The sequence below is a fragment of the Aquila chrysaetos genome, chromosome 13, assembly GCF_900496995.4.
Source record: "Aquila chrysaetos chrysaetos chromosome 13, bAquChr1.4, whole genome shotgun sequence".
Classification (NCBI taxonomy): Eukaryota; Metazoa; Chordata; class Aves; order Accipitriformes; family Accipitridae; genus Aquila; species Aquila chrysaetos.
Window position 1 is genome coordinate 25159108 of NC_044016.1, and position 136033 is coordinate 25295140.

Here is a 136033-nt window from a genome sequence, read left to right on the forward strand (position 1 = left end):
AAACTAGAGATTACCCGCCCGTTCTCCTGCTAGGCACCAGTGGCAAAGTGCCATCAAAAGCAAACAAACCACCTCTTTTCCTGTATTTTCTGTGCTGCTTTAGGTGTGTCCACGCTGACACAGAGCAGGTAGGACAACACAGCAGTAAAGCCATACTGTGCTGTCTTACAAATGCCAGAAGGGGTATCTTCAGACAAGGGTTAGGATACAGCATAGGCAAGTGACACTGGAGGCTGAAAACTACGGGAGGACAGTTGGACAAAAAGATACAACCAGAACAGTGGGTTGTACTGAATTTTTTAGCAATGCTCGGCTACCTTTCCCCACCATTCATCTGTCAGAAACTTCTCTTTTTTCAAACTGCTCCAGCCTCCCTTCTTTGCCATATATTTTCCAGCAGTCCTGTTGCTTGTCCTGGGAGGCATGGAGGTGATGGAGACAGGGTACTGCTTCCATATCCAGTGAGTGTAGGACAGACAGGCAGAGGATTTTGCCCAGATAAACATTACTCTGAGAGCAGAAATTTCCATTTGACCTAGGGATCATATTGTTTTCATGCTTGTATGTCCATATATTTTCATTCTCCCATGTCTAAACCTGCCAGAATTAGCAGATGGACATTCCCCAGCCTCCCTGAGGACCTCTGCATGCCTGCCTGATGTGCACCCATAGGATTGCTCTCCACACCGGGCACAGCAGCAGCAGCAGCCATTTCCATTCGAAAAATACAGCACAAAGCAGAGTTCAGCAATTAATGTACCACTGCAGAATACAAGAGACCAGTAATTTCCTTCTCTCCTCCTCAAGTTTCAGCCCCTCACCTTCCATCTCCCAATAGCATGTACATTGGCCCAGTCAATGTCACTTTCCCTCTGTCTTGCCCAATTAATTTTGATTGTTTTAAGCTAAGTGCGACAGCTTCAACAGAAGAGCGGCTGAAGTCCCCTTATATCACAAGAGCCTACAACTTGGCACTTTTCGTTCTGTCTTGGGAGATATGGATTTGATCTCTCCAGCTGTGGAAGGAATTAAACTTAGGAGTATGATCTCACCATAACATTGTCCCGTAAAGACAAGAAGGGGACACTGGCATCATTGCTCTGGTTAAACAAGCAGAGAGGGCCAGTCCCTGCTGCTTTTTTTTGTTTTACAGGGTGGGGGGAGAGCAGGGAAGGGGAGGAATAAATGTTTGACCTCAGGACACGGAGACATCGAATTCCCTTGGGGATCTACCTGAAGGAACCTGAGCCAATATTTTAGGGAAAGCAGTGTAAAGAACAAATGAGAAGTCAAATACGTTCCTCATACCCTGTAACCACTGACAGTACCTCAATGCCGATGCCTTCATTCCCAGGACTATTGCCTTGAGAGGAGAAGTGACAAAATTACATACAACTAAAGAGACCTTACTGTCTGTCAGGATTTTCCCTGTAATTTGGCATCTCTCTCCTGTAATGGTGCAAAAATATACTGGGCTTTTTGGTTTTACTCTGCACAGAGAAATGGGTTGTCACAATACAAACAGTAATCTGACATTTACAGGGCAGGATCATGCCATGTTTTGCTGAAGGGCATTTTGATAGGTCTTTTCATATATTACTTTTGACTGAACCTGGTAATCAAACAGATGATAGAACAAAACTAATACTTACTGACTAAACCAATGCCAGCTCCTCAGCAACCCAGCTGTGTTCCCATGGCACAGAACAAGAGCACAATATGAATTCCCTCCTGTTCCCCTCAATAGAAAGGGACTTGGAGCATTTTCCAGGACACATGGGAGAGTACTTAAAAGGTCAAACTCATCCCCAATAGACTGATGCCGATGCCACAACAGCAACTGTTTCTAAGGAGAGTATTTATCTGAGAGCAGAATATGCCACTGCTCTTCTCTTATATTTAATTTCAGATAACATTTATGGTCCAAAGAAGGAAAAAATAAGGGGGTTTTTGCTGTAACAATCCCCACCATCCAGCTACGCTCTCCTAAGGTAAACATAGGTCTAAACTTTCTCCCCATCCCTAAATTAGCTCCTAATTAGAGAATTAACTGTATGACACTCTTATGCAAAAACTTTGTAGGATAAACCAGAAAAAGATGACTACAAAGCTGTCAAGCACCTATCCCCATAAGATGTTTCACTTATATTTAAGGGGCAAAAAACCAAAATCATTTTACTGAATATATGGCCAATTATTCACAGCATCAGAATTAACATAATTCAAATTATAATGGATCTCTTCAAAAGGGGACTGCTGTAGTAATTACATAAGGCATTCTAAGTGGGAAACAAAACCAACTGCAAATTTCAGACGTTAGTTTATGCAAATACTGTAGCTGTAGTGTTCTGAAGAATTCCATTGTGAGCTGAATTGTCTATTTCTAATGCTATGAATAATTGCATACCCATTTATTCCTAATAACCTATTATTTATGTGCAATTTCTTTTGTCCTTCTAAATACTATGAAGTCATTTAGAGAAACCACCTACATGACAACTTACCAATTATCCTTATAAAACCTTGTATTGCTTGGGATTAGTTACACACATAATTAAATGCCAACTATTATATTCACATAAGTTAGTAAAAGTCTGTGAACCCCAGCAATGTAACTTTTCATGTAATTATAAACAACCATTTCTAAAAGGAAGTGATTTGTCTATAATCACCCCAGAACACAATCAAATTACACTCAGTTTTACCATTAAAAAGATTAGTGAGGGCACGTATCAATATTTAAAAATGCAAATAACAGCCACCATTTCCCAGACCATCCCCAAAACAAACTCATTCACTGCTTTACTCTTCCAGTGCACCAATATTGCAGCCACTCACACACATGCCCAGCAGTACACCCATAAGCAGCCCCATGGCACCACGCATTTACACCCCATGTTCACCTCAGGATACACTGACACTGCATTTGGCCACTGGCCACAATTTGGCTCAAGGTTGGCAAACTGGATTACTCAAGCTTATTGCATCCATGCTGTGAGACTTGGCTTTCCTCTGGGTTGTGCTGCTGAGCACCAGTGTTGCTCAGAGCGGCTGCGCTCAGGCTCTTGGCCAGCGCACAGGTCTGGGTCCCACCACGTTCAGCGGCGGTGGGGAATTCCTCCCAGCATAGTCGTGCAGGCTGAGAGGCTGCCACTGTGCCACATATACTTACTGTCATATCCCTACCACCTGGGCAGAGCGAGGCAGCCCACCGTTGCCAGGAGCATAGCTGAAGACACTGTCTAGTATCTCTGCCACCTTTATACTATAGACATCAAGGATGCCCTGGCTTCTTTAACCATAGAAGGGCCACCTGGCAGCACCCATCTTCAATCCACCACTTGCCTAAAGGCAGCACTGCCTACACAGATAAAAAGTACTACCAGACTGAAGACCCATTAGGTCCACTTCACAGGCACTGGTAAAGGCCATCAGAGTGCACAATTTCCATACCTTCAGAAAGTCAAGCCCCGTGCTGCTTGGCCAGGCACCTCCCTCCTGCCCCCACACAGAGATGACAGCATCATCAGGATACCAGTCTGCAACATGGTATACGCCTTGCCAGACAGCGTGAAGAGCTGAAATGCTTATTCTTTCATGGTCATTGAGAAATTTAGTCAACCTGGGCTTTTGGTGAAAACCGAAGCAACATGGAAAGATTGTGACAGCACCGAAAAGTGGCAAGGAGAAGACAGAGTTGGCGTGTGCCCTCCGGAGCCCAGAGAATAAAGCACAAGCTTGTCAGGGCAAGCCAATACACTCTCCCTAACCCACAATGAGTCAGTCAGGGCAGCTTCCTTGGGGAAGGCCATAACTACAGCACCCCAGAGTAAATGCACAAGAGCTATTTGCTAGAGAGCCACTTGCCCTAACCAAAGATCTAAACAAACCATGCACGTGCTGTGACAGCCCCCTTGAGGAGAACAACTTGAGAGCAGTCGATCTACAAACCAAGCAGCCCAGCTTGGCAGGTTGACATCTCCCATACAGTAGAGGAAAAGTAAAGCACCCAAGAACTAGGCTTACCGTGCCCAGCATGCTGAATGGGAGCAGCAGAGGGAGGGCAGACATCACTGGAGCTAACTGCTAGAAAAGACTGCAAAATGTAGCACCTCTGAAAACCCACCTTCCCCCTCCCCAGCGGCAGGGAGAGATGGGGAGCTGGAACACAGAGCCTGAAGGCACTTCTTGGGCTTCAGCATCTACCTCTCCCTTTAGCCTCCAGCAATTAGTACATGCTTTTCCTTCAAAACAGCCCCTCTGGCAGATGACTTGTCATGCTATTTTAAATAGACTCATCTTGATTTATGTATGCAAATCTTTTCTTAGATCTTTTTTTGTCAATGTCTACACCATCTTTTGAAACTTGGCCCTTGCTAACATGAGTCCTTGCAACTGCAGTAATCATGGCTATGCAGCTCCCAGGCTAGAGATGGCTCCTGCCTGGCCATCATGTCTGTGGGCAAACCACACAAAAAAACATTCAAAGCATTTCTTTTCAAGCTCCTTTCCTCTCTTTAAGGTCACCATAAAATTGCTGTAGTGTGTCAGCAGCTCCCGTGCCTGGGACACCACGCCTGGAGCTGCCTCAGGGGATGGCAGCGTGGCTGTGGGATACAGTGGGACCTGCAGTGGAGAGACAAGCTGCCATGGGCGGGTTACAGAGGCAACAAGCAGGATTCAGTCCTGGAGGCTTCTGTATCTTAAAACAGGACTTCACGTACATTGGTGTAAATGAGTGTACATATAATTCATGGGCCAGGAAGGAAGGGGAGCTCAATTTGCCTGAAGGGATCTTGGCCTAACTTTTGGTTTCTTTAGTTTCAATTCATTCTGTATTTATGTTCATTCATTTGCAATGAGGTGCTGTGTTTGATTTCCCTCTTTTTCCAACTGAACTGCTCCTTACTCAATGAACATGATTTGCCATATTGACTCCTTTGGTACACTTTCCTTGGTGCGTCAGTATCCACCTCTGCTTCTGTGCACTGAAAGGCTGCAGCATTTCCCAAGGTTAGCCATACCCTAACTAACACTGTCTTGTCTCTTCCTTTTACCTTCAGTGATTTTGACTTAATTCTGGACTTTGAGCAGTTTTCCTTCCGAAGCAAACTCAGGCTACTTCTGCTGTTATTCTGGAGGATCTGTCATGCCAGCAAACAGCTTTGTATTTACAGCAGTTAATAATGATACTTATTTTACTGCATTACATAGTTGTCTTTCTATATTAATGCATTTTTTATCTCTTTTGGTGCCCTTGGGCTTTCAGCACACAATTCATTTGTGGGCAAAGCCCTTGTATGGTCCTATATCGTAAACCATTCAAAACACTGGCAGTGAAAAACGCAACATGAGAGAGCCCTGGAGGGCCTGTTCTCCACTGCACGGAAACTTTGAAATCACCCATGTATAAAATACACACTCTGTCTCTTTTGCTTCAGATTGCTTATTTAAATGGCAATAGTCAGGGCACAGGGGCTGGAAAGCCATAAAATGGCCTGCAAAAGCAATTAAGTGCCACAGAGACATTCACATTTGATAACCACAGAAGATTGTTTATTGCCGTGTTTACTCCTCCACCATGAATACTGTGCTCCGCAGTGCGACAACAGGAGGCCTGAGCAAACCCCAGCACTTGGACACATTTGCTGCTCTGCTGAGGGTCACGGCATCACCATGCAGGTGGCTGACCCAAGGCTTTTTGCTCCAAATTATAATCTCCAGCCATATGGGGAACACACTCATCAAACACATACAGCCTTCAGAGCCGCTCCCCTTTCCACGCTTGCTTGTTTTGTGTGCTCCCATTTCCTCCACATCCTCCCACACCATGTTTTTTTCTCTCTGGTAAGACCACAGCCAGGCTTTACTGCTAGAAAATCCTCAGGAGGTCAGGATTTAGACAGCATGGGGGTCTGCGTTTACCCCCACACTGCAACCACTGCTCACCCCAGGCAGGCCGGCACAAGAGGTCTGTCAGTCATCAGGAGGAGAACTGACTCCCCACGTATTTGCCTGAGCCTGGTCTGAGAGTTTAACCACATTTTTCAGACATGGGAGAACACCTCCTCTCACCTTTAAAAGTAGGCTGTGTAGCACTGGACAGCCCAAGAGAGAAAACTCCAGTGGCAGGGGAGCCCCAGGGCGGTAGGCTGTGGCAGCCATGGAAGACCCCACATTCGCACTGCTCCTGAGGCAAGGTTCCCTCCACAACCTCCCCTCAGCATGGCGAGGCCCCTGGGCTCACGTCTGACATGACACCGCCAGACGTCCCCACACGATTTTGGAGGGACTGAGGGGCAGGGAAGCTCAGCCTCCACCGCTGCTCCTTGTCCTACTCCAGTTAATGTCCCGTCCTCCTGAGGCCAGGGCCGCCTTGTTTAACAGGGAGACTATTTAATGGCGCCTTGGCAGAGGCAGCCTCCACCAGGCCATGGCCCAGCTCCCCCAGGCACGGGCACCGTCCCCCCAGGGCCCGCCTCACCAGCTGGCATAAGGTCTCGCCACCTCACGGCCTCGGTGCATAAAGCTTCTATTTATATTCCCTCAGCACCACAACATTAAGGTAACTTTTCCCTGGTGATGCACAAATAGCTGACTTTGGCACCACGGCAGCAAGGAAGGTGGGTGTTCAGAAGCTTACACGTTGCAAGTGAATACAAACACAGTGGCTGTGTTTGAAATAAACAAAAAGAAGAAAAAGAAACAGTTTTCTAAATAAATAGCAGTCAGAAAAAAAAAGACTCCATGCCATCAGGAAAAAACAGGGTAGATCGTGCTGGGAGACAGGATTAAAAAAATGAAAATTATGGTCAGCATAAATACTTTCCCAAAGAATGAAAGCAGTGACCGGCGCGGTCACCTGCAGAAGTTATTCTGATCACTCTCTCTGCCTGCAGAAAAGAACTGAAGAAGAGGGAAGAATGCAAATGCTCCATTTTAGGTTGTTTGTTCTTTTTTTTTTTTTTAACATTTTTGGGGGACACATGTCTAATGCCTAAGATTATCTTGTATTTCATTTTTTCCTCTGAATATAAATACATTGCTGTCCTGGGTTCAGCTGGGATAGAGTTAATTTTTACAGGAACCTGGGAGGTGGGGGGGCATAGCCGGGGCAGCTGACCTGAACTAGCCAAGGAGCTATTCCATACCATGTGACATCATGCTCAGTATATACATGGGGAGTGGGCCGGGGGGAGGGGGCTCCTGCTCTCGACTTTCGGTGGGGGAAGTGGCGGAGCGTCGGGTCCCGGGTGGTGAGCAGTTGCACTGTGCATCACTCTTTTCTGTATACTCTTTCATTAGTACCGTCGTTGTTGTTGTAACTTTTTTGCGTTGTCCCAGTAAAACTGCCCTTATCCCAACCCTCGAGGTTCCAGTTTTTTTTCTTTTCTCTCCTCCGTCTCCCCCCTATCCCACCGGAGGGGGCGGGAGGAGTGAGCGAGCGGCTGCGTGGTCCTTTGTTACCGGCTGGGCTGAAACCACGACAGTCCTTTTTGGCGCCCAACGTGGGGCAAGAAGGGTTGAGATAACGACAGATCTGGCCAGAGAGTGTTGAAACAAATTCGTCATACGCATTCCTTATATTAGATAAATAGATGTTAGTCACAATGTTGATTAATTTGTTTACATGGTGGCGTTTTGTAGGTCCTTATATGCTCTATGTATTGCCTGTAGTTACGTTTCTCACCTCTGGGAGAGTGATTGGGATTATCATTTTGCTGTACTGGGCAATGTCGACTTGTGAAATGATTACATCACTGGTCATGAGGTTAAGCTGGTATCTGTATGAGGCAGTGATATCATTTCCATACTTTGGGCACCTTCTATCGGATTTTATTGGTAATTACAGCCAATCCATGGGGGAGTTAGGGGGGGATACTTCCCCCCGTCCGTTCGCCTCCCTTTTCTCCTTCCGACTAATTACAACAGCTTTTGAGAACTTTGAATATCCTTGGGATGCACAAGCCACTGTGCTGTTAGTGCTATGCCTCCTGAATATGTTTCAGGTCTTGTTTAGGGCTACAAAAAGGCTCTTTAAGAGTACCACCCAGAGATCTGCCCCAAAGCTGGATATTCATGGGTGGCACGGCATGTGGGAGGATATGGGCAGGTATCTAGAGAACTTCTCACCCCCAGTGGCTTGGAAGTTCACTCCTGAACAACTACAGAACCCTCATGAAGTGGTAGAATATTTGAAAGAAAAATGCTGTGGCTATTCCAAAGACGTACAACTTGCTGCACTCTGCTGGGCCCTGGCCAGTATCTACCAAACACTGCTTGATATTATGCAGCACCCTCAGGGAGAAAAGGGGGAAAAGATGGAAAACAGGGCAGCAGGCACCGTGGCTACCCCTGCCCCGGCAACAGGCACCGTGGCTACCCCTACCCCGGCAACAGGCAGCGCGGCTACCCCAACCGCAGTGACGGATACTGCAGCTAAACCAGAGAACCAACCTGTGCCGGTATCAGTCGCCCCTGTACAGAAAAAGAAACACACAAAGAAATCAGTTCGCTCAGTGAGAGATGAAGATGAACCAGGGTCATCACGAGAACAGGAGGAAGAGGCAGAACCTGAAATAATCACCCGATCTCTATCCCTGAGTGAGTTGCGTGACATGCGAAAAGATTTTAGCCGCCACCCAGGTGAGCACATTGTTACCTGGCTGCTCCGATGCTGGGATAATGGGGCTAGTAGTGTGGAATTAGAGGGTAAGGAAGCCAAGCAGTTGGGATCTCTGTCTAGGGAAGGGGGCATCGACAAGGCGATTGGGAGAAAAACACAAGTCCTCAGCCTCTGGAGGCGACTTCTGTTAGGTGTAAAGGAAAGATACCCCTTCAAGGATGAAGTTACGTGTCACCAAGGCAAGTGGACCACCATGGAGAGAGGTATCCAGTACCTGAGGGAATTAGCCGTGCTGGAGGTGATTTATAATGATCCAGAAAATGCGCAGTCACCCATAGACCCAGATGATGTCCAATGCACACAACCCATGTGGCGGAAGTTTCTACGAAGTGCACCACCAACCTATGCCAACTCATTAGCAGTAATGTCCTGGAAAGAAGGCCATGGACAAACGGTGGATGAATTGGCTGTCCAACTCCGGCAATACGAAGGAAGTCTCTCTTCCTCCCTACGGGCCTGTGTCTCGGCTGTAGAGGAATTGTCCCGAGAGTTCCAGCAATTCAAAGTGGATATGTCTTCCTCCCCACCTGTACAGGCCCGCATCGCAGCTATTGGGAGTAAGCATTCCTCTGCCCAAGAGAGAGGAGAGAGAGAAAGTACACACGACGGGCTAACCTGTGGTTTTACCTGCGTGACCATGGAGAGGACATGAGGAAGTGGGATGGAAAACCTACCTCAGTCCTGGATGCACGGGTACGGGAGTTGCGAGAAAAAGCAACCAGGAAAGAGGATTCTTCTTGGAAAAACTGCTGCTCCAGTTTCCTGTGAGGAGTCCCCCAGATGCAGTAGATGGGCTGATCACATTTCTGATCCTCTTGAAGGGACTTCTGATTCACGGGTGCGAAAAGTGAGTAACGAATATTCTAACCAGGATTAGAGGGGCCCTGCCTCCAGCCAGGTGGAGGAGAGGGACAACCGAGTCTACTGGACAATGTGGATTCGATGGCCTGGCACATCAGACCCACAGGAATATAAGGCTCTAGTAGACACTGGTGCACAATGCACCCTAATGCCATCAAGTTATAAAGGGGCAGAACCCATCTGTATCTCTGGTGTGACAGGGGGATCCCAAGAGCTAACCGTATTAGAAGCTGAAATGAGTCTAACCGGGAATGACTGGCATAAACACCCCATTGCAACTGGCCCAGAGGCCCCGTGCATCCTTGGTATAGATTATCTCAGGAGGGGATATTTCAAGGACCCAAAAGGGTACTGTTGGGCTTTTGGTATAGCTGCATTGGAGACGGAGGAGATTGAACAGCTGTCTACCCTGCCTGGTCTCTCTCAAGACCCTTCGGTTGTGGGGTTGCTGAAGGTTGAAGAACAACAGGTGCCAATTGCTACCACGACGGTGCACCGGCGGCAATATCGCACCAACCGAGATTCCCTGATCCCCATCCATAAGCTGATTTGCCAATTGGAGAGTCAAGGAGTGATCAGCAAGACTCACTCACCCTTTAATAGTCCCATATGGCCCGTGCGGAAATCTAATGGGGAATGGAGACTAACAGTAGACTATCGTGGGCTGAATGAAGTCACGCCACCGCCTGAGCGCTGCTGCTGGCCAGATATGTTAGAGCTTCAATATGAACTGGAATCAAAGGCAGCTAAGTGGTATGCCACAATTGACATTGCTAATGCATTTTTTTCCATCCCTTTGGCAGCGGAGTGCAGGCCACAGTTTGCCTTTACTTGGAGGGGTGTCCAGTACACCTGGAATCGACTGCCCCAGGGGTGGAAACACAGCCCCACTATTTGCCATGGACTGATCCAGGCTGCACTGGAAAAAGGTGAAGCTCCAGAGCACCTGCAATACATTGATGACATCATCGTATGGGGCAACACGGCAGAAGAAGTTTTTGAGAAAGGGAAGAGAATAATCCAAATCCTTTTGATGGCTGGTTTTGCCATAAAAGAAAGTAAGGTCAAGGGACCTGCACAGGAGATCCAGTTCTTAGGAGTAAAATGGCAAGACGGGCGTCGTCAGATCCCTATGGATGTGATCAACAAAATAGCAGCTATGTCCCCACCAACTAATAAAAAGGAAACACAAGCTTTCTTAGGTGTTGTGGGCTTTTGGAGAATGCATATTCCAAATTACAGTCAAATTGTAAGTCCTCTCTACCAAGTTACCCGGAAGAAGAATGATTTTAAATGGGGGCCTGAGCAACGACAAGCTTTTGAACAAATTAAGCGGGAGATTGTTCATGCAGTAGCTCTTGGGCCAGTCCGGGCAGGACAAGATGTTATAAATGTGCTCTACACTGCAGCTGGGGAGAATGGCCCTACCTGGAGCCTCTGGCAGAAAGCACCTGGGGAGACCCGAGGTCGACCCCTGGGGTTTTGGAGTCGGGGATACAGAGGATCCGAGGCTCGCTATACTCCAACTGAAAAAGAGATATTGGCAGCATATGAAGGAGTTCGAGCCGCCTCAGAAGTAGTTGGTACTGAAACACAGCTCCTCTTAGCACCTCTACTGCCAGTGCTGGGCTGGATGTTCAAAGGGAAGGTCTCCTCTACACATCATGCAACTGATGCCACGTGGAGTAAGTGGGCCGCACTGATCACACAACGGGCTCGCATAGGAAACCCCAGTCGCCCAGGAATTGTGGAAGTGATCATGGACTGGCCAGAAGGCAAAAATTTTGGAATGTCGCCAGAGGAGGAGGTGACGCGGGCTGAAGAGGCCCCGCTGTATAATAAACTGTCAGAAAATGAGAGGCAATATGCTCTGTTCACTGATGGGTCCTGTCGCATTGTGGGAAAACATCGGAGGTGGAAGGCTGCTGTATGGAGTCCTACACGACTAGTCGCAGAAACTGCTGAAGGAGAAGGTGAATCGAGTCAGTTTGCAGAGGTGAAAGCCATCCAGCTAGCGTTAGACATTGCTGAAAGAGAAAAGTGGCCAGTGCTCTATCTCTATACCGACTCATGGATGGTGGCAAATGCCCTATGGGGGTGGCTACAGCAATGGAAGAAGAGCAATTGGCAGCGCAGAGGTAAACTCATCTGGGCTGCCGCACTGTGGCAAGATATTGCTGTTCGGATAGAGAAGCTAGTGGTAAAAGTACGCCACGTAGATGCTCATGTACCCAAGAGTCGGGCCACTGAAGAACATCAAAACAACCAGCAGGCAGATCAGGCCGCCAAGATTGAAGTGTCTCAGGTGGACCTGGACTGGCAACGTAGGGGTGAGCTATTTATGGCTCAGTGGGCCCATGATACCTCGGGCCATCAGGGAAGAGATGCAAACATATAGATGGGCTCGCGATCGAGGGGTGGACTTAACCATGGACACTATCGCACAGGTTATCCATGAATGTGAAACATGTGCTGCAATTAAGCAAGCCAAGCGACTGAAACCCCTGTCGTATGGAGGGCGATGGCTGAAATATAAACAGTGGGAGGCCTGGCAGATTGACTATATCACACTCCCACGAACCCGCCAAGGCAAGTGCCATGTGCTTACAATGGTGGAAGCAACCACTGGATGGCTGGAAACATATCCTGTGTCCCACGCCACTGCCCAGAACACTATCCTGGGCCTTGAAGAGAAAGTCTTATGGCAACACGGTACCCCAGAAAGAATCGAGTCAGACAACGGGACTCACTTCCGAAACAACCTCATAGACACCTGGGCCAAAGAACATGGCATTGAGTGGGTATATCACATCCCTTATCACGCACCAGCCTCCGGAAAAATCGAACGATACAATGGACTGCTGAAAACTACATTGAGAGCAATGGGGGGTGGAACTTTCAAACATTGGGATACACATTTAACAAAAGCCACCTGGTTAGTTAATACTAGAGGATCCACCAATCGGGCGGGCCCCGCCCAACCAAGACTTCCACATACTGTAGAAGGGGATAAAGTTCCTGTAGTGCACATGAGGAGTATGTTAGGAAAGACAGTCTGGGTTAGTCCTCCCTCACGCAGAGACAAACCCATCCAAGGGGTGGTTTTTGCTCAGGGACCTGGGTACACCTGGTGGGTGATGCAGAAGGATGGGGAAGTTCGATGTGTACCTCAGGGAGATTTGATTTTGGGAGAGAATAGCCAGTGAACTAGGCTGTATGATATTTAACTGCTAAATAACCTGCCAATGTATGTCATTGTATCTATAGTGTCTATATGCCATATCAAGGGTATTACTGTAAGAATTACCCAAATGACTGAAGAATGGACTTTGAAACTGAGCCAAGAACAACAGTGATAGAACTTGAACTGGCGCCCAGCAATTTCCTCAAGATCAACATCTTTGACCTGCAGACCAAGGGTGTGGGTTGCATCAAATGTACCAGCCAGAAGTTCCAGAGACAGCATACAACAACCCAACACCTCACACCATCTCTCTTATCCTGAAGAAGTGTTACAACAGATGGAGCCTCAAAGTCATGGACTAAATAAAATTGATGGACACATTGGAGGGATAACCCATTGACTAAGGGAATACTATTTGTATGTGTGTGTGTGTGTGGGGGGGGGTGTCCATATACATATATATCTATATATAAGACAAGGAAAGTGGTAGCGGTTGATTGGAAAATGTAGGATCTGGGCATGATGTAAATGGTATAGAATAAGGGGTGGATAATGTCCTGGGTTCAGCTGGGATAGAGTTAATTTTTACAGGAACCTGGGAGGTGGGGGGGCATAGCCGGGGCAGCTGACCTGAACTAGCCAAGGAGCTATTCCATACCATGTGACATCATGCTCAGTATATACATGGGGAGTGGGCCGGGGGGGAGGGGGCTCCTGCTCTCGACTTTCGGTGGGGGAAGTGGCGGAGCGTCGGGTCCCGGGTGGTGAGCAGTTGCACTGTGCATCACTCTTTTCTGTATACTCTTTCATTAGTACCGTCGTTGTTGTTGTAACTTTTTTGCGTTGTCCCAGTAAACTGCCCTTATCCCAACCCTCGAGGTTCCAGTTTTTTTTCTTTTCTCTCCTCCGTCTCCCCCCTATCCCACCGGAGGGGGCGGGAGGAGTGAGCGAGCGGCTGCGTGGTCCTTTGTTACCGGCTGGGCTGAAACCACGACAATTGCCTATGGATATATCAGAAATACACAATAGTGAAACTTATTTACCTGCTGGGGGAATACTGAGTGTTCTGGTAATGAAAATGGCTTCACTGGCTTGTAAAATGCAAAACAGCAGGGAACCCACTGGAGACCCCACAAGCATATGTCAATAAACTTACATTATTCACAAGCACACAACCCTCCCAAGACACCAGTTTCCCAGCCTCCTTTCATTTCCTGACTGCTCCTGACTGTCTCATGTTTAAGGAAAGTCAAAGACTAATTTTCTAGCTTCCTCAAGCCTCTAAAGTTTTTGCAGAAGCCAAATGATCATATGAAAAACTTTCCATTCAGATGCAAACTGAATATTTTATCTGCTAATACTTCATATTATCCAATCTAAAAGTACTACAAAGTGTGATAGCAATACAATTGTAACCATGACCATAAACGTCAGAGCGTAAATACATTTTACCAGAGTGCTCTAGCAATGCACTCAGACACAGCACTGATACAGTATGCTCTCATTCATAACGCTGTTGTTCTCTAGTTCTCTCCTTTGCATCAATCTTGACAATATTAACATCTGTAACAATCACTGACCAGTCTCATTTCAACACTTCCAGTGTACATTGCCAAGCTCTGCAGCATATTAAGAGTAAAACAGAAAGTGGTAATCCCCACCAAAGGTGATCGTTCAGCCAAAATTCAGATCAAAGTGTTAGGACTTTAACAAAAAAAACCCATTAGAATACAAGTTGAAGCATTTGCTGTCATAACAAGATTTCCATGACTGTATTTCATGTCTCCCTTCATTATAAATCCATTTGGCATCCTTTCTAATAGCCAGCCTACCCTCAGAAAAAAATTATTTGATGTTCCTGTGGATGTCATATGTGCCCTGTACTTTTATAGCACTTCTATTGTAATTCAACATTAATTATCTTTCCAATTAATGTACTGCATAATGCTACAATATTAAATGCTCGCATTTTGTAAATGAGAAAATTGAGCTCAGTTCTGTCTGCTTTGATCCCATTTTACTTTTATTATAATTCAGTACCAGAATTCTTTTCCTTTTTGGTTGGGTTACTGACACCCTGAACACACACAAGGGAGCCATCGCTTGCATACAAAAGATACATTTATGCTTCTCTTTCCCAAGAAGACCTCCAATTTCTCTTTTTCAATATTATTTTAATATACTTTCCTGCCTTATGATTGTTACTGAACAGCTCATAAGGGAAATGGAGGTGACAGAAGTACTAAAAGAGCAGCATTTAGCAGTTACCATAAATTTAGACATCATAAATACCTACAACTGCTGGAAAATGGTAAATGTGAAGCAGGTCACAAATACAGAAAAAATGTAATCAAAACAGCGGTCAGGGAATGAAAAAACCTCTTCTTTAGAAGCTGAATGATCCAACATATTCCTTAAAGGTTGTGTGTCAAAAATACCACTCCAAGTTTTACTGCTGAGTACTGTAATAAAAAGAAAAGTATAAAAAAAACCATATAGAAAGCATAAAATACAGAAATGGAAAATATATATCCAAAATTGCTTCCTGTATGTATGGCTGAAAGAATATATGACTGGTGATTTTCCACAATGAGGAGTTTAATTTTTCTGTTGGGTTTGAATCTTCAGTTTAGTTTAGTTGCTGTCAATAGCTGCAATCATTGTGGGCTACTGGATTCGACCTTCAAGGCCACCATCTCAAAGCACTTCGCAGTGCTTTTTCATCCTTAATGAGCTTAAGTGTTTGAGGAAGGTACAAATTCTCCCTTTCTCCGGTGACATGATGTCTAGCTTGCTTTGTTACCCCAGCACATCATTTTTGACAGAACCAAATCTACAACACACAGAAAGTTGCAAAAAAAATCAGTTGCCCCTCACACTTACTAGTCTTGCACTCAACGTTCTTTAATGCTCATCATTAGCTGGCAATTACTGCGTATGTGCGTATGCGCTGAGAAGAATGTGCAGATGAGACTGAAGGAATTTAAGAATGTCACCTATAAAATATTCCCTCAGATAGCTTAATAACCTCAGCTTAAATAACCTTGCTGGTCAAAAGGTGTAAAATTTAAGAGTAGCCTATTTAAGCATCTTGAGACTGGATTTCCTCTTGAACTGCCCTGGAATACTTCATTGTAATCTTAAACTGAGAAATACCGTGGTTTAAGTGGACAGGCTGGCTATTACTGATCCATCAGTAATTCAGGCAACCTACTTTAATAGGAAGTAGTGCTCCTGTTTCAACATCATCCTCAATCAAAGCCTTTTCAACTTCCTTTTATTAATTGCTTAGCAATGATCTTGCCCTACTGCTACAGCAGGTACAGCTGAGGCGAATAGCCATGCAATGCTGCTGCTTTTTCCAATGCTTATGTAAAGCTTATAGGGAATCTCAGATTTGTTTGAGATAGCTTTAGCAACCTGGAATTGTGGGAGCAGCTCGGAACACCTGGCATTTCTTTTCAAGAGTGACCGTTAGAATTAGTTGTGCTGCATGTTTGCCAAGCCTTTGAAGAACTAGTTTCACAAGGTCGGGCTGGAGGATGGCCTTGTGTAGGCCTGGGAAGATGTGGCTGAAGACAGTCACGAGTATGTCTATGGAATGTTTTTATCTTTAACTGTTCTGAGGACTGGCAAACATCCCAGCTGGGCCAGATATGTGCTCCTGTGTTAGTAGTATTGGCTGTATGCCATTAGTACTTTCTAGATCTTTGTTGAAACATATATAAGTTGGATTCTTTTGTGAAATAAAGGGAATCTTGCACAGAGAGCTTGAGCGCTTGATTCAGTTGCCGCAGATGGTGAGCCCGACGTGATTGAGAGAAGACGACGTGATGGAGAGAAGAAGCCGGCACGATTAAGAGAAGAAAACGATGTGATCAAGAGAAGAAGAAAAGACGTCATTCCCCTTCACTGCGGAGACCATGTAATCTAATGGGGAGAGTTTTGAAGAAGTGGCCACGACTGTGAGAAAATAGATAACAGCAACCCCTGTGGAACGGGTGAGTTGCGAGATTGCGGTAGCATGGGGCAATCAGTTTCTCAGGAGCATAAGCTCTACTTAAATGCTTTGCAGCACATTTTACGGGCTTCTGGGTATAAAGTAACAGAGGGACAAATTGCTTCGCTTTTAATATGGGTAAAGGATAATTGTAACTGGTTTCCCACAAAGGGAACTTTTGATAGCAAGGTTTGGGAAAGAGTTGGGGAGCATTTACAAACGCTAAAAACTTTGGCCTTTGGTGTATCAGAAAATTTAATTATGACATGGAGATTTATTTATGCTGCGCTGGTGCATTTACAGCCGGCAGTGAAAATCATACCAATACAGCCTGATACTGCTTTTGAGGAGGCAGTCTGTAAGCAGGCCGCTAACGAGCAGGATTCTGATTCTGATAATAATTCTTTTGTATCAGGCAGGGTGGACTCTGAAAAAGAGCCGGATTTATATCCCTCATTACCTCCACCGCCGCCTGCACTAACGCCGTTAAGGCACCCACCCCGCCGGCAGGCAGGCAGGCAGGCGGCGGGCGGGCGGCACGGGCTCCGCGGGCTCGCCGACCCTCACCACCGCACACAGGTCCCCGCCGCCCCGCCGCTGCCTCCCGCCGCTTTCGCACCCGCTTCGCCGCCGCCGCCGCCTGCCGCGGCCGCCGCACCTTCACCACCGCTGCCTCCCGCCGCCTCTGCGCCCGCCGCGGCCGCCGCCGTGCCGCCGCCGGCCCCCACCCCCCCACCCCAATCGCCTGGTACTCCCTCTCCAGGGTCTGCAGAACTTACAACGGAACCTGGCTATGCTGCGCTGCCTGTAACTCCTTCTCCTACTAACCCCTCTAACTCTGTGCGTCTGTCTAATCCTGTGGCTCCTGCTTTACAGCGGTGTGGAGAAAACATTATAGTGCCTTCAGCTCCGCTTTTACCAGACTTTGATACTAAATGTCACAATTCACTTAATGATTTGGGAAAAAATACACATAGCTTGATGCAACGCTGTCAAGAAAAAGCTCTACAGCAAGGTGATACCATGTTCACTTTTCCTGTTATATACAAACCCCATACTCCACCACAGCATGACGGTTTACCTTATGAAATGATAAAAGAATTACGGAAATCGATTCGTGAAAATGGGTTACACAATTCATTTACAATGGGACTAGTGGAAGCAATTGGAGGAACTTATACTATGACTCCTTGGAACTGGAAATTGCTTATGAAAACGGTGTTGACTTCCGCTCAGTATTCTGTATGGCAATTAGAATACAATGATTTGTCAGTGGAACAAATTATGGGCAACTTGTCATCAGGGATACTTATAGATCAAAACATGTTACAAGGAACAGGCCCTTACATTACACCTCAGGCACAAGCAGCTTTGCCAAAGCAAGTTTTCAATCAAGCCACTCATATTGCAATCATGGCTATACGACGTGTACCCGAAACTGGGCAAAGTACCACTTCATTTGCCTCTATACGACAGGGCTCTCAGGAACCATATGTATCTTTTATTGATCGCCTTCAAGCCACAATAACACGGCAGGTAGAAAATCAGGAAGCTGCAAAAGCATTATTATTTCAACTGGCTTATGAGAATGCAAATATGGACTGCCAGGCTGCACTGAAATCAGTTAAAGGAAGAGCTACTGACATTGGGCAGTATATTAAGATATGTCAAAATATAGGGACAGACACTCATAGAGCTAACATGTTAGCTGCTGCACTGTCACAGCAACTAAATGTTAATCAAGTTACTGTGAAATGCTTTGAGTGTGGAAAATTGGGACATATGGCTAAGCACTGTCCTAAACGACAGAAATCCAAACGTGATAAACCTGTAAATCACTTCTGCCCTCATTGTAGTAAAGGATATCATTGGGCGAATCAACACAAATTGAAATTTGACAAAGAAGGTAATCTCTTCCAGGGAAACTACAGGAGGGGTGCGAGACCCGGTGCCCCGCAAACCAACAGGGTCTGGAATTCAGTGGAGGCACCACTAACTGATGGGACTGCTACACAAACAGGCAGCACGCAAGAACCATCTATGACCTCCAGCCCGCAACTACAGGGAGTGCCAGGCTGGATCTGGCAACACCAGCTGACCTCTCAATAAAAGAACAGAGGATTTATATTGCGGGGACTGAAATATTCGGACCTTTGCCTGATGGCATGTTAGGATTAATAATTGGATGATCTAGTGCTACGACACAGGGAATAATTGTATACCCTGGAGTTATTGATTCAGATTATCAAGGGGAAATTAAAATCATGCTAGCTTCAATGCAAATTCCATGTACAATTCCGGCAAACACAAAAATAGCTTAATTAATATTGCTTCCTTGTTGGGTACCTCAAAACATGCAAAATAATCAAGGCAACGGTAGCTTTGATAGCACCAGGAGTCCTTTTGTATTGTGGTCACAGGAAATAACACAGCAACAGCCAATTTTAAAATTGCAAATTGAGGGTAGATGGTTTTCGGGATTGCTAGATACCGGAGCAGACGTTTCTATAATATCAAAAAAGCACTGGCCAACTTCATGGCCATTGCAAATAGCTCTTTCTACAATTGTTGGTATAGGAGGCACTCGACAGCCCATGCGAATTGCCAAACTTTTGTCAGTAAAGGGGCCTGAGAAGCATGAAGCATGGATTCAGCCTTATGTACTTGATTCATCTGTAAATTTGTGGGGCAGAGATTTATTGAAACAATGGCACATTACCCTAACCACAGTCACTTCAAATTTATCCTAAGGGTCACTGATGTAAAACCCCTGCTCAAACTTATGTGGCTAACCTCTGCGCCTGTTTGGGTCGATCAGTGGCCGTTAAAAGGGGACAAATTGATACAAGCACATAAATTAATTCAAGAGCAGTTGCAGCAAGGACACATTGTCACTTCAACTAGTCCATGGAATACACCAATTTTTGTTATTCCAAAAAAGTCAGGAAAATGGAGATTATTACAGGATTTACGAGCAATAAATGCAGTGTTACAACCTATGGGGATTACTCAGCCGGGAACACCAAATCCTGCAATGATCCCTAAAGAGTGGGAATTACAAGTAATTGATTTAAAAGAATGCTTCTTCACGATTCCTTTACATCCTGATGATTGTGCACATTTTGTCTTTTCAGTGCCTAGTGTAAATAACGCCAAGCCTATGCAGCGTTATCAGTGGACAGTGCTACCTCAGGGCATGATGAATAGTCCTACTATATGTCAGATAGTAGTTGCTGCGGCTATTCCACCGAGCCAAGACGCATTTCCAAATGCTATAATATATCATTATATGGATGATATTTTAATTGCAACAGAAACAACACAGTATTTGGAAAGTGTTGTGCAACATCTTGTAAATTCTTTGCACACCTTTGGACTTCAAATTGCTACAGAAAAAATTCAAAAGATGCCGCCCTGGAAATATTTAGGGTGGATTCTTACAGAAAGAGCAGTACAGCCTCAATCATTAAAGTTGCACACAGATACATGAACTCTGAACGATGCTCAAAAATCATTAGGAACAATAAACTGGGTACGACCCATGTTAGGTATAACCACAGAGGAATTAAGTAATCTCTTTAACATCTGAGAGGTGATCCTGATTTAACAGCACCACGGATCTTAACTCCAGATGCCAAGGAAGAGTTAAATCTAGTTTCACAGAAGATATCTCCATTACAAGCCTATAGAAGGGACTTAGCTTTACCTGTTGATGTGTATGTCATACAAGGTCCAAAACAACCTTTTGCTATTATAGGGCAACATGATAAAGTCACTCAGAAAATTTTATAATTGGAATGGGTGTTTCTCCCTCACACTTTAAAGAAAACTATTACACAGCCTTTAGAAATGATTGTGACTGTGGTACAAAAAGCACGGTCACGCACTCAGTGTCTCATTGGTTTTGATCCCGATACCTTGTATCTTCCTTTTTCAAAACAAGATTTTGATCACCTTTTTGTTCAGTCACAATCACTGCAAGTCGCATTGGCTGACTTCACGAACAAAATTTCTTTCTCACTGCCTAAATGTAAGTTACTGCAAAATCTTCACACATTAAACATCAAACTACAGACGATAGTATCAGATACTCCTATTGTTAATGCTCATACAGTTTTTGTGGATGGCTCTGGAAAACTGGACGAGGTGTAGTTGCCTGGCTGGATAATGGAGTATGGCAGACATCTGTTGTTTTGTTACAAGGTTCCACACAGCGTGTGGAATTACAGGCTGTTTTACACGCTTTAGCTTTATTTCCATCGGAACCACTCAATATTGTTTTCTGATTCAGAATATGTCGTACGTGTTGTACAGCGATTACCAGGATCTTACTTAAAGGAGATAAATGATGAAGACTTATCCAACAAATTTTTGGAATTGCAAACTCTTTTAAATAGAAGAGCTTATCCTTTGTTTATTTGTCACATTAGGTCGCACACTGTGCTGCCAGGACCTTTGACTAAAGGCAATGCCGTGGCTGACTCTTACTGTTGGCACAGCGCAATTCCACTCTGCTGTGGCCTCTCATTCCTTTTTTTCACCAAAATGCTGCAGCATTGCAAAAGATGTTTAATTTGACAAAAGCACAGGCTAAAGATATAATTCGTTCTTGTCCAGATTGTCAAAGAGTTGCTTCTGATGCAGTGAGCATTGGAGTTAACCCACGTGGTTTACACTCTAATGCAATTTGGCAAAGTGATGTTACACATGTATCTGCCTTTGGCTCCTTGGAATTTGTGCATGTTTCTGTTGATACCTTTTCCTCTTATATTTGTGCTACTGCTCATTCTGGAGAAAGGGCACGTGATGTTCAACGACATTGGTCACGATGCTTTGCAATTATGGGGCTTCCTCAAACCATTAAAACTGACAACGGTCCAGGGTATGTAGCTAAATCTACTCAATTATTTTTGCAACAGTGGCAGGTATCCCATGTGACAGGAATTCCACATTCACCTACTGGACAAGCAATAATTGAGCGTGCGCATCATGCTTTAAAGTCCATGTTACATAGACAAAAAAGGGGGAATATGCCACCACAAGAACAGCTAGATAATGCTATGTTTACTTTGAATTTTTTAAATCGCTCACCAGACTTAATGGCCAGCACAGCGATAGATCGGCATTTTAAAACTCCTGATTCTATTTCACACAGACCTAAAGTACTGTGTAAAGATCCTTTTAGTGGACCTGGTTGGAATGGACCTGTGGAACTAATCACGTGGGGGCGAGGGTATGCTTTTGTTCTTCTTCCCACAGGAACCAAGTAGATTCCAGCTAAACACATGAAGCCATATCATGAGCTGGCGAAACCACTCGGACAACCCAATCCCGCAGATGAAGACTCTGAATTTGAAGGAGAAGAGACAAATGAGGAGGAAGCAGCACATCGAGAAAGAAAAAGCTATCACATAGGCATATTTGAAGAGAATGCAACAACAAGCTAGCGTGATGATGCAACATGTATCCTACTCCAAAGAATACCTTTTTTAGCATACCTGGCAATAGTGGCCAGCAACAGTATTGTAAGAATTCTGATCTTTTTTCTTTGCGGGGTCACTGTGGCTTGGGTGCAGCATTTTTATTGGGCCCACTGAAGGTGTTGAGCATAAGCCACGGTGACTATATAAAAAACCATTCCTTGTATAAGTTTGAACCTGACACAGAATCACAAAGATTTGGTGATGATATGTACTTCACATCCTTATGTTTTTGTAGCAGCTCAATTTCTAGATATCGCTTTACATAACCATGCTTTTGAAACTAATCTGAATTAACCTTGGTATTTTAGCTATTTTACTCATAAGAATATATCTGAATTAAGTCTTACAGTAACCATGCCAATATGATGTCGTGCTGAATTGTGGATCCCTGTAAATATGACCAAATCGTGGGAAAGGGAATAAGGATTAAGTCAATTATCAAGGCTTTTAAAGCGGACAATTAGTCACCCAAAACAATTTATAGGATGGCTCATTGCCTTTATAATATCAGCTATCATTATTGCAGCTACTGCCACCGTTGCTACCACGGCGCTTGTGAAATCCGTTCAGACTGCTCACACAGTAGCTAATGTATTAAAAAATGTTACGTCTGAAATGAATACCCAGGTACAAATTGATCAACAATACTAGAATGATTGGATGCTTTAGAAGCAGTGGTAATTTGGCTTGGGCTGTATTGGGTTTGTGTGGCAGGGTTTTGGTAGTGGGGGATTACAGGGGTGGCTTCTGTGGGGGCTGCTGGAGGTTTTCCCCTGTACCTGACAGAGCCAATGCCGGCTGGCTCTAAGACGGACCTGCCACTGGCCGAAGCCGAGCCGATCAGTGATAGTGGTAGCACAAAAAAAAAAAAAAAAAAAAAAAAAAAAAAAAAAAAAGGAGAGAGAGAGGAAGAGACAGAAAAAAATAATAAAAACAAACAGCTGGAGAGGGGGAAGAGAAATGCGGTTGCGGAACACACAGAAATGGCAGCTGAAGAGTGAGAACATGTAAGAGAAATAACCCTGCAGACCCCCAGGTCAGTGAAGAAGGAGGGGAGGAGATGCTCCAGGCACTGGAGCAGAGATTCCCCTGCAGCCCGTGGTGAAGACCATGGTGAGATGGATTGTTCCCCTGTGGTCCATGGAGGTCCACGGGGGAGCAGATATCCACCTGCAGCCTGCGGAGGACCCCACGCCGGAGCAGGTAGATGCCCAAAGGAGGCTGTGACCCCGTGGGAAGCCCGCGCTGGAGCAGGCTCCTGGCAGGACCTGCAGAACTGTGGAGAGAGAAGCCCACGGAGCGGGTTTTCTGGCAGGACCTATGACCCCATGGGGGAACCACGCTGGAGCGGTATGCTCCTGAAGGACTGCACGCCGCAGAAAGGACCCATGCTGAAGATCTTCATGGAGGACTGTCTCCTGTGGGAGAGATCCCACGCTGGAACAGGGGAAGAGTGTGATGAGTGCTGCCACTGAGGAGGATGAAGTGACAGAGATAACGTGTGATGAACTGACCGCAAACCTCATTTCCCGTTCCCCTGTCTAGCTGTGGAGGAGAGAGTGATAGAATAGCTATGCTGGGCGCCTGGTGTCCAGCCAGGATCAACCCATCACATAGACAAAATGCATTACAAAATAGAATGAAATTACATTGCAATTGGGAATTTCAGAAACAAGGGCTCTGTGTAACTCCTTTACAACGGAATAAAAGTGTATGTGATTGGAATTAGGTGAAGGCACATTTGCAAGGTGCATTTGCTACTAATATAGCAGGAGAGATCTAAGACCTTGCACAGATATTACAAGATCAAATGGGAAATATACAAAATTAGCAGAATAAGGTGTTTTTCAAAGAATTGTCTAATAGTGTTAAATGGTTAAATCCAAAAACATGGTTTGAATGTTTAAATTTGTGTATCTGAATTTGTATCGCCATTGGAGGGTTATTAATCATTTGTGTGTTTCCAACAATCAGAATCATCTGAGGAGCAGTATGAGGATTGCGTTGGTTCGAAGCTAGAGTTCTCGCTGCCTTCCTCGTGAATGTAATGTTCCTAAACAAAAAAGGGGGAGATGTGGGAGCAGCTCGGAACACCTGGCATTTGTTTTCAAGAGTGACTGTTAGAATTTGTTGTGCTGCATGTTTGCCAAGCCTTTGAAGAACTAGTTTCACAAGGTCGGGCTGGAGGATGGCCTTGTGTAGGCCTGGGAAGATGTGGCTGAAGACAGTCACGAGTATGTCTATGGAATGTTTTTATCTTTAACTGTTCTGAGGACTGGCAAACATCCCAGCTGGGCCAGATATGCCCTCCTGTGTTAGTAGTATTGGCTGTATGCCGTTAGTACTTTCTAGATCTTTGTTGAAACATATATAAGATGGATTCTTTTGTGAAATAAAGGGAATCTTGCACAGAGAGCTTGAGCACTTGATTCAATTGCCGCAGGTATTAACCCACTTCATTCTGATACGGTTTGGTTTTGTATGTTCTGTTTTGGTCTTCAATCCTGACTGGTACCCCACTTTTGGTTTACTTATTTTAAATGGCCATTATTACAGCTGTTAATTTGGAAAGCAAATTCACATCTGCATCGATCCTTTCTTCCCACCATGAGAATGCCAGTCTTTGGGACACTGGCATCTTAGCTACTCAACCTAAAGGACCAACAGCTGGAAATTTTTTGCACCATCAGTGAGCTGTATGCAGTTTTCATTGCTACAGCAAACACAGCTAGAACAGAAGAAAATTAAAAGGGGAATATGCCAGGAAAGACAGACAAACAAGATTTTATGGAGATCTGACTACAAAATGACAAGACGTTCCTAACTATGCATTGAAGTTAACTTGTCTTAATCATTCCTTTGTCACTGGCAGACTTTTAGAAAGGGATTCTCATCAGCACTGAATGACTGGGAGTTTGTTGTGTTTACCACCAGCTAACAAAGCGTGCAGCAGAAGGTCTCACAGAGTCCATCTGTGTAAACACCTCAAGTACATAATACTTGAGTTTTCAGCCTGGCTAAGGTATATTCTTTACCCAACATTGCTGTTAACAAATACTCCTTCTGCCAAGTCATTTATCACATTTAAGACAATTATTTCTCAGACAAAAGCTGACAAACCATGAAGACTGTAACCTCCCCTACTGGCTAAATTAGCAACTGTGTGCCCATTACCCACATATTCCTTCTCCAAGTACTTTTTCCTTCGTATTCCTTCTATTCAGAGATAAAGAAATGCCTCTGGTGGGGAAAACAACCAGCTGTCAAAGACTGGTGTTTAACCAGCCTCCCAAGGGAAAACTGCAGCCTAAAAAAGCAACCCTTTATGAGACCATTCAATGTTCAACCGCCTTGCGCACACCGGTCTTCTGGCACCACCAAAGGACAGTCATTCTGTTCTAGAAAGTGGCATGTCAAAGTTCCCAGACAGACGTCCAGAAAAAATCCACATCCTGGCTCTGAGATTGTATGTACTACTGTTAGGCATGAAGTAACCCAGGCAAACCCAGACAACCCAGGCAAAGGCTCCATTTCCAGAGTTATCCACGTAGCACGCTTCCTTCTCTCATGTCTAAAAAGTCCCTTCTTCCAAGCAAGTCAACCAGACAGTTACCAAGCCCCCTGCCTTGATACCCCCATTCCTGCCCAGCCAGGAGCATCTTCATTCGCTTCCTCAACATCCAAAGCAGGGTGGGTGCCCAGGAGTCCCAACAATCACGTGGAAAAAAACTGGTGTTCTCAACATATGTTTCCAATTTCCCCCATGGGTGACACTGTGTTGAGGTTAAGCAACAAAGCAAGCCACCACCAGGAGGGGGATTCCAACCTCCATAAGCAAGTTCTGTCCAAGGCAATTCTTTCAATTGCTCAGCATGAGATCTCACACTGCTAAAGGAAAGAAAAATATTATTGCCAATGGGGGGAGAAAATTTCCACCACTGAGTTCCTTTACTTTTTTCTCACGTTTATCAGCACACAGAAAGTAGCAAAAGACAACTACAAGACCTTTTGAAAATTCATTTTATACTATGAATTTAGAAATTAAAATTATACATGAATACTATGAACTTAGAAATTTAACAATCTACATGACACTTCATGACTGTTTTAAAAAAATCTCTTGGAAAATCACTTCCAACATTTCCAGTGATTTCAGCAGGTTTAACTACTGCATATATATTCCACACGAGATTCTACCAGGTAACATGAAATCATAGCTAAAAATCCATGTTAAAAACCAGGTAAGGCCAAAGAACTACAGGTCATTTATGAGAATCCAGTGAAGTCAATGATACTAACTGCATGAGCAAGGATTGCTTGTGGAAGTTAAGACAGCAGAAACAGGTTTGCAAAATGCATGGATTTTCAAAGTTTTTAAATCAGATATTGTCCTGGTTTCTGTTTTATTTCATAGAATTGAATGAAAAGCAGCCTGAACATGAGCTTTTTCTGTAAAGGAAGTTCAGTCCCTGCAGTACACATCATATTTTAACTTTGCTCCCAGCTTAAATCCTTCTCAGCACACTTTGAATTTGGCATCCATTTCCTTGTTCTGAGCTTCAGTGAAAAGATTTTTCCAGTCTCCAACAACACCTGGAATATAAAGAAAAGTAAAATATTACCCTTGACTGTAAGGACCTAGGAGTATGATTTAAAACAAAAAACTACCTTGTCTGTCTTGTTATCATATTTCAGGATAATCAAATTCTTTTATTTTTCCCACAAGAAAAGAATCTCTGACACAAGAATACACTCTTATGTTTGCCTTATGTTTGGGGTCCTCAATAGAATGTGAACATAAAGCGAACATAGGAAGCTACTGGTCTGCTTTCATAGCTTTGGCATGTGCCTTGTACAGCTGCAGAAGAGCATAAAAGATGACCAGCAGTTGTGAAATCAACCCAGAAAGTTCAAAGATTTGGCTTTTAACTGCAAGAGCTTTGTGCACTGCAACGAGACACTGCCGTAAGATGTCGTCTACCTTTAATCTAGATTTTGGAGAGCCCAGAGTCTGAGGTTGTCTGAGTCTACAGCTCTAGCTTGATCCATGACTAAAAGACACAGCTCAGTCTGTGGAGTGTCTGGATTCCACGTGTTGACTGAGGTTCATAGGCAATCACAAGGGTTATTTAGAAAATCCAAGAAGAAACATCTGTGGAGGCATGCTGTAGACCGAGTGCCAGGCTATCCCCAGTACTCACAGAAGCCAAAATAAAAGTCTTCTTTGTTTTAATTGGTGCTTACTCCATACCATGACTGAAGGATGCACTTCTGCTAATCACATTACACAGGGCTTTACTGAATGGTAGTAGCATCCTGAAGCACAATCAGTGTTTCTTAAACAACTCCCAACCTTGAAAATTATACAGAAAGATTAACCACCTACTGATCCAAATTCCTGTCTGCCCAAGATGCAGTGCTACCATTCACCACCCTGGCAAAATACAAACAAATTTACCTTTGCGGAAAGAATTGAGCCAACAGCACCATGAGTCTCCTCAGCCTTATCCTCCACTGCCTGGAAAGTGTCCCTGTCTGCAATGGACTGGATCTGCTCTGCCGTTGGGAAGAATCCAAAGAATTCAGCTATCTGCTTTACACTGGCAGTCAGGTTCTGAAAGCAACACAGTGAAAGGGAGACATGCAATATGCTTCCTCTAAAAAAGGAGTTACCCACTTGGGATGTGCATTGCCATCATCTATAAACAATATCTGTTTTCCTTCACAGTATGTTTTCTGCATTACACTGGAGCTCAGCATTTGTATAGCCAGACTCAACTTGATTTTCCTCTTTCAGAAACCTGTGCCTTTTGCTGTTAATTTCAGCAGATTTCAAGGAATGGGCTCAGATATGTTTTGCCTGTCAGTACACAGCATCTGCTTTACCTCTTTCAGGTCTTCATATATTATGATCATAGTATTCTCATCCTCAATGTGTTTGTTCCAGGTGACTGCATGATCAAAACAGGATCCCCAGACAACTGCAAAAAAAGAGACAAAAGCATCAGTGTGACCGTCTTTTCTTACTGGGTACTTACTTCTCTCTGACTGAAGAATTGTCTTCTGTTGCCTATCAGTTACATCAATGCAAACAAACAGAACAGCCTGTCCTTTCCACCGTACCATACTGTACATCAGAATAACAGAGGCTTCCTCTGGACTTTTGTAGATAAATGGTTTCCACACAGAAATACAAATTTCAGTGTGTCCTTCCCCTCTGTTTCTGTATTGTCATTTAAACATGTCTTAAAAGCAAAAGCCAGACATCAGTCTAAATCTAAAATTTGGGTTGCTAATGAGGTGTGCAGGAACATTAAAGACAACAAACTGTCATTTTATTACCACTTAGATCTGTAGCACTTCCTCTGTCACTAAGTGGCAGAATTTTGACCCAATGCCATTGTCAAACTGCCATGCAACTCCCTCACCCTTGCCTGGAAGAGCAAAATACCCAGAAGCAAAGCATCTTTTGGACATTCTCCCCATTCTGGCATTCAGCTGCCTCCTTTATCATGATGTATGGCCATCAGTAAACTAATTATGACACAGCTGTTTTCCCACTGGCCCCATTTAGTTGTTTTCAAATATTTTTTTTTCTGTTGCTTCTTCAGCTACATTCAGTAACTATAACAATACCTTTCCCATTCATGAACTCTGAGAAGAACTCATCCCAGGAGCTGTAACTGGGGACTCTTGGCACACTGTTGTGGAAATGCAAAAATGAAACAGCTGTATCTTTAGGGTTTTGAAACAGCACTAGTATCTGGAGTGGGAGAAAGAGGTCAACAATTTTAGATCACTTATTTCCCCTGGCAACCAAAATGAGAGTATAACCAAACATTCTGCAATCAATAACATACTGAGGGCTATAAAGTATTTTATTAGTTAGGGCATGAAGAACAAATTTATAACATGATCATAATAAAGACCTTGTTACCACTTCTAAGATTTGCTTATGTCATGAAGCAATTGTAGAAAGAAGCAACTGGAAAAACTGTAATATTGTCATTCAATACTATCCCATAGCTACCTAAGACCTGGGAAATTATTAGGAACTATTTGCCAAACCCCTGCTAGGAAAAGCTCTGTTCAATTCTCCTTCAGGAAACCACAGCTGTTACAATCATCTCCCATTTTTCAAAGCATGGCAATAATGTACTTGAAATCCTAAGAGACTATAATCCTCACAGAAGTGTAAACACTTCTGAAAACACATTATACACATCAAATTTTTTTGTTATACATGTTATATTTTTTCCTGTCTCATTGAGCAAAAAATACATGGAAAAAAATCCACATCTCTTAACCAATTAATTCCTTCATCTGTGGTACATCTCGTAAGTGCTATGTATCCACCATTGTTCAGTGACCAAGTACCAGAAATATTAAAGTTTTAACAGCGTGACTCTTTGCAAGGGGACAGTCAATGTCCCAGAGATACTGCTGCCACATTCATTCCCACTATGGTTGTGCATAGGAAAGAGTAGCATAAAAGAGGAAAGTGTGACACTCCAGCCATTTCTGAGCACTGCAACAGCCTCTAGTTCTGTTCTTGTTTGTCAACTACAGCACCCCTAAGGCTACTGTAAATTGTAGGAGGTGCTAAGCCAGCCCAGGCATCATGAGACTCCCACTGTCTCCAAGTTGCTTTCCCCCAGCGCCATCTGCTTGGGCTCAAGAAAAGGACGTGGCCCCAAAGCTACTCTTGCATGATGGTACTGTCAGAGAGATGAGGCTTGTTCTTGGAAAAAGAAAAAAGCCCACCTTGGCTTTGTTCTTGAAAATAGACTTGGGGAAGCAATCATAATTCAGATGTGTTGCCAAAATCCTTGGAGATGGAATCTGCTTCATCCTCTTTAGAAATAAACAGAACCATAAGTGAGAACAGGTTTATTACATGGGTGCAGCAATGATCTGTGAGAGTCGCCTGTGTGAAACAGCCCCTAATCAAAAGGCATTAGTCATCCAAGATTATCTTTTTTCCCCTCTCAGGAGAAATATCTTTACTTGCTGCATGACTTCATTTTAATAACTTGTGTGCGGGGGTGCAGGAGAGAGAAAACAACAGACTTCAAGTGGTTCAATAGTTTCTTTTCACTAACCTGATATTTATCTGGATCTCCAATTTCAATAAATGGTAGTTCTGTGCTTACAGGTTTACTCTGGATAGTTGTAAATATCAAATCACTTATAATCTGGATAAACCAGTTCACACCTGCACCAAGAAACCCAGAGAATAAAATAAAACATATCACAGGTTTATAGCCTTCTCATTACATAGCTTAATTCAGCATAATAGACAGTCGTCAAATGACAAATAACGCTAAAGCTCTCAAATTATTATCAACAAAATAATGTTTTCCATTCATGAGATCCTCAACAGCTTTTTAACTGTGACCTTCTTGGCTCACTTATAACTGGTATGTGGAAAGCACGGCGGGCAGAACTGACTCGATGCACTTAACATCTTTTTAAAATATTCATAAAACACTCAGTGACAGACAATAAAGGGAGCTTTCCTGTCTTTTACAGAGAAACACCTGGCAAGAGTCTGGATAGGAGAAGGAAGGAAGGAATGAGCAAGGAGCTTTGCTCATTCTGCTGAGGAAAGCATCTGCCTCTCTCTACTGACCTGTGTCAAGGATGAAATGGAGTCATCTATTCAATATCACTGCCAGTCCTTGTCCTCAGTTGTGCCTGTTGCTGGCTCCGTAAAGTACATGCCAGAACAAGTGCTAGAAGAGCTGTTACCCATCGGACACCTGCATCCCTCCCCACCCTTCACCCTTTGGAAGGGATCTTGCAGTAAAGCCTCCCCCATACAGCATCCCATTCCAGCATGAGCCTGTGGCCAGCTCCTGGAGCTGTGCCGTGGTGCCTGCTTCCCCAAGGTTTCCAGGAATCTCATTTGCTCCACTGATGCTCTGCCGATTGCCAGCAGGACAGAGCGAGGGAACAGCATGTTCACCTTGGCCCGCAGCACCCTCCCCGTGTGCTTGGGGGGAGGCACTTGGAAGGCTTCCCACTGGGCCCACGGAGATGGAGCTGCAGAGCTGCCGACACCTCCTGCACGCTGCGAGTCCCCTGTGAACACAGCTGCCAGAGGCACTAACAGAGAACACACAATGCAAGCAGCTTTAACCTCTCATGCTTTCAATGGAAAGTTATTCCGAGAAAGGAATAACTTCCGCTCTATGTTAGATAAAGTGCCTCAGGATGCTTGGATGGAAACAGCTGATACGCATATTTATACAATAATGTGTATACAATGTGTACACATCATACAATGTCTTATAATGCATACAAATACTACATTTATACACCACCCAATACCATATTTATATATAAGACATTGTAGGATGTATATCATTTGTATCACTCTCCCATTAATGCACAGATCAGAGCCAAAAGCATTAAGAGTCTCCAAATCCATGTCCTCATCTGCCCAGTATTAATTGCATGCGCACAAATACAAATTTTATTTTAAAGAAAAGCTACAGTTGATAAACCTAAAATTCCTATTGGCTTCGCAACTGTGCAACCTGCCCCTAGAAAATACTGCATCCTGGAGCTCCATCGTCCTTCACCCCTATCTCATCAATAGTTCTCTGTGTCAGTTTTCCTCTCCACTGCGCACAGCTGAGTTAGGGGAAACATTTTATATAGTGAGACTTTACTGTAACTCAACCTTCCTAATCCTTAATAAGTAAAAGGAATGAGGACAACATTAAAACTTTTAGAGACGAATCTCTTGAAGGACCTCAATGCAAGTCCTTCATCAGGCATGTTCATGATCATCTAAACCTGGCTAATGCCAAAGAGTTTGAGCCCTGCACAGAAAAAAAATGAGAAGTTGGCAGAGGAAGCCAGACACCAGGCTCCCTTGGTTCAAGAGGGAAAGAGGCTTGCAGAGAGATTTTTATTACTGCCTGGTGATGCTACGGTTTGGTGGGTCCGAGTGTTCCATCAAGGGGCAAAAGGGAGCTCAGCAATTTCTGGTTTCAAACTGGGGCAGCTAATCTTTCCTTTTCATTCTTTATCCTCCTCTCTTGCCCTTTAGTAAAACTGATCAAAAACAACTAGTTGATTGTTTGTGGGTTTTTTTCACTGCTCCTGTTGCACTTTTCCTTTCTGCAAACCTTTGACTAAAAGATTTAGACTTTCAGTATGTCTTAGTCAATACCATTTTGCAGTAACAAAACAAAAAACAATGCTGATACTGAATAATGCCAAGAAACAGCTTATAATTTCACAAGTAAAGATGCTGTGCCTTGTCACTTTCTACAACAAAGAGTCTAATGCATAACTTTATTGCTTTTGTACACTACACTACTAACACACTTTTCAGAATACAGTTTATCATACTGGCAGAGTTGTCTTGTCCCACTGACACATAACTATGTACTTTATTCTCACTTCTTCAGCAAAAAAATATCTTTGAACACTAAACTTCCTTTTCCTTTCAGAAACATAAACCATATTAGAAAGCAGTGCAACAGACTGCTCAATTAAGATAAAGCAGGACAAAACCGTGCTGCCTCTGGTTGAAGTAGAAATGCCCAATACCCTCACGCAATGTACAACGACAATCAGTTGGTTTTCCTTCTTATTGTGTCAGCTAATTAGTTACAGTATTGTAGACTACAGCAAGCAATTTATAACGTATTCACCGCATTTGGGGTAGGACACCAGCAGCATATCATCTCTTCTGGCTTCCAGGTTCTCCAGGGCTTGGAACATTTCCGCACTGCACATTGTGGCAGAATATGGGGTCCCCCAGTAGGAGAACAGCAGATCCTTCAAGGTAAGCCCTTCAGACTTTGCCAACGCTTTATTTATCTCATCAACAAAGGCTTTTTTGTCCTCAGCCATGTTTACCACCTTTGGGGTGTGAAACTCTTAGTCTAGTGCAGTAAGTTCCTTTAGACATTTTTAAGTGGTGGAGTAGAAATCTGCCCTCCCCTGGAATTGATACATTTCTTTCTCTCCTCCCTTCCCACCTTCCTGGAAGCTGGCTTGTTCCTGTCCACTTATAATCTACAGAGCAGGGATTACTTTAGTAAGAAATCCCACTAAGAGCAAGTAATACTTGCAAGCTCAGCCACCAGGCAAAACAGAATTGGAAAATGAATCACCCTGTAAGAATGAGCAGCAAAATATTGTATCTAATCTTACATAACATTAATAGGAAAAAAAGCATCTAACAAAGAAAAGAAAGTCCCTAATAAGAAAAACCCCCAAGAGGTTTTATTTTGGCAATAAAGTCAGCCCCATACCATGAGTTAAGAGAAATAGATAGTGAATAACAGAAAACAATGAAATCAAAACCATAAAACCAAGAACAATACTGAGAGGGAAGGGATGCTGCCATTTTAGGTTCTAAATACCCCCTGTGGGAGCTAGTCTGCACTAATGCCCTTTTTCATGTTAAAAAGACAATTAAATACTGACAACTTGCATGGCACAGGTTTTTTCAACATCTTCGCGATATAACCAGGATCCCTTTTTAATGGCCATAGCCTTATGTATCCAGCTGTCTCCCCCTAGCAGCAAACACAGAGGAGCCGGTGCTGGCTCCCAGGAAGAGCAGAGGAGCTCTTCCACCCATCGAAGCAGCCGGAGGGCAGCACGGAAGCGCAGGCCTGCTCCCTCGCCTGACGGCGCACCTGCTCAGGACCCTCAACAAGGGGCTGCAAGGCCTGGCCCAGCCTCTGAGCTGTGGTGGGCACCCATGCTGCCAGCTGGAACAGCGAGGCGAAGACACTGGGTCCCCCTGGGCAGCTGGGAAACTTGGTGGCGACTCGGACCGGCTGGCAGCAGCCAGAGGGGACCGCCGAGGGCGAGCGGCGGCCAAGGATCGCCACCTGCACCCAACGCCACCACTGTGCTAACCAACGGCCCCGCTTGGGCCTGCCCAGGCAGCGGCGGAGCCGGGGAGGAGCCGCGGGTTGCCGAGACGCGCCTCCGCCTCCGTCTGCCTGCGGCCGGGCCGCAGGTTGGCGCCTCAGCAGGAACCCCGACCACCGACGTCGGCGCGGGGTCCGCCATTACGGGCCACGGCGGACTCGAGAAGGACTACTGCGCACGCGCGGCCCGCCTGTGCGGAAAAGGTGCCCAAACGGCTGGCGGCGCGGGCGCAGTGCGCATGCGCAGCCGTTACGGGCGGTAACGGAAGGGCGCCGACCCCCGGCGGCGGTGATGGCGCGGCGCGTCGTGAGGGGACTGCTGCTGCTGGAGGCGGCGGGGCTGCTGGGCGCCCTCCTGCTCTACCGCGCCATGGACCGCAGCCAAGGTGCGGGGCGGCCGGAGGTCACACTCCGCCGGGGGAGGGGGTGGCTGCCCGTGCCGCCGGGTGGGGGAAGCTCCCCCGCGCCGGCGCCGCCTGAGGTGCCCGGAGCGCCTCACACCGCCACGGCGCGTACGCTGCGTGCGTGGGTCTCTTAAGAAAACCTGCCGCGTCGGGGTCAGTAGCTTGGCTTGCATTAGCGTGGGTGCGCAGTAGTCGCTTGTTACGCGGATCCTCAAGGACAAACCGCTATTTTAGTTTTGTAAAACCTAAAACCTGGGGAAACTGTTGAAAGGCAGCACCTGACCACCAGAAACAAAGCTCAGTCTTGTGCATTTGAATAGTAATGGCAACGGCTCAAATAGGGACCTAAAAAGGAGAGCCTGTCTGCAGATGAGGCAGTAATTGATCAATCCAGTTTCAAGCATCTGGCGTTCAGCCCTTGAAGCGATCCCCTGGCTCGTGTCTGGGTCTCTCTGGCTCTGCGATTTGATATTTCCCGGGCAGACAACAGACCTGGCTGGCACGAGGCAGCCAGCATCACCTTCCAGATGATTTAGCGTTAGTCCCTCAAGTCTCTCAGACTTATGACTCAGTGCCTAGGTATCACAAAAATAAGCCAAGCACCAGCTTAGTTACTGCAAGATTTGCTCTGCACAGCCGTGGCCTTATTTTGCATTCAGGGCTCTGCAGGGTGCAGTGCCAGTTTGATGGAAAAGGCAGTCAGCCCTGCTACCCCCAGAGTCAGCGCGAGCCAAAAGGCAGCTGCTGCAGTGGCTGGGAGGGTGCGAGCCCACCTGTTTCAGCAGTAGTGTGGTCTTACACCAAGTTAAAGCTGAACTTCACCTACACTACATCGGTTTCCATTTGTTATCCCAGATTCAGATGCTGGCAGGCCATTACACTGAAGCTATCTTTCTTTGCATTTTTATTAAAAAATATATAACCAAAATGTGGAGAATAGATGTATCGGCCTATCTTGGTAACTTGGTGCTGGGCATTCACGGTTTCTCATTTCTCTCTTTTCAGTTCTAGGTCCTTGTTCTTACATGCCTTTGCAGAAGATTTTCTTAAGCTGTAGTTCTGTAGTTCCGTAAGGTGCAGCGAGCACATCCAACAGCTCAGTGCGCTCAGAATGAGGCTTTTACCGCTTTCTTTGTGCTAGTACTAGCTTTGATAAGATCCTCCTATGAGCTGCTGTAAATCATTAAAATCACATAAAGCTATCATTACATGATTTTCTACTGGGTTGCCAGAGTGGCCCACAGAAGGATTCAGTGAACACCTAAAGCTGCATAAGGAAACATGGACATTTTCTTTGCACATCCATCTACAAGAGGCATTCAGCTTCCCTGTGAATCTGTAGCTTGCATTTGGTTATCACAATTGTGAGGAACCTCAGAAAACACTGTGATGATAGGGCTGCACATATGAGTAACCTGAATACAGTCTGTGATACAATTTTAAAAAAAAAAAAAAAAAAATAAATTCAGATCACATTATTTAATGGTGGCTGTAACTAAGGAGCTCAGACAATCTTAGGTAAAACTAATCTAGTTATAAAAATAGTGCATTTAATTATTTGTCAAAATATGTTGCCTAAAGTAACTGATTTATCTTTCTTTTCAGACTTCAGATATACAATGCAGAAGAGGTTTCCATCAATTCTGGAAGGTAGGTTTGTAGTTGTTGGCTTCAGAAGGACAGCTGAAGCTTCTGGTGTATCTTATGTATAAAACCGATTTTATTATTGCTTAAAACTTACCCCAGGATACAGTGCAGAAGCGTTTACTGTTAAGCATAGGTGTGGTTGGAAATGTCAGACTGTTTGATGGAGTCCTCAGAACTGGAGGACTATACATCCAACAAAACTAGCCACAAAGTGGCTCACCTTCAGACATGCCTAACTTACAGCTGACATGGATTTTCCTATTTTTTCAGTGTATTACAAATCCAATGAGTGGTCTGGAATTCATGGCATAAGGGAGAATGACCAAATGATGTGGTTAAGCAGCAAGAACTAAAGTAAGAAAGATGTGTGATTAATTTAAAAAATATTTTAGAATAATTATTATAAAAATGTCCACATTAAAATGTCCGGTTCATCTTCTTGATTTCTTGCCTTTGTACTTATTTTTCAGCCCTCTGTGCCTGAACTGTTTCTTCTTTTTGATGATGCTTTTCACATCCCTATTGTGAAGCCACTTGTCACGCTCTATTTCCCACTGGATCTGTTTGACATCTATAAGAGGAAAGGAAATGTGAGAAATAAGGAACTGATGGATACCTCTGACCATGATGTGGAATGCAGATGAATCATGTAAAAGTTAAAACTTGGCTACTGTATTTATAAATATTAATAAAGTCCAAGCTGCCAATTTTTTTTGACACCAGAGAAAGTTTTGGGTTTTTCGTTTCACAAGACATACCCTACCATCTCAGAATCTCAGAGTTTAAGACTGCTCTTGCCCTCACTTTGTATTTGACTAATACTAGACATGCTTCTGTTAGGAGTACATAGTGTCTGAGTACTGTTACTAACAATTTTTCAAGTGAGACCAGCAAGACTTGTAAAAGCTGTACAAAGGACTGATTATTCAGTCAGTACACACACATTTAATTCGTTAGAATTATTCCTGGGAAACTACTTTTGCTTCACCGATACTGCAAGGAAATACTCTGGTAGGTAGATAAAGACAGCCATGCCTTACGCCTTCCCTTCATAAGAATCCAGGACACTCTTTATCAGAGCAAAATTCACACAAGTGCTTGACAGTACTGCCCACCCTTATTTACAGTGTGAAAGGGCCTTATGATAGCCTCTTCCTCTTTTCTGAAGCCTTATTCACTCCAGTAGTCACAGTTAATACTAGCACTGGGCATCTCTTGTAACTGAAGAAAATAAGTCATGTCTGTCTTACTGACGTTGAGCTACTGTCCCTACTGTGTGATTTCTGACTGTGTGTGTATTTCAGTTAAAGAAGGTACATCTTTTTAAGTACAGAATCTGAAGAGAGACAGTAAAGAAACAAGTAAAACAACATTACAACTATCTTGCTATTTGTAGCATGTACTTACTTGCATTGTCTCTATTGGCCATGGCATTCATTCCAATATTGTCAAACTTAGACCCAGCATTTTCATCCAGCAGATAGCCAAACTTTAAAGAGAGAAATTTTAGTATTTTATTACAAAGGAACAGGTAAAATGCTTGATCACTTTTTGCTAAGCATGATCAAACTCACCTCTTCTGCAGATGCCAGTATACTGGCATCTTTGAGTTTTCTCTTCTTCCCTCGGTTGGATCCTTCAAACAAAAAGTATTATTCTCACGAGACAGAATTTCAAGTTCACAAAGACACTAAAACAAAGTCTTACCATGGTCTCATTAAATAAATTAAAAAAAAAAAAAAAATTAAAAACATCTAAAATAGCTGTGCTAGAAACCTTTATTCTCCACCTCCCCAGAAAAATAAAAAGGAAAAAAAGTTTCCAACCAAGAACGAAATAGCACAAATCGGTGCATCAGGTGTTAGTAATAGATGCACAAACAGCCAGTACAACTCCATCCTTCCTTCAAAGTTCCTCCTTCAATTCCCAGTCATTCAACAGCAGATTGTCACTCTGAATTAGGCCACACTGGTTGGAGGACAACCTCCTTTTCATTTATGGTTTATTCAAATCTGCACCCAGATCCAAAAGTGTAAATAATCTACTGTACTAAAACCTTCTGATTCCAAAATTTTTCAGACTCTATTTGTATTAAGCCTTCTCAAATGGAAATCATGGCAGTGTTTCCTTACCTTCAAGTGATCCCACAAAACTCATATCTTTCTTTCTCTTGCCCTTTTTACTGACAGACTTCAATTGCTTGTCATTGTTCGGGTCTGACAGGAAAAAAAAAGATACATCAATCCCTCATTTTCACACCATGTACATGTATTTAAAGCACAGCAAAGACTAAAATTTTTTTTTAGGCATATTTGTCATAAGGTCTGAGTCTTTACTTTAAAAAAGTGTAAAACACAGAGCACACAACCAAATCTGAGATTTCTTCAACCCAGACAATTAAAAATTGGTCAGTGGTGTGCCACTCGATCCTTTTTTTCCACAGCACCAAAAAAGAATGAAATATGACACTATGATACATAAAATATGAAGGCTAAAAGCAGGTGTTACATAAACCTTGAATGTCTGCTTGGTACATTTGGTGAAATGATAATCTCATGAAAGATTAATGTGTTAACAGCTGTATGAATAGTTTACCTCCTCTACTCTCAATCATCTTCCTGTGACCTTAAGTTATTAGTTGAAATATTCTGTATCTGTGCTTTTCCAGCCACATAAAAGTGTATACTGTGTAAATTGTGCTTTTCAGTTGAAAAGATAATAAAACCATGCAGGTGCAACAATCAGTTATTATTACAGTGGTAATAAAAATGTGGCTACATAGCTGTATCAGAAGAGTAAGCTGTTACTTAATGAGACAGCAACTTAAAAGTTTCCTCATGTAAAAAAATCAACATTAACTAGGTCTAAAGAAGTAAAAAAATTACCAAGTACCAGATTTTTCTTTTATTTTTCTCTTTGAGATCTTTTAATATTTCTGCCTACTGCAGCCAGTTATTTATGTATAAAGCTACTTTTGTTACCACCAATGTTTTTGGAATGAAAGAAACATGTCTTGTTTGCAAGTTTTTATAACCAGATGCCTAATTCCCACTCTCACCTCGGAGACTGTGCCAGGAAATGTTTCTTAAGACTTCATTGTCCAGAGAAGGACTTGTTGTCACTTCTTTACTTAAAAGCCAAATCTCCCACATAGGTAACTAAATCTGAATTTATATATGTAATTACATATTAGATAACCTATTTTTAAAGCTTTTTCTTGTCATTTTTTGATAATAAATGGTACTTTACCTAGGCTGTTTTCATCATCAGACACATCCATAAATACACCTCCCTCTTCATCCATATCCTCTCCAAAGTCTTCCTCCATACTTCCTAAGGAGACTTCCTCATCATCCAGATCACTGAATTCATCTTCATCATCAGAATCCTCCCAGTCAGCACTGGATTCCTCACTTCTTTGGCCTTTCTTACCATCTTTGGTTTTCTTTTTTATATTACTGAAAAAAAAAATATGTAAAAGCTTAGCACTTCATGTGGCAAAATACTGTTTGCATCCAGATAACATCTATCTACCAGCAAACACTATGTTAGAAAAGTTCGACATCATTGCAAACCACTGTAAATGTAGGTTGAGACCGAAGAAACATGTATTATGCACTCAGGTATGTTTTCAACATCAGCATATGGAACTGTATTATAATAATAAAGTCAACCATTTCAAGAAGTTCTGGAGAAAATCCTATTCTGAAATTAACAAGACATTTTCTGCTTCAGTATTTATCTCCTACATGCCTTTGCTCCTTTTCAGAAAGTCTTTTCTGTAAAACACACAAACTGCTGGTATCCCTAGCAACTCTACTAAATGAAGAAATAAGACTTTTTTTTTTTCCCTTAAGAAAGGAAACATGGTTCTTCATGTACTAGATGGTTACTTGTTTTTTCTCTCCTCCGCTATTTTTTACTTACATCAGATGATCACAAAAATGTTCAGGTTTCACTAGAAGTTTAAGCTTTATTTCTCCTTTCACCTCTAGAAAAAAGTTTCTGCGCTGATTCGAAAGCTGTATTGCAGATACTTTCAGTAAAAAACAGGCTATTTAATCACTCACGGTTAGACTCGATTTTAAGTCTTTTCCAACCTAAATGATTCTATGATTAATGAAACTGCTGACTTCCTGAGAACTGAGCTCTGCAATTCTGGATTCCACAAAGTTTATTTACTGCATTAGGTCCAGTTACAACCAGTCCTTAAAGCATGCTGCATTCTGGTTACTTTTGTACTTGGTAATTCTCAAACAGAAACCTCAGACAATGAAAAACAAGTAAGATTTTACCTTGCTTACTGGGTCACTGCATTGTATAAATAAAATACTACAGGTCTCCCGTGTCAAGCCAGCAGACTACAAGCACCAAAGGATCACGATGCTCCATTATGGGACATGCAGAAAAGCAGCATTACCCAGCATTCAACTACTATTGCCTTTTTTGCAAGGTCATATTTTGAGTCTTTTTCTTTGAGAAAGTTCTATCCAATTTTGCAGTGTAAAAGTCTACATAGGTATTAAAACAAGAGATGAAGAACCAATTTAAAGTCTTACCTAGCAAAATCAAGGTCATCCTCACCAACATCAATGGCATTATCAACAGCTTCAAATGTATCTAGGGGAAAAAAAAATTGTTTATTACTACAAAACAAAGTTAAACTAAGAAATATGAAGTCATTGCAAAATATATTATTTTTAGGTATCATTCTCCTGAACAGTTTCTATGATCTGCATCAGTAACAAAGGGCCCCAATACCAAAGGGTTTATACTCCTATAGAAAAATACTCCACAAAACAGTTACCTAAAGCTAACTGGACTTTTTCTGAAAAAATATTTTTCTTTGAAAAATAATGAAAGTTTTCTTTTATCCAGGATGTAATTTCTGGCCAGAACTAGATGATGTGGGAAGCAGACAGACATAAATGGACACACAATGCCCAGTGATTCAAATTTAGTGGGCAGGTGGGATATCACAAGTCTCAAACAATTGCTCCAAGTCAGATAGAACAAAGACTCAATTAAGATACCTCAAACAAGTGTCCTGCCAGCTAATCTGTATGTTAATTTGCAGATTAGAAGTATTCATTATAATTTTTGACAGAAGAGGAAGCAGACTAGAGGATGAAAGCTCCTGTCATTGGATTCACTTAGGAACAAATTGCTATATGAAATAGCTGGTAAAAATAAAATCTGAAAAATTACAACTGTTCTGTTTCAAAGAGTAAACGCTAACATTAGAGGGTCCTAAATTTAAGCTTCTGAATTTATGAAGCAAATTCTCAGAAACAGTCAACCTATTAGAGATACTAACAATAAAACAACAAACACAATTAGTAATGGATTCTTGTCCTAAGTAAGACCATACTAATTGAGTCACTAAGGAAGAATCCTGCTAAGGGAGTTCAGAATTCTCTAAAAATATTGTACAGAACAGTTACGGAGAGCTAAGAATTTTTTTTTTCTTCAAATACACATATTACTGTATAAGTAAAGTATGAAATAATAAAATAATCTATATTTTATGGTACACTAACAAATTTATATTCTGGAACAAATCATAGACTAATTCCAAAGCAAACAAAGTACATGCCACAGGAAGAGCTAAGACTACTGCAGGGGTTTGCCAAGGACCTAACTGAACAAATAACCTCATGGAAGATGTTAGGAACGATGAGAGAAACTGTAAGGAAGATTGAAAAAGGCCTAGCAGTAAAGAAAGCATAGAAGGAAATGTTACATGCTGTTAGAAAAAGTGATTTAACTCTCAGACTACATTAGGAAAAGAATAAAAAAGCGTGAACTGCCACTCACAAGCTTATGTTCAAAATCAGACAACTCCCAACCATTCCAACAAGCTGAACGCTACTGGAGCAGCAAGACCAAGACCCCTTTTACAAGATGGCCATCCAATTGGCTTATGTGATGGATAGCATGAAGTGCTGGCTGTAGTAGCATAGAATGGGAACTGCAAAGCCAGTTTTCTTCCACTTCCATATTCCTGTATCTGGCTCTTTTATACAATATAAACTATAAAATGGATAAATTAATAATTTGCAGAAGCAGGAAATATTGGGATAGTTACTGCAAGGAAAAACACAACCTTACCCAATGCTCTTTCAAATTCATCATCATCTACATCTTCCACACTTTCTTCATCATCCTGACGCTTTTGCTTCTCTCTCCTCTTATCGAACTTTGAATAAAATCTGAAATAATATATTGCTCTCAAACACAAAATTACAGGTGATGATCTTTACAGTAAGTTTTTAAAAAAAACAACCTGCAGATTGTTTCATGTGTATTTTGCTGGTTGAAAATTGTACATAATGGTTTCAAACACATCCCAAATCAGAGATTTGTATTTCCTTTGTTTTTCAAAGGGTAATCCACCACTCTTAAGATTTAAAACAAAGAAATTTCTCAGTCAAAGGTGCCAGAAATTATTTTGAACATAGTGAAATTATAAAAGGGCACAAGAAAGATGTGAAAATCTGCCTTATACTGATAAGGAAGAAAGGATCAAGTTCAATTTGAATCTAATTGAGGGAAAAAAAAAAAAAAGATTCACTCATTAAGTTCTGTTAAGTTTTCCCCTGTAGCCCTCTTCTTTTCTGTGCTTAGTTTTACCTTGTCAGCCATTTTAAACCACCTTCTCTCCTTCATTTCATATTAAAGAACCACCAAACACAGAACGCAAATTTGATCATATACAAGAGCAAAACAGTACAGCACTTCGTATGGAAGACTTTAAATGTGTAATCTCAGTTTCAGTCATCTTCAATGTAACAACACTGTTAACTTTTCAGACAGGGGCATGGTTTTAAGCTGCTTTAATCTCAAAATTAATACTAGCATTTTATTTATTAATTAATCAATATTACAATATCAATTAATTAAAATTAATAAGTTCCATTAACCTGATACTTCAAAAAATTTTAAAAGCCCCTACAGCAATGCATATATTAAACAAAACCAACCAAAGTGAATTAAACAAAATAAATGAACACTGATCTCCTAAGGAGACACTCACAGGTAACCAGTATTTTGATTTGACAAAAACAAATCTTTGCCAAATGTGTACTACTACAATTTTGGTATTACAGCTGCATTTTTATATCATAATCTGAAAGGAAAGCCAACTAAAGGGAAAGAATTATGAATAGTAAAATAAAAAATATACAGAAACCTAGGTCCTCTGACTTTTTTTTCCATTGTTCCATTCTAATAAGCTTTGATGCTAATAACATAAGCAAGGTATATTCCATTTTTTTCTAAATATATTTCTAATGCATAAGAATTACAACCCACAAGACATTAATCATTACCCATTGTTCAAGGCCTCTTTATTATGTCAACTTACTTGATTGTAGACTACAAGCACTGATTGCCTTTGTTCATAAGTGATATTCTTTCTTAAGCACTTTAGACAAATGTTGAAATTATGTTCTAAGGAAAGTACTATCATCACAAGTCACTCAAATTAATCAAATTTTGCAAACACTTGGAATACCAGCAAATACTTATGAAATATACTGGGTTTTGATGGCATTGCATTAAAAAAAATAACACTTTAAAATGAATGTTCACAAGTATTTCATTACCTGTGAAAAAACACTTCATCCACTGGGATTTTGCTTTCATCTTTGGCACGGAATTCCTTACTGTTGACTACAAAAAGAACTCATTTTACCTCAAGTTGAAATGATTGTTATTCTTTTAAAAGGTTAGACAGCATGCACAGACAGAAGTACACAGATATCCAGTGTCACCCGTTAAATAAAGTGGATTCATCTCAAAACTTCTTCAAACCAACAGTTCTCAGTGTATATACTGATACTTAGATGTGAGCAGGCCCCATGGAAAAACTCAAGAGGCATAGCCCTAATCAGCTTCTAATCTATATACCAGCAAGGGAGGTTTTGCAATAACCTACAGCAGGAATGTGTATTTAAAAAAAAAAAAAAAAAAAAAAAAAAGTAGGAAATAAGATAAGATTGCTGTCATGCACTAAAATACTGAAACTGCTTCTGCCCAGCACTCCAGGCAGTAGGAGAAACACTCAACAGCAGCTGCAAGGCAGGAACATACACCAGCTGAGCATGTTGAAGAAGGGATCGAGCCTCACCCTGCCTCCATTTCTGAGGAAATGAGGCAAAATATGACACTCTGCAACAGCAGATTGACTAGGGTATTGATCAGGTTCCCTGTGGAGAAGCTTTTTACCCCCATACATTGCCCTTCCTTCCCTTCTCCACCTCAGTGGGCACAACTATAGTATTTTCTAAGTGACAAGGGTCCCAGTTTCTGAAACCAGATCAGCATACTCACAGAAGGACTCTTCAGAGGAACAGTAGAAGGTACCAGAGGATTTGCAATCTCAGTTCTCTAAGCCTCAGCAGAGCCCAGCTACATGCAACAAGTGTGGATTTTTGTATCTGTATCAATATATCCATACTTTTTATATTGGATGCTTCATTTGCAGAACACTTAACTTCCTCAATTCCAGTTCTAAATGTTCAGTCTGCTCCTTCAACTCAGAATAAACTAAAGAATGCAACGAACTGTACCTTCAAATGCATTCTAGGTAAAAATTCCTACTTTAAGCTTTGATAGCCATAAAACCACCATCAGTAAAGGCACATCAGCTAATCTGTATAAGTAAAACCTCTGTGCAACACAGCAGACCCAAAGTTAGAGGAAAGCACATCCCTGGGAATGTTACAGAGATTCTACCACAGAATATGGTACCTCTTCTGTCCTCAAGCAGCATGCTTTACTGATGGTTTACCCTGGTTCTTATACCAAATCCTGCCCTTAATCTTTGGAAACAGTGGGACTAGACAAAAGGCAGCCTCTTTCTGGAGGCAGGAAGACTCTTAGCAAAATAACAGTGCCAAAGATACCTTACACTAATCCTAACAATAGCTGCAGCTGTGGCATTGTATGGAGTAATCCATATCATTTAATGAAAGAGCTTAATGTGATTTAAGTCATTATATAAATCCATTTTCTGAGATTTTAAGTCATTTTTCAATCATAATAACCATAACAGAAGCAGTTACATGATAACTTGGAAACAAAAACACTAACTACACAATATTAATATATTAACTACTGCTAGATCAGCATCTGTTTTAAAGATATTTCTATAATTTTAGATATTTTTAAGAACTTAAAAAAACATTATTCGTAAAACTAGGATGCCAGACATAAGAATGATATGTTTGTGAGCAGAAAATTTAGTTAGTATTTTATAAATTCAAGTCCCTCTGAGGTTAGTACCCTAACAGATTGCTTTTCTAACTAGAAATATCATTAGCTGGAACAAATTCTAGGGCTTTTTTTAGCCTTTTTTCCCCCCTAAGGAGTCACATTGCCAGCTACAAGAAAAATTTATAACAACTTTCTAAACTTTTTATACAAGATTGCAAATCTACTTTTTTCCCCAGGGGTTGTATTTTCTTATAGGTGGATGCAGGGAAAAGATAACTTAGCATAAGAGAAGGTATAGGAAGCATATGCAGGTCATAGCAAAAATAGCACAGAAAACAAGGCATGCAGCTTTCAGTAGCTCTGCCCTTTGGCGTTAATACATTTCTTAATGGGATGGCTAAACAAAAGGTATGATCTTCATCATGCATTGCCTAAGAAAAAGGAATTACTACAATAGAAAGTAGTTGACAATTAGAGAGGAAAAACACAGAGAAAAGAAAGGTCTTAAAAAAAATTTGGCGTGTAAAGCCAAGTGCTACAGTAGAAGATAAAGCATTTTCCTACTCAAGAGGCTAACAGTTGAGGTAACTGACTTTATGTCATTTGTTCTTAAAATGATTCAATGGATCCAAAGTTTCAGCTGTGGAGATTCCATGCACCCTTACAAGAAGATTAGACCTGATCCTGAACATCAGGCACCACCACTGCACTCCTGATGGACAGGACTTTCTTTTATTGCTAACAGAAATAGCATAAACAGCGCAGATGACATGTCTACAACAACCAGCCAAGAATTCTTTAGCCATCATAATCTTAACCGAAAAGGGGCTGGCTTACCTGCAAGATTCTGCATATCTTTCATAAACTGCTTCTTCTTCGGCTGCATTACCACACTGCTGGTGTTTTCTGTAGCAGAACATAAATCAGAAACAAATCACCTTATTACTATTGATTCAGAACTGTGAAGAGTGGCTGATACACCAGAGGGTTTTGCTGCCATCCATAAGGACCTCAAGGCTGGAGAAATGGGCTGACAGGAACCTCATACAGCTCAACAAGGGGAAGTGCAAAGTCCTGCACTTGGGTAGGAACAACCCCATGTACCAGTATATGCTGGGGGCTGCCCAGCCGGAAAGCAGCTTGGCAGAAAAGGCCCGGGGTGTCCTGGGGGACACCAAGTTGACCCTGAGCCAGCAATGTGCCCTTGCGGCAAAGGCAGCTGACGGTATTCTGGGCTGCATGGGGAGGAGCGTTGCCAGCAGGTGGAGGGAGGTGATCCTTCCTCTGTTCAGCACTGGTGAGGCCACACCTGAAGTGCTGTGTCCAGGTCTGGGCTCCCCAGTCTCACAAGAGAAACATGGAGCCACTGGAGAGAGTGCAGCAAAGGGCCACAAAGATGGTTAGAGGGGATTGGAGCACCTCTTCTATGAAGAAGGGCTGGGAGAGCTGGGACTGCTCAGCCTAGAGAAGAGAAGGCTCAGGGTGGATCTCATCAACACATATAAATATACCTGAAGGGCAGGGGTAAAGCAGCACTTTCCAGTGGTGCCCATGAGAGGGCAAGAGGTGATGGGCACAAACTGAAACACAGGAGACTCCATCTGAACAGCAAGAAACACTTTTTCACTGTGAGGGCAACTGCACTGGCACAGGTTGCCCAGAAAGGCAGTGGAGTCTCCATTCTTGGAGGCATTCAAAAGCCATCTGAACAGCCTGGGCAGCCTGCTCTACATGGCCCTGCTTGAGCAGATGACCTCCAGAGGTCCCTTCTAACCTCAATCATTCTGTAGTCTTTACATTCCCCTATCACTTCGCTTATTCTGGCTAGGTTAGCAATTTCTGCACTGCGGATGTGAGAGGCAGCAGTATGTGATTGTTAGCTGGTTCTAAGTTGCAGACATCTCTTATGCAGCCCTGAAGACTGACCTCATTCCTCTGTTGCACCACATGCACCTCGAATACTTGACAAGCACAAAGGGTGACTTGGCAATCCAAGAGAAAAAGAGTTCGGTCACCATCAATAATCAAGATCATATGCTAATCCGTACAGAGAAGTTCGTACCTTTGCCTTTATGGAGTTTGGGATTTCTGTACACAAAGCGGTCCAAGAACCTCATTAATGTGAAATCCTGCAAAGGGTCACCGGAGTACTGAATGTGATTTCCCTGAAAGAAAAGCCAAAAGTCATTAAGGTCTTCATTTTAGAAAGACAGCAACTAAACACAGAGGACTCAAACTGTCCAAGAACAACATTAAACCACACTTTAAAAAGATAGAGACTTGGGGATACTTCATCACATAAGCCTGACCAGTTTAATACACTCGCATACAGATTGTTATTTTTGGAATTGCAGTATTTTCTTAACTAAAAACCACCTCCTTCACTTTGTTTCAGTGATGAACTGCCTTGCAATGTACTGTGCTAATAGCAGTTAATACTCAGCACTATCTAGATACCATATATTCAAATGAAAATAAATATTTTAAACACATATTTGTGTAGGTTTAAGTATTTTTGGCATGATACCACAACAGTATTAAAAAAAAATTTGTTTCAACAGCAGGGTTCCCCAAATAAAAAAAACACTTTAAATAAAAAGATAGACCAAAACTCTAAAAAAGCATTAAGAATCATGTAATACACACATTTCTACCAAGTTAATTTACTTCTGTGAGCAGTCCCCTTTAGACAAAACACTATAATTCCATGAAAAACTTTGCATTTGAGTGTATGTTACAGTGCTGCAGAGCTGCTAGTTACCTGCAGAGTGCAAGGAGGCTTTACAATGTATTTTTTCAAATGGTAAAAGACAGCTAACTTAAAAATCAAGCTTCAAAGCTACAGACTAGTAAAAGCACTTACTTCTAGAATTGTTTTTGCGAATAGGGCCACAGATGGATGAAAATGTTCAGAAAGCTGAAAAATATGAATCATTTCTTTAACCACTATGTCATAAGACTACTCTGTAACCCACCAAATAATGCACAGACGCATGTAGTAGTGCAAGGCTGATGTGCTCTGCCCTTGAACAACTGAAGAACTTCAAGTTCTAATCTTTTGTTTGCGTTAACTAAATACATTATCACTTAAAATTGTATTTAATTCAACACTAAAAAGCTTTAGTGATACAAAGCTAAGATCCAAAAGTCAAAAAAAGATTATTATTGTCCAAATCATCACTTAAAAACTCCTATTCCCTATTCCGGAATATCAGCATTGTATGTAACATATACAAGCTTAAAGCTGAACAATGTGTCATTTAACCTTTCTGTTATGTTACTCAGGTAGCTACTCCAAGAATAACCAAGTTAATTGTCTTCTCTCAATACAAGGGCCACACTAAGAAACACAGTAATCAGCAACATAAGAATGCCTTACCTTCTTCAGTTCCCAAAGGCTTGTACTTTCAGCACCACAGTATAAAGGACTTCGGTGCATAGGATCATACGAAGCTCCACTCTTCCTGCCTGAGGGGCAGAGGAGGTGACGACAACTTAAATTTTATCAGGCAACATTATGAGGGTATTATTTTCATTTCACCATGATAGTAATGCTGTCCACCATTCTTAGCTGGACAGGCCACAGATTCATTCAGTAGCAAGTAAGGGTTATATTCAGCTGTCCTTCCCCAGTGTATGATCAGGTGCACAGCTGAGTTCCTACGGGCTTCCAAGGAAGCTCCTGAAAACCCCTGCTCTGTTCCAAAAGGTCCTCAGGAAAGAGTAAAACTAGAAGCAGGTTCAGAGTTAGATGAATTGTTCTAGCAAGCTTCACAAGCGAATGAGCAGTTACACATCTTAACCTTGGCTACATTGCTCTGAAGGTATTTGAACACGGAAGCAAAAAATCCCAAGCCTGTTTATTGCTTAGGCATAAACTGCATAAAATGAAATATGCTAGCAGATTCATACAGTCTCTTCATCACTGCTGAGTTAACAGATAAAGAAAAATTATTCTGACCGACTGCTGTGAATCAAACTTCAATTTGAAAAACTAAAATAATGTTTTAATCAATTTTACAACAAGTCTTGATCAACACATCACTGTTACAGTACGTTAGAAGTTAAATGAACTGTATTTTCTTACTAATTTACCTCCCATATTCAGATGATGCACCCATGAGGCTGTTGAATTTGCATCATTTGTTTTAACAGAATTTTCCCTTGTGCTCCTCTCTTCACTTTCTATTTCTTTGTCTGCATCCATGAATTTTTCCTCATCCTCTTCAGCCTCTTCTTGATCCTTAAAACACTCCTCATCATCCGACTCCTAAACAACAAAAAATGTTAGTAAACAGCTTTTCCTTTCCAGTTTTATTCTGATTTATTAGAAATATGCACATATAGTTCTTAAGAAGCCACTTACAAAAATGTAAGCAAGTGATGGCCAATGTTTAAGCAATACAGTTTTTTGATCTTGATATAGGACTTAAAATTGAACTTTACAGCTTACATCACTCAAGCGTAATGGTCCCTCCCTGCCTGAAGAAAGAAAAAAAAAAAAAAAAATCCAGTCCTGCCTAGCTATACTTCAGAGACTGCAGACAGAAGAAACAAACAGGCCACATTTTGACAAAGCTTTTGGGTGAAGAATGTTCACCTGCTCACCTATACAGCATTTAGCAAAATAATCCTCTCTCCATGAATGAAGTCCGTAAGACCCACTAGAATGCTTAAAACACCTTCATCTATGCAGATTTTTAAAGCAGTTATAATTGTTCAAGTGCTTTCTCCCATATTCTATCAGCAAACTCTCAGATTACTAATAAACAGTTTAGGGAAAGGTGCTTATGAAAACAGCTCTTATCAAAAAAACAATGAGATAAAAAAATCATCTTATACCACATGATCCTGTAACTGGACCCTTAACTCTGGTTTTACTTTCAGAAGCTCAGACAGAAGGTACAGGGTTCCACAAATGAAGGGTGGCATTTGTCCACAAGTGACTTGAAGTAACCTCTTCACAAAGGCCTTCACACGGCGTAACACTACATCTGCCTTCAGAGATTTATAGATAAGATTAAGAAACATGGATGGCTTTGAGCAGGTTGCTAAAGCAGGATCTAGAAGCTTCCTGTAGAAGACACAGGAGAAAATATTGCTGATTGCCATAATGCACGTATGAGAATAATTGCTATTAACAACAATCATCTACATTTTTCAGAGTGCCATCTAAAAGACCAGTGACAGCTTGTTCCCCAATACTCAAAACCATTATGATCAACCCTGAGCTGTCAACAGCTGTGTAATATTTCTAGACATATGAGACACTGAAGATTAAAAAAAACACCTGTACCAAAACAAAACAAAAAAACTGTAAGAAAATATAAAGAAATTGAGTTCAACTGAAAACAGTTTCAAAATTTGAGATATTCAAAGAAACTAATATGATTTATTCAGATGTTGAAAAAAATAGAAAGAAAATGGCTAGCATCTGCATGCTTCGAAATCAGACCAGACATATGTGTTGGCAAGTTCATTTTCTACTCCACTTTTTTCCAGACTGCCAGGCACAGTAAGGCCCCTAAATACATTGCACATCCTGGGGGAACTTGAGTCCCCTTTTTGAAAATCAGGAAATTCCCCTTGGTCAACTAAACAGAAGCCTGTTAGGATCCTACAAAGAGTCTAAACCATCAGCTGGGACAAAAAAAGAGAAACTTTTATAACATAAGGCTTTCCAGCTATACAAATTAAATCATCTAAAGAATTTGTTAACATAGTATTTCCCCGCACCCCATATGAAAAAAAGAAAACAAGATTTTAGGCTATTATATGACTAGGTAATGTAAAAGTACCTGTAAAAGTGATTTCAGAAGTAGTTATCTATTAGTTTCAAATAATATCTGGAATTAAAACATGCCACCAGAAAACAGAGCAAAGGATGAAATGCATATGTTGTGTTCTCAGGACCTATCATTACCATTTGTTGTATCCCCGTGTTAAGTCAAAGAAATCCCATGCATTTTCTTCTAGCTCATAGAAAACATCAGAAATTTTTAGTCAATGAGATACAAAACTCGCAAGATCTTAAAAGCATAATAAGTGTCTCTACAACTTTAAATTAATGGTGACTACCTCATAAAATGAAATTTATATAAAAAATGTAAACCTGTCTCTTACTTGTATAATGCTGCGTAGTACCTATCCGATACAGTCTGCTGAGAGTCCATCACTTGAAACAGCAACATTAGGGCCTGGACACTGGTACCGAAGTTCACAAGATGCAGAACTTTAAACAGTGTGTCCATTTGTTCTTTCACTTTCTCATCACCAGTCTCAGCATAAGGGTAAGCTCTGTTTACCCCGCAAAGAAGAGCACTGAGCATTTTGGATTCAATGTCTTTTTTCTTAATGCAGTTCCGAAAAAAGCAAAAGTACAAAGTTATCAGCTTGTTAGCTAATGCACTTTCTTCATGACTGAGGACTATCTGATTTAGAAAGCAAATGGCATAATATTGAGTTTTCACATTAATGTTTGACCGGTACAAAAGCCTCTCCACCTCACTGCACACTACTCCCTTCATATTTGGATGCTTATGAAGTAATGTCTCTAAAAGGTAGGAGGCTTTGGTGGCAATTTTGTTCTGAGGGTCTCCCAGTTTGTTTACAAGCTGAACAAGCAGAACTTTCTCCTGCTCAGGCTTGTTACAGAGAAGCTCGTGGGCAACTGCCAGCGCTCGGGATTTTGTTGCTGTCAGAGAATCATGACTCAGTGTTTCTAACACTTGCACAAACTCTGCCACCTGCAGTTTCAGGTGATGCTCAAAGTACCACAGTACCAACCGTCTGTCTCTTGAATCCCTGTTGCCACTCGACATCTTCTCTATGTTGTTAAATGGTCGCTGCGAGAAAGACCATAATTTTCGATTGTTTGGTAAGAGATCTGAAATAAGAAGCTCCTTGAAAGTATCCAAAGCCATGAGGCTCTGATGCCGGCTGCCCTTTTTCTTTATGAGGTTTAGCAAGTTCTCAACAAACTGGAGACTGTGGACAGCACTGTCCTGAATGAGAAGGGTCATCGCTGCCATCCTGTCAGCCAAGGTACCTGACGACACAACAGTTTTCATCCACGCCGAAGAGGCCCCCTTCTGATAATCTGTCTTATTCTTGTACAGGTCCGTCTCATGTTGGTACAGCTTTTGGGCCAAGGCCTTATACTTGGTCAGAAGCGTCTGCTTTTGTGTCTCCGAAGAGAATTCGTTGGTGTATTCTAGATCATACCATTTGCCCCCTGGTTTGATCAGTATCACTTGCCTAGCGTGGAATTCAAAATCTTCTTCCAGTCTCTCTCTCTTTGCCAAAAGGTGCTGGTCCTGGTCACCACCAGTGTGCTTCTTCTTGCTGTCTTGCACACCGCTTGCCTTTTCCCTGCCTTTTTTTACTTTTTTCCCTTCTAACGAAGAAGGGTTAGTTTCTTTCTTGCTTTTCTCTTTCTTTGGGGGCGTCTCCTTCTCCTCGCTGCTGCCGCCGTCGTCCTCCTCCCCCTCGACCACCAGGCAACTTTCCGCGTACTTGCCGAGCCCCAGAGAGCTGACGAACGCCTCCAGCTCCCCTTCCTTCAGGTCGTCGATCGCGTCCTTCCTGCCGCCGTCCACCATCTCCTCCGCCTCGTCCACGGCGCACAGCATCAGGTAGTCTTGCTGCGGGCGGCACCGCACGGCCGTTACAGGCGGGCCCGGCGGGAGACCGCGCGCTCCCAACGGCCCCCCCCGCCTCGCGCCCCACAGGGGCCCGGCCCAGGGCGGGGGGCTCCGGCCCGAGGCGGGGGGGCCGGCCGCCACGTGCTCCCGCTCCCCCCCCCCCCCCTTTACCTTGGTGCCGCCGAGGCGCAGCACCTCGTCCAGCGTGAACCCTTCGGCATCTCCATCTTCTCCTTCTTCATCGGCCGCCGCCTCCGCCTCCTCCTCGCCGCTGTCGCCGCCCGCCTCCTTCGGATCCCTCACGCCGAAGTCCCACAGCGCCGCCATCGCCGCCCGCCGGAACCCCCTGCGCACATGCGCGGCGCGCGCTTCCGGCCCCGCCGGACGGCGGGAGCGCAGGTCCTGCAAGGGGGAACGGGGGGGCGCGGGCGGACCTCGCTAGAGGGGCGGCGGGGAGAGCGGGCGAGGGGCGTCTCAGACAACCTTCGCAGACCTCTCTCCCTCCCTCCCGCCCGCCTGCGGCGGCGTTTAGCCGCGGGGCCCGTCCTCACGCCGGCGGCGGGACGCAGCCCGGCCGCCAAGCGGCCAGGACCCGGGGAGGAGGAGGAGGAAGGAGGAGAAGGAGGAAGGAGGAGGGAGGAGCGCGCCACGGACGCCGGCGCCGCTGCCATGGTCCCGCTGCCCGCGCGCCGGGCGCTCCTAGCCGCCACCCTGGGCCCTGCCGGCCGCCGCCGGGTCCCCCGTCACCGTGGTAACGGCCGCCTTCCCTCGTTCCCACCCCCCCATCCCGGGACGGCGAGCCGCCCCGCTGAGCCCTTCCTCTCCCCACAGCTCCGGCGGCGGCGCGGCCCTCCTCGGGCGCGGGGGGCGAGGCGGAGGAGCCCGGCGGGGCCACCGCCATGCTGCGGCACCTGCTACTCAAGCTGCGGGCCACCGGGCCGGTGACGGTGGCCGAGTACATGCGGGAGGCGCTCACCAACCCCGGCCAGGTGCGGGCGGGGCCGGGCGGGGCCGGGGGCTCCTCGCCGTCGCGGCCTGCGGGCCGGGGGTGCTGTGCCTGAGCACCCGGAGCCCGCAGTGCCGCAGCCGGCCGGGAAGCGGCCCCGCCGTGCCGCTCACCGGGACCCCGGCTCCTCTCCCCCCCACCCCGCTTCCCTTCCCCGCAGGGTTACTATACGCGCCGCGGCGGCATCGGCGAAAGCGGGGATTTCGTCACCTCCCCTGAAATAAGTCAGGTATTTGGAGAGGTAACGCATCGTTCCTTACGCCTTAAGTAACTTCGTTCTTCAGCTACGCGCGGCTGGCTAGGTGTGGTTTCTAAGAATTCTGACAAAGCCTGCCTTCAGGTACGTCACCAATGTCAAAATACTTGAATGGCAGCGATGAGCTTCAAGTTATTTCCCAAAAGAAAAATTGGGTTTGGAGGAGGAAGAGGTGTCTGGTTTTTCTGGAAGATCGGGGAGTCCTTTCATCTGTTATAGCCTGGGACACCCTCTGTGCTTAGTAACGCTTACTTTCATATAGAACTTGCTGACAAATAAAAAGAGTTATGGTAGTTTCCCAGTGTGAAAACTCTACTCAGAAATTATTTTCAGATCTTGGTCTGGTTCACTCTGGTTTGTGTATCATTTCCAGTAGTGAAGGCTGTTCTCGATGACAGTTTGGCAAATGCATTGTCATAAAGAACAGTTGGGCAGTGACCTGCATTTAAGCCTTAAGTAAAAGTTCTTGCTCCAGCCAGAAGAGAGTCCCAGATATTTACTGACGGAGAGTTGCTTCTGCTGGGCTGACAGAAAACAATTGTGATTTTAATACTTAAAGAGAAGAGAGCAGAGTATGATTTTTCATAACTTCAAAATATGGAGACTCGAGAATATTGCATAGTATCTTAGTTATTATCAGACAAAAGGCAGGTATTGCTTTCCACAAGTTCTCAAGTTACACTGTAACTTTCTGTTACAACTGTGTGTTGTTTCTCACTGCCAGTTAATAGGAATATGGTATATCAGTGAATGGATAGCCACGGGCAAACCTGGAGCGTTCCAGCTGGTGGAACTGGGCCCAGGGAGGGGCACGCTTACTGATGATATATTACGGGTAGGTGAAAACTAATATTAATATTCTTTATTTCTGGCTTTATCCCATGGCTACTCTGAAAGCTGAAGGAATGACGGTTTGCTACCGGGGTTTAACCTTCTCTAGTAATCAAATAATTTTGGTCAGGAGATTTGTAGCTTAGACTTTAATTAAAATCTATGCCTGTTTCTGAGACCAGGTCTCTCAGTTGAAAGCAGAACATGGGCCAGTGTACGCACACTGCAGACACACGTGGAATCTTTCAAACGCTACTTGATAGAAGGGGAGGGCAGGAATATTCCATTGCAGATTATTTCTGTATAGGAAAGCATTATCCAAACTGAAAACCATTTAGGAGGGTGCTGCTGTGTGTAACTGGGAGGGAGGCCACAGTGCAAGCAATAGGAGAAAGGGGGGAGGACACTAATACAGGAGTGAAGTTGTGTCAGTTCCTTTGGGGATTTCAGGGACTGACTTCTTCCGAGTTAACCCTTTGTGTGCAATCATGCGTGCATGGCTGTCTATTAACTAAAATACTACTGATTAAAAACCAGATTGCTAGTGGGATTTAGTACCTCAGAAGAACTTCTATTCTATTTACATATGTTAATGAAAAAACTCTAATAAGCACAGTGAAATGTAGGATACTGAACACTTTTGTTTATGGTGTGTGGGAAAACAACCATTTTTCTCCTAATGCTAAACCCTCTGCAGGTCTTAGAGGAGCTACTCACTCTCAGGCTATTACTATGCTAAGTTAGCATTTCATGTTGTTGTCCTTACAACTATGTAATAATGTGTGGTGTATCTGCCAACGTTATTAGAAGCGTAGCAGCTTTTATTAAAATTGATGAAGAAATTCCCACTTCCTTTGGAGGAGCAAAATGCAGTCTCTCTCACTGACGCTATTTTGTTAAATGAAAGCCAACTAAATCTTTTATCTTGAATATAAATGAGATTAAAGGTTACTTCTACAACCTCTAATGTATACAGCACATGACTGTGCCTAATAGAATTCATCTGTCTTTATAGGTCTTCAACCAGCTTGCCTCTTTACTTAGTAAATGTGACATCTCTATTCATCTGGTAGAAGTGAGTCCCAAACTGAGTGAGATCCAAGCACTGATGCTGACAGGAGGGAAGGTGCAGTCAAACCCCGAGGACAAGTCTGCTTACATGAAAGGTGTTAGCAAGACTGGAATTCCCATTTTCTGGTACAGAGACATTCAAGATGTGCCGCCAGGTAAGGAGCTTGAACATCTTGTTAGAGGTATGGTGTCCTTCCTCCATTTGCTGTTTTTGGTAATGGAGGACATCTCTGCTAGCCTTCATAATGGATAGAAAAGTAGTTAATATACGTATTTGTTCTTACTTCTTGTATGAGTCTGAGGCAGGATCTTGACTCATTTTCATAAGTGGTACCTATTCTGACTACGTTCATTTGAGGATAGCTACCCAGTTGCACATACCCTGACTTTTTCTTTTCATGGGAAACCATTTACTGGCTTTGCCTAAATCTGCTTTTATGAGGTAATCTAAAATTCATGGACTGGAAGCTAGAGCTAGCTCTAGAAATGCTGTCTTTGATGTATCCAAGCTGGAAGTAATGATAATTATTTCATAAACACATTAACTAGCTTTAATTCATTAAAAATCATAAAAACATTTTAATTTCCAACAGGAAGTTGCTATGGAAGCATTAATAATTTAATGCATTATTTTTTACCTTCCCACAGGTTACAGTTTTTACCTAGCACATGAGTTTTTTGATGCCCTGCCAATACATAAGTTTCAGGTATAGCAAGATGATTATTGTAATTGTGACCATCTGCTTAAATGCCTTTTCTCTCTGAGGAAGAATAGAGTTAGGGTGCCAAACTAGACACATGCATTGTCTCTAGTGATAAAACATTTCTAACTGAATTTGGACAAATAAGGCTTAATTCAGCTGGTAACTGTAAAATTAGTAATTGTTCTTGAATGGAAGAACTTGTAGAAAGTTGAAAATTTCTTTCTGCTAAATATCAAGTTTTTTTATTTCTTATGCTACATTAATGAAGTTTTTAATTTCCATATTATTCTATGTACCACTACTAACAAAGACTGAAGGGCTTTCATTTGAATGGTAATGAGAATAGCAAAATAGAGGCTAGTGAGGATTCAGAAGAAACTTTCAACTTCAATTTGATAATTAGTTTATGAAAATCACTGGTAGAATAAACTACTTTCTTTTGATAAGTTAAACATTGCACTGTCAATAGAAGAGGCAGCATTTTTCTTAACAGCATCATTCATTCCTTTTAAGTATAATTAAACCTGTATTTGTTGACTCTGCAGATGCGTCTCTACCACAAGCTTTTTCCAAGGCAGTTACTGGAATTAAAGAGGAATGAATAATTGTTGTTCATAACATATTATGTTCTTAAAAAGTTTGTGAAAACGCTTGACACATTAGTTCAATCAAATAAACAAGATACTGTTGTACCTGTTAGAGTGTAAAATGAGTACTCTGGGCTCATTAAACAGAGAACAGAGAAAGGTTGGCGTGAAGTGTTGGTTGATATAGATCCAGAGGTTCCTGACCAGCTGCGGTTTGTCCTGTCACCATCCAGTACCCCCGCGACAGAAAACTTTATTCAGGTAAGGTTACGCCTACCAGAGTTGATACTTAGATCTTTACTGACTCTTTCAAGTACATTTACTGCTTCTCAGTTACTTTGACAGCAAGAGGAGGGCTCTCAGTCTATAAATGAGTAAATACAGCTTACCATTTCCATTCTGCAAAACTTCCACAAGCATTTAACTTTGTGTGCTGTGAAAATAGAGCACAAAAATGAATGTGTACATCAAACTGCAAAATCAGAGATTAAACAGACAAAAGGCTTCAGAGAGCAAACTGAGGCAGCAAGTGACAGGGAGAGTTCTGTGTTGCATGTGTCACGTCACCATCTCAATAGCAGCCCTGCCTAAGCGAGGCTCTCAACCTGCTGTGTACATACTCAGTGCAGCTGGGTACTTCTGTGCTGTACTGACCTTTAATGGAAAGCATCTATCCAAGATAATTGTTTTTCTAAAGTTCACTGCATTCTTAAAGTTACAAAATGAAGTAGTTGAGATTAAAACCAACTACAAAGTTTCACACAGAAACACCTTTTTTGAAGGGTGCATAGAGCCAAAGAGCGCTCTTCATTCTTTCAGTATCACAGTCATGCAGTTTCACCTGATCCAGGTATTCTCACTTGTTAGAAAAATTTTCATTTCAGTTGACTGTAGGCTATAGAAGAGATAACTGAAATCCAGCACTCAGAAAACACTAATTGAAAATGACTGTTAGTAAAAACTAGCTCAAGCTCTAGATAGCCTAGAATACACCCCTGGACCTCTGTGGCCCAGTGAAGTGACAACAATCCCAAGACATCAAAGGGTGAAGAACTCTTGCCCTGTACTTGTTTGCTAACACAGGTGTTTTGATCTTTGAACTCTGTGCTAGCCTGAAGAAATGAGAGATCATGTGGAAGTGTGTCCTGAGGCTGGTGTCATCATTCAGAGGCTTGCTGGTCGTATAGAAAAGGATGGTGGGGCTGCACTGGTTGCTGATTATGGTCATGATGGAACCAAAACTGACACTTTCCGGGTAAGTCATTCATCCTGAAATAATAAGCCAAAATACTCTGTTATCTTTTATTTGTCACTTCAGTCATTAGGTTTGTTGTAAGAAAAAGGTCTTGGGTGGACATAATAGCAAAAACTGGATTATGCTGCAATCATAAAACTGAATAATTGAGTTCTTACTTAATCAGTACCCATAAGGGTTTCTGTCAGACAGGAAGGATATCTGAGCCCTTGCTACATTTATCTCAGATTTTCAAAGTACAATTTGCTATTCTCACCCCTCACACACACAACTTATTCTTTGCTAGCCCCAGCTATGGTAGCTAGGAGTACAGCTGAGTATAATCTTCCAATTTTAATTTTTCAGGGTTTCCGGAATCACAAACTTCACGATGTGCTGAGAGCTCCAGGTACAGCAGACCTGACAGCAGATGTTGATTTCAGCTATCTTCGAAAGATGACACAGGGAAGAACAGCCACATTAGGCCCTATAAAACAGCGGGAGTTTTTAAAAAACATGGGCATTGACCTCCGATTGCAGGTACAATAGTGTTTACAGGTACATAAACTCTCCTCATCCACAAGCAATACTCTTAAGCAGCAAGAAAGCTTTTATAAAAATCTGGTTTTAAAAAAAAGTTGTTCAAAACAACATGTAGGTGTGATATCAAAGAGTTGCTTCTCCTAGATGTAAGTTACTGTGGATTCCTCAAAGTAAACTGATCATATTATATTTAGAAGTATTTAATGCAAAACTTTGCTATATATATCAATCTATGAGCTCCACCAGGGATCTCACCAGTTCTACTGAACATTATGGCACAGTTACATTAGGGTAAGTGAAAAGGATGCAACAAGAAATTGCAGGTATGAGGGAATTTATAGGAAAGCAGGAAGGGCTAATACTTTTTTTTTTTTTTTTTTTTTCAGGTGCTCTTGCAGAATTCATGTGATGGAGCAACTCATGAGCAGTTACTTCACAGCTATGATATGCTGATGAATCCCAAGAAGATGGGGGACTGTTTTAACTTTTTTGCCCTGCTGCCTCACTACAGACTTGTACATCCTGACAAGAAACATAAGCCAGAATCAAAGTCTCCCTTACCTCCTGTTGCTGGATTTGGTGAACTCTTACTGAAGTAATTGCAAATACTATAGCAAAACGTCTGATAGTAGTAGCTTTCAATAGCAACTTATTAAATTTAAAAAAAAAAAATCAAAGTAAAAGGAATAGAGTCCTGCATTTTATGGTTTCACATACTAAATGTTTGCAATAATGTAATCAGCATATGGCTACATACACAGTAAGGTAAGAACTAAATAGTTCAATTTCTCTTTGAACTGAAAGCACATGAAATGTCAGAGTACTTCTCCAGGCAATTTTCCTCACACCAATCTAGGCTTCAGGGCCTAGCCACATTTTGGTAGGGAGTGCTATTTCAGAGTAAATCTAGTACAGCACCCTAAACCTGTTGACTGACCTACTCAAAGCAGTATGTGTAGAAATCAAATGCTGCACATATAGAAACCAGCATATACAGAGCAGAAAATGAACAATGTTTCAGGGGTCTTACAAAAGAACTGAATGAAGTATTTACTAGTGGAATCAAGTTAAGCCTTGTCAGTAACAAACAGATGTGCTAAGGGGACTTTAAATGTACTCAAGCTTTGGTACTTGCTTAAAACATAAGATGCCTTGACATTTGTGAAGATATTTTTATAAAGAGAATGGTGACAGGAATCATGCAGAAAGAGTTATTTAGTTCCAAAGCACCTGCTAAGAGAATTCCCACAGCAGGGCATATCTAATGACAAATCCACAAACAAGGAAGTATAAAGAACCATTTACTTCTAAGAACAGTTGATAGGAGAGATAATGCATGTAAATAAAAAGAACAAGTCTGATAGGGAAATAAATTTTATTTTCAAGCTTATCAGAGGATATTTACAAAAACTGGGATGTATAAAAAAATATAAAAGTACTTGACAGTGTCCTTTTGAGGCTATAAATTTTACATGAGCTTTTTTCTAGCATCATCATAGCACTATTTCTTGAATGAACGCAACTTAATTCAGCTAGGGGTAAGGATATTAAACACTGTAACCTACTGCTGTCAAAGTTTGCAGTAAAGGCAGAAAAAAAAAAAAGGGAATTAAAAACTCAGCTATTTTTACTACTCTGAAGAAAGTTTACTCCGAACGTGTGTCTGATTTTTTTGGTTCCTCAACTATTAGCTGCTTGTGGCTTCTATTGTCTGGACCCATAAGTCTGCATATATGGTCAGGCAAGCTCCTCCAAAGGCCAACAGCATTTTTTTTTTTAATTTTTTTTTTTTTTTGATACAACTTGAAGAATAGGTCGGTCTCATTTTGGAACAGAGCAGACTTCATGGGGAGAGACATCAGCCAGGCTTTCTATATCATTGTTGTCCCCTCCTTCCTCTATTCCTGTTGTATTTTTTTTCAAGTGACTGCACTGGCTTTATTTCCTGCTTTAAAACAACACAAACAAACAAAAAAACCCACAGGAAAACCTGAAGTGACAGCTCAAGTATAAAATCTGAAGTTTAAAACCAGACTGTGTCTACATTATTACAGTTAGGATGGAAGCTAGCAATGGCTTCACTGAAATTTGGTAACTTGAGCAGTAGAAGTTGAAAAAAAGCACTGCTTCCCTTGCCAAGCCTAGGCAAACACCAGACTACCAACTTCATAGGTCATTCTTCTGGTTCCAAAAATGAAAAATAGTGCCCCTCTGAAGAATCAGTCCTGAAACCGTGCCTTAACAGGAAGGCAAGGCTAAGGGACAGATTCTGTCCCTTCTGAATTCCTTCGCACTGCCTTGACAGCATCGAAGGGGGAGGACCCCCAGCATAGGAGTGGCAGGGACTGCCATCAGGCAGGTCCCCTGCACAAACCTGAGAAAAACATGCTAGGAGAGAGGATGCGTGGTGGTCGGAAGGGCTGGAATGCTCTGCCCACTCCTGGTGGTAGGAAACTGCCATACAGATTGCACCAATGTTTCTTACAAAGTTCGGTGTATCCTAACAGGGAAGCCAGAATTCAGCCTTTACCAACTTAGACACCTACAAAATGCAGTGGCAGTTAAATTAAGGGCAATAGGAAAAGAAAAGGTGGGTTAAAGACCCAAACCTACCTGTGGGTACATCTGCAACTGCCACTGACTTGCTGTCAGGTCGCTGTCATCGCAACCAGCTGCCAGCCCTGAAATAACCTCATAAAGTTTTACGTATATCTAACAACTTAGAAAAAGTCTGCTCACCTGCTTCCTTACCTGAATTAACAACAGTAGAAAAAAAAATACTTATCTACACACACACGCACACACACACAAATCTTTGTAGGAGAGAGAGGAGCTACCCCAAAGCCTCTCGCTGACTTTGCAGTTCAAGCCTGTATCAGTATTTTAAAGAGTATTTTAAACCAAGCTCCAGTTAAGCCGCTTGGCACATCAGGCATCCAGCACCTTCCAGCAGCACAATACTGTTATGCTACACAAAAGGTAAGATTTCACCTTTTCCATTTTTTAAAATAGGACCAAAAAACCTTCTTCCATTTGCATTTAGCATTCATGCCCTCAATCTTCTTTGAAATACCATGAACTATAACTGTTACACTGTCCTCTGAGGGATTAATTTCCAAAGAACACTGCTGCTTCCTCTATTGTGCCACAGGTCCAGTTAGTGGTTGGGAATCCATCAACTGAGGCATCTGTGTAAAAAACTGAATTAAGAGTTGGTTTTGGACTCTTGACTCAGCTCAAACAACAATGCTGAGCACAGTAAAGATGACGGGAGGGGCTGCAGGTTAAGGTCAGAAGGCAAAGCCCTTTCTCCTACAATCTAGCTGCCGTGGCAGAAGCAACAGGTGATTTGATATCCACTGTTACTCCTAGGTTTTGAGCAGAGTTAAGATACAAGCAAGCAGGCTACAAACTACTCCTGATGTAAATCCAGGGAACCTTAAAACAAATTAAAAAAATATTAGAAGAATTTAAAAATCTAGTTACTCAAAACAACAGAAGAAAGCTGTATGTATTTTTCCCTATTCTTCCACATCCTTCTGCTAGAAGCTGTTTTTCCAGAGTGAAAGGATATGCTACATCAAGCCTTGTGTGCTCTCTGTGTAATACTTGTGTAGTTTTAAGGCAAAAATGCCTTTGGTGTGTATCAATGACGTGTGCCAGCCTTGCACAGCGACACGCTCTTGTGGCTTACTGCTCTGTATTAACAGACAAAATAAGGGACTAGCATAGCTTTGATTGTCATCTCTTTAGATTGTCAGCCAGTATTTCAAGAGGAATGTAAGAAGTTACAGGGTTTGGGGGCTTTGGGGGTATCTGAAAAAAGTTCAATTACGGCAAAGACACACATATTTAACCGTCTTAACAGCAGCAAATTATTCCTTCATCTATGAAGCTGTATTCGACCTAAACCACCATGTTTTGCTATTAGCCAAGGTATTTCTGCACTGATTTCTTTTTACAGTCTCTTTTCACCATGCACAGTTTAGGAAATGGGAGATGTATCTAAGTAACAGAAAACAGTCCTCTATGGCCTAGTAAATAGGGATTAGAAAACCATTACAAAATTCTTACTGTGTAGGCTATGAAAAAAAACCCAAAAAAACCCAAAACAACCAAACCTTGAAAAACACACAAATCATTCAATATGTACACATTACACCTCAGTAATGGCTTTGTAGCCACACAGCTCGGTGAAATGTTACCCAATGGGGTTTATCCCACTGTCCAGCAACTACTCATAGTTTAAGTCAGAGATGGAAAAAAGCTTGTCAGATGAGAGTCTATTCCCATGTCAATGCAGGATCCTCTGGGGCTTTGTACACTGAACTATGTGTACAGCATTCAAAAAGAGCAACAGTTGTTCCAAAACTTATCTTCAGTTTCTGTCTGGAGTATCCTTCTTTGCTGCAATTTAGCATAATGAATAAATCAAGGGTCTTCTTCCATGTCATCTGGATTAGGAGCCATAATAAAATGCTGGGGGTACTCAAGGTTGTGTTCATAAGCATGTTCCTTCCAGCGTGCATCATCACTCTCGTGGGTAATATAACGCTCTCCAATGCGTGTTTCAAATTCTCTGAGGTCAAGCCAAGTCTGATAATCCTAAAGAGTAGAAGAGGTTTAAGGAAGCAGTTTAAGAAACAGCAGCACTACATTCCCACAGACAAATTCTGCAGTTTGTCTCTATTTTTAGTATAAATAGCCACAAGATATAAGCAACAAGGATCTGTTAAAAAAAAAAAAAGCAAAACAACAACAACAAAAAAACCAAACACACAAACAACACCACCACCCCACAAAATACCCCAACAGAGTGTCCATAAAGAATGGTTCAGAATTAAATAGGCTAGTATCTAAGGTTGTAATACTGTAAATCATGAACACTTTTTGTAACAAGACAGCTATGTTAGCTTTATTATAAAATTAATTGTGTATATACACATACATGAAATTATACTGGTTCCAATATTGTTTGTACTCAAAATTAATTGGATTTTCCCCTTAATGTCTTCTAAGTTATTTGTGTGCATGGATATGTGCATACAGTATTGTGAAACCATTATGAAAGGAACCCACGTCAAAACAGCAGATAAATTCCATTCCAAACAATTCTGTTCTAAAATGACTACAAGTTACAGCCCACACCAGCTTGCATGTCTGCTTCAGCACTGAACAATGTTTGTCTCTATACTGATTTCAGTGGGGCTCCATGCACTCATCACTGCCTGCATTTAGGACAGGTGCCAGAAGAGTAAAACTCTATGTTGGTGGCAGATGGAAAGCAAGGGGGCAGGAAAGACAGTAAGACAAAATTTTCCTTGAGGAAAGAAGCCATTAACAGACAGGCTGAATCCTGAAGCACTTAAAATGTGAAGTCAAAACCAGAAATACTCAAGCCTCCATGAATGCTTGTTAACAGACTTTGATAGTAGCAGGTTGAATAAGCTTCTGAAGGATTTCATCCAAAAAAATCATTCACCCATTATAAACATAGTGAAAAAGGCAGATGGTTTACCTGTAACCATGGATGACTAAGGGATTTGTCAACACTGAAACGTTTTCTCATCTTCACTTGAAGCAAATTGTTTATTAAATCAATGGCTGACAAAGAATAAAAATTATATTGTTTAAATACTAATCACTTCTATCATCGTTCACATGCTGCAGTGAAAGTGAATTTTTTTTATATGTGTGTATGTATATCCGACTGAACTATTTAAACTTAATCAAGCTCTTGAATTTTATATTTAGCTTTGCTTATGTTAAATGAGGCTACAAAATAAGTATGGAGTAAGCTTCCCCCGCTGCTTTGATGGAAACACTAAAAGCTTTACTATATTACTCATTCATCTTTTTCCCTAGTGACTTTAGTGATTTTTTCAGAAGTGCCTAAGTAACTTGAGCATAATCCTGTGTTCCAAAATTATGTAGGTACTTCCACCATTGTTTACTTTTGTATAGGTCCTTCCACATCTACCGGTGTGTTAATCATATATACATTACTACTAACAGAGCTGGCATTGAAGAGCTCTAGAGACCAACCTTGTAAACTTCTAGATTGTTCAGACCTGACATTTAGATCCAGGTTTTGTTTCACCTGCTAATGTACAAAACTAAAATTCCAGATTCAACTTTGAACTGTTTCTGTAATTATAGTTTAGATAAAGTATATTTTGAGATCAGCATTCAGCAAATACTCACACATGATTTAACTTTTCATTGGGAATTTTGGGAAGTTTCAGATTATTCATCCCACTCCTCATGCATGCAATTAATTTTTCTTGCTAAATCTATTGGCTCCTCCTGCCCTGAAAATTATCTAAAACACTGTATTTGACAATTTGTCTTTCACAAATATATGCCAGCTCATATTTATCCATTCTGGCATAGTCTACTAAACTCAAACTACCAATAATTCTCACACTCCTGCCTGAATGAACCTTGAGGTTTAAGCATTTGAATGTGTTATCTACATATAAAGACATTCTAAAAGAGAAAATTCCTTTCTTTACCTTCACTAGAAATTTCCTTCCAAGGATTTGGTGGGTACATAAATGCTGCATTTTGAATCTGATCATTTATATCCTCATCTTCATTGAATGGGAATGTACCACTAAGGCTCACATAGACAATAACTCCTACGGACCACATGTCTAGAGAGCGGTTGTAACCTTTACTCCTGAGCACTTCAGGGGCAAGATAAGCAGGTGTCCCCACCACAGAGCGCCTGAAAGATTTTTCACCAATGATACGTGCAAAGCCAAAATCACACAGCTTCACCTGCAAAACAAATATATTTTAAACTGAGAAATCTCTGCTTGATCTCCAAAGCATGCTGCTGCCCAAGACCAGTGTGGTACCTGATACCCCTTCCGCCATCATTTAAACATTGTATGCACTAAAACAGAGACAAAACATTATGTTAGCCAGTCAGTTCAGGTTTTAGGTTGCTGGTTTTGCAGACTGCGGATCAACCATGCTTCAGAACAAGACCTGAACTGGCCTTGCACAGACTCAACTCTTAGGGAGTCTGTGTAGTACAAGGCCAGAAGTGTGCAAATAAGGACAAAAAACTTGCTTCCAAACTCAGCTCATTTTCAGAGGCAAACCACACTCTCACAAAGCACAGAACCAAAATTTAAAAAAGCACATGAATCCCAGCCAGATCGCATTCCTTTTAATCATATTCCTGAAGCTGGAGGCTTCAGCTACACAGAAATCAAATGATGAGCTTTAGCTAGCTCTGCACAGAACAGTTCAATAATCATTCAGGTAAAAAGCATCAACAGCTGGTGCCTGCACTGATGTTCAAATCTTCATGGTTCTGTGATGGTTCCTTAACTTGAACACAGCAGGCACCTGATCTGGATCCTTTTATCTGTACAAGTCCAATGCTAACCCCCCAAGTTAATAAGCCCTCCCCAGCGTATAAGAAAGAGCAGTGCACTAAAGGCATACAAGTGACTCTCCAAAAGTCCACTCCACCTTGCATTAATGTCACAGGACTGGAAGCATTTCCCTGATGCTGCCTAGCAGCTTTTAATTTCTGTATATCCTCCACAAAATCCATACTACTCAAGGTATCTAAGGTAATAGTTGACTGGGTAAGTGTTGACAGTACCTAAATACTAATATCGCTGAACAGCATTTCTCTTACAGAAATTAACTGTTTAGTTTATATTACGATGTAGTATCATACATACTGATGATGAAAATCCCTGAGCAAGACCAGTAACAAATGAGCCAGTCCCTTTTCACAACAGCTTGTAAACAACACAGACAAGAGTGAGGAAGAGAAGGAGACGCACAACAGGGAAGAAATTGTTTCTCAGGGTCAAACAGCACTGGAACAGAAACAAGGACTGGTCTTGAAGCTTCTAGTCCTGTGCCTTTTCCACTGGAATATTCTCACTAATCCAGAATACTAATTTCCATGCACGCTTCACAAGCATAAAGCTAGATGCAGTCTACACAGCCTTTTGCTAAGTGCTGGCAGTAGTTGTACTTCTCAGGCTCCTTGGAAGAAAGAATGCTGGTGCACAGCATTGGCAGACATGATCCACATCTGAGGGAAAAGAAACTGAAACAGACCATTGAGCATAAAGCTAGGCTAAGAGTTGGAAGGAGGAGGAAAAAAAAAAAAAAAAAAAAAAAAGACAACTGTAATACATGTAGTTCGAGCAATTCTAGACTAAGTCAGCTGAACAATCCTACGAGTTCACTTTTTAAGCTTCAATGCCTATATTTCTTTAAAAAAAGAACAATGAAAAGTGATGAAATAAGTATTTTTTTTAATCTTCACTCACTTGAGGGAATGGCTCTGCTGATGCTAGTAGTACATTTTCTGGTTTTAAATCACAGTGAACAATATTCTTGAAGTGTAAATTCCTCAAAGCAACAAGTATCTAAAAAAAGGAAAGAACATTTTCAGAACTATTCAGAGCGGATCAGAAGTGTCAAAAGCCACACACACTAACCAATACAGTAATTTCTATCAACATAGTCTTCAAGAATTAACCCTTATATACTGTGCAAGTACTGTTTTTTCCAGCCCATCAAGACTTGAAACTGATGGGTTTTATTTTCCTTTGGGTTTTTCTTTTTCTTCCCTTCTCCCTCTGTCTTTTTGAATGCTTACTGTTTCATCATGCATCTTTGGATGTCCATAATGTTATGTCTTGGGAAAGAAGGGCAAAACAATTAACATAATTACCATTCAAAATTCTTTCCATGTTTATTCAACTTTCATTAGCTGTGCAGCCCTCCATGCTGTCTCCTTTAAATAACAATACAGAAAACCCCATCTCCAAATTTCATTCTCCCATAATTGCAAAAGACAAATCTAGCCTTTCCTCTCAAAGGAGAGAGACTGAATGCCAACCTGAGTGACCATGAACTTAGTTATTCGTTCTGGAAGTCGACTTTTCTCACTGGAAAGAATCATCTCTAGCATATCCCCATGCAGCTTTTCCATCACAACAAAGACCCGTTCTGGGGTTTCAAACATACATTCCAGGTTCACAATCCCAGGGTGGTGCAAATTCTAAAAATAAAGTAGTATATCACTAAAATAAAACAGTATGAAATATCCTGAATTACACAGAAATGTTGTACCACAAATCAAAAAGCAGTTAAGTGGAGAGTTAGAGATGAAAAAACAAAAAGTCTGAGGCAAGAAACTAGCTTGAAACAAATGCTAACCCATGAAACATGCCAATTATCACTACTAAGACTAATTTGTTTTAACACAAATTATCCATAATGATTAATTTTACAGTTGATACACTCAGTAGCTTGAGTACAGAACATGCAAGAGTAACAGTCATAGATTGAGAAGCCAGTAGTGGAATACAGCAAAAAATAATACAGAGTTTCCTGCTACCTGAGGGAGACAACATGGAGCCAAAGTACATGTCTTTAGTGGATCCCTTATATGGGGTAGATACCACCCCCAAGTTACCAACTCTACCAAATACTCAGGAATTCCCACTCTTGTAAGATTCCCTCTTACAAAAAGACTCAGAAATCACATACGTAGATCTAGAAATCAATTCAGAGCACTTATACACATTACAAAATCTCATTAATGGCTTATTTGAGACAAAACTCCAATGTGATCCAAAAATACTTCTGTACCTGGAGAATGGCTACTTCATTACGAAGCTGACTTTCCTGTTTAGTTGGAAACCTCATCTTGTCAATGACTTTGATAGCCACATCTCTTCCAGTCTTCCTATGTTTTCCTAAACAGAAAGTCAATGTCAGTCATCAAGAAGCAATTCATAGCTATAAAACATTACAGCAGAAATTTCTTTTTGGGGAAACAAGTATATTCCGTACAAGTGTACAATATTACTATATTGATATTTACAATTGCAACTGGTATATGAGTAACAAGAAGTGATCAGCCTTAAGAGGAGTGTTGTAGATAAATTTAAACTAGTTACTACTCTGCTGTCAGGTATGCACATTGACATTAGATGTATTAGGTGAAGTTTTTGCTTGTGCAAGGGACTCACACATGAGCAAATAATACCATCTCCCACTCCCTACTCCCTCTCTTCTGTAAAAAAAGTAACAACAAAACCATTCAAGGCCAATGTGAAGAAAGATTTACAAGTCTTCTCCAGTGGTTTCATACTTTGATGGGCCTCACATGCACAGGAAATTAGATACCTAATACTCTACAGGAACGTGAGAGTAATTATGTGCCATGAAGAACAACACATTAACACCCAAGGGCAGCCTGTTGTGATCAAAAAGCTCTAAAAGGTTACAGTAAGAAAAAAAAAAAAAAGTGCTGATACCAAATACTATTCCTTGCTGCAACCTGCATCAGCTACATGAGAAGTATTCTGCAATACACAGATAGGATGTTTCAAGGGCTAAGTGAGTAGCTGTAAACGCTTATCCAGCTTCTCCACAGCTGCTAAACTGACTTCGATCACATTCACATCAGAGTGGTTAATGGGATCACACACTGCAAAACCTTGATAATCTAAGACAATTAATACTAAACTAATACAGAACAATAAGTCTGCACCAAAGGCAAAATGTCATTATCTGCTCAGTGAAGGGTCTGGAAGCCATTTTAGGAAAAGGGATGACACACACAGCTACAGTGCAAGCGGCACAGAGGACTCTACTGGCACTGCTATGGGGAGCCCAGCTACACCTCGCTAACCACCCAGCCAGGCCTCACCTGCTGCTCTTGCGGTCAGTACTGGTGAGCCAGGGCTTAGGCAGGGCATAGGAATTGCTCCAAAGGCTGCTGCGCCAAGAACTACCGCACCTGCCTTAAACATCCTAATGAACAAAGGGGCAAAACCAGGCTTATCTCTACTGGATGAAGTAAGGCAGTTAATGGAGACATCACTCAAGCTCCAAAAGGGTTTACAAGGTTACCAAATAGAACTAACAACTGGAGAGCAAAAAATAAATTTTAGAAAGATTACATTAGTCCTAAGGAAAGCATACACTGTATAATGGACTGTCACAGGCAGCAGCATAAAGCCAGAAGTCTCAAAAGAGAGATCTGGGGAGTTCTGTCATTTTGTCTGTAACAAATCAACAATTTTTAGGCAAAATATTAGAAATCACAGCAGCCAGCTATAATTTAAATAAAACCTTAGATTCAGGGAAAATTACTCTGGCTGCACTAGACATCAAATTATATAGAAATGTAGCAGAAATACCATCAATTATGAATTAGATGCAAAACCTAGAAGACAAACACTAGGTTGCAAGAGAACATAAAGCAAAACCACCAAACTAACAATACACTTAACTACAGAAGCTAGACTAGAGCTAAAAATTGAACATGAAGAAAGACTAACAGAAAAGCAGCTTGAAAATTCCTTAAGTAAAACACAACCAACCAGGTTTCAGTGCAAGTTTTACATCAGTAAGAAACTGTCAAGAATATTTTTTTCTGTCTCCATTTTTCAGAGCCTTCAAAACTAACCAAAATAGGAAAAGCAGAGAGAAACTGTTCTCATTGAAAGAAACAGGAGTTGGATATCAATATTGTATAACTTCCTGATTTACAATTTGTAAATGCTTGTTGAGAATAGCAGACACACAAACCGCCCCCCCCCCCAACAATGGAAGCAACTTAATTTTACCTTTTTTTGTTTAAATAAAAGGTTTTGTTACCATTATTTCAGTAAGCCTACATAAGTAGGGAGAAGCCAATATTAGAAGTCACCAGATCTAGCCTCCCCAAACACCAGCAACAATTAAGCAGTATGCAGAGCCAGCAAAAGAATAGTCTTTTATATTCTCTTTTCTTGCTCTTTCAGTATGCATATCCTATATATTTTAAGGCATCACTAAGTAAAAAAAATTAATATAATAAAAGCCTTTTATAAGCTTTTATTTTGTTTATAAGCATTTATAAGCATTGAATCATGCAAAATACCAAGCTGAGATTTATCTAAAAGGCAATTTAGGAGAGTACATATAGAAATAAAATCAAAACATTAAAATACTTTCCACATTTGTGCATATTCTAATCATAAGAGGGGGAGCACACTTTGATTCACACTATGCTTTAAGAAATACAGAGGGGAAAAAATAGACCTCTCTCAAGAGTGATGTAAAACCAGACTATCAAACTGCATTTCCATCAAGCAGTTCAGAAGTAATAGAGAAAAGTTTTTAACTACACAATTGGCACACAGAAAAATCATAGCCACAATACCTCCTGACTAGAAAGACAACATGACAGAAGCAGAAAGGTTACCACTTTTAAATCATTAGTTATCACTTTCTCTTTCTTTCCAGATTTATGGTCTGTGGTTTTCTCAACTCTTGAGATATAATACATGGGATTAAAAAAAAAAAAAAAAAAAAAAAGAGAGAGAAACAGAGTTCACATGATGCATTTCTAGTATTTGTTGTTTATAGTATTAATCACAAAAAGAAGTTACATGTTGCAATAGAAGTTTTTAAAAACTAAAAGTGATAAAACTACAATTGAAACATAAAACTGAGACCTCCTGACAAAGAATTCCTTCCTCTACTTTATCCTGCTGACAGAAATTTGTAGAGAAACTGTTTGCATAAAATACGTCAATAATATGTTTGCATAAATACTGTCAAACCATAAACTAAAATATGAATTTTTCTAATTGCTTGTATCTACACCTCTCAGATATCATTAAAAACAGGTAAAACTGACAACCTCCTTAAATACGTGACTTCTAATACTGTATAATACAGATAACAGTGTTAGAATTTGCAATTAAAAAAACCTTAATCATTAACCAAGGCCAAATTCAGACTAGAGATTGCTTTGTATTTAACTGTGGTCAAAATGTAATGCATATTCTAAACCAATTTTGATGCCAATGCAAAACTCTAATTGCAAAAAAGGAATTGTAAGAAATACTGTACATAAAACTGCAGAGACACACAGTAAAGTAATCCAAACAGAACTTTTAACAAGATAAACTTCACCTAGACATTCTAGATACAGCTAAGCCAATACAAAAAGGCTCATTATGTCAAGCAGACAGACATTCTACCTTAATAAATGCATAATGGAATCTAATGTAATTTACCTCCATATACAATACCAAACTGACCAGAACCCAGCACTTCATCAGCAAATATTTGGTACACAGAGCTGATATCCTAATGCATGAAAAAAAGAAATCACAAATATCAGGAGTAATCAAAATGTTCATGAGCATATCAGTTAGTACTGGCTAAGCTGTATTTACATTTGACATCAAACTCTGTAAAGGGTGCCACCATTGCCCTGAATGGAGTGGAAAAAACACAACAAACTTTTCCTGAAAAGGATCCACTCAGCTGCAGTGTAAGCAGGGACATAAATTCATACAAACTAACAGCTATGTCAGGTAAGTAGATTACTTCCTGTACAGAACACAGACTTCTTTAGCTACAATACCCTGGTGTTGCTTTCTCATCCACTGTTACTACCAATTGCTTTGTAATACCCAGGCAAATGAACACCATTATTACACAATGCACATGACTTACCACATTCTCCTGGACTTGGCAATTTGAAACAGAGATGCTTAGAGATAACTCTTCTGCAATAAAGAAGATATAACTGAGTAAGTAAATAGGAAGGGCAGGCTTTTTCTAGTAAAAAGGGAAAAAAAAAAACAAAACAAAAAACCTTTACTGACTTCTAACCCAGTCATGGTGAAATGATTTTTATTGATATTCTGCAGAAACATCATACCCTGGAACTCAGATTTCACAGACTGATTAGATAAACAACCCTGGGAGTTTTGCTGGAATTATTTGTCTATTTTTGTCATATCACTGATTACAAAAATAGTAGAACAGGACGAGTGTGTACACAATAGAGAGCTGGAAAACCAAAAGCAATAGTAATGTCGCAATTGTATCAGAGTTCATTAAACTACTAAGAATTTCTGGTCGTAATATAGAAAAATACAGGGAAGAGGACCAGGAAGATCCCTTATAGTCAAATGAATGTGGTTACTAATTTTCTGTGGCATCAAGATATACAGAATTAATGCATAAGAAAAGGAAACAAGTCAACCGAAGCAAGTAATAGAAGACCTGATAATTAGAAGAGCAATAAACCCCATAAGATAAAGAATCTTTGTTTCACGGATAAGCTACAGAAGCATATCAATCTTTGGAATAAAAGAGCACATCTAGGAAGTGTAATTTGCAAGTAAAAGCACCAGACAAAGACACAGAATTTTTCAGCCTGCAGCAGATGTTGACACGAAGTTTTCATTACAGGAATAACATTATGATGCACGGACAAGAAGGTTCCTTTGACTTCCAATACAGAGGTGAAGCATCTCAGACAAATGGACACCTATCATGTGTTATGTTAACTTCAAAAAAAAAAAAAAAAAAAAAAAAAAAAAAAAAAAGAGAAATGTAGAACAAATTCATCTACAAGGTGGAGAGAAGATATACTATAGATTTACTATCACTTTGAAAAGAGCCTTTATCACCCTAAGAAGACCCTTGAGCTTTAAAAACATAATTTCAGAAAACAAAGAAGATGTGTGTATCTGATTTTTTGTCCACCTGTGCTTTATCTCAAAGAAGGAATTTACAGACTGAAGACAGCAACAAATACTAGTTCTCAAAGACATTCTGAATACCACATCTGAAACAGGAACTGGAATTACAGCCTTGCATATTTCTACTGATTATTGACTATAGTCAAGTCTGTATTGGCATAACACAACGAAAAACAAGGAAAAAAAAGCAGACAAAAAAGTTACTAAGGTCAACACAAACTGCAGCAAGGTTGAAACAAGGTAACTAGAAAGTGAAGATACAGCTTTTGAAACTGTTTAAAGAGAACACACTGAACCCTTCTCCACAGATGGCTACAGAATACAAAATATCTAGTAGGTAGAGATTGAGTTACTCCTTCCAAATAAATCCATTTCTCTAGTGTCTGAAATGCGTAACAATAAGGGCTGAAAAACTGTCACTTCCAAAGAAATCAGTAATGCCAGGACTTAATATGTAATCTATACCAGGTAACAGCTTACTAATCTTCTCTTTCTCATTTCAGCTCAGAAACATCCCACAAAGAAATATCCCACCCCAACTGCCAGGTACCAGGTCAGAAATGACTCTTTCCCATGGGTCAGACTGGAAGAGCATCCTCATTTCCAGCTACTTTATGGCCAGAGCATGGTATAAATTGACTAACTAGTATTTTGTGGACATTTTGACACTACAAATTCCCTGCTGCTACAAGAATTTCAAGCACTAGCAATGTCTCCCTCCTCTTTTGGTCTTTTCATTTAAAGGAACATATTTGAGGCTTTGGGGGGCTTTGTTTTTTCAACTAAAAGTCTAATTGTCTTAAAGACTCTTGGGATACACTTCATGGCTCACAATGTGTAGGAATAAGAGGGATGAACGGACATTTTGTGGGCTTTTTAGAGTTTAAATACCAACTTGAATTGTCTAAGGATATGCAAACGCCACTTCACAACTCATGGTAGTTTCTTATACTTCTGCAATCCTAAACATGCTGAAATACTTCCTCTCTGTATCTACCCCTGCAGCCCTATTCCCTACCACTAACAAGTTTTAATATAAAAATGTTCTTATTTATATCTGAAAAAAATTTGATTTTGGAAAAAGCAACTATCTTTGCAAGTCTCTCAGCAACAGTAAGCCTTAGGTTCTAGAAAACAAAGAGAGCTTTTGGAACTACGAATTTCATATCAAAAGTGGCATTTTACATATGTGTAAGGCCAGTTATGAGGTACCATCTTACAGGTATGTTTCTTCACTGTAATTAAATACAGATACCAGTACTGGCATTTCATAGTTTACCATTTCAGACCACAGTTGTATTTTCAGAAAGTGCCTTTACCTCAGACTAGCATTTACAGATTCTTAACTGTTGCTGACGCAGAATAGCTGGATATCAGAGACAGAGAAACTAATCTCAGAATCTGCTGCAAAAGAAAATTTCACTAAAAGATTAAGGAGTAACTGGAAGATGAAAGGAAACTAAAGAATGAAAGGATAAATCTCAGTACAGAATGTGAATGAACATCATTGCAAGGAACAAGAAGATGTCTGAAGAGAAAGAACACAATATATAGTTTAGTGAAGCATTGATAATGAATATGATCCTATACCAGAGAAAGAAAGGGAGGGCAGGTGCATAAAAAGAAGAATAGGGTACTTTTTATTACTACCCACAGCTCAGCTAAAGTTCTTTCCATCACTGGCAGTATTTACATTGCATCACTAACCCCTCTTCTTCTCCTTAGCTACTGACATCTCGCAAATTAAAATAAAGGGGCTAACATCAAAAAGCATCCAAATTTACTTCTTTCAGAGTGTATGTATATAATCTGAATTTATTTATTTAAGTATATTAGAAATATCTAAACTATGGTCCCTTTTTATATCCAGCAACTACGTGTGAGTTCTTAATGCTCCTACAATAAAGCTCTGCAATATGCATTCATATTGTAAATCTGATTCTTAACTACTACTTCCTGCTACAACAGATTACAGGATTTGCCCACCCTCCAGAAACCTGAGTGTCACTTTTTAGAGACTTGTGGAAAATTATGGACCTAATTCAGCAGAGAATAGACAGACAATACTTCACTCTAAATAACCACTTTTCTGAAAGGAATCTCTACCATTAACAGCTTCAGAATATGAATAATAGTGCCTTGTCTGCCTGCTTACTGTGATCTTTTCCTTGTCCTGCAGCAGTGCAAACGCTAGCTTGAGGAGTGACTGGCATCAAAGCCTGACGAATGGCTTTCTCCCAGCCCTGAGCTACGTCAAGTCCAACTCCGGTGGCAGCAAGAACAGGACTGTGATGACTGCTGCCATTGTTTTCGCCAACAAAGTACACCATCGTGTCAGTGATGATCTCAAAACAGTATGGGTTGCTGCCCTGCACCACGTTTGAAAAATCTCGAGGCTGAGTCACCTGGAGAATTTCTGAAAGTGGAATCTCCTGAAGAAAAATATTAAAGATTAAAAAATGAAAATGCACATAATATTTTAATATACTGATACTCAAAACTTAAAATTGTTTGCAAAGAAATCAAAGCAAATACATCGAAACACCAGAACACCAAGCTTCGCAACTAATGTCAAACTGCATGACCGCTGCCCGCCCAGTTTTCTGAATTCCTCTATACAAGCCTAGAGAGACTTCCAGCCCCACCACAGTTCTCTCTATACAACTACTATTTTCTACTCAAACTGCATTTATATTTAGCACGAAACATGCCCCCACAGCATACAAATGCTGCACAACTATAAAATGACCATTTTCCCCCTGTAGTTTACACAGCTTAGCTAGAATAGAACATGACAGGGGAAAAAAAGTGAAACAAGACAACATGAAGAAGAGGATGCGGTTATATAAGCTAGTCAATAAGCACTGCTTCACATATCTGAATTGTTTTGGGTAAAGATTCTCTTTCATACAGATATTAACAATTTCTACTGACTCCTCTACCTTATCAGTTTAAGATCATGGTACAAGCAGTACTAGAGAACAGATCTGAAGGAAGAAACGGTTGCAAGTTCACACTAGCTGGAGGAGGACATTCCACATACATGGGAAGGTGTACAGGTGCATGTCACTTGCAAAAGTAGTGAACAAGCAGGTGAACACCAGGCTGGCATTAGGGGGATAAGAGACAGTAGCTGATTACGATGAAGAGCAAATAAATGTAAAGGCAAAAACTGTGAATGACTCTAACAGCAAAGACAAATAACCTGAGATTTAAGCAGTTAAAAAAAGGGGTGCAAAGGGGCAAGTCAAAGGACTAAAAGCAGTGACATAACGGAGCAACAAGCAAGGAACATATTTTACCAGCTGTGTTTTGAATGCACAGGGCAATACAAGTATCAGAGAGGTCTGAGAAGAAGAGACTGCACTGGTCAAGATAGGGATGAAAAGGATCTGGGCAAGTTTAGCTGGGTGTACAGAGAAAAGGCTTGATCTTAGAGATGTTATAAAGGAAGAAGCTGCAAGATTTGGACCCCCACCTAAAGGTGTAAGACAAGAAAGGGAAAAATCCTGTTTATACATTCGAACACATTTTCTGTATATTCCACCACTGAATACATTACTATATTAACAATATACTAAACTTATTGCTAAGCTTTATTTATATAATGCCAGGCTGCACAGTAAGTTTTCCTCTAAATCTTACTTGCAACTTCCAGTTGTACAGTTGGGAATAATTTAATTTTGGGAACCTCGAAATAAAATACATAAGCATGCAAACTTTCAGTCACTACTTATAGAATACAAAAATCCTAGCCTTCATTAGACTGGCGGCCAAACAAATTCTCTGGTAACTGTGAAGAAAGCTTAATATGCTAGGTAATTTGGGAGAACAGTACATGTAAAATGCAAGGAGTGACATACTCAAGGGGATTAGAACAGCAGCTGCAAGCAACTTCTCAGAGTTAGTCTTGGTCCTTCTCGCTTATAAGCTTCAGCCAACAATTAACCTAATCACAGTTTTGATTAAAAAAAGATGGGGAAAAGGAGATAACACTTATACTTGCTCACAAGTAGATTTCAGATCTATAAAACACTAGTGCCACATAATTATTAATCATCATTAATTACCTTGTAATACTTTGTTCCAGATTCATTTTGAAATAGCGTGAGGCATTTGCTGTCCAGTCTCCAGTAATGTCTTTTTCTCTACAAAACGTACAGTACAGTAACATAAGGAATAAATCACTGTTATGGCTTTTGTTATCGGATTATTTAAATGAGAAATGCTCTAAATTACTAAAATAATCAATTAATGTTAACCTACAGTTGCATCTTAGGCTAGATACATGAAAAAATACACTTTGAGAATAAAGATATTTTTTTAAATTCAAGAAGAGGCTCAAAAATTATTTCCACAAACGAGAAAAAAAATATCACTTACCTTACAGTAATAGGAGTGACAACAGTGGTTATCTCATACAGGAAAAACACTTACCGACACATGTTTCACTCGAGGTACATGTGCTCACAAAACCTGAATTATTTTAATTTAGTAACAATTGTGGGAGTTATGCTTTCTCCCTGCATGGCCTCACACCAACATCGAAAGGATTCAAGGACTGAGCAAGCCTAACAAGTCCTTAATTCTTTTGTCAACACAGAATTCTAGAAGGTCAAAAGCACACAGTGGCAAGACAGACAGATTATGAGATTCAAGTGGACAAAATATCTTGGGGGGAAAATAAAATAAAATAAAAATCAAGACAGACTAAATAGCCATTTTCTGGAAGTCTCCACCAATGAAAAATATCTTCTCCAACAAAAAGTAATATGAATAAGCTGTTGCACATAAGTGTCTTGTAATTTTAAGCAGAAAAACATTCCTAAAAACAAAGCTTTTAGAAAGCTAATATGGTTGTATGAACCTAACTTACTTTGCTTGCACCATGCTCATATAGTTAGAAACCCAGTTTCATTTTTCTGTGGCAAAAAACCAAGATCCTTAACTCTGGCCTAGGATGACAAAGTTTGAAACATAATACAGTAAAGCTTCAATCACTTCAATCATGGGGAAGCTAAGACTACCTGTAGGAGTCAGACAAAGAAAGCTAGGTCATGAATGGATTTAACTATATGGAATTTCCAGGCAGCACTGAATGGAAACTGGGTGAAAGCATAAGGGTGAACCTGTCCTTTAGACATACATGCTCTTTATTAAATCATGAATCAGGGAAGACTTTGGAGGGGGGGAATTAAGGAACGGGTTGGTAACTCACTCAGAGATTCAAAATCTGCCCATACCCTATTCTGAGAAAGGATGGGCTCAGAGTGAGGAAAAGAATACAGATGATGATACAGAAACTTCTCATTATAAAGGGTGAAATATCTTGTTATCCAGAGTCAGCCAGAAGCATACAGATATTGCTGTTAAAATGAACTTTGTCAGAACTGATAGAAAGCCCAAGTTGTTTCAGGAATAGGAAATAGTCTGACATTGCTGAGAGCAGAGCGGTCAAGGGAAATAGCCGATGTTGTAATGCCTAATACAGAAGTCTCCTCCCATTAGGAAGCTCTATGAGATCTTGCATGGCTGAGGATATCTTGCTTTGGGCAGAATACTCCACTTCATTTGAACGGCCTTTTTAGGTAGATGTCAATCAAACTAAGCTAAGGTGTACAATCTGATCACTGTTCTATGAGGAGGTTCAGTAAAGTCCATGGAAAAATGTACTGGTTGTACTGAAAGATTAAATCAGAGCTGAATACTAGGTCGGCCCTCAACAGTTCTGCTAGAACTATTCATCTTTGTCTGCTACCTAGCCTTAGTTTTTCCATAGCCACTTGATGATAATTGTGTCTGTTAAGTAGCCTTGGCTGGAATCTCATCTGAAATATGCTAGACACTTATTTTGGTTTCTGATAAATACATCTAGGTATTACAAAACTGTACCTTAAAGAAATGTTTTGTAAGGCAGTTTCTGACAGACCAGTTGCAGTGGTCTGTTTAGTTGACAATCACAAAAAGTAAAAACACCACAGTAACTTGAGGTGACTAGTATCTCCTCTCAGCTTGATTTCAGTAGAACTTAAATAACTTTGCTTCTCTAAATTCCTGAAGTCCCCTTCAATCAGACTCCTGTGTAGAGACAATGCAAAAGTATTTATGCTGCCTTTCATGAACAGTCTCAATATGACACACTGTGCTTCACGAGATCTGGTAACTTCTTGACTTCATCCTTTTCATTCATCTACCAAAAGACAAGAGTATTCACTCCCTCCCATCAGACAACTCTGCAGGACCCAGTTATTCTTCTTTACCTTCTTCCTCAATACACAATCAAGGAGCTTGCCTAAGAAGGTTCAATTAAGAGATCATTATTGGTAGCACTGGAAACAAGCAACATACTCTTTTTGGAGGATGCCTGCATACCCAAGGACACACAGTCAAGCCACCACTCTTTATTCCACTGACATCAAGAGGAATAGTGAGTTTGCAGGGGATGGCGTTCAATGCTGCTTACTTTTAGAGTGAATTGCTAGAGGAATGAAGGGCTCCCATACCTACACACAGACATTTACAAACACCTAGATTATTAGAATAATAGCATCAGCCATTTCAGTACTCATCATTTTACAATGATTTCCACCTCTTCCTGTAGGATAATAAAAGCACTGATACAAATATTTAGTTCAACTGCTAAACAGAAAGAAGACATAAGCAAATTATTCCAAATCATCTCAGGAAAGCTGAAATTTTAAACACACAATTCATTTGAAACAATTTAGAGATGCTTCTCCTTCTTAAAAGGGAGAAGGAAAAGTACTGTTGAGCCACCACATGAAGAATTTTGAATAAACTACAGTTTCTCCTTTACACCAGATTTCTTTATAACGAACATCATGGGTAAGTTCTTTCAAATTATACTGTAAATCAGAGTACTAAATAAGATAAATGAAATACACTGGATTAAAGAAATAATTTAACTTAATGTAGGAAGAAACTAAAGTCACTGACCAGATTGTCTCTACTAGTATAGTGGACCATCCATCCTTCCTTCACCATTGTACTGCTCTTCCTCTTTGTGTGCTTGATCGACTGTACAACTCTCATGAGAGGAATATTATTGCTTGTTGAAGGACTAAAAAAAAGATAGAACAGTTAATATTTAACAAGGTAAAACACAACACTACTGCAATTATACTACACATTTAGCCCATAATTTTCAGGAACAGGCACCTTTTCTTCCCATACAAATTTCATTGATAGATGAAATTGATAAGGTGTCTGAGCTCCCACTAGCTCTCCTGGTGCAAGTATTGCAGTACTTAAATTACTTTACAGAACACAGAAGAAACACACTAGAATGAGGACACCTACAGAAATCATCCTCTCTCAAAACAATTAGCTGAGACTGCTGGTCTTAATCCAGCATAAAAATATAATTAACATGAGCATCACTATTATTTTCTCTTGTCTGTGTAAGCTGACTATGCTACTTCTTAATATTGTTATTACACTAATGAAGGTCCCTACCTAAGCATACTTTCAATTTATGAAAATACAAACAGGGGTATGTTAATTCAAATCACAGCTGCACTAGAAAATTTTATCAATGCTCAGGGATCTTAACTATCCTGCAGACAAGGATTTTACAATCTCTAATATTCTGACAGAGTCATTAGTTAAACATACAGGTTTCAATAGCACTGAAAATGGAGCAAAGCACTCAGTTGCCTGCTTTACACCAGAGCTCCTACATGTGACACTAACAGAAACATTTGTAAATACACAAAATCACAAGGTAGATTCAAAACCAAAAAGGTAAGGATGCTTTAACACAGCACACAGTTACACTGCAGAACTGGCTACCACAGGATGCTGTACATGCCAAAAACTTTTATTGCTTTGAATCCCATTAGAAATGAATGGAAAAATCCTACCTAGAGGTGGAACACAAAAAAGATGCTACTTACAACTCAGGAAGTCCTTGAGATATAAATTGCTGAAAGTTGGGAAGGTATCACTATATGCTCTTCCTCACATATTTGTTATTAAGCTCTGAGCTAAAACAACCTTTAGTTTGACCTAACACAACTGCTCTTATGTTACTAAGAATGACTTAAGAAAATCAGGATGACACTATTCAGAATAATACAGAAGGTAAAAAGACCAAACTTGATTAAAGAAACTATGTAACAGTTATCAGCCTGAAGACTTCAGAAAAATCACATTCAAGATCAATAAAGCAAAACTTCTGCCTAAAATGCATATAGACTATGATATGAAAATTAAAATATCTCAAGTAACTCCTTTTAAATCAACACATGCATAACAGTAACTAAATTAGGCTAAAATCAAAGACCTTAGCCGTGTTAAGCCATAGAAGTCACCATGTTTTGATAATCTGGTTTTATTTCTTTGATAACAATCATAGCATAGCACTTTTTCCAATTAATAGAATTTATGTTTCAGATTTTCTTGAGACAGGATAACTTTACAAAGCATTTTCAAGTTCAAAAAAACCCAAAACAAACCACAAATGAAAAAACACTTGAAGCAGTAAACCTCAGCTAATCAGAAATGGTTTACTCACAATACTGAAGAAAGTACATCCAGAGCAAAGAAATACAGCTTATGACTTACCTGATGGTTTTGACAGCTTCCTCATCTTTGTCTCCATCAAGGTCAGATGGATCCATAAAGAAGATTTTGTCCTCTGGAGGAGAGGGCTCTTCGGCATCATCTAGACCTCGACTACCATCACTGTTCATTTCACTGCTATCAACTTCCATTGGCATGTCCAAGTCCTGGCCTGGGCTAGCAGGTTCTGGAAACAACACAGGATTCAGATATTATTTCAAATACACAATTAAAAAAAAACTCAAAGAAAACAAACAAACAAGAAAACAAAAAAAAATTTCTTCTTCATTTCACATTTGTGCAATAAACATAAAAGTACAATCAGTATATACAAAATCCTCAAGTTTCTGCTAAATGGTGCAGAGTATGCTAATGAACATTATCAATTTGGTTTTGCTAAATGCCAAGGCAAGAGAGACCCATCTAAAAGAAGAATCATATTGAAAGAAACGGAGCGAAAAGCTTAAGGTCTAAACCTGAATCTCATTAAGTAATTCTGTTCCACAAGCAATCAGTACAAAGTAACCTCTCGATGGCTAGAGATGACCCAGAGAACTACTCCTGTGCAAATGAAATTCTCTGTCAACAGAAACCCAACTCTGTTCTCGCTGCCCTTGTAGCCCATAATAGCAAAAGTAAGAGAGAAAAGGGGGGCTGTGGTATTGCAGGAAAAGAGAGAAGCAGAACAGATCTTATTCACATCTGACTCTCTGCTGGCAGAGGTTTAAAGTTTCCAAAAGCTGTACAACTTGCACTGTGGAAAACTAAGAATTAAGACATACAAATACCTTCATCTGCAGCCTTTTTTTTTTTTTTTTTTTTTTTGGTCTGAGAAGGTTCAATTTAAGGGTGGGAGAAAGAGTGAAAAATAAATGACTCGTTATGTCCACGGAAGAATTCTATGAAATTGTAGCTCCTAAACTATGTGCCCTAGCACTTAGCATCACAAGGGTAGTGAAAGCAGGCTGCAGCAACAACGTGTTGCACACTATTGTTCATGGCCACCAATCTCAAGACCCAGGCAAGAGCCTTGAAGCTGAAGAAGGCAGGCATGAATGCATGTGATACACTGTGCAATGGCAACGGACCCACTGGCTAACAGGGCTGCTGCCCAGGCCTCTGAATCAGGTTGTACAGTTTGGTGTGATCTGCTACATGTCATCAATTTTATTCCCCTCAAAATATGTGTGCCAAGGATCAAAATTTTGGGCAACACAATCACAGAATGGTTGAAGTTGGAGGGGATCTTTGGGGGTCATCTGGTCCAACAACCCCCGTGAGCCCATTTCTCCACCCTGTCGAAATCCCTCTGGATGGCAGCACAACGTTCTGGTGTATCAGCCAGACCTCCCAGTCAGCAGCCAGCTTGCTGAGGGCACACTCTGCCCCATCATCCAGATCATTAATGAAGGTGTTGAACAGGATTGGACCCAGCAGTGGCCCCTGGGGTACAACACAAGTTACCAGCCTCCAACTAGACTTCATGCCACTTATATCACCCTCTAGGCCCATCCATTCAACCAGCTTTCAATCCACCTCACTGTCTGCTCACCCACCCATATTTCATCAGCTTAACACTGGTCTAAAACTTATAAGACTAAACTTTCTTCCACATACTATTCCCCACCTTCCCCTTTCAACTCTGTAAGGTCTATTCAGAAAACAGTCCTACTTAATTGAGGTTTCAAAAAAAAAAATAAAAAAAAAAAAAATAGAGCGAGGTTTCTTGTTTTGGTTTGGCTTGGTTTTTCCTTTCTCTTTTACCTCATAAACTGCTGGACTAACTCTGGCCACTAAAAATCATGGATATGAGAAAGTCACAAAAAATGGTACTTGTCTTCAGATATTAACATTTTAAAATATATATTTCATGGTGAACAATGAGCAGACTGATCACAACAGATACTTAATTTTTGTACATTGAGAAGGCTTCTTCATTTTTTATTTCCTTTGAGCAATCTCAAGCAAAGCACACTGTACTTGCCAACACTGATTATGTAAAATTAAATTCACCAGAGTATAAGTTTTACAGTGAATCTTTTTAATTGTCAGCAATCTCAGGTGAAAAAAATGGGAAGATAAAATAAAAAGACATAAGATATTCAAAGATGAGAGAACCAAAAGCTAATGCATCTTGTTAAGCCTCCAAAGATCTGTCAGTATTTGAAAGCATGTTTCTCATCTTACCTCCGTTGAAAATCACCTCTCCAAGACAGTCTCTAGGTACTTTAGATGCACAGCGTTTGTGACAGTTGAATCTGCAATCTAAAATAGAAGATAAATAAGCCCATGATACCAGAATCTTACTCCTACTCAAACACTAACATTCTATCATTCACTACTTCCATCACAAGCTTCAGGTCAGATTCATACATTTGCATGTAACTCAAGACAGTACCAATGAGGTCACCTTCAGAAGGAAATTAACAAACTTGTCCTGATGTCACATGTTGATTTGCCCCACCACTACTTATTATGTCAGCACTTCCCCTTCCAGTACAAAACAATTTTCTACTTCTCTAGCTTTCTCTGTAGTTACTTTTTCCATTATGATGTATTTTTTCCCATCCTCTCATCTGTTCCACATCCCTTTTTCCATTGCTATATGATTCAAATGTCTCATCTCTACCATTTTTCCCCACCTGCTGCCTAAGACCTGCAGCCATCAGAGCCTCTAGTATCACACACCTGTATCACAGTGCAAATATGCTCTGCAGTAAATCCCAAAGTCCAGTTTCCCTATCATTCAGATTACAGATTTGGCTGAACACTGAAGCTCCATTTCTGCCTGCTGACACAAGGCAGACAGAATAATATTATGTCCAGATCTGGCCTGATGTGGAGATGGAATCTAACCTGGATGTGTGCCATTTCTGCATCCGAGGTATCAGATGTAGCCTACTGAACAAAGTCCAGCATACAACAGTAGTGGTATTAACAAGAATTTCCTTTATTAGCAGCATCGCTGTAATTTTCAACTCTGTATCAACATCATGAATTTCAAAACTCCCTACTGCCCCCACAACTGTTCTCAAACTGCTAATGTAGCCCGTTTCTGCTATCCAAAGAAAGCTCATTGTGCTTTTCTTGTGCCCAGACAAGAGAAAAATCATTATCTCCCCATTTTTACTAGCAGAGAAGCCAAACCCTGGAGCAAAACACAATCCTGTTCAGCTTCTGAGTGCCTACGAGGAAGCATCCTAGGAGACCAATGAACTGTCCTTTCTATAGCTCTGTTTTCAGTCCATATTATGGAATATGGTTACTTCAGTAGTTTGAAGGGGGCTGGAAGAAACAAGAGACATTTCAAATCCTACCAGGGAGCTAGAAAGACTAAGAGCAAGTCAATCCTAATAAATAAATCTAGGTCCAGAAACATTCTTGAGTACTGCAATGCAACTCTCTAGTAAACAGTTAGAAACATCCCCTAGCATGCTTTTGGCCCACAGCATTAGCACAATCCCAAACAGTTCCCAGGTCTAGTTCATAAATCAGAGCATCCCATGAAATTGTTCCCAACAGGCAGTGTGCATACAGCCACCCAGGCTGGGATGCTAAGAAAACTTGTTCATGGGCACGGGTCATTTTGTCTCAGTTGACCTCAGTGTCCAGGAATGTTCCTGGGCACATTTAATTTATTACCACAAATATAGCCTTAGTATCCCAAAGATCATCCTCAGAGTCCAAGAAGAAGCCTGGATGAATTCAAGAAATCCAGGGCTCTTGCAGGTACTCAGGAACATGGGACTGCTGAAAGACCCCAAGCTTTGGGAATGTGCACAAGGAAGTCAGTGGGAAACCTTAAGAATCTGTAGGAGAAAGCAGTATGAAAATATTTTGATTGTTTGATATCAATTCCTGATATATTAAAAATACATATAGGATCATACTGCATAAATGGAGGCCTATTAATATACTTATTTCTGTCCTATGCATATACATAACATTTCTCTAGGCTTGTTTTCCATATAAAAATGCTATCTTTATCCAGTGTCATTCAATTCCCTGAAACTGATGTGGTAGCCCCATTTGTTCAGCTGGATATACAGTCACAACAACTGTATATGGTCAGTAGCATCAATATGTTAAAACTGCAAAGCATCTTTTTCAGGCTTTGTTATTTATGTATTACTGACTGAAAAAAAAAAAAAAGAACACAGTTCAGGATGCAGACTTCAAACAGACTACAAAGACTGCAAATTAATAAAAAGAGGGATGAAAGATAAAACTAATTCCTTCCTTACATGAGACAGCAGTATTTTTAGTCAAAAGAAAGTTAACACAGCTATAAGCTTACAAATTTTGCTCTCCTCTACTAAAGGAAATTGAAAATATATTAAGTGACCTCTTTCAAAATTATGACCTTTGGTACTCATGTTTGACAAACTCACATGAGAGAAATGGAAAGTCCTTTCCATATTAATGTTTATCATTAATCACTACAGTTTTCTTTCCTGCAACAAAGCTGACAGATGTGCACTATCCAGCAATAAAGAGCCAGAAGACCACAATGTCATAGTTATGCCCTGGGAACTGCAGGGAAGAGCCTGAGAACTGAAATCATGCATCTTAACATATGCTAAATAAAAACCATGTAGCTGATGAAGCCTAAGCTACTGCAGGAAAGGCATCTACCCGTGTAAATGTGGGGGTTTTTTTCCAAAAGATAATAACCAGTATTCTGTACTAGAATAAAAAAATGAAAACTACAAATTCTTTAGTGATGAGTCTAGAAGACAGACATTCAACAAAGGGAAGTATTTCCCATTTTTATTAATTTAGAATTATCTTACTAGAATTAAAGTGTTCCCAATCCACATGTGATTAAATCTTATTTTTCAGAAAAATGTACAATGCACAGTCTACTAAAATGAAAATGAGGGCTGCTGTAATCCTCTCAAAAATATGCCATTTTTCAAAAATTACACTGCCCCATTTCACAGCGTATAACCTTCTGGCAATCAAAACATAAGTTGAAATCAATTTTAAATACAAAACCTTTACTGAAATCTATTACTGCAGCAGAAAATTAAATGTTTACCTTTACACTGCATTCCTTGGCGAAAAAGGCCCTTGAGCAGCCGTTTGCAATACTGGCATATGGTGGGACGAGTGTAAGAGTGAACAGCAAAGGTGTGCGGAACCTTCACTCTGCAGAGCACCATCTTTTCCATCCAGATGGGACGGCCACTCCAGGAGGGAATCCTCTTACTAGGTTCTGGGCAGCAGCGCTGGAATAAAGAAGGTATACATGATTTGCACCAAAACAGTTCTACTGCCATGACTTTGGAAAAGTCATGGCAGTCAGGTGAAGTCCCTGGTGACTGGAAAAAGAGAAACATTGCACCCATTTTTAAAAAAGGTACAAAGGAAGACCCTGGGAACTACTGGCGTGTCAGCCTCACCTCTGTGTCTGGGAAGATCATGGAACAGATCCTCCTAGAAGCTATGCTAAGGCACATGGAGGACAAGGATGTGACTCAAGACAGCCAACATGGCTTCACCAAGGGCAAGTCCTGCCTGATCAACCTAGTGGCCTTCTACAATGGAGTGACTACATCAGCAGACAAGGGAAGAGCTACGGATGTCGTCTATTTAGACTTCTGTAAGGCCTTTGACACAGTGCCCCACAACATCCTTCTCTCTAAACTGGAGAGATATGGATTTGATGGGTAGACTGTTCGATGGATGAGGAATTGTTTGGATGGTCACATCCAGAGGGTAGCGGTCAATGCCTCCATGACCAGATGGAGATTGGTGACAAGTGGTGTCCCTCAGGGGTCTGTATTGGGACTAGTACTGTTTAATATCTTCATCAATGACACAGACAGCGGGATCAAATGCACCCTCAGCAAGTTTGCAGATGACACCAAGCTGAGTGGTGTGGTTGACATGCCTGAGGGACAGCATGCCATCCAGAGGGACCTGGACAAGCTCAAAACATGGGCCCATGTGAACCTCACGAGGTTCAACAAGGCCAAGTGCAAGGTCCTGCACCTGGGTCAGCACAACCCCCAGTATCAATACAGGCTGGGGGATGAAGGGACTGAGAGCAGCCCTGAGGAGAAGGGCTTGGGGGGTACTGGTGGATGAAAAGCTGGACATGACCTGGCAACATGTGTTTGCAGCCCAGAAAGCCAACACTATCCTGGGCTGCATCAAAAGAAGCGTGACCAGCAGGTCAAGGGGGATGATTCTGCCCCTCTACTCTGCTCTGGTGAGTCCCCACCTGCAGTACTGCGTCCAGCTCTGGGGCCCTCAGCACAGGAAAGACATGGACCTTGGAGCAGGTCCAGAGGAGGGCCACAAAAATGATCAGAGGGCTGGAACACTTCTCTGAGGAAAGACTGAGAGAGTCACAGTTGTTCAGCCTGGAGAAGGGAAGGCTCCGGTGAGACCTTACTGCAGCCTTTCAGTACTTAAAGGGGGCTTATAAGAAAGATGGGGACAAACTTTTTAGCAGGGCCTGTAGTGATAGGACAAGGGGTAATGGTAAACTAAAAGAGGGTAGATTCAGACTAGATATAAGAAAGAAATTTTTTATAATCAGGGTGGTGAAACACTGGAACAGGTTGCCCAAAGAGGTGGTAGATGCCCCATCCCTGGAAACATTCAAGGTCACGTTGGACAGGTCTCTGAGCAACCTGATCTAGTTGAAGATGTCCCTGCTCATTGCAGGGGAGTTGGACTACATGACCTTTAAAGGTCCCTTCCAACCCAAACTATTCTATGATTCTACTTTGCGGGGCGGGGGGGGAGGGATGTTGGCTCAGAAAGTGACCAGATAAGAAAGCAACCTGGCCAAGGAGCTTTAAGAGGACATTCTGGTATCATAAAACAAAACCGAGAAAACACCAGACATAAAAGCGTTGCAGAGAGCAGGAAAGTATGTATGAATCCTTATTTCCACAGCAGCTAAAATGCTAAAAATTCACTCTTACAACTTTTTTTTTTTTTTTAAGCAACCTGGCAAGGTTCACAGACAGCACATACAGACCCCCATGTAGGGTATAAAATGGAAAACACTGGAGGTAGGCAAACCATAATCCAATCACTACCTCAAGCTATCAGTTTTAAAAGCAACATATGGCATGCCTGGAGAGCTTACTAAGTTAGGCAAAAATATTTAGAAAATTAAAAAATAATTTTGGAAATTAACCCCCCCAAAAACTCTTTGAAATCAAGTTAAAACAAAAACTTTGACAATTAAAACACAAAAGGCATTGAGTATCATACTGAACATTCAGCAGGATAAACTTACAGTTACTTTTATCTACAGAAAAATGTAAAGGAACATGGCTTTATGCATCTGACCTAAAGCATTTTAAGACTGCTGAAAGATAAACCGCAAATATAGTAATATGTTACTGATCATCTAAGCCAAGTATTCGAAATCACATAGCAAAGAAGAGGTGTGAAAGAGGTACTAAACATGCACGTAGAAATCATAAAGTTAAATTCTGTGATAGAAGAGACATTTACTATTCTGTTTGCTGAATAAATCTTACCAATAGTTATAAACACCAGAATAAATATTTTTCATGACTCAATACTAGGCTTTGTAGCCTCTAGCTAAAAAAATTACATTCAACTAGACAATCTTATATTTTAAACTATGGTAAGAATTGTTATACCGTAAAGTAATAGAATTAGGTAAGTAGGAAAGACCAAGTGTCAAAAGCACTGCTTTTACCCCACGGTGGAAGCAGCAATGAAACAAAGTGATCTAATCACTGTCTGTCCTGTCTTACGATCCCAATATAGTTGCAGTATAATCGATAACCTCTCAGCAATCATCATAACCGTTAGACCAAAGAACTATTATGGATGATGGCTTTTACTGTAAGCCCTTCATCCTCTACACCCTCCTTGACAAGGCTTGTTTTTTTTTAGATTAACTCTGTGAAAAGCTTAACAGCATATCAGGAGCACTCTCTCCTCTCGCAGCACAAAAGCTTACAATTTGTACTGCTTTAGCCAAGTAACTATGCTATACTGATACCGTAATTACAGAATGAATCTGTATTACAAAGAAGGCAAGGTGGTTTATATTCCTGAAACCAAAGTTCTCGGAGTTCATATAACAATGAGTGACAGGCTAATAACAAAATTATACGTAAAAGTTATAATTTACTTCCCCTATCAGTAAGTGTCACAGTCACCAGGTTTAAAAATGAACTAAAACCAATCATAATGGTTAAGCTCAACTCCCTCATACTCATTATGAGCCACTTGCAACCCTATCTAGCTCCCCAGAAGTTAAAGGATTTAAAACCAGAAATTGTTTCCCCTTTCACATTACATACTTCTTCAGAGGCAGAGGATGTATATTCAGCTTGTGCTGGTCTTGGAACTGAAAGCCCTGCTCCTGGTAAAGACACATTAGACAGACGCCTCTTTCTCACTCCACTGCAGTTATTTGGAATCTTGAAGGCGCATCGCTTATGGTAGTTTAACCCACAACCTGAAAGAGAAGGTTTTTTTAGACCAAAAAACTCCCCACATTCAGAGTAACAAAAATAGTACTAATATTTTGATAAAGCAGTTAAAAAGATGATCCAGGAAAATGATAAAGGCAGAAGTAGATTGTTCTGTTAAATTCTCTTATTTTAGTGTTCTTGATGCCATTCCCAGAAACAGCTTTTTTTTTGCACTACTTGCTATAATACCGGTCTCCAGTAAGCCCAGCTCTAGAAACAAGATCTAAACTCCAAAGCAGCTGATAGCCCTCCTCACTTCTCCCCCCACCAGGAGACTTTCATCACTCCCTCACTTTGGAGCACTAGAGCCAAGGAGAAGCCAGTGAGCAGGCAGCGTCAGTACCTGACAGCAGGCTGCAGAGCACTCTGCAGCCAGCTGGATGAAGGCCATAAGGAAAGGGATTCCCCTTCCGGAGTCTCTCCAAAGTATGTGCTCCTTGTGCAAAGAACACAGGCTTGTAAGCTAGCTATTTTTTTCAAAGTGGGAAACAAGAACACTTAAGTCATTTGCCCAAGGCCACACACAGTTTGCATTAATGCCAGGATCAGAACTTGGATTTCCTGATGCACAACCCCTTCCAACTCTACGAAATACTACATTTATCATGTGCTAACATATCAAACAAGATACAATTTCTTCTTCCTCATCTCATATTGATATACACACACAAAAATGCACTAAAAATCAGACTTACCTTCACATTTTAATCCTTGTCGTACCAAACCCCAAAGCATCTCTCCGCAGTAGTCACAAAAAGTAGGAGCCTTGTAGGAATGCACATAAAGTGCATGAGGACGAATCTGGAAATCTTCAACTGTAGCCAAAGCTTTTAAAAAATTGCAGTAAGTTATGGTTCTTGCCACAGGATCAACATGGATTTATGGAAAGAATATGTTGTTTTAAAAACAGCAGATTCAAAGAACACTAATGAGCTGTTTAGGGATCAGCATTTTACTGTATACCATTTAAATAAGCATTTAGAAATTTACAGTTTTCAGTAAGCCTTTTTTATTGAGGAAAAAATCCATTGGATTCTGTAGGCTAATGGCCACAACTTATCAATAATACGAGTCACAATGTTGAAAACCTCACTAAGTTGAGAAGGCAAATACAACAAGCTTTGCTAAAATCAACTTAAAGAGCAAATATTTGAAAGAGCAACTTAATTTTCAAGCTGGTTTGTAACCTACAAAATTTACAAACAAAGGACAGTTCTACAGGTTAGATTTTTATCTTCTAAAGGACTTTTTCGGTAAAAGCTTATTAGATTGGACTCTATCATTGTGTGTATCAAAACAGAACTGTGGATAGAGTTTCCATGGAACACTGGAAACTTCATTAGTAATGTTCTTTTTCTTAAACAAGCATAAATATATTTAAATGAATTTTTTGTCCTGTTTCTTTGGAATGTAGATTTAAAAAAAAAAAAAAAGCAGTATTTTACATCAACATTACCTTGCCCTGATGGCTACTATTCTTTGATCAAATACGTACTAACACTGCATATTCAGATTCTCATGTCTCAATTTTAAAACCCTACTGAAAGAGATTTACATGTCTTCAAAATGCCTCGGTTTCTGGTAGTCTCTCTGTTTATAAAGAAGCTGTCAAGAGATTGTCAAGAAGAGGCATACAAAACAGATTTTCCAAATATGTCATTCACCAGAAGCAATGAAAAGCTCAAACCAAGATGATCAACTACTGAAAACCCTAGACATGCCTAGAACAGTAGGTACTGAAATGCAGCCAAGAAACCCAGCCTTATGACTCCGGAAATCATACTTCATTGATCCAATTTACAAATCAAATCCCATGACAGCCAAGAGATCTCTCTTTCTAGAATGTAACCTCAGTTTGGCACTTAGTCCTCATAGTCTGAAAGAACTGCTCGATACTAGTCCAGCTTTTATTTGTAGTTTAACTACAGCTGGCTTTTGGCTGATTTTGACAGAGTATTGATGAAACACATACAATTCAAATCAGTTAGGGTTTGGTCAGGGGTGGGGGGAGTCCTCATTATTGAAGAGTACTACAGGTTAATAACCACCACTCTAAGGACTTTATCGTTTAAAAGAAACTTTTCCAGCACAATAACCCTTAAGAGTCTGTCCTTACAGGTATGATTCAGCAACTACATTTATATAAACCCTTTTAGCAGTATAAACCATCAATGGCAAAAGCTACAGAACAAAAAGACAGATCTAAGCAAAAGAAAGCCAACGACAGTTGGAAGAGAAAATTCTGAATCCTACCTTCATTTCAGTTTCAACAATTATAATAATAAACATATTATAATTATAAATTCATATTCTTAGAATTCAGATTTATCTATAAGAATAAACCTGAAGAAGATTAAAACATGACAATGAAACAATAACAAAACTGAGTGCTGAAGCATCAGTACCACTTGGATTTTCTTGGAACCCTCTACCCCAAAACAGTGACCCAGTATAAGACTTAAGTCAAAGAGCTCAAGACAAGCATGATAGTAATGGCCCATACAGTACTATTTTCTTTTAATTTACTGAATAAAGCACTGTTCCACTATTACAACAATACCTACCAGAGAGTACAACCTCAACAAGATCTCCCTCATGTATCTCTTCTGCTGATGTAATTCGTTGCAAAATATTATCTGAGTTCAGGTCATGACGGAAGAGGAGAATTTTGTCATACATGCCAAAGAAACCACACTCTGGGAACTGCAATAGAAAGCAAACTCTAAATTAACACGTGCTCTTTGATAATCCTATTCATAAATGTTTTTAATAACAGCTACAGAACTTGAGTGTTTTAAGTGTTCCATGGAAACAAAATTGATCTGCTTATTTTTGAGGAACTGAAGCATTTTCTGCACTGAAATGTAGCATAAAAAGGTAAGGTTAAAAAAAAAAAAAACCAAAAAAAACACCACACCAAAACAAAACATATAAAACCCATCAATACCAACTTCTTCCCTGTTCCCCCCCACCCCCAACAGTGACACTTTTTTCAAACCTGAAAAGAAAAAAAGTTAGGGTTTTTGTTTCTTTGGGTTTTTAATCTCTCAGACCTGCATAATCAGTCTGGCACGTGAAAGCCAATGCAGATCTTTAACTCGGATACCACCACCTGTAATCCTTATTTTACAGACATTCTGGTCAGGTGGGTACTCAACTTGAGACACTCCAGCAGCACCTGCCACACTTTTCTCGAGGGGCAAACCAAGAGAGGCTCCATGTCGTTGTTCTACTATAGTTTAGATCTGCAGAGGCAAGAAAAGGAAAACTCGATTCCCCACATGGACAGAAGATAATATTGAAAATCCATAGAGGGGATAGATACACTAAGTAACATGCCATTTCTCCATGACACTTCACTGAAAACAGCTTTCTTATTCTGTATTCTCCCCACTCTTCAAAATACTGTCAAGTGTGAATTAAACTTCTTAAAATGAGAAGGTTAAAAGTAAACAAGACATTTCACAGAGAAAAAGAGCAGGAATAGACCCTGGAGAGAAATGAGTAACGATCAACCAGCTCCTTTGGCCTTCTTTTTTTAAACCAGAATTCAAACTCGAGGTGGGAACACACATACAGAAGTGCTCCATAGAAGAAAACAGGAAGAATGTGGGAAAAAGTATGGAAAAGCACACAACAAACTTCCAATTAATTAGATAACAGACTACAGTTTGGTAATTTAGGTCTTGCACAGTCAGTAAGCAACAGGGTCTAAACTGCATGAAGCTTGTGGTATATTAATTGTCCTTAACTAAAGTAGTCAAGGACTTGTTTCTACCAAATCAAAGACATAATGAAGGTATCTGTCATGCCCATTGTCTTCACACTCCCTTCCCATTCAGAGAGCAAATAATTTCCTCCTTCTGGTAGCAATTTTATCCAAAATATTAAGATGGCCTTCTCTGTTTTGGTGTGCACACCCTTACACATTTACATTACACATAATACCAAAGAATCCCCACGCTCTGGAAAGCATACTATCTACTTGGACTGTCACAAAGAGATGCAGAATTTGTGCCTTTTAATCCAAGCAAAAGTAAAAGACAGACGTCACAACATTATACTGACACCAGCAGATATTTAACCGCAGCACCAAGAAACTGATTTACTGGGCTGATGCCAAAGCAGCAGGCTGCTTCCTCTGTCTCCCAACTCTCTCTTAGGTTCCCTACATAAATTTGACACTCTCTTGTATCTGTACAGTAGGCATGACAGTACAGATATGACAGCAGCATTATACTCCCCGAAACCAGATGCTTTTTAAAATTTTATACAATAAAATGCTATTGATTAAAATCTCTTCAGTCATCTGGAATTACCTGTAAGAACTCCTCTCTTACCATACTTTATTTCAGTGTACTCTCCGCTGATTGGTCTTGATAAACAGCAAATATCCATGAATATTCTGAAAATTACATTTTCCCAATCGCCCAAAGATTATTTGTATTAGGAAAGCAAATAAAAAGCCTGAGAACTAGCTGTGCTGCCCAAATACATGTCTCAGTATCTCTGCAAGTATGCACAGGACTTGACTTCATATTCAGAACATGCATAGATACAGCACACTAGTAAGCCTTCCAAGGGAACTGACAGTTCTTCATACCTGAAACAGTGCATAAACCTGCTTTAAGCTCTAACTCAAAATTCCACTGTGCCTCAAAAACAAATCATGTTTACATTTTTTTAATAAGTGCTGTGAGGTTTTATTCTTCAATACTATAGACACTGTTTCGCCAGGTATCACATCTAAATGCTAGTATCAACAAGAGGAAGCTACCACATCAATGCTACAATCAAATGTATCCTCAGGATAACTTTTATTTATAGTATATCAATTGCATTGTGCTGCTGAAAAACTTAATTCCAACAAAAGGGAGAGAAAGTCAACGTGAATACGGTATCTGCCTGCAGATAAACATGACGCTTTTTATTGAAGCTGATATTAATTCAGCTGCAAGGAGGGAATCAGCATGAACTACTGCCTCTTTGTATTAATTTCACAGCACCACCTACAAACCACAGATTTTAAGGAACCTCTAAGATATTTCACAGGTTTAAGCCTCCTTCTTTTGATAAAGATACGTCTTTGTTTCTCTTTTTTTCATTCTTTGAGACCATAAATCTATCATGCAGCTGCCAGAACATCCCTACACATAATCCCCAACCCCAGTAACCAGGTCACGTAATGACATGCCAAGAAGCACTTATTCTAAATGCTAAGACCATATGTATTCTGCATGTGCACCATTTACCCATTCTCTTGTACAAATCTTGGATTTATTAAAATGTTTTAAACGTACTGCATTAATTTTGGTGACTAAAAAGCATTAGCTGACACAATAAACAAAAGTTACAGATGAATACTCAAAATCTTCTTTGTGACAGCAAGTGTAATCATTAAAAATGAGACATTACATTCCTTAGAAAGCAGCATCAACATTAATTCCAAAGTTTGTAAATAACAGTATAATGCCTATAATTAAGATTTGGTTTTCAAATAAAGTCCAGACAAAGGCTAATTTAATTTCTATGGAAAAAAGTATTGTAAAAAAAGCAAAGTCATCTATTATAGATTGTTAGAACTGTTGGCATCAACATCCACCTTTGGTTCTATGTTAATTAACTTGACCTTTTCAGCTGTATATTGTGAATGCTTATGATACTGTAGTGACATGTTTTACTGCCCTCTTCTCTCAAAACAATTATACATACTCATGGATGAAATGACTGTGAAAGGTTGTCTGGTTTTGTAACTGTAATATTTAACCTCATAAAAGATAATTCCCTCTATTTGCAAGCTTCAGCTTGATCAGTAACTTCTAGACTAAGATACAGAATCACAAGCCCAGGACTAACAATAATCTATGCTAGCATTTATTGCAAGAAGCTTATCATGAAACACAGACTCTGTATACAGTTTCTATAGATATATGTGACAGACTTCACTCAGGACACATTTTTCTATGCATCGTGCATGCCTGATCTTCATTTCTGAAACAATAGTTCCAAAAACTAGAAGTGTTAGAATAGAGATAACCTGTTGACTGGTACTACAGAGTTGCAGTTGCTACAAGGTTCTCCTGAATCCACAACAGGAACAGCCATAGCTAAGGAACATTGCAACAGCTTCCTTAACTATCCTGCCTGTTAGGTTAGGTGCTTGTCTGCGTGCCCACAATGGAGCACAGAGGAACAACACAGGTGGGGCAGCCACATAACACCCTGTCCAGCTCCTCCCAGGGCCATCACAGGAGCTGTCAGCCCACCAAAGGCCCATCTCCACATGCCAGTGGAGCAGAGAGGCACAAAGGCAGGTGGGGAACCCAAATTAAGGACTCCAAGGAAAAGATACCCTGTCCAGGTCCCTCCCAGGGCTCTCACAGCAGAGCCTCAGCCCAAGTTTCCAGCCAATAAAACCCATCAAAATAAGTCAACACTAGAGCACCTTTTGGACTGAGAGGGGTTGCTGCCCAATGGTATGGGACACATTATAAGATGCCAGGGAATTAGGATTGTAAAATACTTATTATGGGATGTTTATGGAAGGAACCAAAGGCAAGGAAAGAGGTGATTCAGGGAACAACAAATGTAGAGAAAAAACAGAAGGATAAGGATAATATAATAAAATAATACATGATAAAATAAGGATAATAATAGAAGGATAAGAAGATAAAAAAGGCTGTAAACAGGGGCTGGTCAGAACAATTGTTTGGCTATGTCCCGTGCCTGATCAGCACCATCTATACTATCTTTTCATTAAATTCCATTTCTAACTATTTTCCTGGATGATGGGTTTGATTCTGAGCACACATGTGTGTATCAGGGTTCTGAGTGCCAGCAACTTGAGCCAGACCACAGGTCAGAGGACCCATGTGGCTGTGGTGCCAGCGACTGGAGAGACCAGATTGAGTGAAATCAAGAGCCAACAACTGCAGTGGGCCCCAGTAGCTTGAATATGCAGGTGCCAGCAACTGGAAAGACCAAGATCCAGGAGCTGCTACTGGGCAGAGTGTGTGAGCCCAGGTGCTGGAGACATCCACTTTTTTCCGTGTGGGTGTGTGGGTGTCTGCATGTTTTCCCACTAACGGACCTTCATCCTAAACCACCAGAGAAGGGTACAGCACAAGACCATTGCTGCTGTTTGTGTTCATGTGAGTGCTCTGTGTGTCTGCCTGTGACAATCTGTGTCTATACACGTATGCGTTGCACACCTCTATCCAAGTGCCTGTGCCTACTGGGAATACATGGTCAATCTTGCTACTGGTTGGACCTCGGGCACAGACCTGCAGCAGCCTCACCTCCGCCAGGAGGCTGTTGGATTCAATTATCCCTAACAAAACTTTTCAAGTTTGATGAACAAGTCCTGCCCTTTCCTTGCACTCATTCCCGCCACAATTCCCCTGTTATAAAAGAACAGACCCTAATGCAAAGATGCCTCTGACCGCTCCTTTCCACATACTTCAGCTCAGATTACTCTCCTCTGCCCCCACTACAGTCCTGTGCGCCCAAGCAATGGAAGCGCTGGCTGGCTGCCCTCTGCATGGCCGGCCCTGATGAGCTGCAGGTGGCCCGTCAGAGCCCGCATCTAAGGCACTTGGCCAGGCTTCGATGGGGAGGCTGTGCAAGCAGCTTGGCTCCTTACAGACCTGCAGCGCCCTGCTCTCTCTTCCGCTCTCCAGTACATGTGGGAATACAGCATTCCTCGCTAGCACCTTAGCCAGAAGGCTGTGTGTGGACTGCTGGCCAAGAATAACCTCATCGATTAACAAGGCTTTTATTTCAAGTGGTGTCTTTTAACAGAACTTTTACGCAAAGCTGAAACTATGTTCAAGTTGTACACTACCAATTTTTTCTCTCGCGTACTGCAGAAAAGTACAGCTTTTATAGCCTTCCTTATGCTCAGTTACATGAAGCTGTTAAGGAAGAACACTACACAGTTCCTCTGAAGTGTTAGGAGCTTATAATGTAAACTTGAAAAAAAAAAAAACTCAAAGCAGAATTTTTTAAAGCCTTTTTTATCTTACGGGATTATACAGCTATTACTTTCCTGCATAAAAGCCCAAAGTATCTGCACAGTGACTCAGAACATATAACTGCTAATCCCAGTATTACTAGGTTTCCTAAAAGCAAAAAGGAGACTGTTCCCAATGTTAACAGTTCCAAAAGAGCATCTAACTACAGGAAATCACTTGCGGGAAGTCTACGTATGCAATAGACTGTGCCAAAATTCATCTCTGGTACACCAATATCATCAACTTATGTAAAGAATGTATGCAATCCTTTGTACTTGGGTGGTACTAGCACAAGTAACACTACTAGCGCATTACTGCAGTTACACTGAGGAAAAACAATTGATGTTATCTAGAATGCTTATACTGCAAGTTACGGTATGTCTAGTTTTAATTGATTGTGCATTACACCATTCTTTTTACCCAGAAAAACTCAATATACAGCAGCCAGTATTGCTGGAGCAAAACACAACTGAGGCTTCTCTCTATCTTGGCAGTAACTGAAAAATCCCTCTACTTCAAGTTCCAGGACTTACTTTACAAAGTTCTGGACCAGTCGCCAAAAATTCACACTAGGGAAAAGCGTAGGCGAATATTGTTTCAAGGTCCAATATCTCATGACCCATCATAACTCAAAACAAATGCTTCAAACCACTGAAAGTTAATTCCAAAGTCTAATGGTGCAAAACACCCATTACCTTGGAAAGTCTCTTCGTTCACTGAAATCACTCCAATCTGTTATCCTGTGTCCCTACCCAGCTATTCACTCCTACTCTTTAGAACCGTGTGCCAAATCACATTATCACACAGACAATTAGCTTCAAACATGTTGCATGAGATCTTTCCCTCACCAGATGCCTCAGTACAGACATACTGGGACTACTGCTTGGCTAGGTTTTCCAGCATACACACCTATTACCACGTTGGAAATGCTTATCTGCTCCGCATATACCAACTCTGTGCCCCCAGTACTCCCCAGCTGTCATCTTCTCACAGGCATGTTTGCTTCTCATGCCCCATCTCTCTATTACTTTGCTGCCATATTTAGCTCACACAAAGAAAGCAGATGACAAGTCAAGAAGGCAGACCAACAGGGGGGAAAGAAGATTTGAGCACAGATGATGAATACAAAACATGATTTGCATTAATTTTAGAGCCATTCAAAAACAAGCACCATGAACTATTACAAGCTTAACCTGGAGAAGCACCGAGAAGGATGGCTGCAGTACTGTTGCCTATTTATCACACCAAATTAAGTTGTTACTGCAAGAGTTGTAGAGATCCATTTGTAACACGGATGGATTGTAATATGATCCTTATAATATGATCCTTTACTTCTCAATATTTTATTAGTAAAACATCTGTTAACACTTGAGAAATCATATTAAGCTTCAAGTCAACACCTCTGCCACAATTTGGTTAGATAGCCATTACCATGACAGTGTCCAAACCTTTGGAAGACAGCTCATATTCATTCCACATGTTTTGGTCTTTTTACATTACAATTTAAAGTATTTTAAAATAAACACTTCTTTCCCCTTCAGCAGCACTCACTGAAAAGCTAGCTATCCAAACAACTTTAATTCAGCCGCATTAAAGCTTGAGTTCTTAGGTATATGAATAATACAGGTATACAGTTAATTGTCACTTAGCAAATTCTACAGATCTATTTGTGTGTTCTTCATGTCAGACTTTTTTTCCCCTGATTATCAAAGCAAAATATTTGAACACATCTCCTCATCTCCTTCCCTGCTGCACCCCAGTCTACTTCATCTTCAAAGGAAACTGGCTAGTTTTCCAAACAATCCAAGGACTTCAGTCATATTCCAATTATCAAAAATGAAATCCCGCCTAGTCTAATTAAAATAATAGGCAGGACTATCAAAAAAGTGCAAAATTTAACTCCTTTTAAACACAGCTATACTTCCAGTGATTGTGTTCTCAACAGCTTACACAGTTCAGAGTCTTGAAGAAATAAATGTGAGTATGTACATGTTAAGTACCTGTGTAAGTGGCTATTGACAGATTAAGGCCTGAATTCAGGCAAGTCAAAATAGCATAATGTGGCAGGAAACAATCTAGTAAGAAAGCATAAGTACCATTGGGAGAAGAGACAATATTTAAAGTAAACAACGACAACTTAAGGACTCTGCCTATAGAGAGAAAAATGACCAATAAACCCAACATGGAAAAAATAGCCAAAAAAATAAAATGAAAGAACAAAGCAGCACAAAGAAAGCCAGTAATCAAGTAGAAATGAGATTATAGACAATCATTAATTTGCTGTTGAGAGACAGACAATTACATGTGCAGTTGAAAGAGAATCATCATGTTAGGATGAAGAAAAATTAAGACAACAAAAGTACTATTGCTAGCAAAAGCAAAGACACCAAATACAGAAGAGTTACAGGAATCAAAATGAAAGCAACAGGTGCTAGATAAGGGTTTCAAGCCTATACATAAGCAAGACAATTTTGCAACTACTTCGAAGAAAGAAATGAAAAAAACCCAACACACTACATACGGAAAAGTTCAGCAATAGCAGAATTGTAAACATTGTTGGTAGAGAAGGTTTAAGAACAAACCTGAAAGAGGCAAGCCATGAAAGGAAAAATTACTTTTGGAGGTGAACTAAATAAGACACAAGATAGACCAAAAAATACTAAGCTGGATCAAGCTCGATAAGACAAATAGAGAGGAAACAAGTACAGCAAACGTGAATGAAACACTAGAAATATATAAGGGCAGATAAAGACGAGGAAGAGAGTGAGAAAATAAGTTTGGTTTGTGGTTTTTTTTTTTCTTTTTTACATTTAAGACATATGAGAGCACCATGTTATGAAAACACAGAAGAAAAATCCGAGAGAGATTTGTTAATCAGTAAGACATAAGAAATATCTCTTTGACTTTGCTAAGTGGTGACCATTTGGGTGGGTTCAGTGAGGTAGAAAAACTAGTTTGGAAGGTTAAGAAACAGATTGTACAGGTAAACTGTGTATAAGTATTCAAGTCAAAGAGAAGGCAACGGTTAGAAAGGATCACAAGAATTTCAGGCAAACACCCTAAGGTAGAAAAGCAATTGGCCTATTTCAGAGCAAAATGTAGCAAAGCCATTGGAGGAAAGGTATGTAAAGAAGGAGGATGCTGAGTATGACTGAAAATGAGAAGGATGAAGGACAAGTTTGTAGATAAAAAAAGTAGATAAGGGAAGTTTCAGAACCATGAAAGTAAAGATTCGTAATTTTAAGAAAAAAGTTATGATAAATCTTGCAGGTACTGATACTATATAAGTAATAGCACAGAACAATCACATATTTTTCATTTAGAGCTGTTAGTTGAACTAGAACAAAATAAATAAGTTAGACTAAAGCCTTTATAGCATGCTGTCCTACATAATTCTTAGTTTGCAGGCAGTGGAGTATCACCACATGCGAGTTTCTGGTTTTAAGCTAGTAAGCCCTATGTTCTACTTCATGTCCTCTCATGTGAGGAATGAAGAAACAGTATTTAAACACAAAACAGGATTAAGAACTTGCCTCTGTAATATCTGATCAATGTGCAAGGACACACACTGTCCATCTACAACTTATGCTACACATTTTTCTGCTTCTAAACACATTCCGTCTATTCCAGCAGTCATATCTGGTCATGCTTTGGTTCCTCTTCAGACTCCCCCTGAGAACTGTATGTCTGGTACTTTAACATAGAGCAGTCTAGATAAGGAATGAACAGAGAAGATAGATTGAGACTATAACCAAGAATCTTTTGAAGCATCCCTATAAAGTCTAAAGTTTGTTTTTTCTGAGGACTTCTATTAAGCATTCCAATATACAATACCCCCAACATAGTGCTCCCTGAATTTAACTTTAAACACGAAAAAAAAGTTTTTGCTCCTCTCCCAATGTTTAGAATATTTTTAACAGAGCTAAGAGACAAATCAAATATTTGCATTACTCATCTTGCTCTCCTTGCAGCCACATCTCTTTAGTTTCAGTTCTGCTGATGCTACTTTTAATTACCCTTCTGCAAAACCTGAACAAGCTACACCAAACAGTAGCCTTTGAAGCAGGAAGCACAGCCAACCATCAACAATATGGCGAGACTGGCAATACAGAAAGCGCTATGAAAATGCATTAGGTAAACACAGTACTTATTTCCTAACCAAACTGCCCTCCAACACAGGCTTTTGCAGGATTGTTCCCTCCCCAGTTGATTAATTTCCCCTGAAATAAAGGTAAGGCATAAATTATTTTTCTCCAGACTTCTGAGGATGCTATAATTACTTTTACAAAGGTTAAAATCCAGCCTCCTCAGAGATCTGCTGTAAGTCCTAATCAATGCTTTTGATACTGTAATTGTAGCCTGAAATAGAGTTAGGCAGACAGTTCCAGCTCCCAAGAAAATGAGGAAAGATACCTGAAACTTTTTTTTGTTCCAGATATGTAGAGAAATACAAGGCTGAAATGTGATTTAAAAGCACTATTAAAAACAAGCAAGGAAACTTCCACTTAATTCTAGTAAAGACACCACTCAAGACGAAAAGCTATAAATTATTCCAAGTAAAAAAAGATATTTCTCCTTTTTCATTAAAGAAGGGCAACAGTAAATAGATACTGCTAACTACAGAACTGTCACAAGAACAAACTATATAGTACTCTGAAGTTGAGAGCCAGGAACCAGTCAAGAAAAGACAGTTTAAGCAGGCTGTGGAATACCAAAGGAAAGGGAAGCTTTAACACTGTTGAATCTCAAAGGCATACCCAATAGCTGCGAAGCTTTCAACTGGAAAAAACAGGCAGCCATATGCATGACAGTACACAGAAGAACACAGTTTACAATTTTTACATAAAAACAAAATTATGTATTAATACTAGATTATTTAATATGCTTGCAACAGTCACCAGATCTAAGAGAAAAAGTCACGGCAGGACATACTGCTGTCAGATACAGGGCAGAGGGAAGATACTGCCACTTGTGCACTGGCTGCAAAACTACTTATGAAAGATGAATCCACCACACATAAGGTTGTTTCCTGATCAGTTTGCTGCCTGCAAACATATTCTCACTGAGCAGTCATTTACTGGTAGCACCAGCTGCAGGAGAGCATAAACTGAATCAAAGCCAGACAAAAGAGGAAAACTGATCGTGAAATCCTCATCAGTTTTGCAGTAGATTAGGCTCAGCATATAAAAAGTTTCTTGAGCTAAAACAAGAACCGGAGCTAAATTTTTAGCTGAGCCTGTCAAAAGAACCGAAAGGAAAAAGAAAAGTGTGAATGTATTTGTTTTCATCTTTCTTTAAGATAGGAGACAGGAAATATGCAGATGCAAAGAAGAAACAGAAGATTTCTGTTGATACAGAAAGAAAAAGCAGCCCCTAAAATGGCTGCAAAAAAGTGCACCTAACATGCATGGTACCAAAAAAAAAAAAAGTTGACCCAAATAACTTGTCTCTTCAGAAAGGAACTAACATGCTGAACTACATTTTGGTAGCCCATAAAGTTATTACAAAATCAGCTTGCTTGCCAACTATTTTGTGAAAATAGGGAAGATGCAGTAAGTTGTGAGATGGGGAAAAAAGATACACAAGCATGTGCAAATGAAAGTTCATATAATGTTTGCATTTACTTTCTTTCAAGCTATTAAGTGAAAAAGAACCATCTAATAAAACTAATCAACCATAAATACCAATCACTACAATGAAAGACACGGAGAAAACAATTCCCTATAAAATAATCTACCTGCAACACCCTCCCTCTCATCCACCCCTGACCTTGAGGGAAAAGAACAATTATTTCTTCATTATTTTGTGAAACAATGTTAACTACTTTTCAGGTTGCTTAGTAGGATCTAACCTACCTAACCTAAATAAAGATAAAACTTGGACGCAAAAACAGCAAGATCAATGATATTTCCTTCCTAGAGAGTCAGAACTTGCAACAGCTTAACCAAGACACATTTGAAAAGTAGGTTAAGATTTTTTTTATTTCATGGTTGACCCTCTCTTAATAGAAATTATGCTGATAATAATCCTCTCATAAAAAGAGTAACGCATGTATTCCTTATATGGAATAACAATACTAGGACAGTATTAACTGTTCGGTGGGGGTTTTAATTATTAACTAGAAACAAAAAGAAAAGCTAGGATCATGCAAGTCCGCAGGCCTGCAATGCATTTCTGTAGCCACAATTGGTCCTTTCATTACAGCTGGCTATACTGTTCCAAGAATACTCCTTAACAGGAATGAGCATAAACCAGTAAAAACCTAAGATATCAGTGACAATCACTGAAAGGAAAAAGCATATTCTCCATATTGTGAAAACTAATCCTCGCAGAAAATTTACTACTACATCTTCTTTTACTAGATTTCACAAGCAAGAAAGTAACAGGAGGGTTTACTCCTTTTTAATTTAAAAGCTTCTATCTTGGGAGTTAACAAAATTTCTTTGTGCATAACTGCAAACATCTAACATGGATCTTTGTCACTGTACCAAACTTCTTGGCATATTCCAGTCACGTGTTGTTTTTCCTAGCAGTCTGTTACAAAACAACTGTTGCCATCAGCAGGACGTGGTAGTGTTATACCATACCTTCTGGTAAACTATGGAGCACACGAGGTCTTTAACAGCAGAGAGGGACAGGTCCTGAGCTTCAATGGTGACAGTCTCTCGAGTGAGACCAATCTGCAGAAGGAAGGAGACCCCATGCATAGAGCCCCGGGAGTTGGTGAGGCTCTGGGTACTGAAACTACCATTGGAGAGTCGACTGGAGAGCCCCGACTGGGGACTTGAAGACAAAGTTGGGGTTTGTGGTGCAGCAGCATGACACGTAGGTGGGGAAAACTTCTGTAAGGATGGGGGAGAAGAGTCGTTTGCTGACATCTGACTTGCTTTACTCTGTCTAGATCTCCCTAGTAGTCAAATTCTAAGAAAAATATGTTGTCAGTTCTTGGTTTGAAATGGAAACAAGGATAATGTAACTGTCCCTTTCTAGTTCAGTAAAATGCCCCTGACCAGTAAAACTTAATTTTCCCTTTCATTCTGTGCAAGCCAAAGAGCAAAATAATTTCAGCCGTAAGTTACTTTAAATTAAAGGTTCTCTTTCCGCAGTTACAATCAGCCGATCAAAAGCAGATTGCCTGTCCTTTAGCACCACGTCCGGACAACAGAGGCTTACATAAAGGCCTCACAGAAATACATCAGCTCTACTGTTTTATACTTGTCCTTCATTTTTATGTATTAAAAAAAAAGCTGGAAACACAGATGGAAATAATTGTCAGTAACTCATTAAAAATATCCTTGTTCACCTAATTCCACAAATCATATCTTAAATGCAGATTTATCTTCATGTAGATAGCCTTTTAGAATGAAGAAAAAAAAAGTGTATCCTTGAGCAACAACAAAAGTCCACGTATGTGATGAATCTATTCCTCCTTCAGAAAGTCTTCTCTGAATTCACAGGACATGGTTAACTTGGAGATCAGTGAAGATATCTGATTTCATTTTTATAAAATATTTTAGCTCATGAAATGCAGGAGCAGAACGTCTGAAGACACAATCACATTAAATGTAATCTCTAGCTTCACCCCGATAATCTCCAGCATTTTGAAATGTTGTACTCTGCCTGTAGGGGAAAATATAAAGTTGTTATTCCACATAAAATGCATAAAATTGCATAGCAATGTCATAACCACTCTACTTTGAAGCAGCAGGATCACCAATTCCTTGTACTCAAATATGTTATGTTAGTAACATTTTGTACTTATAACTTGAACTTAACTGTTTTCCCACTGCATGATACCCAAGACAAATCAGACCTAACACTCCCCAATACATTACCACATCTTTTAATTAACAGTAATTTAGCAGAGAAAAGCACTTAATAGTTAAGGGGGGGGGGAGCGGGAAGTAGACCATAGCTCTGCTCTGTAGTTGTACACTGAGAACCTGGTGGGTAGGGAAGGAAATTTACTAAATGCATTGAAATGTCCAAAAACCCATAATGTCAAAACTCAAAAAACCTCTGTGTAGCATGTACTCAGGATACCATCTTAATACTTTTGTTCAAGACAACTGAAGAACATCTTGCACAAACTCTAACTGTAGGAAGATATGCATAGCATACAATTGAGCATTCGTTCTTTTGGAAAAAAATATCATTTAATACTCATGTCTGATTAAAAAGCAAGTCTGCAACAAACTTTTAAAATAGATCATTTTATAAGCATCTTGTTACAAGATGCTGTGCTACCTGATTCAGTATTTCAAACTTTTCATGAGCAACTGAAATGTGCGAAACGAATCATTTTTAGATTCCCCGTGCAGCTTCTGCCACATAAAGTTAGCTGTGAATGCAAAAGTGGTTCAAGTACATAGATATTATGTATCACTAACAGTTTTTAAAGGAGCATAGATCCATATAGGACACCAAAATCAATAAGCTCATGTGTTTTTTCCTTCCCTTACATACAAAAAAATCTCAGCAAGTATATTACTAAGATTAAATTAAATTAAATTTTAGAAAAGAAATGCCACAGTTTATCATACACAACATAAACTGTCCTTACTAGAAATAAGGCTGACAACTGGTAAAACAGTCCATTTAATAGATTACGCACTCCTGGTATTTACCAGTGTAATAACTCAAAACCCCACTGCCACTGCATTCTAAAAGGTAGATAAGGAAAGAGAGGTACATGAATTGCAGTGCTGGAAGGAAAATAAGCTCTTGGTTCTGTGATAAAAATTCCTAACAGAGGCTCCAAAGGAGAGAACAAATTGATACCTTCTGGATTTTCAGCACAGGTATCTACAAACTGTTGTCTTCAAATACTCAAGAGTTGCTGGACATTTACCAACAACACCTGAAAAGTCAACTTCTGCCTTAAAGAACACACTAAACAAAACACGATAGAGGTGAAGGTCATAAATAGGAAGAGTGAGGGCAAGCAACAGTAAGACTTAAGCACCTTTCTCAAGAAAGCAGCTTCACAGTGCCTTCAACTTTGCTTGAAGAGGACTTATTTTTGTGTTCTACACATTGCTTTTCTCTCCCTCACTTCCCACAGATACCAGAGACAGCAAACACCAAGCCTCAGGGGTGGATCTGAATTAAAAAACAATAATGCCTAACCAATGTAACAGAAAATAGAAAAGCCATACGATGTGAAAGAATTAACGGGTCTACTAAGCAAGTTTAATTTAGACAGTGAAAACACGCTGTGAAAGCTCACCTACAGCTGCCTAATTAGAATGTTAATTATATTTACCAAAAGCACGATGCATTTGCATTTACAAAGCCTTTTCATACCAAGTGTATTTGCATATAAGCCTTTAATGAAGTTTATTTTTGCTACTTGGTAGGAAAGAATGGATCTTTCTAAGGAAGGAAAACCATAGAAACTGCTCACTTTGTAGTCAGGATAAACTGACTCTGAACATCAAATAAAGTAAGCGCATATTAATCCTACGATTGTATATTTATATGTAAGAAAAAGCCCTACACCTCAAAAAGCAGAGGTGCACACGGGCTACGAAGGGAGCCCACCTGCCCCCTTCCTCTGCTGCACAGCTCGCAGCCCACTTTCCAGCCTGCTCTCGCAGCAGAAGCGCTGACCCTCCCCTTCCTTTCGGGGCTGCTCCCGAACCAAGCGGCTTTCAGGCAGCTTCTCCAACCTCTGGCACTTAACTCGCCCTCCTTTCCCCCTGCCAGACAAGACACGGACTTCGAGCCCCGCTCCGAGCGGCTCCTCCCGCTGCTCTTACCCCCGCGGGAGCTGGTCGCTTTCCCGGTTTCCGCCGGGAGAGACAGAAGCCCCCGCCGCGCAGCAGCCCGGCTCCCGCCGTCGGAGCTCGGGGCCGCCCGCAGGTGCCGGGGCTGGACTTGCGGGCGGCCTCCTCGCCACCACAGGCCGGGCCGCGGCGGGCGGGACCGGCGGCGGGATGCGTCCTGCCTGCCGCGGGTCACGCAGCCCCGTCCGGGCTGGCGCTGGCAGCCGCCCGTCCCGTCCCGTCCGTCCCGGGTTTAAATCCCCGCTGGGCGACCCGCCCCTGCCGGCACAGCTCCCCGCGGCGCCGCGCTCCGGAGATGATGTGGCCTCGGCCCGTCACCCCCACCCCGGGGCACCCCCGCGCCAGGGCGGAGCTGCCGCCGCGACGGCGCTTCCCCCCGCGGGGGGCGGCGGGGGGGGGCGGCCGCCCCCACAACCCCCGGGGCAGGGCCCTTGCCGGGGTCGGCGGCGGCGACGTCGCCGCTCCCGCCGCGGCAGGAACTTTCCGAATCCGCCCCCGCACTTCCCCGCCGCGGCGGGCCCGGCCCCCGCGCCCCCCTCACCACCACCACCACCACCACCACCGCCGCCGCCGCCACCCTCCCTCCCCCGCCGCGCGCGCCGGCTCCCGGCCCCAACGGCGGCGCGCGCGCGCCCCCCCGCCCTCACCTGCGGCCCCGCCAGACGCCGGCTGCCCCCCGGCCGCAGCTGCCTCGCGCGCATCTCACCCGCCGCGCAGCCCCGCGGCTCCCCGCACACACCACAGCCGCCCGGGACGGGCTGCGGCGCGGGGGCTGCCGGGAGCTGTAGTCCCCCAGCCCCGCTCTGGCCCGGGGAGCCGCGCCCCAGCGAACTACAAGTCCCGGCGTGCCTCGCGCGAGCGGGGCTCGGAGACTGAGGCGGCGCATGCGCAGGCCTGCCCGAAAGAGTTTCCGTTAGTTTTCTTGCCTGTGGCGGTTGCTGCCCTGAACCGCTAACGGGACGGCGGGGCGCGGCGCGGCGGGGCGGCGCCTTCAGCGGCTGCTTGCGCTCCATCTTGCAGCTGGCGCCCCGCCGCCGCCCTTGCCTCGCCTCTCCTGCCCCCGCCGCCTCCAGTCGTGCCGAAACTTGGGCCCGCGCCAGCTCGCACCCGCTCGCTGTCGTGCCGGCGCCGGCCTCGAGTTTCGACAGCTCCTCCACCCTCCCCGCTGTATCTCAGGCAGCGCCCCGGGCCTCCCTGCTCCCGGGCCCGGCTGGGGCCGCCGCGGCCCTTCTCTCCATCTGCGCCACTTTCGGTTCACCTTTCCGGGGCGTGGGTGCCGCAGCGCAGCCCCACGGAGATTTCCCCCGGGCCTCGGAGGAGGCCCTTCATCTCTGCACAGGAAATACTTGACCTAGTGTGTCACGGGATCGCGTCGGTCTTTTTCGTGGCCGCTCCGACCCGGTAGCTCGAAAGGGCTTTTTGCGCACAGCGTGCCTGCCGGTCCCCGTGTGCCTTTTGGTAGCCTCCACCGATGAGCTTGTAGCCTACCACGGAAGTTCTCCGGGCCCTTTGGGACACGACTGTCCTTGTCTGCTACTACGCTTCACCACCCCCCCCCACCCCCCCCCCCCTGCTTCTAATACTCTGATTCACCCAAATCCCGTCTTCCTGCTCTACATTAATGATGCCGCTCTTGCAGCATCAGCAAATCTCTGCATGCAAGATATTAAGCAAACGCATTTAGCAAAAGTACTAAATAAAACTGGTCACAAGGCAAAAACTGCATTTGTAACCTCCCTCCAGCCCAAAAGCTCCCTGTTAAATGACACCACATAATCTTCCTTCTTGAATTTGGATTCAGTTTTCTCTGTATGAGTCTTGAAATAATATCCCCCACCATAAGATGTTACTGAGGTTTAAATTATATACCAGACCAAAAACACTTGGAGAAGGCAAACTGTCAACAGAAATTCAAAGGCTTCTAATTCTCAGCTCAGCAAGACAGATGGAGAAGCAGATTGGTGCTTTGTCATTTATAGTGCTGTTTGTAACGTACGTTTCTCGTTTCCTTCATCTTATACTCCTGAGGCCTGGCCTAAAACTCACTGAAGCTGAGTGGAGTCTTTCCACTTACTTCACCCTATTTTGCATCAAACCTTTACACAGTGCAGCTGATACAGAGTGTGACCAGGTCCGTGTTCTGACTGGGGCCAGTTTATTTGATAAATAATTAGCCGGCAGCTTCTTGTCAAAATCTGGAACTACTTTAAACTAAAACTGTAGCAGTTAATGGTTGATTCTGCTTTTAACTGGTTTTGAATGCTACAAAACACCCTGGGACTTTTTAATGAAGGCTATTCCATGAATAGAGGATGTTCTTGCCAAAGCTCTGCACCAGATAACTGAGCAATCTTCGTTTCCTTTTTCCTCTAAAGTGGGACTCCCACACGCCACCACTGTAAACATAGAGCTTGCCTCCATAAACATGATTTTTGATGTTCAGCACAGCAAGGACTCATACTCTAGAGTATTTAAAGTGTAGAGAGCTTCTCACGTTCTGAGTAACAGCCGTAAAAATAGCTGTTTATGGACGATACCAGATGGATATTAGGTATTACCACAGTCACTGGGCAACGATTATACTTCTTTGTAAAGAAGCTCAGCTTTATATCATCCAATAGGGTTGGTGCCATTTAATTTGCTGCCCTAAGCCATAATAGCTGCTTTTTCAAAAATTAGAACAGAAGATGGATTAGTTAAAATCAATTTATTACAGAACACAGAACAGCATCAGCCAAAACAAAACAAGCTGCTTTAAGTATTTGCGCAGCAGTACTTTCTACTAAACAAATACTCCTGAAGCATCCAAAAACTGTTCTGTTTGTAAAGATCTCTGAGTAAAACACATCTGAAAGCAACTCTGCATTTCAGCATCTACGTACAGAGTCGCACATACCTCTGTGCATACGCACAACTGACTTTGTGAGACTATATAGTGCAGCATCATGACAGCATTAGCCCTCTCTGCACCGACTGACATGGTGAACATTCTGGTTTGTTATTTTTGTGACTACGATAATTAGTGATTTCCTGTGGATTTCATCAGTTCTTCATCTTGTTTCTGAGCCCACATCATTCCCTCAGATGGTTAGCTTGTTTTCACAGCTCAGAGCTTTCCCTCCTGAAGCCAGCTGCACATAAAAATTGCTCTCTCTTACAGCTACAAGATACCAGGACATAGGGGTAACTTTTATTGTATTTGCTTTTATAAAAACCTTGGTTTTCATTCTATATGGACCACTAGGTCTGTATAGACAAACTGCATTTGGAACGACTGCTTTATAACTCTAAAAATATGTCAAGTTTCTCCAGTTTGAAATTAATGCTGAGAGCATTTGGATATTTTGTATCTGAAAATGGAAACATAATATATTAATTTCTATTCACCAATCTGATGTTTGGAATATTTTCATATCATCTAACTGGGTTACAAAGAAGGCAATGTCCTGGGAGACTTGACGGGTGCATTTGCCTTGAGAAATTCCATAAGCATGTGCTGCCATGATTAGTTTTCACTGCTTTTGACACTGATCTTGCATAGCAAATGCCCCATTCAGGATTTGCAAAATCTGCAAGAAATGCTGGCAAAAAGAGGAACTAATATCTGTATGGACAAAATGTCAAAATGCTTTTCCCTCTCTCTTTTTTTTTTTTCAGTTCATGGTTTCCTTTCTTCCTCCCCTGTAAGAGAACTGAAAAAGATTAGGAGTTCAGGTTTGGTTTGGATAAAATCCTGAAATGTGGATCTGTCTCTGAATTACCTCATCGTCTCGGTTTGAGCCCTTAGCTGAACTTTGTCCTAAAATCTACCTCCAACAAAACAGTGAAAAGTTTAGTATAGGCTTAAAAAACATGGAATCAAAATTTGTCTTGGTATAAATCCACTGAAAACAAAATACAGATTTATATTATTCATTATATGTCATTGATCTTTTGGAATTCACTTACTCCCCCGCTAGTTGAAATAATGAACTCACAAATCCTTGCGCCTGCTGGGTGGGCAGCCTCATTCATGTCATATAGTCCTATTGTCTGAAATAAACAACATAAAGTTATTTCCCTAAATAAGTGTTTAGGGTTCACCTGCTCTCCTGGTTTCGGCTGGGATAGAGTTAATTTTCTTTCTAGTAGCTAATATAGTGCTGTGTTTTGGATTCAGTATGAGGAGAATATTGATAACACATTGATGTTTTCTGTTGTTGCCAAGTAATGTTTAGTTTAAAGTCAAGGATTGTTCAGCTTCTCATGCCCAGCCAGCAAGAAGGCTGGAGGGGCACAAGAAGTTGGGAGGGGACACAGCCAAGACAGCTGACCCAAACTGGCCAAAGGGGTATTCCATACCATGTGATGTCATGTCCAGTATATAAACTGGGGGGAGTTGGCCAGCGGTGGGGTGGATTGCTGCTCAGGAACTAACTGGGCATTGGTCGGTGAGTGATGAGCAATTGCACTGTGCATCAATTGTTTTTTATATTCTAATTCTTTTATTATGATTATCATATTGTTATTATTTTTTTCTTCCTTTCTGTCCTATTAAACTGTCTTTATCTCAACCCATGAGTTTTACTTTTTTTTGATTCTCTCCCCCATCCCACTGGGTGGACAGAGAGTGAACAAGCAGCTGCATGGTGCTTAGTTGCCGGCTGGGATCAAACCATGACACCCATGCATTTCAGTTAGTAAACCTTGTCTGTGAATACATCAGCCCATGGAAACAGAATGTCTAAAACCTGAATCACCAAGCGCGGTACTTCAACAGCCTGATAAAGGCTCTGTTCCAAACCCCACAGAGATCAACAGTGGACGAGTGGACTGGGAAGAACAGCAGCTCAAGCCTACAGGACGCACATGAGCACCAGGCACCTGCAGGCCCATGTGCTGCTTTGTGAACATCAGCTCCACCACCCTTTCCTGCTGGGCTGTCAGAGCTGCCTATAGATTTCTGAATATGCAGCAGTCCAGGCTGCCAAACACCGGAAGTCTCAGGCTGTATATTGTAACTGCTGGCTTACCACTGCTGGTAAATCAGCCATAGCTCAGTCACAAAATTGCCTTGTATTAGGCAGATTCAAAACACAACAAACCACACTTACTCTCTTCTCCCTACCCCGGGCCTGCCAGTTGAAAGAGCTGAGCATCAAAACTGTATTTGAAACAGTGGAAGGTGCTGGAGTCCCCCTTATTGAGAAAACAGGCACGCATTAAATCCGCAGCATTTGACAGTGCATTTCTCCAGGGTTAATAACCAAGGTAATGACAGAGCACGCAGCCTCCGCTTCCAAGGGGCGGTTTGGGCTGAAACGCTTGTACGCTGTAGTGCCAGCACAAGGAAAAGCTTTTGCCGGTGCTGCCTCTAACGTCTATCCTTCGGGACTTCAGTAGATGGCACTGTCACATCAAGTGGGTTACAGGAAAGGAACAATGTACAGATTGTATTTTCACAGATAATGTATGCTTTTCTTCAAATAATCTCTTTTTTTTTTTTATTCTCTAGACGACACCTGGTTACATCTATTTGAATTTTCAGGGTAATAACCCAACTATTGATAATGTATAAAATCGAACAGTTGACCACTGAGCAGTTTGTTGACATCTTTTCAATTTGGTAGTATGGAGTAGGACTAAACAACATGTTTTTTTCCTTTATAAATCTCTGGAAAAACAAAAAGTTCATCACCTTTGAATAATTTTTTTTTAACTTTGTGTAATCTTTTTTAAAATAGTTACATAATTCTCTTTTCAGCTGTGAACTGCTCTGATTTGTGTTACATTTCAATAGATTCTTTTTCTTCTCTTCTCAGTCTTCTTTATATCACTAGACAAGGAACTTTCTGTTCTGGAGGGGGAGGGGAGGAAGGTCTCCCCTCCAAATTTTGGAAGTAACACCTTTAAAAAATCCTGTTCAATCTCTCTACGCTTCTGGTCTGGCACGTACTTACATTGTTATCTGTTTCCCATGTAGGTGAGACCAACGCTGTCTTAAGCTGGCTTCATGCTTGCCAAATTCATAAGCTATCAAAGAATTGCAGCCCTTGGTGAGTCCACAGTCCCTTAGGGGAAAACAGTGTTAACTAGTCCTGAATCAAGCTTATATTCTTGGCAAATTTCTCCTGTAGCTATTGTATTTTTTTTTTTCTGCTGAATTGTATGAGAACCCTGGCACATCAGCCAGAAATTTTGTCCAGCATCTGGATTATATAGTCAACCACAGGAAATGTGATGGAGGGGCAACAGAATTTTGTTCTGTTGTGGAGTCCTGTTAGGATCACTGTCGTCTTGGTAGATGGATTTAGACTAATTTCCCGTGACTTGATCTCTGCTGACATGCCGGGGCTTTTGCCTAAGAATCTGTAAACCATGCTGATTTTTCTTGGTAATCAAATGACTGCCCATTTCTCCCTATTCACCAGTGACTTGGCTTTGCATTTGGAAAAATTTCCTAGCAAAGCAACATGTGGACTTTTGTGAGGGGAAAAAAAAAAAAGGCATGGATTTAAATTAACTCTTTGTTTCCCCATATAGGAAAATTTTGGATACAGCCACATTATGAGTATCAGCTAGAAGGATGCTGAATCTGCAGTAAAACTATCACCACCAGAGATCCCATCTGTATGCTGGGCAGCAGATCCACCAGCTTTTCTAGGAAATCTATGGAATCTGGGTCAAGCATCTGCAAATCAACAAATTGCTCCATTTCTCTAATATTACCCTCACAGACACTTTGAATACTTGCAAAGCTGTAGTTTCCAGGATGCGGCTTTCCAGTATGAGGCTGAAAAGCAGCAAGATGATTACTCCTGCTCCCTCCCTCCCTCCTTTCTTTCTTTATTCTTTTTTTTCTTTCAATTTGTTTTAGCATTAAGTCTGAGCTTTAAGAATGATGTAAAAGTTGGAGACTTTAAATGGAATATCTGCGATGCAGAATAGTCATATGTTTTCTACAAAACCGCAGAGGAAGGATGGTGATGTCAAGTGACCTAAAGAAGGGCTTGTGTGCTCAGAGGCTTGCATCTTTGGTTTAATGATTTTAATTGGGCTACTGCAAAATATTGCCTTCACCTCAAATTTTGCTTCATTGGTAGTTAAGAGTATCATTGCAGAATGTAAGACGCCTCGAGACAGGATTGTCATTTTAGCAAGTATTGTCGGTTTCAGCCTATAAAAGATAGGAAGAAGAGCTCGTAAAATAACAAATTAAACCACTTCGCAACTCTGTAGGTCGTTGCCTTTCGAGACCCTTCACGAACGCTCGTTTTGGACTGGTCGTCAGGAGCGAGCGGTGATCCAGGCCCGTTCTCAGCAGGAGCCCAGAGCCGCCCCGGAGAACCCTCGCTGCAGCGCCCGGAGCTGCCCACCCGCGCTCGAACGGGCGGAGATCGCAGCCTCGGTTTGTTTCAGAGCCGTCCCTGGAAACACAAAACCGGCTTCCAGGGGAAACCGCCGGCTGCGGCTTTTCTCGGGGCGAAAATCACAAGCCCCTGCGAGCCTCCTCTTGCAACAGCCCGCGGCCCCGGGGGAGGAGAGGAGAGGAGGGAGGGGGCGGCGGCGGCGGCGGGCCCGGGGTTGGTCACAGGCAGCCCTCCTGGCACTGCTGACGTGGTGCCAGGCACGAGGCTCTTTTCGGAGGGGAGACGAGCTAGGAGAGGCTGGGAGAGCCGCGGCCGCCACAGCCGGCGCCCGCTTCTGCGGCAGCCTTCCTCCCGCCTCGCCTTCGCCGCCGCCGCCGGCCCTGGCTCTCTCCCCTTTCCACCCCCGGGCCTCGGCAAGGCGGAGGGAAGGGGCCCGCGAGGAGAGCCGTGAGGGGAGAGGAGGGGGATGGCCGCGGGCGAGGGGGCGGCGGCCGCTTCCCGCCTGCTCGGGGCACTGTGCCTCTCCGCCGTCGCCTGCTCTCAGCTGGTGCGCGGGAGGGAGACCGGAGCGGACTGGACCCTGGAGAAGGTGGGTCACCTTCGCGTTTCTCAGGCGCTTCTTGCCTCTCCCCTTGGCTGCGGGGGGCGGGTAGCACCTTCCCGGGAGGCCGGGAAAGGTCTCGCAGCCTGCTGCCCTACCGCCTCGGGGGCGAACGTGGATTTCGGCGGCGGGTCATCGGCCCGCGCTCGGCGGGGGAGCGCAGGTGAGGGTGGGTAACATGGCTTCCCTCTCCCCCGGGCTGATGGCCGCAGAGAACAAGCCTTCTTCACACGTCTGTCATGTTGGCGATGCCTTTTGCAGTGCCTCGGAATGGGCAGCTAGCGTGATAAGCTTTGTTGGGGGCAGCTGGTGAACTTGAGGGGAAACCCAAACAGGAGAAGAGGGATCAAAATCTGACATTATATTCCATATAACATTCTATTATACTCCAGTTTTCAACGTGATCATGGTGATTCGGAGGATGGTGTCTTGGTTTGAGGAAACAAATAGCTCTTCCAGCAGTGATGCACATTTAGCTAGAAAAAACAGGTAGGGGTGGTGTTGATAGCTGCTGCAAAATTGTTTTGAAAGGATGTAATACTCTAATATGTCATAGAACCACACTGTATTGTTTTTAATTCAAAGTGTTGTGTGAACTAGTGAAAAAAGCAGTCTCGAGATAACGTTTAATGAAACAGTAATAAGCAGTAGACCCCTGATTTCTCTGTGTTAACAACTCTTAGTGGTTGATTATGAAACTCTAACATAGTTTCTTCATGAAGAACTAAACCACGTGGAACATGGGAGAGCGTACAACTGCGAATTACATTCAATTAAAGGGTTCAGGAATTTCCAAGGGGAAAATATACTTCTAGGGCCCATCACCAGGTGTTTGACTGAACTCCGCTAATCCAGTGCACAGTTCTCTTCACCAATATATGTGTCCAGGACCAACAGGCAAAATGAAGCTTCCCTTATACCTTTCCACCCACTTCACCTTAGTCATTCCCTTTCTCCTTGATTTTATTCACTCCCCATTCAAATAAGTGCTGGGTTGTTTGGTTTTTTTTAGAAAAAAGAGAAACTTTGTCATTCTGTTCTATTAATTGTATCTTACAGTATATACAGCTCCTGTATAGACAACATATCTGTAACATAATACATCTATAGTATGCACAGTACAGGTATATGCACATATATAATACATCTATAAGAATACATGAGGCTAAATCTTTAGTCATACTAGTCAACGTACAAGCCTGTAGCCCCCCCCGCTCCTTTTTTCAGCCCTCTTGAGCCACACCAAGACACTCTTTAGCTCATGCCATTCCAACTAGTCAATCTGCTTGCCAATGATGTAAGTAGTATCATCTAACCATGGAACCATAGCATCTGAACTCCTCTGCTCATGCAGACACTAACCAAGAACCACTTCCTCTTTTTCATCAAATTCTTGGCCCTTGACAACTTTTGTTCCTTCTCCCTAAAGGGATGTGTGAGCCAGAAGTTGAAAGTCCTACAGCGTACAGACCTTCCCCTCCTTCTGTCATTGAGGAGGATGAATCAGGTCCTAAACTTAAGAGTTCTTAGAAGCTAACTTCCCTTGGCACCAAGCTGAACTATACCAAAATCGGCAGGTAAGCTTGGGCTACTTGTAGAAGTTCAAGTCTCTCAGTTTTATGCAGCTTAGTGCAAATGGTTTAGTGATAGCCCTGTCATAAATGTATTGCTCTGCCTTCCTGCTGCGGCCGTGGAGGAAATAGGCATTGACCAACACTGTAAGGAATGAGTCACCTACAGATCTCATTCTGTTTCTCTCTTATTTCATGACCACTTTTGTAATTCCTTTCACTTTCCAAATTTGAAAGTATCTCCATTATTAGAAATGGGAATTTATTCCTCTCTTCTAAGTGTTTTCATACGTTTGTACTTTAATAATAAGAATCGTGTTTCTTTGATGTGATTCAATGACCCCAATTACCAGGCATGCTCTATGGTTAGAAACAAGACAATTCCACGTTCTAATTGAGCCCGTCATTCATTCAAATGAAGGCATATTTTCTGAACTTCCTTAATTAAATTGTCCTCCTACACTCTTCTGAAGTGCATAGCTTTAGCTTTTCTCTCTCCTCTTACAGCCTGTTCCTCCTAAGCAGAACAGCTCCCTAACAACATTTTCTCATCTGTGCGTTTTCTACACTGGTGTAAATTCCACTGTATTAAACTTCTGGTCTTTCAAAAGACAGTTTATGCATCTTCTACAATACAATTTCCAAACCTGTAAAAGTTCTTCTTTATATCAGATGAAATGCCATTTTTCTTTAACCCATGTCAAAATTTCCTAGCATTAAAAATGTTAACTGCACATCCTAAAATTTGGTGTCCTTATAGTCTTAAAATTCAGCTTTAAACACTATAGTAAAATTGGCATGGTAAGATTCAGTGTCTTTGTGTCTCCCCTCTACTAATTTCACTAGTAAACTGAAGTGGAATTAGAGGAAAGGTCTACACACAGATAAACAGCTAGGAAAAGAGAAGGGTAGAATTAAATGTTTACAGTGAAATCTAGAAAATACTTGTGCTTGTGCTTGCTTTGCTCAGCACACACACAAATGGAGTAGAAAAGAAGACAAATAGTGAGGCAAAAACCATTTTATAACAATATTCATCAGTCAGGGTAATTAAGATAACAGGTCATTATACAGGACTGCAGAAGATCTCAAGGTAAGTATACTTTCTGGCCAGGTAATGAGTTTCAGCAGTCATTTCAGATAAATGTGAAAAGACGCACATGAGTGAGTGGGAAAGGAGGGGGAATGATTATTTTTTAGTACATACACAATGATGGAGTTAAGAGTAAATACATCTATGAAAACGTCAGTTTGATGCAGCAGCAGCCCAAAAGCAAGTAATTTGTTAAACAGTTTGAAGAAAGGAAAAGAATAAAATAGAAAATACCATTATCCTACACTATAAGCTATGGGGCAGTCATGTTCCAGTTTCCTTCCCTCCCTTTCCTCAGAAAGAACGAGGTAGACAGGGTACACTGAAGGACAGGAAGTCTGATCAAGGCAGTTCTGATCGAAGAACAAGTAAACAGACCAGGATTTTTCAGTGGGAGAAAAAGAGAAGTAGAGGGAAGTCCCTATGATAGAAAAAAGGAATGGATATGATAGGAGCATCCTATGATAGTCCCCAAAATAGGAATCTATAAAAACAGGAGTGGCTCAGGAAGTTCCTGAGGAGACAACTGCTAGAGATTGGATAGATTCAAATCAGGTGCCCAAAGGGGCATTTGAGATGCCCTTGGGGATCCCACCTGGCATTCAGCTACCACTCCAGAACAGCACAAGGCTCTTGCACATCAAAGATGCGCATTTGCGAGCCCCATGAGGATGTCTCAAGTATTCTAGGTCACTCAAAATAGCTCTAAAGGTCTGTGTTTAGGCAACAGAAAAGAAGCCACTTGGGAGGTCCTAGCACTACTATCTGTTGTCACAGGAGATAAGCTGCCAAGTCTGAGGTTAAGCCATGTGTCACAAAGCTGATGCATACCCCAGCTAGTCCTAAATGAGCTGCACCATGCTGTGTAGTCACACCAATACCACCACAGTAGGCAGAGGCTTCACTCTTTCCAGGACTGAGCTAGCTTATGTATTTCTTTGCAGTACTGCACCTCATAATGTAGACACAGCATAAAGCTAAATATTATTACTACTATAAAAAAAGCTTCTGGTGTTTGTCTCAATGGAAACCTCATTTGAAGGTGACATGGTAAGAGACATGACTGTATGTATGTAGAATTCGGGTACTAGAAAAGAGAACCCAAACACAGGTTGAGTTTTTACAGCTAGTTGATAGGTAAAAATTTCTCCCCATGTTTTTAATACTAGTATATTTTGCATGGAAATCAAAAATACAGAAGCTACATAACATAAAAGTGTCAATCATTTTTGAGATAAAAGCTTTTTTTAAAATTACTTTTTGTTGTCAGTAAATCAAAGCAGCATAATGTATCACATTTACTGTAATTCTGAAGCAAACTATGTTTAAAAAGGTCTGGTAATAGTTAGAGCAATCTTTCCTTTTTCTCCCTCCTACAGTATTCTCACCAACCAAGAATTTTACATTCTGACGCTATTCAAAAAGTTGCAGCAAACACAGATGTTTCTGAAATGTGGGAGAATGATTTGCGCCCTATCCTGATAGAAAGATACTCAGGATCACCAGGAAATTATGTCGTACGACAGGTAAGACAACATTTCCTGAAAACCTCTAAGAACATCTATTATTTATATTCTGGTAGCGCCTTTTGTGACCGCTAAAGGGACAGACACATTCCTTTCATTCGGTAGGATGAACTCTATCATTGTTCAAGTCTAGACTGCATAGAGCCTACATGACACAGCTTGCACTTTAGCTGACATTATTTCCCAGGGCTGCATAGCATGATGGAAAAAAAAAAACCTGTTTAAAAATTTATGTTTTAAGTTTAAAAGCTTGCCTGAGGTTTGTTACCCAAAGTACAACACAACCCTTGTCCTTTCCCTCACACGAGCAGGTTTTTGGTCACTCGTTCAAACCCCCTGGGACCATACATGGCGATGAAATGAATGACACCGTCCTGCCCTTTTTCTGGAGAGGTCCTGCGCTGTTACACTCCTCTGTAGTGTTGCTTCAGATGGGTGTATCAGCACAAAAAGGGATCAGAGGGGCCCAAACGGGCACGCAGATCAAATGGTCAACGTGACAAAGTGCAGCACTGGTCCAAGTACCATGCTAGCTCCGCTGGCCCAAGCACAGCAGTATGTTAATGCTGGGCTAACATATCCAGATTGCACCTGGCCCCAAGCCCGTAAAAGCTCCAGCACATTGTATGTGAGCCACAAGGAGTTACAACTTGACTTGTGACCAACCACATGGCTGGGTTGCTGCCCTGTTGACACCTCTGCTCTGCACTCACGGTGTGGGCATCTTCAGGACTGTGTGCCATGCTGGCTCTGGACTACATTAGCCAAGAGCAAGGCTAAAACAGTGGTACAGCTGAGTTTACTAGAAGACATTCACAACACCTCATGAGCCTTCATTTACCCTTTAGGCAGTGACTCAACAGCTCCAAGATAGCCCTAACTACAGTCAGTTTATTTGCCACTCTGCAATGGGTAGACTGGAAAAATGCAGCTTTTTTATGCTTTGTGTGTGTGTGTGCGCGCGCACGCGTGTGCGCACATGTCTCTATAGATTTAGTTTTGTGGTTTCTTTAGTGATACCCTGGAAGGCAGCCAAGTGAAAGGGAAAAAAGTAAGAAAAAAAGCAAACAATAAAACCCCAGCTGAGCCTAAGCTAGAAAACCACAAATTATGTTCAAAATAGGATTATCCTGTTACAAGGTAACAGCATGTACCAAAGTGGACCCCCGCCAAAGGAAAAAAAGAAGAGTCCTCCATCATTGGAGCACAATGGCATTCAAAATGGATGACATTTCTTTGTTAAAGACACAGAAAAAGCATCAGACTCCTTTAAGGGAGAAGGCTAGTGCACTCATGGCTGGTGCACACTGGGAACTCCATCCAGGCTTATATATTCCCCTTAATCCATAACAGACGTCCTTTGCTCTGCCTACAGATAGTGGATAGACCATACAATGCCATAAAAGCTTTCAGTGGGTGACCACAAACAAAATGGAAGTTTGTTCTAGCACTAAAATTTATGGCAATATTCCCACTGACTTCACTACGAGCAGGACAAGTCTTCAAAGTCTATTTTCTTTTTTTCCCCTTAGAGGCTTTTCCTAATGTTTATTTAAAGAGAGAGGAATCTGCCTTGAAGAAGCACTCTAGGGACCCATAAAAATAAGTTGCTCAACAGAGATGGCCCTCTAACAAGAGTTAGCCAGAACTCTGTACTAAGTATAACTGGGGTTGTTAAAGGTATTCTCTTTAGGTAGGAAGATACCTAAAACGAATGATCTCTTTTATAGACTCACTGTCTTAATTTTTATCTTTACAGGAGCTATACTTAGAGGATTTCATTTTTAAAACATTGTTCTGAAATGTTTAATTCTTTCTTTAATTTACAGGAATCAAACTGTCTCTTACAGCCTTGTAAACAACTTATGTCACTTGAAGGGCAGATTTCTCTCTAAGAAAACCCACACCAAACAACCACCACCCCCACCCCCTGCCAACTTTTTTTTTTAAATACTACTGTGGCATCTATGTGTAGTAATTGTCAAAATAGCCACACCTTCTCTGCATCCAGTTCTGACATTGAATTTAAGGGCATAACTGAGTTTAGATTTGAAGAGGTAAACATTAAATCTGTCTGGTTACACCTGAAAAAACACTGGCCTGGAAACTTCAGAGATCAAGATCTTAATGTGTCATATTAATGGGCAATTATTCAAAGCACCTTCAGACTCCAAAGACAAGAGACAAAAGGGAGAAATGAAAAGCAAGTGAGCCAGTCAAAGGCTAAGGTAGCAAAGACGTTGCTTATTTTATATAGTGATGTTAAATTTTTTGCTATAAAATTTATCTTCTAGAAATACCGTGATATTACAGAAATAAGCTTAAGTGCCACTATTAATTAGCTAATGACAATTTGTCTGCAATATCTTTGGGAAGCAAGCAATATTAATAAGATTTTTTTTTTTTTAATTGTAGCATATCAAGCACCGTCTTCAAAGATTACAGGCTGGTTGGGAAATTGAAGAAGATACCTTTCAGAGATACACACCATATGGATATCAAACATTTTCAAATATTATCAGTACTCTCGACCCCTCTGCAAAACGCCATCTAGTACTTGCTTGCCACTACGACTCAAAATTCTTTGGACAACAATGGCAGGAGAGAGTGTTTGTAGGAGCAACTGATTCAGCTGTGCCTTGTGCTATGATATTGGAGCTGGCACGTGCACTGGATAACAAGCTTCAATTAATCAAGGTAGTTTGCTTGTTTCATTTTCATTTGTTTTTGCAACAGCAACAGGCCTTAGGGCACTTCCATGTTCTCTCCCATAGCCTGCATGCATGAGTCTCTGATTGCTGTGCCTGTAGTAAAACTCCCATTGACTTCAAGAAGAACAGAACAGAGATCTCTATCTACCTCTTTAGAGTACATTATCACATTAAAACTTCTTATGCAAAGGGTGGCTATCTAAAAATTATCTAATAAATATATACTATATAAAAATAACAATTTATACATGAATAATACGGTTCATAGACTTGGTGAGATATAATCCTATCTAAAAGGCACAGAACCCTACTCAGAAGCTCCTATTGTATCCAGTGACATCTAGGGTCATTGACAAAGTTTTGTTGCTTTCTGAATCTTGCATTTTAAAAATCTCTCAGTTATACTGTTTTGGGAGATGGATGAACTAATTGCTGTGCAGGACAGTTACACTCACATCCCTCCATCCCATAATGATTTCAAGCTTTTCTTCTTGTTTTCCTTTATCAATTTGAATAGTTTATTTATGTAACAAGTGATGGCTGAGTACAGGAAAACAGTCAAGTAATAGTATAATGTTATCAGTCTGTGTTACCTATGCTATGAAAATCTGCTTCAAAGTGCTGCCATTGCTAGGCACAAAAATCTGTTGATCCTACAAGCTCTAAAAGCCTGTAGGATTACAAATTTGTAGGATTACAGATTCATGAGTGCCATCTACTGGTCCAGTATTTACTGTTTACAGAAGAATACTTCTCATACACTAACAACTTTCACAGGAAAAGGTCTCTCAAATGCTTTACAAAGTGTCAGGAATACACTCAGTTCAGGTATTAAGATTACCCGTCAGCAGTTGTTTCCAGAAACTGATTTGGTGCCTTCTGACATTAGAATATTTAAGAGTTAGAAAATTAAGAGTATGCCGATATTTTTAATCGCAAAACAAAGCACTCCTGTAATACCTATGCCTTCATTTAGAAGCTTCATTTATAATAAATTTGCCTGATGGTTATTTATGGAACAACCTGCACACTGACTTAAAGACGGGAATTTTTTGCAAGTAATACATCATTTTTTGATTAAATTGTTTTATCATGTAAGATCACAGCATTTGACAAAAGGGCAATCTAATTAGTTTGCACAGGATACCATTTGTACAGCCTGTTAACAAAGTATACTTTCGGATCCATCTGCTTAATACATTAGCTATGACCCTTTTGCTCTGCTCATAGTAGCATAACAGACTTTGTTACGTTTTCAGCCAAATCTATTTATACTTTAACTTGAAGCTGTGATTTTTATCTTGATGTTTCTCCAGTTATATAGAGTAAGTTTAAAAGGCAAAGACATCTCTCTACGTTACTCAGACCTGGGAATGTGTTAAACAGTAATAACAATAAAATATTACTTTGTAAAATTCAAGTGGCATTAATAGTTTCCTCCAGAATATAATGCAAAATGACTGCTATCAAAAGAGCTCGTGTCCTGTGCAAAGGACAAAGGGCAGCAAAGCAGTGCCATTAGAGAAATCCATGTATCGCTGTGAGCATAATCAATATCATCTTGCTTACGTGAGAGACATTTTATAGAAGTTTTCTACTACTGTTTATATTGGATCAGCTCCAGCTAGTTGGGAGTTGTAGCCCATAGAGGACATGACTGTTGCCAGTGACCCCACCTTTTTAACCACATCATACGCTTTCACTTGAAGTAGCATTAATTCATAGAGGGGTTAACGTATTTATAGCAACTGCCAAGACTACAGTTCCCCAAGCTGTTCATATAGCAGAACTGAACTGGGTTTAGCCTTGTTGTAGATTATTAGGAAACGTTGGCAGTGCAAACAAGACTTCAGTTAGTAAACTGAGAGAGAGAAAAAAGGCTCCTTCTACATGGGGAAGAAATTTCACACAGATGTCTCCTTTGTGACCTTAAATACATTAATCATATATATTCTCAGTTTTTCCTGCTGTGTTATTTTTGGTTGTTGAAATTTTACAAATACATAATTCAGCTCCACTGGTGCACAACTGTAGCAGAGATATTACTCCTTTGTGGTGTTATCAAGTAACAATTTTAGCAGTCACGTCAGGTGTTGTTGCTGACATGTCTCCTCGTTATTTGAGATGATGTTTCTGCTACCTGCTTTTGCAGACCTGTCTCAACATATCCAGCTCATGTCCGGTGAAGTCAGAAATGAAACTTTTAACCAGAACCAAAATGATTCCAGGCTGGAGAACGTGTCACTGTGCTAGATAAATAATAATAACTGATCACTACCACTATTACACCGTAATGTGTCTTTTAACAGACATAGGAAGGTTTGCATAGGGTACCTTGAAAATATACCCCTACTGATGTTACTTATATGACTATAATATTTGTCCTTTATTTAATGTTCTGGCCAGAATTAGTTATGTTACTTTTAACTTCCTCCAATAGACCAGCTCAACGTCAAGACCAGACCTTTCACTTCAGCTCATTTTTTTTGATGGTGAAGAAGCCTTTGTCCGATGGTCCCCTTCCGATTCCCTCTATGGATCTCAACACTTAGCTCAAAAAATGGTATCTACTCCACATCCACCTGATTCAACAACCACAAATCAGCTGCAGGGCATAGTAAGTGGCTTCCACCTCCGTAATGAGTAACAGTAAGTTACATTTTTGAAACATTTAATTAGTAAGTAATTGGCCAAATTCCCAAGAAACAATGAACCCCACCAAAGTTAAAGGATAAGCAGGCTTGTGGAAATTTTGAGATGTGATAAAATAGAGTTGGCAAGAGCTTTTCAGGTAAATCTGCTTAGTTAGAATTCCTCCATGCAAGTATGAGGAGGAGTCAGAAAAATCAAAATACACCAATTTATTAGAATATAAACTAAGATACCCACCTTCTTCAAGAGAGATAATTCAAAGTGAGGAAAGAGCACAGACATAGTATCAGTCTATGAACAAATCTCCCCTAGCTCAGCACTAAGCTGCAGCAAGCTCTCTGTTTCCCTCTGATTCCTACGAACATTCTGGTTGTCTGCTCCCTTCTCCCTACTGCCTTCTAGTTTCCCTACTCACTGCTGAGACACTTTTCTTCTGTCACTGTATCTTGTGACTCATAAAATGTCTTTACCTTGACAGACTTCGTTGTTGTTCTCCGGGGAAGAAGCAATTTCCTCTTTCTCCCCACCTACCATAGTTTTTCTTTTAAAGGGATATAACACACAAACTGCAAACAAAACAATGCAGTCTGCTTCAGCTTGAGGAACAGAGAAACAGCCTACAGTTTCCTCCTCAGAAAGACAGCAAAATGCATCAGATTGGAATTGGGTTCTGCTAATGAGTTCTTCTGGCACCATGGTGGAAAAGCCAGATCTTTGGCCAGAGCTATCAAAGACCTAGTCATGACCTATACAGAAATCAAGAGGTTTCATTGCTGCTGCTGCTACTGTTGGTGGTGGTGTAAAGAACTCTGTATTAAAGATTCTTTCTTCTGTAGGACTTGCTTGTACTACTGGATTTAATTGGTGCACCAAACCCAGTCTTTCCCAATTATTTTCCTAACACTATTCGGTGGTTTCAGAGGCTGCAAGCAATTGGTAAGGAGAGGGGTATGGGCTTTTGGTAAATTTGAAAAATTAGTGTGTAGTTTCTGAAAATATTAAGTCCTGAATGTATTAAGTAAATCAGATTTTTAGATTACTTTTCTGTTTTACAGTTATAATATTTAATAACAGAAATGTTAAATTTGGTGCATCTTAAACCTATACAAAGATTTTAATATTTAATTAATAAAATATCTGAGGAAGATTCCCAGATGCTTGGAAGCCATGAAACGTTCTATTAGTGATTGTCACACTGCGGCTCTTGGGAACTGCTTCACTTGTGTGTTTGTTTTAGTTCTCACTTCTGTAAAATGAGGGTAATAGCACCAATCTTGAGGTCCTCTAAGTACTAAACAAATGCAAAAGACAGTCACCAACTCCTTTTTCTTCTTTGATGGAAAAAGTTTCCGTGAGAGGAAAAAGAATTCAAATGTGCTAACATGCCTCTTACTGTCCAAAAGTTGTAATAATCACTTTCATTGTGAATTACAGAGCAAAAGCTACACAACATGAATCTGTTGAAGAATCATCTTGTTGAAAGGCAGTATTTCCAGACTACTTTGCATCGAGGCTTGGTTGAAGATGACCATGTTCCATTTTTATTAAGAGGTACCAGAAGCTCTTCTGTTTTAAAGTATAAGTTCAGTAACAAATGCATCATTTAGTGAACAAGCAAGTGCATATGATCCTGTTTTTCAAGTTTATTTGCCCCAACTTGAGGCTTCCAAATTCAACTTTACGCAGGCCAAGAGTCACAGCTTTGAAAAACACACCCGAACAAAAGCAGTGATAAAACATACCCATCATCTTTTTGCACGAGCACAGCTCCAGTGGCACAGAGATAATGGAAATTTCTGTCAGCAGTAGTGTCCTATGAAGATAAGCAGGTCTGATCCAGTGGGATATCACTACATACTACACTAGCCAGCTAGTTATTTCTAGGAGCAGTGAAACACTCAAGGGTCATATTTTCAAAGACTACAAAAATCTCCAAAGATCTGTTGTCAAAGTTACAGTAATGCTCACTATTACCTGTTTAAATGTGAAGGCACTGACTCCTGCAAAAACTCACATACTCAAATTAAGACATCCTCATACCCTAAAGAGAATGGAGATTTCACAGCTGTCAGATTGAGGGGTGGGAAAGGTGCATAGAGTAGGCAGCAGAAATAGCAAAGGACACAATGTGCTTGAAATCTGTCCTGGAATTAGGCACATACCTGAAACTGGGATTCCCTACCTAAGCATTTCTCCTGGCAGACACCCACGCCATAGCCTCTGACTTTGTGTTCATTCTTTTCCTTTGGGATGCAATCAAAGAAAGGGAAAGCAGTTGTTCTACTGCTGCCACCTTGTCAAGCTACAGGTCAGTGATTAAAGCACTTGTCCAAGTTCAAGATGCGGACTTGATGTCCTTCTCAGTTCAAGCACTCAGCAGAACATCTTCAAAACTAAGGTGGGCCAAAGAAGGATAGTAGATGTAGTAAACTTTTCTGATTGAAGTTTTCCACTGTACAGCAAGGACTACCAAGAGTCATATTGCAAGAGAATGGTTAACCAAAAAGGAATGTAACAGTAGTTCAAGGAAGAGGATATCTACCTAGGAAAGGAGGGAGGTGTCTTCATATCTGGCCCCTAATTTTACCATTGCTTATGCTGTTAACTCCAGAGTAAAGTAAAATGCGGACACAGCTCTGGAAGCAGGCACAAGAGCAGCTACACCTCTTCACTTCTAAGCAAGTGCTCTCTTCACTGAGCTGTGGTTACTCTCTCCTGCTCAATGGCTCTTCAATTCCATGAATCCCATTTTTCTCACCAAGGCAGGGCCCAGGTCCAAAAAGACCAACACAGCCATCATATGCATGTCCAGGGATATAAAAAATCCTACATGGGAGAAGCTGATAGGGGAAAACAATGACTACACCTGTCGTGGTTTAACCCCAGCCAGCAACTAAGCACCACACAGCCGCTCACTCACTGCCCCCCCCCCACCCAGTGGGATGGGGGAGAAAATCAGGAAAAAAAGTAAAACTCATGGGTTGAGATAAGAATGGTTTAATAGAACAGAGAAGAAGAAACTAATAATGATAATGATAACACTAATAAAATGACAACAGCAATAATAAAAGGATTGGAATGTACAAATGATGCGCAGTGCAATTGCTCACCACCTGCCGATCGACACCCAGCTAGTCCCCGAGCAGCGATCCCCCGTCCTCACCCCCCCACAGTTTATATACTAGATGTGGCGTCACATGGTATGGAATACCCCGTTGGCCAGTTTGGGTCAGCTGCCGTAGCTCCGTCCTGTGCCAACTTCTTGTGCCCCTCCAGCTTTCTCACTGGCTGGGCATGAGAAGCTGAAAAATCCTTGACTTTAGACTAAACATTACTTAGCAACAACTGAAAACATCAGTGTTATCAACATTCTTCGCATACTGAACTCAAAACATAGCACCATACCAGCTACTAGGAAGACAATTAACTCTATCCCAGCTGAAACCAGGACAACACCTCAAAACCTTTTCTAGTAACACAATTAACACCTAGTGAAGAAAAGAGATTCCTTAGTGGTATGCAGCTGAAAAATGAGAGAGGAAAAGCAGTAAAACAGGAAAGAGGCTGGAGAGAAACAATGCTCCCTGCAAAAAGTGATCAGGAAGCAGAAGACTGATTTAAGTCCTCCTTTAACTAAAAGTTTCAGTGCGTATAGGTGGCTTGATGTATATATATATATATGCAGTGATATGGATCCTTTCAAGTGGAATTTCTTTTATCTGAGGATAACATTGATTATATTTTACAGAGTAAAAATACAGACACCCAATTTTACCATTTATAGAGAAGACTAAAAAATATACTTCAAAAAGTGCTCAATCTTAACACTGTCACAAGAACATGGTAATTATTTTTCAGTTTGGGGAGCTGCAGTGGTTTCTCTGCCCTTCTGTAGCTCCTAAACATGCTATCAACTACTACAATGCAAAGGATCTCAAAAAAAAAAAAAAAAAAAAGCAAGTGTCACAGTAAAACTACTAGCTACAGGTGCCTTAAAAAAAAAAAAAAAAAAAAAAAGAGGTAAAAGTACTCAAAGGAAAGGAAGGTGCCAATTTTAAGAAACACACAATGAAATAAATGGGATGCAGTCACAGGCTTCGCAAAAAGAGAAGGTAAAAGGAAGCTACAGTGACACACACTCCTCTATAAAGTAAGCTTATTGAGTAGTTACCTGACTCTATTGCTAAATGGCGACATATCAGTTAGCTTAACAGAACTTCTCCAATATTTCTCCAAATTTCACTTTCTTTCTTACAGGAGTTCCAGTCCTACATCTGATTCCATCCCCTTTTCCTGCAGTATGGCATACCGTGGAGGACACAGAAGAAAACCTTGACAAAACCACTATCGACAATCTCAGCAAAATCCTGCAAGTGTTTGTACTGGAGTATCTAAACCTGTGATAGACAAAATGGCAACAAATCATACTGCATTCTAAATACTGTTTGCCCACCTTCACGTTTGCTATTTAACTGCATTGGAGAGCACTAAAGTGAAGCAAAACATAATGATAGCTCTTCCTAGACTGATTATAGATTCAACTGTTCCTGGCCCAATGTTCCATGTAGCCAAATAAGATAGCATTAAATAAGAATTGGTTTCAGCCTGGAAAGAATTTGATCTTTCCATGTCTTACCTCTGAATAAAAAAACCCAGGATTTTTCTGGATTGTTATCACTGTTTTATGTCACCTATTAAGATCCCAGGAGGGAATGCCTCCCTACTTAAGCATTACCTACAGCTTTTACAAGGTGTGACCAACTTTTGCAGTGTTCAGCAATGGAAAGTTATACATTATCAAGGGGCAAAAATCACACTAAAACCAACTTCTACTTTGAGTTGAACTAAACCACCTCATACCGAAATGAGTTGCTAGAACTCCTGACACACAGGCTGCAAGGGCTCTTGTCCACAGACAGCAGGCCACCAGGAAACAGAGAAATAACCCAAATTCAGTTTTTTTCCCTGTTGTTTGTTGGATACTTTTTGATGGAGAAGGGTGGTGGGGAGTGATGCTAAGAGGAAGGTATGTGGGGGTTTCCATCATGCTTTGACTGCAACAGAGGAGATACAAACAGAACAGTAGGTGGTGTGTGGGAGCAATACACCAGGACACACCATTCATTCATGTGAGAATCATTCACAATTTGACCCAAAATAAAAAAAAACCCAAACCCAAACTGCTGTTTTTAATACAGATTACATCAGAAGTAATCATACTAGGAAAGTGATCACTTTTGAAACTATAGTTTCATATAAATATAATTTTAAAGGCAAAGTGCTATCTATCAAGGTTAAAATGAGAGTCAGAAGCAAGAAGACAGTTTAAGCACCAAGAAGTAAGGACAAGCCATAGCCTGTATCAGAAAAAGATACTCACCAGTTTAACAACCCTGTGCTTTTACATTCTTTACTGAAATTATTTAATAAATTTAGTTTAACACCCTGGCAAAAATCTAGCCTGGAATGAAATAAGTAGGAGAAGCCAGAAGAACAGTATTCAAAAGCTACCTACAGAAATATGGTTTCCACTGGTGAGAAAAAGATGAGAGCATTTGAAGAAAAAAAAAGCAACAAAAAACCCCACGCTGGTAAAGGGTGAACTGAGAAAAAAAAGTCAGTATTTTACTGCTCCAAAATTCTTCCATTAGAAAGTTCCATACCTAGGCAAAGAGATTTAAAAAGGAAATAAGCTATGGAATTGTGGGCATGTCAGATTTGGCCTGTATTTTGCCATTTTCCTAAAGCAAACATTTCTGAACTTAAGACAATATTTACATACATATTTTAAAGTCACAATAGAAATATGTATTTACAGCAATGCAAATTTGTAAAATTTTACTATTACAGGACAGCCTGAAAATGAAATTCAGTCTGGTTTTGTTGCTCAAGATGAAACAAAAGCATTTTATGTTTTCCCATCAGTTTAACATTTGTGAGAAATGTTTCTATTTTGCATGCACCTTCTGAAATAGAATACAATGAAAATTCTAAAAATTGGACAGATGTGTTTATTTTCAGATATTACTGTACATCAAAGCTATTTCAACTCTTTGCTATCATATTCTCCTCTACTTCAGCCCATGAGAAAACATTCTAAACAACTAAATTAAATCCTCTGAAGTTTGAATACTCTGAGCAATGTAAGGCACCTACTGCACCCTCCAAAGTGGTGAAAAAAAGGTAACAAAATTGCTATATACAGAAATATTAAACATGAGTTTGTGTGGCTAATTTCATTTTTACAGGTGAACTCTTGTGGTACTTCATACTTTGCAGGGCCTCTGAAAAATGCAGTATGCATTTGCAGTGTGCACTGCTACTCTGCTTCTTCAGGAATTTGGAAGTTAACTTAAAATAGGCTTCGCTATGAAATGTGAGACCAGAAGGTTGTTATAACTGGGAAAAGCCTATTTTTTAAAAATCTCTAATAGAGTTAGTTGAAACCATACTTTAACCATGTAGTACACCAAACCTCTGGTACGTCAGTTTTGTCACCAACTTCTCACTGCCTGAGCATGCAGTTCTCCCGAGTTATGTTTACTCAGTTCAAAGAAATGAGATACAGGTTGGTGTAGTATGATTCAATGGTTCTAAAAACACAAAGAAAACATGAGGTGGCTTTCATTTTTTTTTTCCCCTTGGGTTTTGGGGGGCAGTGGCAGGGTACAGGAAAAGAGAGCCATCTCTTAACTGGATGTGAGCCCTGAAAAGGGTTTACTTAAAGAGGGGAGGGTCATCATCTTAGCAATTTATACGATCCATCATTCCTTTAAAAAATAACTGCTGGAAGGAAAACTTAGATCAGCCCAATAACCATGTTAATCCAAGAATCTAAGCTCCCAAAAGCACAAGAACCTGAAGTAGTCACTAAAGCAAAGACATGGTGCAAGGTGGGTTCTCACTGCTGCTAAGGCAGAGGAGAACAAGCAGGTAGGAGAAAGTCTAGCCATTTGATAGAATACCCAGAAAACAAAAAATACAAGTGAAAAGACCAGGAGTGGTATCTCTTCCACTCTTGGTTTCAACACTGAGTATCACTAAGTATCCAGATCTGTAGGATCTAGACATGCACGGTACAGATAATCACTTCAGAATTCAGACAGGCTTTATGTTGAAGAACCTATCCCTGGATAGTTTCTCTGTCCCTGTTCAATGGTGGCAGTAGGGGACAGAAATCAACTGAGGGACTTCAACTAATCTAATAGTAACACAAATCAGCAGAATTGCTGCACAGGTTCTCTCCTTGAAGAGGATTTGTCACATCTCAGTCAAGGGGGGGCAGGGGGGGGAAATCAGCTATCTACCACCCGCGAGAGGCTGTCACTGGCTTGTCAGAGTCCTTCCAAAGGTGTATGTGGTTATTACTTGGGTGAAGGGAACGCAGAACAGAATGAACTCAAGAGCCAGTACTCGATAGGTAACACTGCAAAAAAACCCCCATATTACATTAGTTATTTGTATTGTAGTGGGTGCTCTAGCTCCCTTTATATCAGGACAGTGCAGTTTTTCACAAGAATCTTAAGCCTAAGTGAATGCCCCTCAAATTCGCTAAAGCTTGATGCGTTTGCCTACAAGTGAAGTGATCCTATGCAATCACAGTTGGAACAAGTTAAGAGAGTAACAGTGCCAAATCCTCTGGTAGACAGAAATGACAGTGAGCACCAGTCTTCTTTTTTCTCTAGCTGGAGCAGCATTCCTATCACTAGGAATGAAGACGATATAAATTAGCAATTCTTATTCACCACATTTCAAATAAACAATTAGCTTGTGACCACCTAACAGCAAAATACAATTAGAAAAGACAAAATGCAGTAAAAATGCTTTCTGTAGAATTATTACAAGGACCCAGTCTACATTGGCAGCAGACCCAGCAAAACAGTTCTGAAGTTTCACACATCTGCTCATTGAGATTGAAGTATCACCCGAGAGCATCACTTAATCAATCAATATATATAAAAAGATAACTATAAAATCTTGTACACAAATTACCACTTTTTCCTTGTCATTTAAGGATGACATTGATTTTATTTTCCTCATATAAAAGGAGACATTTTACTCTGTGCTGATTTAACAAATATTCTTAATATATTCATAACAATAAAGCAGCTAAAAAGCTGTTCTAATCTCTAAAAGAATCTTTATCATCTGCACATATGATATATATTGTAAACAATCACTCCAAAAAATAATTTTGTTAAAGTGATAATATTGCACTCAGAATTCTGGGATTCTCATTCTCCCTTCTCATTTTAAATCAAAGATCAGCTTCATTTTTTATGAAAATGGAGCTTTAATTTTCTACTAAAAACAAGTAGGCATGCAATCAATATATACAATGTATTTAAAATATCAGAAAAAGGGCAAGTGTTTGGTTATGAAACTGGAGTAAGGAACAATTTTCAAATAGGCCACACCAGAGTAGTATATTGTAAACATTCTGCTGGCTCTAAGGTGTTGCAGATGCTGTAGAGTGCAGTCTAGTTCAGCACCCAAGAGGTACAGAGAATCTGTTCAAGTGTTCTGTACTTCAGTGAATTTCTATGCAGCGATGGCACATGTGAAGACTACACATAAAGACAGAGTAATGAAACAAAGGTGATTACTGAGCCAATACTGACCTCATAGAGACATAGCCAGCTGATATAAGTCCACTGTAATCTTCAAATGCAAGTTTTCTGGGTCATTACATTTTCTAACACAGCAGTGGAACTGTTACTCTTGCTGCAAATGAAGTACAGAACTAGATTCCCTACTTGTAGCTTACATGGACTGTATACCAGTGGCAGTCTCGACACTACCCTCAGCCTAAAACATCCCGGCAAGATACCATCATGCAGAATGTCACCTTGCTTTGTTTGCAAGAGTGACACCCTCCTCCATGCATTGGAGCAAGAAACACAGGTGGGGGGGGGGGGGGGGAGAGGAAAGCAATGTCCTTATGCAGAAAAAGAAATCCTCAGCCAGTGCAGAGGCCACAGATCTTCAAAATTCAAATGAAGACTGTTTTCTCAACTCAGTTCTACAAGAGAAAGATTTCTCTATCAAACCCATTATCTTCAGGTAACATAATATCTTTGGAGTCCCTGAGATACTACAGCTCCATGTAACGACCTTGGACAAATGGAGAGACTTAGTATACAGATTAACAAGGTGGAAGCCAATATATAGCACCCTGAGTTGCAAGTGAAACAATAGGAATAGGCAACCCATGCCTCAGCAGACAAGAGATGCAGGAGAAAGTGCAGAGGAGGTGTTGGCTAGGGAATTATAAGCTAACATACTGCACAGGAGAACAGAAAAAATTGAAGTATTTCTAAAAGGCCTTTCCCTCTTATCAGAGCAGTGAAGAAAGACAGCAGTCAGAGGGAAGAGCTGTCTGAGAAAGGCCCTGAAGAGACATGGCCTTCTGGATGTACAGAAGAACGATTATGCAAAAACAGAGACAAGGTAGCAGTCTTGTTCCAAGCGTGCCCCAAAGGTTAAGCACTCTAGCAATGACTAAGAACTGTCATCGATCACTGACCTGTACTCTGGATATAAACCAGGAATATAAATAGATACTTTTTCCCCTGAAGCTACAGAAAAAATACAAAGAGGAAAAATACAAAGTCACAATCGAATCAGAGAATACTTTCCATAGTCAAAAATTAAATACTGGCTTCAGAAACAATACAGCCATCTGCTCTGTATCTTACATAGGGTTAATCATAAAAAAGAGGTGCTTGTAAAATCTTAAGTTTGAAATATTTTATTTCCCAGTATATTGCTAAATAATTTTGCAGTTAAACCAAAAAGGAAGAAATATCAGAGATGAATATGGAATACTTACAACTAGAAAATGGTTGCTGAA

The 136033-nt window shown here is 41.1% G+C and overlaps 6 protein-coding genes across 12 annotated transcripts; 3 read left to right on the forward strand and 3 right to left on the reverse strand.

The window, feature by feature from the left end:
* Positions 1-26169: 26169 nt before the first annotated feature.
* SULT6B1 (sulfotransferase family 6B member 1) lies at positions 26170-34012 on the reverse strand. 4 transcript variants are annotated; one of them, XM_030036052.2, is made up of 7 exons: positions 32885-34012; positions 30317-30429; positions 29979-30068; positions 28851-28977; positions 28101-28195; positions 27672-27828; positions 26170-26803 (listed from the first exon to the last, which is right to left on the reverse strand). In XM_030036052.2, the coding sequence occupies exons 1-7, from the start codon at positions 33084-33086 to the stop codon at positions 26703-26705; spliced, it is 885 nt and encodes a 294-aa protein (XP_029891912.1). In that variant the 5' UTR covers positions 33087-34012; the 3' UTR covers positions 26170-26702. The 4 variants fall into 4 exon arrangements, with proteins under 4 accessions (XP_029891912.1, XP_029891913.1, XP_029891914.1 ...); XM_030036054.2 differs by having other exon boundaries at positions 26172-26807; positions 27673-27828; positions 33673-34012; XM_030036051.2 differs by having other exon boundaries at positions 26172-26807; positions 27673-27828.
* Positions 33724-36888, forward strand: CEBPZOS (CEBPZ opposite strand). Its single transcript, XM_041128539.1, has 5 exons — positions 33724-33739; positions 33931-34506; positions 36130-36174; positions 36442-36525; positions 36642-36888. Exons 1-4 carry the CDS (start codon positions 33724-33726, stop codon positions 36522-36524), a joined length of 720 nt encoding a protein of 239 aa, XP_040984473.1. The 3' UTR covers position 36525; positions 36642-36888.
* Positions 36223-53398, reverse strand: CEBPZ (CCAAT enhancer binding protein zeta). The gene is made up of 16 exons (XM_030036044.2): positions 53205-53398; positions 51514-53033; positions 50233-50464; positions 49486-49660; positions 48770-48858; positions 48254-48307; positions 47453-47555; positions 46228-46296; positions 43779-43845; positions 42283-42383; positions 40731-40791; positions 39421-39629; positions 38304-38387; positions 37746-37807; positions 37579-37660; positions 36223-36742 (listed from the first exon to the last, which is right to left on the reverse strand). Exons 1-16 carry the CDS (start codon positions 53358-53360, stop codon positions 36603-36605), a joined length of 3204 nt encoding a protein of 1067 aa, XP_029891904.1. The 5' UTR covers positions 53361-53398; the 3' UTR covers positions 36223-36602.
* Positions 53399-53543: 145 nt separating this feature from the next.
* Positions 53544-61060, forward strand: NDUFAF7 (NADH:ubiquinone oxidoreductase complex assembly factor 7). Its single transcript, XM_030036049.2, has 12 exons — positions 53544-53634; positions 53668-53784; positions 53865-54022; positions 54200-54280; positions 55020-55130; positions 56142-56352; positions 56846-56904; positions 57636-57749; positions 58600-58743; positions 59089-59262; positions 59652-59859; positions 59893-61060. The coding sequence occupies exons 2-12, from the start codon at positions 53703-53705 to the stop codon at positions 59895-59897; spliced, it is 1347 nt and encodes a 448-aa protein (XP_029891909.1). The 5' UTR covers positions 53544-53634; positions 53668-53702; the 3' UTR covers positions 59898-61060.
* On the reverse strand, positions 60627-109454 carry PRKD3 (protein kinase D3). Of its 3 annotated transcripts, none has more exons than XM_030036045.2 (19): positions 109325-109454; positions 105477-106509; positions 93442-93580; positions 91573-91704; positions 90704-90861; positions 87439-87628; positions 84585-84662; positions 82401-82584; positions 80772-80895; positions 77885-77962; positions 75970-76246; positions 72778-72830; positions 72333-72405; positions 68905-69011; positions 68150-68311; positions 67575-67673; positions 65781-66048; positions 64784-64869; positions 60627-63870 (listed from the first exon to the last, which is right to left on the reverse strand). In XM_030036045.2, exons 2-19 carry the CDS (start codon positions 105765-105767, stop codon positions 63697-63699), a joined length of 2673 nt encoding a protein of 890 aa, XP_029891905.1. In that variant the 5' UTR covers positions 105768-106509; positions 109325-109454; the 3' UTR covers positions 60627-63696. The 3 variants fall into 3 exon arrangements, with proteins under 3 accessions (XP_029891905.1, XP_029891906.1, XP_029891907.1); XM_030036046.2 differs by having other exon boundaries at positions 109384-109439; XM_030036047.2 differs by lacking the exon at positions 109325-109454 and adding an exon at positions 107855-108191.
* Positions 109455-116199: 6745 nt separating this feature from the next.
* QPCT (glutaminyl-peptide cyclotransferase) lies at positions 116200-132400 on the forward strand. 2 transcript variants are annotated; one of them, XM_030035820.2, is made up of 7 exons: positions 116200-116615; positions 120671-120817; positions 123233-123514; positions 125969-126091; positions 127017-127116; positions 127615-127731; positions 130438-132400. In XM_030035820.2, exons 1-7 carry the CDS (start codon positions 116493-116495, stop codon positions 130581-130583), a joined length of 1038 nt encoding a protein of 345 aa, XP_029891680.1. In that variant the 5' UTR covers positions 116200-116492; the 3' UTR covers positions 130584-132400. The 2 variants fall into 2 exon arrangements, with proteins under 2 accessions (XP_029891680.1, XP_029891678.1); XM_030035818.2 differs by having other exon boundaries at positions 116201-116615; positions 125969-126145.
* The last annotated feature ends 3633 nt before the right edge of the window (positions 132401-136033 follow it).

What these genes read in the sequence shown, in the direction of transcription:
- CEBPZOS (XM_041128539.1), top strand. An exon ending in CGCCATGGACCGCAGCCAAG is followed by an intron (nt 34,507 to 36,129) that starts GTGCGGGGCGGC and finishes CTTTCTTTTCAG; the next exon opens with ACTTCAGATATACAATGCAG. An exon ending in GTTTCCATCAATTCTGGAAG is followed by an intron (nt 36,175 to 36,441) that starts GTAGGTTTGTAG and finishes CTATTTTTTCAG; the next exon opens with TGTATTACAAATCCAATGAG.
- CEBPZ (XM_030036044.2), bottom strand. Translation starts at nt 53,360, where the DNA reads ATGGCGGCGCTGTGGGACTTCGGCGTGAGGGATCCGAAGGAGGCGGGC. An exon ending in TGATGATGAAAACAGCCTAG is followed by an intron (nt 38,388 to 39,420) that starts GTAAAGTACCAT and finishes TTTTCCTGTCAG; the next exon opens with ACCCGAACAATGACAAGCAA. An exon ending in TTTTGTGGGATCACTTGAAG is followed by an intron (nt 37,808 to 38,303) that starts GTAAGGAAACAC and finishes TTTTGTTTGAAG; the next exon opens with GATCCAACCGAGGGAAGAAG.
- QPCT (XM_030035818.2), top strand. Translation starts at nt 116,493, where the DNA reads ATGGCCGCGGGCGAGGGGGCGGCGGCCGCTTCCCGCCTGCTCGGGGCA. An exon ending in CAAATCAGCTGCAGGGCATA is followed by an intron (nt 126,146 to 127,016) that starts GTAAGTGGCTTC and finishes TTTCTTCTGTAG; the next exon opens with GACTTGCTTGTACTACTGGA. An exon ending in TGTTCCATTTTTATTAAGAG is followed by an intron (nt 127,732 to 130,437) that starts GTACCAGAAGCT and finishes TCTTTCTTACAG; the next exon opens with GAGTTCCAGTCCTACATCTG.
- NDUFAF7 (XM_030036049.2), top strand. Translation starts at nt 53,703, where the DNA reads ATGGTCCCGCTGCCCGCGCGCCGGGCGCTCCTAGCCGCCACCCTGGGC. An exon ending in TTACTGATGATATATTACGG is followed by an intron (nt 55,131 to 56,141) that starts GTAGGTGAAAAC and finishes CTGTCTTTATAG; the next exon opens with GTCTTCAACCAGCTTGCCTC. An exon ending in CATTCAAGATGTGCCGCCAG is followed by an intron (nt 56,353 to 56,845) that starts GTAAGGAGCTTG and finishes ACCTTCCCACAG; the next exon opens with GTTACAGTTTTTACCTAGCA.
- PRKD3 (XM_030036045.2), bottom strand. Translation starts at nt 105,767, where the DNA reads ATGTCAGCAAACGACTCTTCTCCCCCATCCTTACAGAAGTTTTCCCCA. An exon ending in CATCCTCTGCCTCTGAAGAA is followed by an intron (nt 87,629 to 90,703) that starts GTATGTAATGTG and finishes TCTTTATTCCAG; the next exon opens with CGCTGCTGCCCAGAACCTAG. An exon ending in CTGGAACAAAGTATTACAAG is followed by an intron (nt 76,247 to 77,884) that starts GTAATTAATGAT and finishes ATTTTTCTTCAG; the next exon opens with GAGATTCCACTTTCAGAAAT.
- SULT6B1 (XM_030036051.2), bottom strand. Translation starts at nt 33,086, where the DNA reads ATGGCTGAGGACAAAAAAGCCTTTGTTGATGAGATAAATAAAGCGTTG. An exon ending in GAGATCCAGATAAATATCAG is followed by an intron (nt 30,069 to 30,316) that starts GTTAGTGAAAAG and finishes TTATTTCTAAAG; the next exon opens with AGGATGAAGCAGATTCCATC. An exon ending in AGAGTTCATGAATGGGAAAG is followed by an intron (nt 28,196 to 28,850) that starts GTATTGTTATAG and finishes CTTTTTTTGCAG; the next exon opens with TTGTCTGGGGATCCTGTTTT.